At 35.1% G+C, this 144,179-nt stretch overlaps 3 protein-coding genes, 1 long non-coding RNA gene and 3 pseudogenes across 11 annotated transcripts; 3 read left to right on the forward strand and 4 right to left on the reverse strand.

Moving 5' to 3' along the window:
* Nucleotides 1–1,654: 1,654 nt before the first annotated feature.
* Nucleotides 1,655–25,666, reverse strand: LOC118601583. The gene is made up of 3 exons (XR_004950340.1): nucleotides 22,626–25,666; nucleotides 4,137–4,223; nucleotides 1,655–2,767 (listed from the first exon to the last, which is right to left on the reverse strand). It is a non-coding gene; the product is annotated as an uncharacterized LOC118601583 (long non-coding RNA).
* LOC118602377 lies at nucleotides 11,057–11,175 on the reverse strand (annotated as a pseudogene).
* Nucleotides 25,667–25,737: 71 nt separating the features above from the next.
* ZNF639 (zinc finger protein 639) lies at nucleotides 25,738–40,005 on the forward strand. Of its 4 annotated transcripts, none has more exons than XM_016159189.2 (6): nucleotides 25,738–25,875; nucleotides 29,186–29,257; nucleotides 29,924–29,992; nucleotides 31,021–31,131; nucleotides 31,794–31,928; nucleotides 32,066–40,005. In XM_016159189.2, the coding sequence occupies exons 3-6, from the start codon at nucleotides 29,935–29,937 to the stop codon at nucleotides 33,217–33,219; spliced, it is 1,458 nt and encodes a 485-aa protein (XP_016014675.1). In that variant the 5' UTR covers nucleotides 25,738–25,875; nucleotides 29,186–29,257; nucleotides 29,924–29,934; the 3' UTR covers nucleotides 33,220–40,005. The 4 variants fall into 4 exon arrangements, 3 of the variants coding, with proteins under 3 accessions (XP_016014675.1, XP_016014764.1, XP_036074688.1); XM_016159278.2 differs by lacking the exon at nucleotides 25,738–25,875 and adding an exon at nucleotides 25,941–26,109; XR_004950339.1 differs by lacking the exon at nucleotides 25,738–25,875 and having other exon boundaries at nucleotides 26,624–29,257; nucleotides 32,066–37,488; nucleotides 38,531–40,005.
* A 379-nt stretch (nucleotides 40,006–40,384) lies between these two features.
* LOC118602558 lies at nucleotides 40,385–40,503 on the reverse strand (annotated as a pseudogene).
* A 3,708-nt stretch (nucleotides 40,504–44,211) lies between these two features.
* Nucleotides 44,212–73,307, forward strand: MFN1 (mitofusin 1). 4 transcript variants are annotated; one of them, XM_016159734.2, is made up of 18 exons: nucleotides 44,212–44,337; nucleotides 45,393–45,511; nucleotides 47,557–47,692; nucleotides 49,067–49,229; nucleotides 51,404–51,528; nucleotides 52,875–52,983; nucleotides 54,345–54,452; nucleotides 56,683–56,836; nucleotides 56,953–57,020; nucleotides 62,507–62,628; nucleotides 64,273–64,399; nucleotides 64,559–64,663; nucleotides 64,956–65,058; nucleotides 65,175–65,404; nucleotides 66,323–66,475; nucleotides 67,236–67,432; nucleotides 69,222–69,356; nucleotides 71,164–73,307. In XM_016159734.2, the coding sequence occupies exons 2-18, from the start codon at nucleotides 45,400–45,402 to the stop codon at nucleotides 71,243–71,245; spliced, it is 2,229 nt and encodes a 742-aa protein (XP_016015220.1). In that variant the 5' UTR covers nucleotides 44,212–44,337; nucleotides 45,393–45,399; the 3' UTR covers nucleotides 71,246–73,307. The 4 variants fall into 4 exon arrangements, with proteins under 4 accessions (XP_016015220.1, XP_016015369.1, XP_016015286.1 ...); XM_016159883.2 differs by having other exon boundaries at nucleotides 44,227–44,337; nucleotides 45,396–45,511; XM_016159800.2 differs by lacking the exon at nucleotides 44,212–44,337 and adding an exon at nucleotides 44,522–44,642.
* A 496-nt stretch (nucleotides 73,308–73,803) lies between these two features.
* Nucleotides 73,804–118,905, reverse strand: GNB4 (G protein subunit beta 4). Of its 2 annotated transcripts, XM_036218796.1 has the most exons (11): nucleotides 118,718–118,905; nucleotides 97,062–97,153; nucleotides 94,560–94,653; nucleotides 90,491–90,529; nucleotides 89,674–89,780; nucleotides 88,532–88,595; nucleotides 86,739–86,901; nucleotides 85,657–85,723; nucleotides 85,340–85,541; nucleotides 81,045–81,261; nucleotides 73,804–77,907 (listed from the first exon to the last, which is right to left on the reverse strand). In XM_036218796.1, the coding sequence occupies exons 3-11, from the start codon at nucleotides 94,614–94,616 to the stop codon at nucleotides 77,801–77,803; spliced, it is 1,023 nt and encodes a 340-aa protein (XP_036074689.1). In that variant the 5' UTR covers nucleotides 94,617–94,653; nucleotides 97,062–97,153; nucleotides 118,718–118,905; the 3' UTR covers nucleotides 73,804–77,800. The 2 variants fall into 2 exon arrangements, with proteins under 2 accessions (XP_036074689.1, XP_016015571.1); XM_016160085.2 differs by lacking the exon at nucleotides 97,062–97,153 and having other exon boundaries at nucleotides 118,718–118,904.
* Nucleotides 113,247–113,364, forward strand: LOC118602524 (annotated as a pseudogene).
* Nucleotides 118,906–144,179: the final 25,274 nt, after the last annotated feature.

Raw genomic sequence — 144,179 nt, forward strand, 5'->3', positions numbered from 1 at the left:
AACTAATTCATTTTAACGAAGCCACATGTTTCCCACGACCACTTAAACCTCTTCTCAACCTGACTCTTCATAAGAACTGACGCTTGTGCTAAAAACTTCACATCTTCGTTTCCTCTTTTGGTCCTCGTGGCTGTTAAAAATTTCGATCAGAGTGAGGAGACCCAAGCTCCCACCACATCATGGGGAGTGACCTGATGAGCTGCTGGGGTGGATTTAACAGCATTTTTCGAGTCATTCTTCAAACTAACCACATTCTTAGCCCAGTCCTCTCTCTCTTTGGATGAGTTCACCATGGTGATTCCTGCTTCTTCACCATGATTCACTCTCTAAACCTCACAGCCACTGAGTGCCCCAAAGCCAGTTCCCACATAGCCCTGTTCATAAAAAAATGCTAGAAGTATGAATAAATTTTTTAAACATGATTTAATGACTCAAAGTTAATCATTTTCATATTATTTATTTTGGGGGACAATTTAATATTTACATGCCAAGAATTTTTAAGCATATCTCCACCCTTCGAAAGGAAGAATATTTTAAATTCCTCTTTTTAACATTATTATTTTTTAATTTTAATTTTGTTAGTTTCAGGTATACAGCACATTGGTTAGACATTTACATAGTTTATAAAGTGATCCCCCCAATTACTCTAACACCCAACTGGCTCTATACACAGCCATCACAACGTTATTGACTATAGTCCCTATGCTGTGCTCTATGTCCCGTGACTATTTTGTAACTACTAAATTGTACTTCTTCATCCCTTCACCTCTTTCACACAGGCCCCCAACCCCACTCCCCTCTGACAGTCACCAGATTGTCCTCTGTATCTCTGAGTCTGTTTTCATTTAGTTTGTTCCTTTTGCTCTTTGAATTCCGCATGTAAGTGAAATCATATAGTATCTGTATTTGTCTGACTTATTTCCCTCAGGATAATACCCTGTAGGTCCATCCATGTCATTGCAAATGGTAAGGTTTCTTTTGTTTATGGCTGAGTAATATTCCATTGTATATGTGAACCATAACTTCTTTAGCCAATCATCTATTGATGGACATTTGGATTGCTTCCATATCTTGGCTATTGTAAATAGCACTGCCATGACCATAGGGGTACATAGATCTTTACCAATCAGTGTTTCGGTTTTCTTTTGGATAAATACTCAGAAGTACAATTCCTGGGTCAAAAGGTAGTTCAATGTAAAAGTTTTTGAGGAACCTCCAAATTGTTCTCCATAGTGGCTGCACCAATTTGCAATCCCACCAACAGTATACGAGAGTTTCCTTTCTTCCATATCCTCACCAACACTTGTTTTTTGATTTACTGATGATAGTCATTCTGACAGGTATGAGGTGATATCTCCCTGCGGTTTTAACGTGCATTTCTCTCATGATTAGTAACACTGAACATCTTTTCATATGTCTATTGGCCATCTGTATGTCCTCTCTGGAGAAATGTCTATTCATGTCCTCTGCCCATTTTTCAATTGGTTGTTTGATTTTTGGTGTAGAGTTGTAAGAGTTCTTTGTAAATTTTGGATATTAACTTCTTATCAGATGTATCATAGGTGAATATCTTCTCCCATTCAATAGGTTTTCTTTTCATTTTGTTGATGGTTTCCTTTGCTGCATAAAATCCTTTTAGTTTGATGTAGTCCCATTTGTTTATTTTCTCTTTTGTTTCCCTTGCCCGAGGAAATATATCAGGAAAAAAAAATTACTAATAGTAATATCAGAGATCTTTTTAACATTATTTCATGGATAGAAAAAGTTAGATGCTAACAAATTGGGCAATTTACCCAATATTATATAAGGAATCAGAGGCAGACTTCATTTGGGATACTTTCTAATCCTGGTCTGAATCTATGTCTCTTAGTCATAGCACTTCTCTTGAATTACTTGCATTTTTCAAACAGGGGATGAGGCTTGAAACTAAAGTAGAAAAGATTAATGTGTAATAGTCTAATAATTGAGATCTTTTCATCCAAACAAAAATCAAGGTACAACTAATATTTTTAATCCAAGTTATCACACATATTAGTAACAAGATAATGCACGAGTAACACCAAGGGCAACAGACTCAGTGCTGTCTACAGAGACTAACTTTTCACACTGATTTGTGAGGAGTCCTTAGCAATATGATTCCCGTGCTTCAGGAGCAGTGCTGTGGAGGTTTAGGTAGTCCTGAAATTGATTTATGTCTTACCACATGTCTTTAGATCTCATTTGTAAAGACGAAGGTAGAACTGTATGTTAGTCTTTACTGACTGTAGCCATGGAATCTTAAGCCTTGAAATATGTAAGCACTGACCCAGAGAAAAGCGTCATTTCCCAGGAAGCAGATATGCTGATAGAGAGCTGGAATTTTACTGCTGAATCAGGGAACGCACTCAGTGAACCCTGGAGCAAACAAGGGAGTGAATAATAGAGGGAAACGAGGTGCCTCATAAAAATGCCCTGGAAAAAAATAAAACTAGAAAGGAAATAAAACTTTTTTCTCTTCTGTTTTTGGTTTTAAGATCACGTTGTTTCTCTGTTGATATACGACAAATAAACACCTGCCTATTAGAAAACGTCCACAATGTCTGCATTCAGCTCTCCTTCTGCTACAGGTTAAGCCTTTAAATAGCCAAAGATAGCAATCTTGTCTCCTCTCCAAAAACTTCTTCTTCTCCAGGTTAATCATCCTCAGTTCCTCCAACACTTTTTTATAGGACTGATTCATGCTTTCAACCAACACGACTGAGTTCTATCCTATAGCAGGTGATGTGCCCTGAGAACACAAAGATTAAGATGATTATGCCTCACCCATAGACTCCCTGCCTCAGAGGTTATTTCCAACAGGCAAAAAAATGCTGTGAAGAATGTGTTAATTTGCAATGAATTAAATTATAATTCAAGGTAAACTGTGTTGAAACAATGTTTATCTTTTGCATAATTTTTGAGACAGCCTATAATATTAGGCATTTCTTCATCAGAGATTCTTAGGAAATAGAAATGGAAAAAAGACGTTTTCACCCTCCAGAACTAAAACCTTACTTTTAAGTTTATTGCTTGTGTTTTATGATTATAAAACTATTCTCAGATTCATTAGCTACTTATATGCACTATCTTCTAAAGGGCAGAAATTTTGTATCTCTTTCCCTGGAAAGTCATAAACATGGTCAGAATAAAGTAATGAGTGTGTGTACCTGCATGTGTTCACAAAATAATAAGCATTGTCTTTGTTTCTTTCTGTTACTAGGCTATAAGCTTTCAATACCCATCAGTGTCAAAAAAAAAAAAAATCGCTCATTCATTCATTTACTCAATCACTATCTTAGTTCCTGCCAGGTACCAGTCACTGCTCTAGGCTCTGGAAAAATAATTGTGAATACAAGAGAACCAAACCCCTGCCTATGTAAAGCTTACCAAAAGCTGTAATTCCATATTTATTTCAGGAATAATGCTTTGCAAAATTCTAACCAGCTCAAGTATTATTCAGAAAAACAATACAAAACAAATAGATGAATCCTCTAGATTAAAAACAAAGTTCAAATGTAGAAATTATCAGTCATTATATTGCAGAATCAGCCCATGAGCTCTTTTAAAACAATATTTAAAGACATGCAGAAGTGCTCCAGCAGCTTATTTATTAAAAACTGCAGTTAACTTTCTCCTACTTTCCTCTCTATCCTCCATTTTATCTTTACCTTATTTAGGGGAAGGGAAGATGCATTTCCCCAGGGGACCGTTTCAGAAAATCCCCTTCTCATTTGGCTCATTTCCAAGTAAACATTAGTTTCTAGATGAACTAATGGGACTAATGGGATTTAACTATCTTCAAAGCACTGATGAAAGGGGACTCACCAATGTAGGAAATTTAACGGGCCATGTTCTGTCCTCCGCTTCTAGTAATAATTAACTGGAGGCCTTCCCAAGCAATGGACCTTTGATGTCCTCCATTAAATGATCTCCTGATAACAGGTGTGTGTGACAGGGGGTGTCCTTCTTGAGCCCTCCCTTGATGGCACTTACTCAAATCTTACTAAAAGTCACATGCCCAGGCTCAAGGGCAGCAAATTCATGAACTGCTGGAAGTAACATCTAAAAAGTAGAACTGACTAAATACACCCCCGCTCCCCATACATACACACACTAACCTGAAGTGCATTTGGCAGTTTTCAAAAAGGTTGGATATGACCACAGAACTCTACTTTCTATCAACATCTAGGGAAGACAGGCCAAATCTGTTGAGAAAAAGGCATACAATCCAATTTAAAAAATGAGCAGGACTTAAACAGTTGCTTCACAAAATAGTAAGTCTAAACTGCTAATGAAAAGGTACTAAATCCCATTAGTCATCATGGAAATGCAAATTTTGACCACAATGATATATACTATACTGGCTCACCAGAATTGCTCAAAAAAAAAAAAAAAAAAAGTACCAAATGTTGATAGAAATGTAGAGCAACTAGAACTCTCATACATTACTGGTAAGGCCATAACTCAGTACAACCACTTTGAAAAAAATTGATAATATCTAGTAAATTTGAAGATACACATATCCAGTGATCCAGCAATTATGTTCCTGGGCATACATCTTAGAGAAACATGTATACATATAAACCAAAATGCACATATAAAAATGTACATAGGAAGCAATCCATTTCTAGCAGAATAGCCAAAAAAAATACAGTATGTTTATACAGGAATATCCCTCAGTAACAAAATTAGTGAATTTCAACTACATGCAACAATTAGGTAACTTACAACATAATTTGAGCTAAAAGAAAAAAGCATGATACAAAAAAATACAGTGCACAGTATGATTTATAAAAAGTTCTAAAACAAGCACAAACAGCACAATGTTGTTTACGGATATTGCACACATTACACACATATGTGATATAACTATAAAGAAAATGAGTAACTTTAAAGAAAGATAACAGTTATCCCTAGGGAGAGGATAGGGGTTGGGATCAGAAATTGATACATGGATTGGGGTGAAGTGCTCACAATGTTTAATTTCTTAACTTGAGTACCAGTTACATGGATGTTTGTTCTATAAATATTTAAGCTGTGCAAATAAGTTGATGCATATTTCTGAACAAATGTGCAATACTTTACAATACAAATTTTTAAGGGGGGCTGTGGCAAGCTAAATAACACCATCGATCATCTGCCTCGGCCTTTCACTGGGATCGTTTATTTATTTTGATGTTTCTTATTGAGAATACAATTTCTCATGTGGGAAGTGCTTCCTTTGAGAAGACATAAGAACTTTAGAGGAGATTTTTATCTAATAGATTTTCTGTACATGAAAAAAAAAGCAGAAGAAAAGAGGACTTAGCAGAATTTTTAAAAAGGAATTAATTCTATTACTGTGAAGCCTAAACATTCTAATGCTAACTTCACTGCAAAGTCTGTGACATATAAATCCTGTATCCCCTGAGTCTCCATCACTAGGCAGGAAAAGAAAATAGTTACTGCCTTACTTCCCAATGTGGGGAGGGAACACTTGCAAAGTGAAGCATCCGGAGCATATAAAGCTTCATTTAAATCTCATATAAAACAAACGAAATGATTTCAGGAAAAAAGGAAACCACGTAGAAAAAAAAAAGATGCAAAACAAAATCTTACTGTTGAAAAATTTATTACTCATTTATATTAAGGATGCCAAAAAACCATCATTCATTCATCTATCTATTCATCCCTTATTCATTCATTCATTCATTCATTCAACAAAACATTTATTGAGCTTCTCTTATACTGTTAGCCATCGTGGGAACTGAATAAGACATGGTTATGTGGTTGCTGTTCTAAAAGGACTAATAGTTGAGTAAAGAAGAGAATATCTGCATGTACTTCTTTAGTTTGCTCTCAATCATTAAAACTTAACCAAGTGCCAAACACTGTATGCTAAATCATTAATTATTATCTCATTTAATTCTCATAAACAATTCTTTCAGGATGATTGGAGATGTAGAAACTGACTCAGAGAGATTAAGCAATTTACTCAAGGTAAAACACCCTGGCTAGAATCTGGATTTGTCTATCCAACCCCAAAGCCCACACTCTTTATACATGATATATGTACTGCTTCTCTGTTGTACAGAACATAAGAGAAGATAAGCTAAATGCCACAACATATAAACCAGATACCGAAGGACGTTTCTTTCCTTAGTGCTGGAATTTGTTACTATAGCATGTAATACTTAAGTAATTTTTAACTTTAAAAATTGTAATGCTTTGGGATGTTGGGCAAACTTCCATTTAGACTAATTTAACCTGAGACTTACATAATTTTCCAAAATCTTAATTCAGGAACATTTAGAGTAGGGAGATAAATGTAACCAAAACAATTCTGGAATTCTCAAGTTTTCGACATACGTCAAATATTCTTTCTGCTGCCTGAGTAGGGTTTTATATTCCTGCTTTCCCTCTTAGAATTCAAATTTCAAAACTAACACATGTGATTAAGGACAATTAGTTCCCCTTTGAACTTTAGTATCACCACCTAGAAATTACTCTTCAAGCTCAGTGAAGGAAAAGGAGGACACTCTATGCAAAGGAATCCGAGGGGCAGTTCTCCTGCTTGTCTTGTCTGGGAATGGCCCACAGCCTCCTCTAACCAGGCGCACAGGCCACCGTATGAGGCCAGCAACAGATGGTATGGGAGAACTCCCAGCTCAAGCATGGTCTCTGTGTGCCTGCCATCCAACTCACTTGAAAAAGGAGCTCTTACAAGCTGACATCTGGAATCCTGATTCACTCGCCCCCAGCTTTCTCTCACCCCAGGTATATTCTGGTTGGGGCAACCTGACCTTGATGGTCAGATTTTAGATGCACATTATTCAACACATGAACATTCTTAAAACAGCTTAAGCAAAATGAAAAATAAAGCTGTACCTTCAACTCTCCTCCCTCAAAAAAAAAGTCATACTGACCATATTTCTTACATATTTTACAATAATTAAGATGGGAGGGTGAAAGCAATTAATTGGAGGCAACCTGGGGAATAAGAATGTGGGAGAGAGGCAAGGTTCTCTTCACATTCTATTGTAACTGAGCATTTTAAAGACTGTGAATATTGAGATAGGCAGAGATGCTTTGGACTTTTGAAGATGAGCTGTGACAGGCAGAAGGGGTGAATGGGGCATTACAAGGAAAAAGGAAAGTACAAAGCCTGTTAAAGAAACCTTAAAAAGGAGATAAAACTGAAGTTTGAACAGAGGAGGAGCCCTAATGGTAGATAGTTATGAAAGCCAGGCTAAGGCTGTTTTTTTTTTAAGTGTATGATCCAACGGCTTTTAGTATATTCATAAAGTTGGGCATCCATCATTACAAATCAATTTTAGAACATTTTCATTAACCTAAAAAAGAATACCCACATCCCTAACCATCACTCCCTCAATAATCCTTCCCCTTCCAGACCTTGACAACCACTAATCTATTTTCTATCTCCATAGATTTGCCTATTTTCATATAAATGGAATCATACAATATGTGGTCATTTGGAACAGGCTTCTTTCACTTAGCATAATAATTTCAAAGTTCACTCATGTTGTAGCGTGTGTCAGTATATCATTTCTTTTTATTGATGAATAATATTCTATTGTGTGGCTATATCACATTCTATTCATCTATTCATCAGTTGATGGACATTTGGATTGTTTCCACATTTTGGTTATCATGAATAATGCTGCTCTGAACATTTGAGTTCAAGTTTTGTGTAAACATAGATCTTCAATTCTCCTGGGTAAGTATACCTAGGAGTGAAATTGCTGGGTCATATGGCTCCATGTTTAACGTTTGAGGAACTTCTAGACCATTTTCCAAAGGTACTGCACTATTTTGCATTTCCACCAGCAATGTATGAGGCTCTAATTTCTCCGCATCCTCACCAACATTTGTTATTATCTGTCTTTTATCTGTGAAGTGATATTTCATTGTGGTTTTGATTGGCATTTCCCTGACGACTTAGGTTCTCGAGTATCTTTTCATATGCTTATTGGCCACAGTCTATTTTCTTTGGAGAAATGACTCTTCTTTGCCTATTTTAATGAGGTTATTTCTCTTTATATGATTAAGTTGTAATAACTCTTTATATATACTAGATACAAGTCTCTTATAGGATATATTTTGCTTCTAACCTGTGGGAAAATTTTCTTCCCATCTGTGGGAAATGAGGTATCCTTTGAGGCACAAACATTTTTAATTTTAATGATGCCCAATTTATCTATTTTTTTCTTTTATTCCTTGTGCTCTTAGTGTCATATCTAAGAAATCATTGTCTAATCCAAGGTGACAAAGTTTATACCTGTTTTCTCCCAAGAATTTTATAGGTTTAGCTCTTACATTTAAATCTTTGATTCATTTTGAGTTAATTTTTGTACATGTGTGACAAGGCAAAGGTCATTTTTAATCTTTAATCTTTAAACCCATCAAGATGGATTTTAGAAAGATTAACTTGTGAGGACTATGTAGGATGGATTACTTTGATAAGAGACTAAAGGTGAGGAGGCTACTGTAGAAGTCCAAACACATGGTAATAAAAGTAGCAATTGAGGAGATTAAATTCCTGGAGGTAGGGGCATAGGCATCAACATTTTTTTTTTTTAAGCACACAGATTATTTTAATATGCAGTCAGCTCTTAGCGGAAGAGGAGGGAAAAGACATTGCAAAATAACAAATGATAGCAAATGCAAGAGGGTCTAAGTAGGGTAACGCCTGCGGTTGCTCTGGTCTGGACTGACTGCTCCCAGGATGAAGAAGAGGTACAGCGGGACCTCTTGGAGAAGGGCTGAAAATGCAAGAACAAGCTGCTAATTTTTTTTTTTTAAGTACTTCAGAATTTAATAAGTTTGAGTCTCTGCTTTCAGTTACCCATAAAACATAATTATCTCTTTTGTAATAGGTAAAAGTGCTGATGTTTCGGACACTATCCTTATTTTAGAAACTTACAGATGACCATCTCCACACATTCCCACCGGTTCCACCTCTCACTCATTATATACTCAGTGACTCTCAACTTGGGGGACTTGGTCATGGAAATTCACCTGATGAGACAACTAAGTTTAATTTGAAAGTTCAATTGCAAAGGAAAAAAAAAAAAACTGTCTTTTGGGAGATGCTTTCTCCATTCAGAAGCAGGAGACTAATTATAAGAAAACACATCAGCAGATTGAAGCGAGACATTAACATATTGAGGTAATTAGCATTTCCACCCTGAGGAAGCCAAAGAAGTTTCAGCTGACCTTTGTGAGGTTAACTAAACCATGCGTAGACTTTAAACTTAGGCAATCTAATTTAAAGGTTGCTGAGACTGAGTGATCCTCAATCCTGGCCTCTTGTCAGAACCACTTATTCAGTTGTAGTTATTTTCTTTTAATGCTCATTCCTGGGCCCTTGTCCCAGAGTTTCTTGATAACATATATTTGGGACAGGTCCTAAGTACCTATATTTTTAGAAATCTCTACATGTGATTCCTATGCCAACCAGAATTTAGAATCAGAGAATTGAGCTGGAATGAAGAAATCTGGTTCTAATCCAGTCTGCCATGACTAGCTACTTTAATCTTGTGAGATTCCCGGAAATCTATGGGAGCCTAGGTTCCTAATAAAGAAAAGAGATGTTAATGACAATAACTACCTCCCAATGTCTCATGTGAAAGACAAAACTGACATTTCAGATTTTATTAAAGTGCTCCATAATATATCTTATTAACACTTAGTTATTGTTTTCAATCAGATCCAATATTCTCAACGGTTTACCAGCATTAGACTCATGTGGCCTCTCCCTTCTTGAAATATGGTTTTCTCGTGGCTTCTATGACATGACACTCTCTTTCCTCAGGGGCCGCTTCTCTCTCATGTTCTTTTCTGGTTTCCACTGCTCTGTTGGACCATCTAAGACTTAGTCATGGTTCCCCCAATTTTCTCTCTATATACTTTCTTCCCTGGTGATCCCATCCAATTTCATGACATCTATGGTTGAAAATAAGCATCTCTTGAATCTCAAAATTTATGTCACCAAGCCCTTGTGTTTATTAGCCATCTAAGTGCCAACCTGACCTCTCCGTTTGGAGGCCTAAACCATCTCAAACTCAGCATATCCAAAGAGAATTCCTGATTCTCACTCCTAAAATTGTTCCTCCCACTAATCCTTTCCATTTTTGTGTGTATGTATGTGTGTATGTGAGCATGTGTGGGGTATATTACAAAGAATTAGCTTATTTGATTATGAGGGCTATCTAAGCAAGTCCAAACTTCATAGGACAGGCAGTCAGGAAGGAAAGATCAGGCAGGCTCAAACTTTGAAATTCCCAGGCACAGGCTGAAGCCATCATTTATGCTCTCTCTCTCTCTCTCTAGCCATCTGACAATGGACCAATAATTAAGGTATTCAATGGACGTCATGCTCCCAACCATCCCTAGCATCTGGTATTGTCAAGCACTGAAACAGCCCCTCCGAAAAACTACTCGAAGAGATTTGAGACTATCTCCCTTACTTCCTTCTGGTCTGCACACTTTACTAAGGTAGCTTGGTCAATGAATGTGGCCATCCCCACACAGAAGTCTTTTCACATATCATGTGAACTGCATGGATATAAAGGACAACACTAGACCAAAAATTTTCCTATTGCAATTAATTTGCCTCTCTGAATTATTCACACGGTAATTAAGTTCACTTGTTTCCTAATTGCATAAAATATTGTTTTAAAGACAAAAACCTTTCTTCTTTATAATCCTTGAGTCGTGGGATTTTTTTCCCCTTGTAAGATTCTTTAAAGTCTTATTATAAAATACTTTCTTGAATTAAAATAAGAAACATCTACTGAAATTTACTCTCTTGAACCACAATTAATTTAAGATATAGGATACTTAATAGGTATCTCTAAGGAAAAGATAGTTTTGGTTTTTATTGAGGTATATTTGACATATAACATTTTATATTAGTTCCAGATGTACAACATAATGATTCATATACATATATAGTGTAATGATCACCACAATAAGTCTAGTTAATATCAATCACCACATAGTTGTAAATACTCTCTTAGCAACTTTTTTTTTTTAACGCCTACAGCACCTGGAATTCCTAGGTGGGCTCCCATCCAAGTACTAACCAGGCCTGACCCTGCTCAGCTTCCAAGATCAGACGAGATTGGGCATGTTCAGGGTGGCATGGCCATAGACTAGCAACTTTGAAATATACAATACAGTATTATTAACTATGAGCACCATGCTATACACCACATCCCTAGGACTTACTTATGTTATAATAGGAAGTTCATGCCTTTCTACTACCTTCATCCATTTGCCCACCTCTCAGTCTTCTCATGTATAAAAGGAGAATAATAATATGCACACCATCGGGTTGTTAAGAGGTTTAAATAAGTACAATGACTAGCACCTAGTAGGTGCATAATAATGATAACTGTTACTAACAAATTATTTTTGTAGAATTTGCATATTTCTAAAACCTTGATGCACATGAGAATTATATGGAAAACTTTTTTAAAATATCGATGCCTGGGCTTTACTCCTGAGATCCTGATTTACTCAGTCTAAAGCCTGGGGCTTTTTAAAATACAATTTTTGTACATGATTATTCATAATAGAATTCTCTGTAATAGTCTCAAACTGGAAAAAAAGCAGAATGTCCTGCAATGCAGAAATGGTTAAACAATATGTGCTGCCTCCATATCATGGAATACCACTCAGCAATAAAAAGGAACAATCTTGATACATGAAACAACTTGGATGAATCCCAAGGGCATTATATTGCATGGTGGAAGTGTGTGTGTGTGTAGGGGGGGGCAATCTCAAAGGTTACATATGCATTATTCTATTTACATGAAATGAGAAACTTATAGAGATGGAAAAGAGATTGACGGTTGCCAGGGGTTAGAGATGGGGTAGAGATGGAAGGGGCACAGGTGTAACCATAAAGCAGTAACACAGGGATCTTTGTGGTGATGGAATAGTTCTGAATCTTGATTATGATGTTGTTCACATGAACCTATATGTGTTAAGATTGCACAGAACTACACACACACAAATACACACAGATGAGTACACATAAGACTGATTAAATCTGAATAAGGTCTGTGGATTGTATCAGCGTCAATTTCCTGGTTTCGATATTGTACTATAGTTATCTAAATGGTACCGTTGAAGAAAACTGGGTGAAAGGTACATAGGGATTCTTTGTACTGTTTTTGCAATATCCTGTTAATCTATAATTATTTTAAAATAAAGAGTAAAAAAACTTGCTGCATGCAACAACTTGGATGGATCTCAAGGTTATTATGCAGACTGAGAAAAACCAGTCTCAAAAGGTCACAGGCTATATAATTCTATTTATATAACAGTCTCAAAATGGCAAAAATACAGAGATGAAACACAGATTAGTGACTGTCAAAGGGTTAAATAGTAAGTATGGGTGAAAGAGGTACATGTGATTTTAAAGGAGTAGCATAAGGGAGTTCTTTGTAGTTATAGAATGGTTCTGTATTTTGATTGCAGTTATGGTTACAGGAACTTCACAGGTGATAAAATGGCATAGGACAAGACAAACACATTGTACCAATGTCAGTTTCCTGGTTTGATACTGTGCTGAAGTTACACAAAATGTAACCATTTGGGGAAACTAGAGGAAGGGTACACCAGACCTCTCCATATTGTCTTTGCAGCTTCCTGTATATTTAAAACTATTTCAGAGTAAAAAGTTTAAAAAAGAAGACCCAAGTGATTTACATGCACACAAATTTTTGAGAAACATTGATTCTGTTTCTTAACTCAGTCACAAATACTAAATAATGAGGAATAAAATTATAATTTACTCATTTTGATAGTTAACAACCTCGTCACCTGGTGATAAATAAATAAATAAATAAATAAATAAATAAATAAATAAATAAAGCAAGCAAGCCAGCCAGCCAGCCAGCCCAGGCTCCAGACTAAATCAGATTGTGACACAACGATTTTCAGATTCTGAGTTGAAGATTCTGCATTTCCAGAAAACCTCTAATAAATAGCAATGACCAACTTCAAAGAAAGGAACATCGTTGGCCAAAAAAATGTGGTATCACGTAAGCAAGTGTTTTTGTTAACATGTATAAAAAAACTAGTCACTAATACACTTTTCTTTCATCATCTCATCAAAATAGTAATAACTACTATCACTGGAATGTATTATACGATTCCAAGTTGTTCGGGAATACGAAATATATTTTCAAATGCCAGCTAATAAAATCTTTATTTACAGATATTCCCATAATCACTAAGTATGTATGCATTGGGAGGAAGGGTCCTAAAGACACCAAAATAGCCTGCAAGGATACAGAAGCGAGCCATGGAATGAAATGTCTAAGTTGTTCTTATACTAACTAAAGTTGGGAGGAAGCATCCTTTGCTCTTAATCAGCAAAGCTGTGAGAATAATGAGTCCAGACTGCTAGGAGCCATCCCTAGCTGAGGTGTGTCTGCTAGTAGCCATGCCCCTAGTCCCTCCATCCCCACTGAGCACCAATAAATATGAGGAAAAATGAATCAAATGCATGACGAGGGGGGTGGAGGGGGAGAGAGAGAGATTATTTCATGGTTTCGGTCATTTCCATCTACCTTCCTTTCTCAGTTATTATGATTTCAAAATAATGTTTTACTCATATCAAAGTAATATATGTACATATTTTTAAGTTAAATCATTTTATTAGGCTTATAATACACAACAGCAGTCCCTTCTCCTTGTATTTTTACATGGTGGAAGGGGCAAGGGAGCTCTCTGGGGTCTCTTTTATAAGGGCACGAATCCCAAACATGAAGGTTCCACCCTCATGAGCTAATCACCCCTAAAGGCCCCTACCTACTAAAAACATTACATAGGAGGTTAGGATTTCAACATAGGCAGTTTGCAGGGAGATAAACATTCAGTCCATAGTAAGACCTAACTTCTTTCTTCTGCAGACTTTCATTCTCCTATAGACTTTCTCAAAATTTCAGTCCCACTCATACTCATGCATGTTGTGTCTAATTTGAGCCTTTCCACAATGCTGCTGTAAAAACTGGCATGCTTTCTTAGATCTAACTACTCTCTATCAAGCAGTTAGATCTAAGAAAATGAAAATCAGCCCTGCTGGGAATCAGACTGTGATTTCCTAATAGAACATAAAACAATGTCTCCAAGGGACATGGACAAGGTCACATAAATCATATTTCTATACAAGGCCATATCACAGCTGCAAAAAATGACTAATAATCTTTTAAGTGATTGCTGCTTTGTTACAAATAACATCCCCAGCCTGGTTTGGTTCCTTAGGTCTCTGCCCAAAAATGATTTGAGATATCCAATTGCTGAAATTCTCCCATTTCTCAACCATATCTCATCTACAGATGATAGCCCACTTCCCTGATCCCTTCTTAGAATCATGCGACACAAACCCAACCCTATAAGAATTCCTTCTCAGTTCTCCTTTATTAGGATGCTTCCAAGATTCCTCGGGGATATGTGCTCCATTACTTCAGAAACTAAGTAAGTGCTCACTTCAGCAGCACATATACTAAAATCAGAAAACTAAGTAAACATAACTTTGTTTAACTCTAAGTGTGTTCCTAATGATCTCTGACTGGAGAATGTTGACAGAATTCAGCTTTCTATGGTCTGCTAAGTTAGTTAACTCTTATGTATCTACATCAGCTTCTAAAATATTGTTGACTTCCCTCCGCCACCCCCCTCGGATTGCCACAACTTGTATTTGCTCCTTCCTGGTTATTGTGAACCAATACTCTATTGCCTAAGATTGTTTAAATTGGATTTCTATCACTTGCAACAGGTTCCTGTCAGTGTTAATAGCAGAAAATACACTGGAATAGGAATTGGTGAATGATTAAATCGGACATAGTATCTCCCATGCTAGACACATAAGCCATGACATTTGAATGCTGATCATTTATGTATGTATATCCCCAGACCCAGTCCTTCTACAAAGTGTTAGACCTGCCTACCAAATCCCAATTGTATGTTAAATTCAACAAGACAAAACCTAATCATCCTCTCTTGCCACCAGACTTCCTCCCCTTGTGTATTCCCTATGCCAATTAATCTACTTCTTAATCAGTCACATAAGCCAAACACTGGGAATTCATTCTATACCATTCCCAATTCCTCACCTCCAAACATTCTATTATCACCAAGTTCTGACAATTTTACCTCCTAAATACTTCCTATTCCTCTGTCTTTAACGCTACTGCCCTGTTTCAAAATCTTTATCATCTGTCACCTAGAGAAATGCAATGCTTCTAATTCTCCTCTTTACCTTCAAAAAAACATCCATACTGTTGTTGCTAAAAGTCACCATTAAGTTGAAAATCTGATGGTTATGCCACCACTTATCAATGGCTTTCTATTCACTACAGGATAAAGTCTAAGCTCCTTAGTAAGACAAACAAAAACTTTCCGGACCTGGTCCCTGTCCATTTTCCCAGTCTAAAAACACATCCAACTTCAATTTTAACCATTTCTTCCAAGAATACAAAAATCATGTTTGTGTGTTTCTCTTTTCCTTTGTATATGCATTCCCTCTGGCCAACAATCTTCCCCTTCTTTGTCACATGGCTGATTCTTACTACTCTTCCAAGAAGCACTTCACACCCCACACTCTCAAGCCCAGGTAACATTTGTCTAACACAAAAGACAATCAGGTCTTTAGGGTATGGGCTTTCTTTTATTCCACTTTGTATTCCCCAGTGAGTGCCATAAATGACAGCACATGATATGCCATCTATAAATATCATTATTAGCTAAAAATAGGATGTGATAACTATATGATGTTTTATATGTTTTGAGCTTCAGAGTAACCTCGAAGGAAAAACCTTCATAAATACACAAAAGATTATGATAAATGAGTCAAAGCATATAACCATAAAAACTCATCACATCACAATGGAAAACAGCAAGAGAGGGAGAAAGGAACAAATGTTCTACAAAACAGTCAGAAAACAATTAACGAAATGGAAGTAGTAAGTCCTTACCTATCAATAATTACTTTAAACATAAATCAATTAAATACTCCAATCAAAAGACGCAGAATAAATGAATAGACTTTAAAAAAAACAACAATAATACGCTACCTATAAGAGATTCACTTTAGCTTTAAAAACACACACAGGTCAAGAGTAAAGAGATGGAAAAGGATATTCCATGCAAATGATAACCAAAAGAAAACAGGAATAGACTTTAGCTAAAATAGACTTTAAGCTAAAAATAATCAAAAGACACAAAGATAGTCATTACATAACTATAAAGGGGTCAATTTGTCAAGGCGATATAACAATTGTAAATATTTATGGACCTAACATTGGAGAACCTAAATATACCTATTATTGCAGTAATGGCTTTTTTTGCAAAAGCTTAAATCCTCCTTGGATTTATTTCAGTTAGTGAAAATAGGTACTAATGTAGATCTCTCGTAAAAGTGAAGTGGCAAAACACAAACTTTCAGAAAGCGGGGGATGCTCTTTGCTTTATGCTTACAAAAGGAACTCCACATTTAGATAGCAGGGGAAACATATAAAGGAAATACTAATGGAACTAAAATGAGAAATAAACAGCAAAATGGTAACACTTGGGGACTTTAATACTCCACTCTAAACAATGAATAGATCTAGATAGAGAAACTATAAGGAAATAGCGGATTTGAACACCACTATAGATTACATGAACCTAACAGACGTATACAGAATATTTCATCCAACAGCAGCAGAATATACATTCTTCCTAGGTGCACATGAAACATTTTTTAGGATGGACCATATATTAGACCACGAAACAAGTCTCAACAATTTCAAAAAGAGAAATTATATCAAGTATCTTTTCTAACTACAATGGTATGAAACTATAATTCAATAACAGTAATTCAAAGAAGAAAGTCTATCTATAAATGAAACAACGAACTACCTGAAAGACAAATAAAACAATTCCATTTACAATAGCATTAAAAATAATAAAATACCTAAGAATAAATTTAACCAAGAAGGTGAAAGATCTGTACATTGAAAACTATAAGACATTGATGAAAGGAATTGAAGAAGACACAAATAAATGGAAAAGTATCCCATGTTCATGGATCAAAAGAATTAAAATGTCCGTGCTGCTCAAAGCTACCTACATATATAATATACTTAGTGCAACCACTATCCAAATTCCAATGGCATTTTTTTAAACAGAAATAGAAAAAGTAAGCCTAAAATTTGTGTAAAACCACAAAAGACACCCAAATAGCAAAAGCAATCTTCAGAGAGAACAAACCTGAAGACATTAGACTTCCTGGTTTCACACTATATCAAAGCTATGGTAATCAAAACAGTATGATACTGGTATAACAACAAACTCATAAACAAATGGAACACAGTCAAGAGTCCAGAAATAAACAAATGCATTCAAAGTTAACTAATATTTGACAAGGTTGCTAAGAGTACTCATTAGAAAAAAGATAGTCTCTTTAATAAAAGGTGGTGGGATAACTGGGTATCTACATGTAAAAGACTGAAACTGGACCCTTAACTTACATCGCTGACAAAATTAGCTAAAAATGGACTAAAACTTAAATGTAAGACCAGAAACCATAAATTTCCTAGAAGGAAATATAAGGGGAAGTTCATCCGTGTTGTTGAAAATTTCAGGATTTCCTTCCTTTTTTATGGCTGAATAATTAATATTTCATATGTATATGCTACTTCTTTATCCATTCATCTATGGATGGACACTTAAGTTGTTTCCATGTCTTGACTATTATAAATAACACTGCAGTGAATGAATATAAGAGTGCAGATATCTCTTCAAAGTAGTGATTTCACTTTTTCTGGATATAAGCATACCTCATATATTGTGCTTCACTTTATTGTGCTTCACAAATACTGCATTTTCATAAACACCAAGACAAGATGCTCAATGAGCACAAAGATCACAACTTGCTGAAGTCAGATAATAGTTACCATTTTCTAGCAATATTTTTAAATTGAGGTATGTACATTGTTTTGTAGACATAATGCTATTGCACACTTAATAGACTACAGTATAGTGTAAACCTAACTTTGGTATGCACTGGGAAGTCAAGAAATTCATGCTACTCTACTGTGATATTTACTTTGTTGTGGTGGTCTGGAACCAAACCCACAATATATCTGAGCTTTATCAACTGAATAGTAAATTCGTCTGCAAATTCATCTGCTAGTATTGTCCAAATCTTCCCCCAACAGTTGCATCATTTGCATTCAAGAAATTACTCATTTCTCTGCAACCTCTCCAAAAGAGTTTGTTTTCAGGTTTTTGGATTTATGCCAGTCTGACAGTGAGAAATGATAGCTGAGGATAGTTTTAATTTGAATTTATGTTACTATGACTTAACCTGGGCATTTTTTATTCCATACATTAAAGAGCCATCTCTATTTCTTCTTTGGTGAACTGTTTTACCTCCACTTTTGGAAGGAGCGCCTCTACGTCTTACACAAGCAGTGCCACGTACTCAGTAGTAACCACGAGAGCTGCTTTTGATGATCCAGAGAGTTTACCTTTCCCAAACTTTGACTAGCACAACAGTAGCACTGCTTTTGTGTTGTTGGCATGGAAGTCAAAAAAAAACAGAACCCTCACAACCACCTCTCCCTACACCTCGTTGGACAGAGCTGTGTCTTAACATTACCCTTATCTTCAAGGGAGGCTTAGAAAACATAGTTTTAAAGTTAGACACATTTTATTCTCCAGTTTAATCAAGACTTAGTTCATAAGAAAGAAAGATATATGCTAGATAGGGATCTGGAAATCTCAGTTCCAACAATTTATCTTGGTTTTGTTTAACCTTTACAAAGATAAAGCTGGTTATTTTGTTTTGAGACTCCACCTGCTTTTTGTAAAGTAGCAAAGACTAAAAGATATCAGATTCTTTAAAGTGTGTATCTTTGGAGTTATGTTTGTAATAAAATTTAAAACATTTGAAAGTAAAAAATATAAACTCATCTTCCACAAATCAATGATATAAAAGAAGTTAGGAGGGGTTTTTCCACCTTAATTGAGACTATAAAGACGTGAAAAGTAGGTTTGATTATGAGCTTTGTTAGATCTTGTTTATGAACAAACCAAAAGAAAACAAAATGTGTGAGACAAAAATTTGTGTCTCTGATGGTATTAAGGAATTAATGTTCTTTTGTTAGGTGTGAATATGAAACTGTTCATGTAAAAAAAAAAGTCCATATTTTATAGAGAAGTATGTAGGAGTAAAATGACCTGGGATTTTCTAAAAATACTTGAGAAAAAAGAGGAAAAGAAAAAAGGAAGGAAGGAAGATGAGTGAGAGAGGAAAAGGAAAAAATAAAAAAGAAAACAAAGTATGGCTTGATAATTATTGGAGCGATAAGTATATGAAGGTTCACTTATATTTTCCCTATTCTCGTGTGTGTTTGAAAAAGTTTATAAAAGCCATGAAAAATACCCAAAAGGCATGCAGATTAAAATTTGAAACAATAAATTTAGTGAGATTCTTGTCCAAATAAACTACCTTGTGAATATACCAAACCTCATCATTTTTATGAGCAAATCAGAAATACATAATTCATTTTAAAATCCTTAAACGAAGAGATTTCACATCTTTGAAGAGCAGAAAAATCAAGACCTGCATTCCTTATGATGTTTCTCCTTAAATCCTTTTTTTTCTTTTCTTAGTGGTTTCAAAATACCTGAAAATGCTGTAGCTCTAAGGATAACTAAGCTAAGCTTCTTTGATGTTACCCTTCCCCTTTAGACTCCACATCAATTTTCCTATTTCAAAATAGATTTCACACTTCAAAATATATTTGGGGGATGGGGAATAAAAACGTGAAAGAATGCCTACCAAATAAATCTTCACTACTAAATATTCTTTGAACATACAAAATGAACAAAAATGGTACAAATATTTACACTGTGGTACCAATTTCACGCATCATTTCCTTTTGTCCTTCATTCACACAGTAAATATTAGGTGACTTCTCCGGGTCAGCACTGTGCTAGGCTTTGGAGATTAGCAGTCAACAAAGCAGACTCATTGCTTACCTTCACAAAGCATACAGTCTCCTGGGGAAGACGCCAAAGAGCACTCATCCACCCACTTTTATTGTATTATTAAGCATTACAAATAATTATGATATCTACATAAGAAACATCCAAACCCGAAGAGAAATTTTATAAGAGTTATTTGAGCCAAACTGACAACATATGCCGGGGACCAAGGTCTCTAATTCAAATGCTCAGGAAAATAACAGTTTTGCAGTTTCTTTTATGCATTTGAAATTGAGAGAACATAAGAAAGATTACACGGAGGTGGGGGAAGGCAAAGCAGAGACTGGAATATAGGATAGTTAAGATTATGTGCTCTCTTGAGGGTGATTCCAGTTTATTTCAAAGGTACGTTAATCTAGATGAACAATGGAGGGAGCTTGCTTAAGGCAAAGACAAGCCTTTTCTTAAAACGTTATATGCCTGGGGTGTGACTACCCACCATGACCTACCCAGTTAGGAATTTATGATCAGATCACCCTGTGACGTTACTTTCACCCACAATGACTTTCTGGTTTTTGACTCCCATTGCCAACAACAGGAAAAGCAACACTCCTCAGTTTGTACTAGTCAAAGTTTGGAAAAGGTAAACTCTCTGAAACTATGGGTGGTGAATACACAATGCGATATATATATATATATATATATATATATATATATATATATATATGCCTTACTGTTGAATTGTACACCTAAAACTTACTAGATTTCGTTAACCTATGTCACCATAATAAAAATAAACTGTAAAAGAAAAAAGTAGCTCCCATGGTTACCATTAAGTATGTGGCACCACTTGGTGTAAGATATGAGAACTGCTACATGAAAATACTCCAAGAAAACTACAGTTCTAACAAAATTCCATAGATTTTCAGTGTGGCCTGATTAGACTGCCATAAAAATAACTAAAAACATATTTTCGTATTGTCCCCTCCATAGTGGTTATCACAGTTAGCTTGCAAATAGTAGTTTTTAATAAATGCTTGTTAAATGAATAAATAACTGAATTTAAATACAATAACGGAAAATAGATTTTAAAGATTCTGTTTTTTAGCCTCAGACCTTGGATGAAGGAAGGTATAAACTTAGCCCTTATATCAGTCAATGATTATTGAAGAATTAGTAATTCTTCAATAACAAATAACTGCAAAAGCGTATCAACACAACCAAGGCGTTTTTCTTTCTGTGTCATGTCTGCTATGGGTCTTGATAGCTCTCCAGACAAAGGAAGGGAGGGCTAGAGAAGAGAGCACTGGAAATGAAACGCCTCCACCTAGAAGTAACACATGACACTTCTACTAACATTTTAATGACTGAAGCAAGTCACATGGCTCTTCCTAACTTCAAACGGGGACAGGAAGTAATGCCTACCACAGACCTAAACAATCAATGAGTTTTCTTCCTAGGGATAACAAATATACCTATTTACTGGGGATATGCTTCCTTTTTGTCATCAATTAATCTCAATCTCTCCTGACATGATTCAGCCTTCGAATCTTCACGAGTACACATGTCTGAGTTTAAATCTATCAGATGGATAAAACACTTAACCTACATTCCCAGATGTTGTAAATAAAGTCAGTAGTTTATTTACAAATACTATAGAAGGTATCATTATTAATACCTAATTAGGAAGTCTAGTCAGATTTTATTCATTCATTCATTTGTTCATTCAGTTAAAAAAAAAAAGACTAATAGCAAACAAAAATTGAGTACTGAGTGAAAAAGTTATTTAGCCTTGCAGAGAACTTGATCCAGCATAACTTCTAGGTAGGCTCTCAGAGATGAGATTCAGGGAAGGAGAAATGGATTAAGTCTTTTAAAGCTAAAAGATTATCTCTGTCTCATTTTTAAAAAGCAAAATGTCTCAGTAAGTTCACTGGCTACATCTGGACTTGATGGTTTTGAAAACACTGGGCTAGCTGCTTGGAGGACCTCTGCTTAGAATTATGGAGCCCAGGTATCTCTGTTGGGGATGTGAGGTCCCTTACTTGAGACTATGACAGGCAGCTGCTGCCTCACATCTGAGTCAGGAGTGCATCACTAGTCAGCTCTGCACCAGTGTCAGCAGGCTAGGTGATCAGTAAAGAGTTTATCAATTCATTCAACAAGTGCATACCTAGATTCTTCACCTGCCCCATCCTCCTTAGACCAAGCTAGGCTGCCTGTCATGTGCTTCCATAACATGCCTTACTGACCTTATATAAGTTTAGTTGTCATGTGTTAGTGCTGTTTAATTGCCTGTCTTGTCTAGCCTACTAAGAAGACCAGCAGAGCAAGGATCATGTCTATCTTGCTTATACCATGCTTAGCTCAGTGGACATAAGGTAGACATGCAATAAATATTTTACTTAATAAATGAATAGGGCTCTATGCAAGACACCATGCTAAGCAAGGAGATGGAGCAGATTTGAATACAATAACATCAGAATTCAGAGTCGGTAGAGAGACGATAGAACAAACGAGGGTGGAGCCAAATTTCGTGAAGACAGAAGCTTATGCAAATTGAAGGGACCATATTAAGAAAAGGAAAATAAAATTATAAATACAGAATTCAGTACCTCATCTTGGAAGAGGTTCATGCAGTCAAGGGAACTTGAAGCTTAAGCTTTAATACCTTCTCAGTAAATTCACCTCTGGTGAGAAGTGGACCTACTGTACCAAATACTGTGAAATCTCTGAAGAGTGATTAGAGATCCTGCTGAAGAAAAATCAAAGATTTCATAGGAGAAATAATTACGAGTTTTATCTTACAGATAGAAACAAAGAAAAGGGATTGCAGGTGGAAGAAACATGCTAAAATACACAGATGAGAAAAAGCGAGAGATTATCTGTGGAATAGTGAGAAGTACTTTTTGGCTAGTGTGGGTGGAGAAAGCCTCAGGATAGTGATTCTCAAAGTGTGATCCTGAGCCAGCAGCATCAGCATCATCTGTGAACTTGTTAGAAATGCAGCCCATTCAGGCTCTAGCCCAAAACCTATCTAATTATAAATTCCAGAGATAGAGCAGAGAAATCTATATTTTGACAAGACCTCCCAATGATTCTGATACAGCTAAAGTTTGAAAACCAATACTAGGAAGTTAGTTACTTAAGCATCAAGATAATTTGTTATTACAAATTTAATTTCCAGCCGTTATACAAATGAAGAGAAATAAGAAAAAAAGAATTATGACAGACAAATAGAGACTTTTCCTCACCTCATACCCCAAAATAAATTTCAGATTAAAAAGTTAAAGTAAAAAATATAACCAGATATGGGCAGAAGAAAAGATTATTTCAGCATAAGGCCAATTATATAACCTATAAAAAAAGATTCATAGACTGGCTTTCACAATTGAAAATGTTTGTGCCATTAACAAAATTAAAAAAGAAACTAGAAAGAAATATATGTAACATATATCTCAAGAAAAAAGCTAAAAAGTTTAATTTAAAAAAATATATAAACGGCCTGTAGGAAAACGGGCAAAAGACAAACTGCAAACTCACAAAAGAAATACAAATGGCCAATAACTACATCAGAAAATATTCAAATTCATAAAAAAACAAGAAATACAAATTAAGATGGGATGCTGCATTTTACTTACCGAATTAGCAGAACATTTTTTAAAGATAGAAACAACTTAATCATCCACTATTTAACTGTATGATCACAAATATTTGAATTCAAGGTGCTGATAACATTAACGGCAAAGGAACATTATGGCTATGTAAAACGGGAGCAGGGGGAGAAGCTGTTACAAAATAAGAAACAATAATATCCTAATTTCAAAAAAACAATTCTATATGGATATAGATATAAAAATAAGGGACTGGTATTGAGCAAAATGTTACCATGGTTAGCTCTGGGTTGTGGGATTATGATAAATTTTTCTTTTGTTCTACATATATTTTTATTGTCCATTATGTGATAAACATGTATCCTTTTACCAATCAGGAAGAAATTAAACTATGCTACAAAATATGGCAATAAGTTAGAAGAACGATGCTTCAACATTCCTCCAGTCAAAGTTATAACAGAATATAACAAACTCTAGAACTTCGTACACTTGAGGATTTTATCCTTGCAGCCACCACCCTCAAGTGGAAAGAGGAAAAGGGAGATATAAAAATGAAACTAGACACATACTCCAGTCAATCCAAGAACCTCACCTTGCTTTCAATTTGAGATTTATTTTAGACAACATGTAAACATTGTGAATCTTTTATTTACTTTGTTGGGTAAGTGCAAATAGTGTGGGTTTGTTTAAGTAATACACGGCGGGGGCGAGGGGCGGGGCTTTCACTACGAATGCATGTTTGGAATAAAACAAGCCTAGAACGTGAAGATTTTGTTTGGCACAAAGCAGGGTGAGCAAAACAGTAACTTAAAATGGTTCCATATCACCCCCTTGTGGCTTCCACTGTATCAGACTGGGAAACAGCCGAACCAGCCAAGAGGAGGGAGCGATACATATTGTTCTTTATAAATTCAACAAACATGCATGGATTCCCTATTCTGTGCCAGGTACTAACTATACTAAGATAAAACGCCACTAAATTTCTTTGCACTTTATTCAGGCCATTCCAGCATTCGTAAACATTCATTTATTTGAGCTGAGCAGCACACACAAAACTTAGGTCATAAAAGTTGAGCCTCGCCAACTAGTGCTTCTTTAAATATGACTTTATTTCATAAGCTATGTAAATGTCTAACCGATATGCCATACACTTGAAGCTAGTTATCAAATAAAATATATATATGGCTTTATCTCCTGGGAGACAGTTGATGGGACCGGAGTAAGGTCTGTGATCATTACCACCCAACAGTTGGTTGGTAAGCACGTGGTAATCAAAAAAAGCAAATGGATAAAAAGACTATCCAAGTGGCTTTGGGCACGTGACAATCCACACGAGAATTATTCATCCACTTAACAATCACTTGAACCCGGTGCCTTGGCTACAAAAACGAGTAAGATCTAGTCTTTTTCTAATTTGTAAATTGGGACTATCCTCAATTTGTTGTCAAAAAGATTAAACCTATGACCACTCTTGGACAGAGATCTTCATTTTTTAAACTTGTAAACCTGTGTTCACAAGTTTGTTTATGCTTATTTTATTTAATCCTCGCTACATCAGCTCACAGAAACTCAAGATTGGAAAAGGAATTAAATTATCTAATCCTAGCCCCTATAAATTCACATTAATCTCACCAAGATTTCTTGAGTCAAGGAATGCACCTGAAGCCTAAAAATAACTCACGATCTTCAAATGTCGCCCTCCTGCCCCGTGGACTGGATCCCAGCCCTGCGAAGTTCTTTGGTGAACGTCAGTAAAACCATGACGCAGTTGTTGCCCTTTTCGTTGTCCCCAGCTGGCTGCTGCCACTCGTAGAGGTTCGAAATGCCATATGCCTGGCCCATCCCGTGCAAAGCCATTCTCGCTCGTCCCCTAGAGGAGCTGAGTGGGAAGGGGGGCGGATGGCACGCTGAGCTTCTCCTACTTCTTCGCGGTCCGGAGGAAGGGCCGGGAGCGGACGGGGACAAATTCCCTCCGCCGCCCGCCTGGAGCTGTTCTAGGGGGTGGAATCACCCTCTCGGCTTGCGAGGAGCGTGACCGCGCGCGTAAGGCGCCTGCAGCGGCGCAGAGGTGCCAGCAGGGGGCGCGAGCCGCCGGGCCACCCCCGAGGCTAGAGGCTGGTGGTCTGTCCCAGGGCGGGTGTGCGGCGAGGCCGCGCTGTCCGCTCCCCTGTCTCCACTCTCACCTCGTCACCTCCCCATCCCCACCCCCTGCAGGCCCCCGAGGTGCGCGGCGCAGGCGCGGAGCGAGGTGGTGAGTGTGGTCACGGAGCCTGGGCCTGGGGCCTGGCGGGCAAGGCGTGGGGCGCGCGGGCGGGAGCAGGGCCTGCCCGCCGGCGTACCCGGGAGCGCGAGGTCCAGAGCGGCGCCGCTGGCCGCCGGGAGCCCGCGGCTGGGGCTGCGCGGCCCCTCTGCCGGCGCTCGGGCGCCTCGGCCGCTGCCGCCGCGGAGCTGCGCCTGGGCTGGCGGGGCGGGCCCCGGGGACCTGGTGAGTGTGAGTCGGGCGGGCCGGCCGGGCGCGGAGCTGCTGCACGGACCGCGGGCGTGCGGGCGCAGCTTCCAACGGGAGCGGGCAGGAAATTGAGGATGGCGTCTTTTAAACCGAAATGCTGCCTTCGTTTTATGGCAGGATGGCAGTCCCCTCCCCCATGCCGAAGGCAGTTCCATCCCCTGCGGAGGACGCCGTCGCCCGGGGTCTGCCTGGCCCCTGCTCCTTTTTTCCTTACGGCGCTTTAGTGTCAGGGCTTGGGAGTCCCCGCTACTCGCCAGGCCTCGCTGTGGTCGTGCGTGGCGCTAGGGTGAGGCAGCTGGGGTCGGGCGACTTCTGCCTGTCGCACCGACAGGCATGTCCCGCGGCGTCTGGGCTCCGGAGGCCTGACGGTGCCACGCTGGCCGTCCGACCCCGCCGGGCGGCGTGGTGACCCTGCGGCGGTGCATCCCTGTGCTAGAGCCGCAGCCGTAGCCAGCAGGCATGGGTCCGGGCACTCATGTCTCCCCCTGTAGTCTAAGCCACTCTTTAGGGTGCTTCTATACCCCTTTTGGTTTTGTTTTTGGTACAGCTTAGGCATACGAGTAATTTGAAGCGTTTATCTCTGCGAAGAGCTAAAGATTTGTACTTCAGCAAAGACTGGCAATAAGTTGTTGGACATTTAAGTGGGTTCTAGTTCAAGCTCTCCTGCAACACTTTTGTGTTTAAATTTTTTAAATCAGGGAAACATACTTATTTTAAAAAGGATGAAAAAGACTGCTTCTAAAACTCTTTAGTATAAAAATGTAGCTTTTTATCGTAAATGCTTTTATACCAATTAGAAGGAATATTTACATTGCATGAAAGGCCTTTTAAAAAGCTTATTCTATTTGATATGTGCTGCCTATTATGTGTTATCTGTTTTGTACATAATATTGTTGAAAAAGACAGGTGTAAAGATGCTGGCATGTATTTTGTAACTTGTTTTTTAAAAATAAATGCTTTGTGTAGCATCTCATTTTTGTAAATGTAGAATGTATATGCATACCTTGACATAGGAAAATATCTAGACGTCTGTACTCTCAAATGTTAACAGTGGTTTTTCTGGGTGAATGGATTCTATGTAATTTAATTAATTAAAATTTTTTTTCCTATTTTTTCTGCAGTGACATGTATTACATCTGTAGTTTGTTTTTAAGTGGCAGAGGGGGACTGAGTGATAAACTGTATGTGATTCAGAATCTTACCCAAGAGAGGACCAGTGAGCACATGTTTATGTGGCATCTCTGAGTAAAAAGCCAAACTTCTTCATCAGGGCAGTTATGCATACAAAATGCATAAAAGCATTTGCTGAAATGACAAATGGTTAGCATTTCTGGTCTCAAGTGGGCATTTTACCATCTTGCAGAAAGGAAGTCTGATAAGCATTTGGTTATTGCTTAGCACCAAGTAGGTGTCAGATCTTTTCTGACCAAGATGATCTCGTTCCTTTCACCTAACATTCTGACTCGAGGCCAGCTGGCAACATTAAGTTTAGTGCCATGCTTGGTTTCCTTTTTTTTTTTTTTTTTTACTTTCTTATCCTTTAGGTTCAAAAAAATTCAAAAAGTATTCTGAAATATCAAGAGGCTTCTTTTAACATGCTCTGCTGATAGTTTTCAGGGTTCTCTGATACTTTCTGAGCCTTTAGAACATGAAGTGTAAAGCTTTTGGCCATAAAAATCCTGGAAGTGTACAAAAGCAGTGTTAGGAATAAGCCTTGAAATTTTAGTTTATTACACAAATATGAAAACAGCTTTTTTTGACTTTTGAATGCCTTTGATAGGGATGGGCTCAAAAAATGCTATTTTGTTAGGTAAAATATTATATATATTGATATTTCTATAAATCTCATGGTTGTCAGTTTCTTTGGACGATTCTCTTCCCCTCCTACCAGTTGGTGGCTGAATAAGAACTGGAAGCAAGGTGTAACTTACTGGTTGGTAGCAATGATATAGCAGTTAGGATTTACTCACTTAGTTGTTTAAAACCTAGGAGTTAGAAGACATGCTTTTTGATCTCTGGTTCTGCCAACTTAGTTGACTTGACTGTCAGTGAGTCTGTTTCCTCATCAGTAAAATTGGGGTGGGTTTGATAGTAGCCCTTCTATGTATCTCAGAATTGTTGTGAAGATCAAATAAAATAAGGGTTAGGAAGCTGATCAAGAAACTAAAAAGCATTATCTTCTTATTGTATGGTCACATCACTTGTGCCAACACACCCACAACTTAGTGAAGCAAAGAAATAGTATGTGCACCTCAGTTCCTCACCACTAAAAATAAGAAGGTCTTGGTATTGACGTCAAATTCTACCTGCTATATAGCATCTTGTTGACAAGAAAAGCAGCATATAAAGCCAGAGAAAAGCTCTTTATCTGACATTCTTTACTTTCTCCCTGCTACGATAGAAAGAACAGTAATCTGAAATGGAAGAGGTAATTCTGATTCTGACAGTAATCTATTACTTGATTGGGGTGATCACTTTATCTCCCTGTTTCCAAAGCTTGGGTTTTAAATTAATTAGATATTTGTTCAAATCCCAACCTTACCACTTATTAAGTATCTCCTTGACTTTTCTATGCCTCAGTTTCAGTATCAATACGAAGGGGTAAATAACAATTTTGAGAGAGTTTTGAATGAGTTTTGCATATCATAGGATTAAGTAAATGCACAGCCTGATACATAATTGGTGATCAATAAGTGATCATTATTCTTCAATTGTTAAATAATCCGTAAGGAGTTAAACAGTTAAAAGTCTGTGATTTGGTGTTTGCTTTCATTATGGCTGAATAAATTAATGTAGATTTATATTCCTATTTCGGTGTCAAGATCTAGCTTTACAAGGTAAATTCATTTCAAAGAAATGATATTTATACATATTTATTTGTCACTATATATCATTTTTAGTATTTAATACAGTACGTTCAACAGAATATTATACTTGAACTAATTCTGTATAACTTTCCAGTTGATTAAAGATCTTGGTACCATTGTATTCTTGAGTCTCAGAAGTGAACTACATTTTTGCTTATATGACTTCTGTCATGTTTTTCCTACAGGCATTTTTTACCATCTGTGAAAACTTCCCTGTAATTTATTTTTCATCAGTCCCATATTAAGAATTATACCAAGTAAGTAGAATGTGGTAAAACATATGAGTCAATTTTATAACAGTCCACAAGAATTTAATTGCATAATGGTTGCCATACCTGTTTTGTTCTCAATAGAATGTTGAATGTGACCTCATAAGTAAAAGGATTTTTTTTTTGAAAATTGTATTTTGAGTTTCTATATGATGTGTATTTTTCCTGGAAGCCAGGGGATCAGTATTTGGGAATTTTTTTTTTATTAGGAAAAAATATTTAAAAAAATTTTTTTTTATTTGGGAAAATATTTTTTAAGGGAGCATATCCACCTTTTGCTTGAAAATTGTTTCAACATATTCCCAAATGTAAGAAATGTACCTTAATATGGTGTGATAGGCTCGATTTATTTTTTTATAAAAAATGAACGTGACTTACTGTAATTATTCAGTAGATATCACAACTACATCAGCATTTGAAAAAGAGTTCTCAACCTCACTACCAAAACAGATTGGTGTCCTGCCTTTAAACTTGATTAGAAAAATAAATCCAAAATATAAAGAGAGGCATTTTTGAACATTTCTCTTCTGAAGTAAATTTTCACATAGTACATGCATTTCTTACTGCCAATAAATTCTTTGGTTAGAAGGAATTTTTACAACAGTATTAATAATAGTTATGTGTAACATGTTTGTTAAATTCTTCCATTTTTAGATTGAAAAGATATGAATGAGTATCCTAAAAAAAGAAAAAGGAAGACTTTACACCCTTCTCGTTATTCAGGTCAGTGATTTATTTTCAAGTTGAGCTGTGGATTAATTTTCATGCAATTGTTTTTCCATCTTTTCTCATAAATCATTGGATAAAAGTTCAATATCTGGGTCAACTTTTAGGTAAAAGAAAACTTTAAATAAATTCTCTGAATATGTATTCTTCATTGTCTACCATGTGCTAGGCACACATCATAACTTACAGCTAGTATTTAATCCTCGCAACTTTAGGGTTTATGGATGTTTAAAATTAGATATCCGAAGCTATATACTTACCCAGCATTATTGAGATTTGCCTGTGTGCTTCCTAAGTTTGTGCTTAAGGCACTGTTAACTATGAACTTGTTGGAAGATATTTATATCATTTACATATTTTATATCATTACAGTAATGTATCCTGTACATTACTTTCAGAAATGTGACCTTTCATTTTGATCGTATAGTTTTAGGTCTTTTGATTGAGGTTGGCTCTGCTGACTTGGTAGTATTAAGAAGAGAGTTCTCGGTGGTCATCTGTAAATAATATACTTCACATACATAAACTTGGGACAGTCTCAGGCATTCCTCTTAGCCCACCCAACCTACACATTCTTCATATTTGAGAAAATTAAGCCTGGTTTACTATTTATTGTCCCCTCCCAGGCAAGACTTGAAATGACTATATTCAGAAGCCCCAACTGGTCCTTAGACCTTTTCCCCTATGCATTATGCTCTAGAGTACGTAACAGATCTTCTTGGTAGTTAATTCAGTGTTTTTTGCAGTTCACATGTTAATTGCATATTTATATTTTGTAAGATTCTTACAATAAGGCAAATATATCCTTGTGTGCTTTAAAGTATTTTATATTGTATAATTTATGGTTCTTTCAAAGTTCAGTGTAATATAAGATCTAAAATATAAAAGCTATCAGAATTTAGGGACGTAGTAGTACTTTACTGCAAATACTAAGAAAATTTATATATAATAGATAAGGAAATAGCTAATGAAATGTATATATGTTTACCATACTTGAAATTTTTAAAATATTGTTTTATGTTTAGATTCCTCTGGGATAAGCAGAATTGCAGATGGATTCAATGGAATTTTTTCTGATCACTGTTACAGTGTCTGTTCTATGAGACAACCAGACTTAAAATATTTTGAAAATAAAGGTATATCTAATATTTTCCAAAATATTTTTCTTTAAATTGCTTTTATATGTTATCATTTATGCCTTATTTTAAAATGTGGGTGAGTTATGATTTCAAAATGAACAAGTGTTTAAATTTGTTTAAATGTTAGAAAACAAAAGTTTTTATACGAAAGCAAGTAAGTGAATTTTAATTTTTAACATTATTTTAGATATATAAGTAAAAAGCACATTTTCTTAAATCCATTTTAGCTGGATAGGAATTGGTAGCAAAGCAGAAGTGACCCAGAGTTGAGAGCATTTATGTGAAAGGTTAAAAATAGTGTTACACACAGTTTTCCATTCAGCTATACCTTCAGTCTGGAGGGCTAATAGAAAGAACAGAGGGTGGGAGTCTGGGCTGAGGGAATAAAGGCTTATTCAAACAGTAATTTAAACTTAAAATTCCTAAGTAACTCTAAAAAGTGTATTCCTGTCCCAATGGGGCATGGAAGCAAAATCATTTGCTTGTTTAGACAGATTGTCTGTGTCTGATATATGTAACATCTTTTCATGGCAAAAACTATGTCCTTAGTTTCTGTTGGAATTCAAAATTATACTTAAAATATTTGGTGCTCTATGTTATAAGTAATGTTTAATGCTTCAATATAAATAATAAATGTTTTTCAAAATCCCTTCTTACAGATGATGATTCTGATACAGAGACATCAAATGACTTGCCAAAATTTACAGATGGAATCAAGGCCAGAAACAGAAATCAGAACTATCTGGTTCCCAGTCCTGTACTTAGAATTCTAGACCACACTGCCTTTTCTACAGGTTAGGAAAACTATAAGTAATAGCATTTACATATTTTGTATAGATCAATGAAGAAATAATGCATAAAATAAAGTTTTTGCTAGTTATTTATTTAATAGGTCTTATTTAGTAATAGTAATAATAGGCTTATTTTTCAGATAAATCTGCTGATGTTGAAATTTGTGATGAAGAATGTGACTCACCTGAATCAGTTAACCAACAGACTCAAGAGGAGAGTCCTATAGAAGTTCATACTGCTGAAGATGTTCCAATTGCTGCAGAAGTGCATGCAATTTCTGAAGATTATGACATAGAGACAGAAAACAATTCTTCTGAGAGTCTCCAAGACCAAACTGATGAAGAGCCACCAGCTAAACTTTGCAAGATTCTTGACAAGAGCCAAGCTTTGAATGTGACTGCCCAGCAGAAATGGCCTTTATTGAGAGCTAATAGCAGTGGCCTTTATAAATGTGAACTTTGTGAGTTCAACAGCAAATATTTTTCAGATTTAAAGCAGCATATGATCCTGAAGCATAAACGTACTGATTCAAATGTGTGTCGAGTATGCAAGGAAAGTTTCTCTACCAACATGCTTCTGATTGAACACGCCAAACTGCACGAAGAGGATCCGTACATTTGTAAATACTGTGATTATAAGACAGTAATTTTTGAGAACCTCAGCCAGCACATTGCAGACACCCATTTTAGTGATCACCTTTATTGGTGTGAGCAGTGTGATGTACAGTTCTCCTCAAGCAGTGAACTCTACCTGCATTTCCAGGAGCACAGCTGTGATGAACAGTACTTGTGTCAGTTCTGTGAACATGAAACAAATGACCCAGAAGACTTGCATAGCCATGTGGTAAATGAACATGCATGTAAATTAATAGAGTTAAGTGACAAGTATAACAATGGAGAACATGGACAGTACAGCCTTCTGAGCAAAATTACCTTTGACAAATGTAAAAACTTCTTTGTATGTCAAGTATGTGGTTTTCGGAGTAGACTTCATACAAATGTTAACAGGCACGTTGCTATTGAACATACTAAAATTTTTCCTCATGTTTGTGATGACTGTGGGAAAGGCTTTTCAAGTATGCTAGAATATTGCAAACATTTAAACTCACATTTATCTGAAGGGATTTATTTATGTCAATACTGTGAATATTCAACAGGACAAATTGAGGATCTTAAAATTCATCTAGACTTCAAGCATTCAGCTGACTTACCTCATAAATGTAGTGACTGTTTAATGAGGTTTGGAAATGAAAGGGAATTATTAAGTCACCTTCCAGTCCATGAGACAACTTGATTATTCTCTTTAACTTTCATAACGTTAATGTAAAATAATAAATATGACTTTTTTGGAGATGTTAAAATGGATTATTTTAAACACAATTTATGAGAATTGCCTTTAACAAGTAAGGTTTTTTTAATTGTCCAATTTTCTTGGCATTGCTACATTTTTTAGTATCTAATTATATCCTAAATTTGGTCTTTTCGGTGCACAGTAGTTCATGGTAGTTTTAACCACTCCTGTGACTATCATCCTGTTTCTTGCATGTGCTCTGATTTCATGAATTAATAAGAAACAGATGTACTAAAGAAACTAGACTAGTTTTCCTTTTGTAACCTTAGGTGCTATTAACATTTTTAAACTCAAGACAAGCTCAGTTTTTCATGTAGGAAGTTGTTAAACTGCTACACTACCAGCACTAAAATCCAACATAAATACAATTAAGTCTACTTATATTCCCATTAATAAGAACCCAGACCCTCCTTTTGCATTTCCCATTAGTAATCATCTCCAGCGTAATCACTGTACTCTCCATTTGTGTGATTCTTTTAATAACACTAGAAGGTCGGTGTTACAGTAGAAAGATCTGGTTTTCTTGTTGGTCTTTTTCTTTCATAACATTTCACAACTCCTGGCCTGTTCACATTTCATTTTCAGTTATGCACCTACAAAGTGATGCCCAAACTTCTGATGTCAAATCATTTATTGACTGAGGAAACCCACCAATGTTTTAGTATAGAATTAGGAAGGTCTGGGAGATAAAGGGTTGCTGGCATGAAAACGTATGCTAGTGTCTTGTAGCTACCATAACAAATTACCACAAACCGAGTGGTTTAAACAACAGAGTTTTATTGTCTCACAGTTCAAGAGGCTAAAAATTCAAAAGCAAAATGTTGGCATAGTTTGTTCCTTCTGAGGGCTGTGAACAAAGGATCTGTTCCCAGCCTTCCTCCTTGGCTAAAAGATGGCTGTCTTCATGTTCATATGGTGTTCTCCCCATATTCAAGTCTGTCTCCAAATTTCCCCATTTTACAAGGACATCAATGATATGAATTAGGGCTTTTACTAATGACCTCATTTTAACTTGGTAAATATTTTGAGTTACTGGGCCCAGGACTTCAACATGTGAATTGGGCGGTAGAGAAAGATAGAGCCACAAAAAGCAACTTCTTAACTAGCTAACAATATTGTTTTGGAATATTAAAGAAAGTAATTTATGACCTATGGTTTTCCCACTTTAAATACCATGGGAATTTAGTCTATATTGAGAATGGTGGCAGGAAAAAGTGTTTTCAAAACCAATCATTTTTATCTTTACTGTTTTTTTACATGGATAACTTATTTTCTATTTTACTTTGTACACATAAATATTACCAGTAAACATATTAGTTGAAATGGAGATGGACCGATGGCTTTAAAAATGTTTTAAGAGAATTTAGGGGGTTGTATAAGACTAGCCATTTAATGGCTCAACTAGTGACAGATACAGAAACTTTTATTTAGGAGGGGAAAATTACTCAGGAGTAAACTGAAGCCCTTGGTTCCCGACAATGGCCCCCTGGCTTTCAATGCGAAAACTATTTGTGCAAAATCCCTGTCAGGAGAAATAGCCAGGATGAAGTGATTGGCATGTGTCAGTCTGGAAGGTGGCTAGCCCGTGATAAGGGAGCAGGGACGGATGGAGACTGGACACCAGGCTGGTGGCTGCAATCATACGCAGGACCCACGTGGAACAGCAGCCTAGGGAAGTCAAATGTTTAGTGCACTCAAAAACCCATTTTTCTAAACTTTTCTTTAAAAAGTTATCTAAATTTTTCTACACTTCTCTCAGTGTATCTTTGATATTTTGTCACATATGCATACCTGTATTCCTAGAAACTACCATTCCATCTGATTGTGCCTTTCCAGGCAGGGCTGGCTGATAAAAATATTTTCTAGAAGACTTAAAAATCATAATAGTTTAAATTAGGAAAGAATCTTAGAAACCATCTGGTCTAAGCCCTCTAGTTTCTGAGTTTCTCGTAGAAAGAAACTTAGGTTGTATTAGGTCAAGGTCACAAAACAATTATAGCATACAGGAGTGAATCCAAGTTGTTTGGCTTCTAGTCCAGTGACATTTCCGATACACCATGTTACATAAAAATCTAAGCTTCGTCCTTGGCATGTTTTTCATGACTACTTAACCTAGCCATTCAGCTGCCTTCCTGGTAATTGTTTTTATACTTTTTTGATATATGTCCAAGTCTAGGGATTTGATTTTCAGGAAACACAAATAATGCTGTGGTGGTTTTTAAATTTTGTATTTTATTTGCTTTTCATTTCATCAAGTGTTAGTAATCAAAGAGATTGTACAAAACTGAAAAGATTAAGTTCAAGTTTTAGAAATATAATTTTTTGCTTTTTGATGCATCTGCAGCTTGAGGCAACATCCCACTGACAGCTTGTCCAATAAAATCTTTTGGCTTTGACTCAGCTTTCAGATAAATCTGACTGACTATAAAATTGCTGAGGTAGCCGGTCTATATCTTTAGCTTAACAAACTTCTTTGGAAAAACAAACCTACCTAAAAGGAAATTTTTCTAACTACTTATGTTTTTTTCCTCTCAAAGACAGGCTTATCCACTGTACATTGTGACTTGAACATGATTCAAGTGTGAGAAACCAACCGATAGTGATGTTTATTCGCACTACAATAGAATTCTTGGCAGCAGTAAACAGTGCTGATGAGTTTTCTTTCCTTGCTTTATCTTCACTTGCAATGAGTTACTACTTTTGAAATGCCAACGCTTTTCCCTTGTATTTGAGGAATTTAAAATTACCTAAAATTTCAAAGTGATTGTGCACTACTCTACCCTCTCTTCCTACTTGTAAATTTGCCAGTTTTACCATTTTAAATCACCTGTCTTAGATTTCTCTGAATGTATGACATAACCAGTTGCTCAGTTTCACTGGGCCTGTAGCAGGTGGTTAAGTGATTGCTGAATGGTTGGAAGATATAGTATACTTAGGCTGTTTTCTCCCAATAGATTAACACTTCCTAATTTTTAAATCTGGTTTACAGAGCATTGAATTTCTTAATTCCTAGCACTTTACCATAAACCTTATTTATCAATCTTACTACATTATGCAACTAGTTTAATGTAATACCCAAACTACTGTGATTAATTTTTAATGGAATGGTAATGCCTAAAAAAACACCAAGTTATGTAAATTTGAAAAAACTAATAAAATCAAATGGCCACAATCCTCTTGGGAAGCAGATTGGCTTACCAAAAAACTCAATACTTACTAAGAATTTAAGTGAAAATAAATAGTTAAGGCCAAATGTTAATCTCAATGAAGAGGTAAATTTGGTTAGGTTACCCAACAATTAACAGTCTCATCCCTATAAATTAAAAATAAAATTTGGGAGTGTATGTTCCTTTGCCTGTAACTTTCAGTTCTGATGAATGAAGATACAGAGTACAGGAGAATTTTTATTCACGGTTTTGAGTTTATGGACTTACATACACTTCTTGTGTTGGTTTAGCTTTACGTAAATTAATCCTGTAAAACATTAAAACCGAAGTGAAAAAATACGTACATTTGTGGTGTAAAATATAAATTCACAAAGCTAAAAGTTGCCACATGTAATTTACATGTTTATTCATATAACTTCATAGTTATATGTTCAGTTTGTAACTTTAAAACAAACTTTTAGAAGCCTAATTAGAGTTGTTTGGAGTCTGCTTCCTACTAGAGATTTAAAAATAGTTTTCTCCATAAAGACTTCCCATATTAAAGTGTGAATCACCACAACTTCTTAAGTTCATTCTCCTTAATAACCCCGGTAACTACCTGAACCCAAAATAAATCATATTTCTGAAAAGTAATTCTTCATTCTAAAAAAGCAACAATTTTCTCACATTGCTAAATAAGAATATTGTATTATCTACTAGCCTCATCCCATACCTTAAGAGAGATGGTTATTTCGACAGCTTTTAAAAGAGATTTTGTTATTAGAACCTTTAATAGTTTATTTATTTTTGGTTTTACATAAGCAAATGAATATAACCAGGATAATCTTTTTTTCTTGCTAAAAATATTGAACTGAATGAATTATATCCTGAAAAATTTAATGAAAAGTACGTTTTAAATGAAAACCCAATTTACTAGTTTTTAATATACAGATGGTGTCCACTACTGAAAAACATTACAATTGGAAATAATTGATACTTTTGCCCTTACTCTTCAGAGTCAGCTGAGATCAGGAATTGGAAACATACCTATCAAATGTGATTTCTGGTAGGTAATTATTTTTTTCTTTTTCAATCCTTGCCTAATGGCCATTCACCATGCTATTCTAAATTTTGGTTGGCAAAAACTGAGAGTATTGAATTCTGTTTTCCTGTCTACCCTGGTCATTTTATTTAGGGTTACCTCTTAATGGTATTATTCATGTTTATAAAACATTTTCTTCAAACTATATTTTGTGGCTGATTACCCTCATCTTTGCAACTCTTCCTCACTTTATGTGGGTTTTCAGAAAGTCTCAAAGATTGTCTTCCCAGTTAACAAGATGAGAATGGCTTTTTCTCTAATTCTTCCTTCTCTTAAGATGTATTAAAATAAGTTACTGTCTTCACACCACATACCATATCACTTGGTTTTATACCTTGTAAATATTTTATGTATTCTTGTCTAACAGCAGTTTGGCTGTGCTGAATTTATAAATTTCACTGTGTCTTTTAAGCAGAAAATCATGGCACAGATCTTATTAAATAATTCTTTATGGTTACAAGAGTAATCATATGGCATTAATCCAATGTTCTTTAGTGAACAACTAAAATGCTAAAGTAGAGAAACTAACCTAGAATGACAGAATGTTAGCCTGGGGGGTACCTCAGAGATCATCTAATCCAGACTCATAAAATGTACAATATGTAAAAATAATTGTATATTTTACATAGTTTTATTTTCATGGGTGTAAATTCTATGTTGTAAAATTTAACTAGCACATCAAATGTGATTCATGAATATTTTTACTTAGGACAAAACTAATTTTTTAAAAAAGCACCTTGATTTAAAGAAAATTATGAAGTAAATAATAATGATACATGGACATGGGAAAAAATGAGTAGGTGATACATGAATGACTGAAATTTGAGAATACAAAATTCTGATCTGAACTTGTTTATATAGCTTAGAAAAATGGTTCTCTAACATCATTAGTTAAACTTTTAAACTAGAATAAATAGGACTGCTAACTCCCCAACACTTTTCTAAAAATTTTCTTTAGAAAAAGTTAAAATACGCCCTATTTTTTTTTCATGTAATATCATACCAGACATCTGAAGAGAGAAAATGACATATTAGAGAGCGCTGGACCAGATCATTTAAGACTTCGATTTCTAATTCCTGTTCACTAACTATAAATTGTGTGACTGTACCCATGAACGATAGATATAATATTATTAAATTTTTCTCAAATACTCCACGGACTCTCTGCAACTTCTTAAAAATTTCTATTTTACTACTCTTCAATTTAACGGGTATGGAATATGTACTATCAAGCCGTTTACTCAGAGATACATAGATAAACTATGGTTCTTGTCCTCAAGAGAATTACCATACAGGGCAGGAAACTTTGTCACCTTTCTGAACTCCAATTCGGTTAAATATCAAACTGAGTGTCTTTTGTTTCTAAGTATTTGCTTAATGCACAATGCTACCATAAGTGTTTTGGGTTTTTGGTTGTTGAGGGGAAGGGTTTTTTGTTGTTGTTGTTGTTTTGTGTTTGGTACACTTGTGATTAAATACTTCCAAAATGTTAAAAAGAACAGCTAAAGTTTATACTTTCATCAGTAGGTCATAATTCCCTACATCCTTATCAATATTTTCATACAACTTTTTAATTTTCTGCAAATCTGAGGGATATATAATATGTTATTGTTTAAATTTTCATTATTTGATTACTAACAAAGTTGAAAATATCTTAACATGCTTATGAATCATTTTGTTTTTTCACTTTGTGAAATGCCTTTCTATATCCTTCGTTCATTTTTCTACTGGGTTTTCTGGTTAATTTTCAGAAGTTTTTAAAATAAATTTTAAGTATTGGTCCTCTGTTAACTATATACACTGCCAAAAAATTGTCATCTACCTGTTACTGATGTCTTTTGTTGAACAGAAATCTTTAATGTAGCTAGATCATATTTTCCCTTTACAGGTTGTGCTTTCTGCATCTTATTTACAGAATCTTCTCTAACCCTGAGAAAAATTATTTTTCTACGTTTTCTCCTAATAATTTTCTGTTTTTACCCTTTATGTTTAGGTCTGGGTTTCTTTGTGTGTAGGTATGATTCAAGTTTTATTTTTACTCATTCAAGTGAGCCAATTTCCCCAGTATTATTTGTTAGATAATGCATCTTCCCCCAGTAATTCATGATACCAACTTCACAATGTGTCAACAATCCATGGGCTGTATCTGTATTCATTATATTCTTTTGTTCATTTCTCCAACAGTATCACATGCTTTAACAGTAAGAACATGCTTTAAATATGATGGCTTTGTAATTTGTGCTAATATCAGGAAGTGTGAATTTATTCTCTCCGCTCTTCTTTTTGAGAACTGTTTTAGCTTTTGGTGGACTTTTCTTCCTTGTCAATTTAGAATTAGTTCTAATTCCATCTAGAGCCTTGTTGGAATTACATTAAAATTATAAGTAATTTTAGAGGGAATTGGCAGCTTTACAATGTTAAATCTTTCCTTTTGTAAACATTGTCTATTTCTCCATTTAATAAAGTTTCTTTTTAATGTTCTTTTTAATTTTTTTCATAAAGGTCATATGTAGTTTTTAAGATAATTCTTAGATTTTTTGTAGTTTTCGTTGCTTTGACATGCTTATTTTCTAATTGGTTATACAGGTATATGGGAAGGCTTCTGATTTCTTAAACATTGGTTTTGTATATGGAAACCTTGTAAGGTTTTAGTCTTAGTTCTAATAGGGTCTTTGTTCAATTTTTAATGTACAGAAGTTGTCAGTACTTATAATAACCAGAAGTAGCAATAGCAGGCATTGCTTTTTTGTTCCTAGTCTTGGGTGTAAGACTCCTAAAATTTCCCCAATAAGTACATTTAATGCAGGTTTTGGTAGGTAACCTTTATCAAATTTCTTAGTTTTCTTTTCTTTTCTTTTAACACCTACAGCACCAGGTATTCCTACGTGGTCTCCCATCCAAGTACTAACTAGGCCTGACCCTGCTTAGCTTCCAAGATCAGACGAGATCGAGCATGTTCAGGGTGGCATGGCTGTGGACCTTAGTTTTCTAAGAACTATATGTAGGTAAAAAAAAAATAGCAATGACTATTTCTGCACCTATTGAAATAAACATGTTTTCTCCTTTAGTCTACTATTATAAATTACACTGGATGATTTTCTGATGTTACTTTTCTATCCCTAAGAAAACTCAACAAAAACATTTTTTGAATATAATGTTGGATTCAGTTAGCTAATATTTCATAGATGTTTGCCTTTAGATCATAAGTGTGATTTTCTTTACTTATAGCTTCTATCCAGTGTGGTGTCAAGGTTATTCCAGTCTTATAAATTGAGGTGTTTCTTCTCCTGTTCTATACTCAGCAAAAGACCTGCATAAGACTAATCTTTTTGGTAAAAAGTTACCAAAAACGTCTGGCTTTTTTTTTAATGTGGGAAATTGCCATTTTAATTTTTGAATGCTTATTGGTTTATTCAAGTTTTCTTTTTTTCTTGGGCAAATTTTGGTATTTGATGGTTTCCCAGAAATCTTACACTTGATATATTTTCAAATATATTGGCATTTATCATATTATATATCTAGAGTTATTTCCCCTTTGGTTCATGTCTCCCCTCATTTTTGACACTCAATAACAGATATGACAGCATTATGTCAAATTTATAATTTTTTGAATAATTAAATTTGTTTTTGTTAATCTCTATTTGTTTCAGCTTTTATATTTTAATATTTTTCTTCTTTATGTTTACTCTGTAGGTTCTTGCCTATGAGTCTGTTCTACAAAAAAGAAAACCAGTGGATTAAATACTTATTACTTATTATACTAAAACATTTATTTTTATAATTTATAACATGCAATGTCACCTTTGTTTTAAAGTATACTAATTATACTAAACATGTAATTATTATTTACAGAACTAATAAAGGGATACCATCATGATTTTAAAAATTCAGACAATATAAATAAAGTAAAAGATCCCTTTGAGATCCTCTATGGTCCAAACTGATTGGAGCGGTTAAGGGTTCCAATAGCTATTAAGTGGCTATTAAGTTCTGCAGTTTTCCATTAAAATATTTCTTCAATACATATTTGTTGAACAAACATATGAATGATCTCAAGGGTGGTGAATGCTTTCACCCTCTACATGCTGGTTGATGCTTGAAATTCACCCTTAAAATTTCATTTCTTTTTGCTAAATGCCTTAACACCCTTGTAAATTATAATGCTTATCAGTTAGGATTGTTGTTATTGTTATTTGTTATATTAAGAATTAAAAACATAATATATTACATTTTTCTCATTATAGACAGGCTCAATATAGAAAATGCGAAAACAGGCAAGTGCAAAGGAAAAATCACATCACCATCCAGATGTAAAATATATGTATTACATATGATTTACAGACATTTTTATATACTGTAGTAATATGGTGAACATTTCTCTGTGTCAAGTATCTTTTTAAAACAAACTTTAATAAGTATATCATATTCCATCCTGTGCATGTACCATAATTTATTCAACCAATCTCCTATAGGGGAACACTTGGATTGTTTCCATTTTCTCATGATTTTTAAATAATATTTTGATTATTATATATTTGTATTTTTGAATATATTTATTCTATTGTATATTTATAGCTAATATCTGTCCACATGTTTCTTTTCCTAGGATTGCTGTGTGAAAAGGCCTTCACATTATAAATTTTTAATCTTTTTTCCAAATAGCTCATAACAATGTGACAGTTTTGTGTGTCAGCTTGGAGACTGTATAAGTACCCAGTTATTCAAGCAAACATTAATCTAAGTGTTGCTGGGAAATCGTCATTAAAAGCTAGTCAGTTGACTTTATGTAAAGGTAATCTAGGTGGGCTAATCCATTCAGTTAAAAGGCTTTAATAGTAGAACTTAGGTGTTCCTGAAAAGGAATGCTGTCATAAACTGCAGTCCTTGCCCAAGAATTCCCATTCTGTCCTTACTGATGGCTTGCCGTACATATTTTGGATTTTCCTAGCCAACCAGCCCTCACAATCACATAAGCCAATTCCTTGCAATAAATTTCTTACCCTATAAACCCTGACTGATACACACTGAAATCCTCCTGCCAGCAGAGTATGAGACTGCTCTTGATCATTTGCATCGTAATGTGAAGTTTGTAGATGGACAACTTTTGATAGATCACAATTCCAAAGATTCCTAGCAGAAATGATTAACATACGGTGTTTATGTATGTGTTTTTGTCTATGGTGTGGAGAAAGTGGGGAGAGAAGATATGGGATTAAAAAACATAAAATACTGTGGAGTTAAATGTTTCCAGCTTATTTCACAATTATGTCTAGGGCATTAAGTATATTGCTAGTGTTAAAAGCCATTTGTTTTTTATGGAATGCCTCTAATTCCATCAATGAACTGGATCCTTTAATTAACATTGTGTGGAATTTCTGCATAATCCAGAACACACAGGTCAAAGTAACCTTTTAAAATATAAATCAGATATTACTCCACAAGCTTAAAACAGAAAGATATTGCACTTAGAATAAAATGTAAACTTCTGATCTTGGCCCATATAATTTTACACCTTCCTTTCTAAACTTATTTCCTCCAATCTCCTTTTCCCTCACTTCATCCCAGACATACTGGCCTCCTTTCTTTTCACCAACCATACCACTCTCTTTCCTGTGGACCTGTGGACTTCCCTGTGTCCCCCTAATTTGGGCACTCTTCCTCTAGTTATTCCAAGGATTGGCTTCCTGGGAAAAGTAAGTTAATATTACTTTAGAAAGGACCACCCTGTGTGGCTCAGTCTTCCACATTTTCCTTCAGATAGTCTATCTCATTGCCATTTTTTCTTCTCCAGAGTAGTAAGCACTGTCTGAAATGATCTAATTTACTGCATTTGCTTTTGATATTCACCTATTCTAACGGAACAATATTTATCCAACTCTTATTATATGCACGGCACTGTTTTTAAGCACTTTACATGCTATTAACCTGTTTAATTTTCACAACAACCCATAAGGTAGGTATTATTAGTACTCCAATTGTATAGATGAAGTACCTGAGGCTCATGAAGATGAAGTGGCATCACTTGCAAAACTGCCATCTCACTTGCCAGCTCTAGGAAAAAAATCCCCAGGAAGTTCTGTTGAGTCATGTACAGACCAGCAGCAGCAGCACCTCAAGAATGTTAGAAAATCACACTCAAGCCTCACCTCTAACTCAATGAATCAGAATCTGCAGTTTAACAAGATCCCCAGGTGTTTCCCAAGTATAAAGTTTGAGAAGCACTAGCCAGGATACATCAATTTCCTAAGTCTCGCCTTTAATTCAACACACACACACACACACACGCACACTCACAACTGTGCTCCAAGCCCAGAAAGCCAACTGCACAGAAAAGAGAATGGTGGAGAGGTCAAAGGTTTTCCATTATGCTGTTGACCCAACAAGCAGGAATCCCTCTAGTCTGGTAGCCCCAAGCCGGCCTCCCCCCACCTCCTTTTGGCATTCCCTGACTAAACGAGACGTTGGCCGCTACCTATGACTAGGCTGGTCAGAGCTTTGGAAACACTGAAAAGAGAAGAGAGGGGGAAAAACAGAAGCTGGGCGGCTTGGGGAGTGAACAGCAAACCATTGCTCTGCAGCATTCCCTGTCTACAAACTTTGCCTTCAGCCCTTAACAAAAATGGCGCTCGACATAAGTGCACTTCCGGCCACAGAGCCAAACAAAATCGCGCAGGGCAACAGACCGGAAGTGACCGCCCTTTTGGCACTCCTGCTACTTCTTCTTCCCGCCCCATCCTCCCTTAAGAGGATGAGGCGGCCTGAGGGCTGTGGCTCAACTGCAGTTGCTGGGTGACAAGTCGGAACCAGGACCTTGTGAGTGCCCTCTGTGTTGGCCGCTGGCCGTTTTACTTCTGTCGAGGTGACCTTCATGCGGCCAGGGCCTGGACTGGGGAGTCGTGCACCGGGCGCTCTGTGACGAGGCGCCGCCGCGGTCCTGCGGGAAAGGAGCGAACGAGCTGGGCCAGCGGGCGGCTCCGGCCCGCGGATCCCGCGAGGCCGGAACCCGGGGCGTGGGAAGCCCGGTCCGGCGCGCGGGGGGCGGTGGTGGGGGCTGGCGTCCGCTCTGTCAGCAGGGCTTCCGTGCCCGGTGTGGGAGGTGTAGAAGGCCTTTCCCCAAGGTAGGTGGTTCTTAACCGGCTGAACCGGCTCGTTGCCGTCACCGTGCCTTTCCCACGTAGCTCCTTCGTTCAGTGGGTTCTTGACCCTCTGGATTGCTCAGCCTTCCATATGGCCACTTAGCTGCATTCTTCCCATACACACCAGGGTTGGACTGGTATGTAAACATTTTCGGTTGGTGTCTTTTTCATGAGAAGCTACCTGAAAAAATATTTTGTTAAACTTCCATTTCTTGTAGTTTTCGGTACTTTGGCTGAAACAACAGTGCTCAATTTAAGCCTTGACTTATTTGTTGTGGTGAGAATTTCTTCTTTTTAAATGTCAGTATTGAATTATGATCTTGGAATTTTATTTCTTCACTCTATGTATCTACCGCCACCCACAGAGCTCCAGGTAGAGAAACTTAATAACTTATGTTTGTGAACTCGCTTCGTCTCACTAATCGTGTTCCGTGATATACTTAAGGGTCACATGTCACAATTTAGCCTCAGTTAGTTTCATCTTCACCAAAAGGAAATAAAGTAGAAATTGCAACCAAGATTTTGGCCCGTGGAGTTCACTTATTTTAGTGGATTGTCACTCAAAAGAAGTCTGACTCAAACAGTTCTCCCCAAAAGCAATTATCTCAAAGAATTTTGGTAGTTTAATTTTTCATTGAGGAGTTAATCAGTATTACTGGAAAGCGTTTTTAATTTGCAGGTGTTCGTGATCCAGTTTAATTTGTGCATATCTAACTTCATTTTTCCCTCTAGTAGCATAATGGCAGAAACTACTTCTCCACTGAAGCACTTTGTGTTGGCTAAGAAGGCGATCACTGCAATCTTCGACCAGTTACTGGACTTTGTTACTGAAGGATCATATTTTGTTGAAGGTTAGTTTGTCTAAATTTTTAAAGTAATTACTATTGTGAATATACAAGAGTGCATTATTCTTTTAACCTTAGTTACTGAACACATATATAGGGCATTGTGTTATATATATATTAGAGATGACATTACGAATAAAACTCATTTCTGCCCTCCAGAGGAGGAACATTAAATGGTATTAATGACAACTAAGAAATAAGTGCTTGTATTTGAGGCACTATTCTAAGCACTTTATTAACAATTCATTTTATATTCATTATACATAATATAAATTAATTTAATTATAATTAAATTGGATAAATTTAATTTGAATTATATTATTTCTTAACTCATTTCAGTGACATTAATACCCATTGAGTCCTCATATCAGCAGTGAGGCACAATTTTAATTACACTCATTTTAAAGAGAAAAAAAAAAAACAAGCTTCAGAAAAGTCAAGCAACTTTCCCAAGATCAAACAGCTAGTAAATGCCCAGACTGAAAATCTGGCAGCCCATGTTTAACGATTATACTTATCTCCTCCCCAACTCAGCAGTTAAGCCAAGATCTCAGACCTGTCTTATCCTCTCAAATGGGGCTGGGATGCTGTGGAAAAAGGGTAAAAGTTTTTCTAAAATGACTGTAACCATTCAAACAAAGATGGTAAGGAATGTCTTACTAGGAAATACTGCTTTGGAGATAACTGTTGAAAACTTTTCTGGTTCTTAAGATTATATGACCTTCAAGGGTAGAATGAAAAGGGATTCTGTAAACTTTTCTAGTGACAGTGGGGAAACATTTGCTAGGTTGGTAGAATTAAACTCTTTCCCTTGCCCATCCTAACCCTCCCTCACCAGATTTTGACTTCCTTGCGGGTAGTAATCATGCCTTATTATGGTATGTCTATCACCAAATCAGACACAATTCAAGTTTTGCTAGACTGAGGGAAAAAAAGTACTAGTATAGATTATGTTTCCCATTTGGAAAGAACTTGAACTGGCACAGTGACTTTGAATAGTATGTTGTTATAGAAGAGTTGATAAGTGAAAATGAAGTTAAATGTAATATTTTATGTATATTGAGCCAGTTATAAATTGAGCATTATGCTAGGAACTAGTGAATAGCAGCTTTAGATTCTGAATTTGATTCTACTGGTTCTAGAACCTCAGAAAAAAATGTTGTAAAAAAGACAAAGCAGATAAATTAGGAAGATCATGGAAGAGCAAGAATAAAATGAAAAAGGTGAATGTAATGATATTTAAGCAGTCTTCACCAAATTTCACATATTTTATTAATACAATCGAAAAGTATAATGAGTTATATAAAGCATAAGTTGAATTAGATGAGCACTGGGTAAACTGTATCAGTGTTTGTCTCTCATTGGGACCATTCAGATAGCCAAATGAATTTCCATGTTTTTATGTGCAAAATGAGGTGATAAAAATGAAGTTGTTAGCATGTGTATTCCTGAAATAGAACCAAAACTAAAAGGCATTTTTACTTTTCAAACCCAGGCTTCTTTCCACTTATCTCTATACTTGGAGGAAGGGAGGTTGGAGCTGGGGGATGGGATTCAATCTGCAGTTCTTTTTTTACGTGAAATGAGCTGTTTTGCTCCATCCCTGTGGGAAGCAGACAAGAAGTGATAAGGTAGCAAAGTCTTACCTAGCTTGGAAACCTTGAACCATATTTTTATTTCTTGGGGGTGCCTATTTAGACTTGACTCTTTCTCGCCATGTGGATTCCTGTTTTCAGCTCAAGATTTGAAGATCCAGTCAGGATGGGGACAATAATAGATGAATATTAGGTTCTAATTTTTCTGTTCAGAAATACATTTTTGTCTTATTTGGGATATTTTGTATTTTTGAGGCCAAGGTGAATAATAGACGCCTTTTTTAACTGGGCTCCTATAATTCTTAATAATTTTTAATTTTTTGGGCAGTATTCTTATGACCCATTACTTTTCAAATGACGTATAGAACAAAACAAAAATATATGCATATCTTAGGTTGTATAATTAACCTAATGTTTGTTTATATCATTTTTTCTGATACCATTTCAATTTTGTAGCAACATACAGGAATCCAGAACTTGATCGAATAGCTACTGAGGATGATCTGGCAGAAATACAGGGGTATAAAAACAAGCTTTCCATCATTGGTGAGGTGCTTTCTCGGAGACACATGAAAGTGGCCTTTTTTGGCAGGTAAACCTGTATTATTTCTTCTCAAGGGTAGTTTCCAGAAATCAGCTTTTCTTGTTCATATCCTCATCTTTGTTTCTGATGTTTCAGCAAATGATATTTTCTCTACAATAGTTTCTGCCTGTGTTAATTGTTAAAGCTGTTAGCATGTAAGAGAATTTGTTCATTTTAGCTCCCAATATAAAATGAAACTTTATGAAGGTCAGTCATAAAGCTTTTATTTTTAAGGATGCTCATCCCTAAGAATTGGCTTCTTAGCCAATTATAAGAGTGGAAATACAGCTTATGATACATATAAATTGTGACTTTTTAAAGCTTCTGCTAATTATCAGATGTGTCTTGCAAAAAAATTCTCAGCCTCATGATTCCCAGGGAGAGAATAGGAAGCACCATTCGTTAAGGTAACCATCTAGAGTGATAGAGTGATCTCTGCCATAGCTTCTATATACCTTTAAGGCTCATTTGTTAACTACCTAGGTACCATGTACTCTGTTAGGCACCAGGAATGTAAAGACAATACCTAGGCACATACTTGGTTGCTTAACTATTGTGTGCTATGTACCAATGGAGGCATTTGTTTACTCACTGAGCTAACCTCATAGGCCTTCTAAGCTATTTTTCATCTTAGGACTTTAGCACTTTAGCAAGGTAAAGAATTCTCTTTACCTTGTTTTGCCTATGTCTTGCTTCTTCTTAGTCTTCAGATTTCATCCTAAATGTTACTACCTCAGAAACCTTCCCTTATCACTCTAAAGTATTCCTTCTTAGTTATTCTCTCCTGAAGCACCCTATTTATGGCTTTAAAACATTTTCACAGAGCTCCGTTTTGTTTATGTTTTTTGTTAGTTTCTCTCACTTGACCATACACTCAGGGCCTAACAGAGTCTAGGATGAGGTAGGTCTATTAAAGAGGCCCTACCTCAGATTAGTGTGGAGTAGGAGTGGGAGGGAAGAGGCCTCCTGGAGAGGTGATTACTCAGTTGTCCTACTGGAGAAAGAGAAATAGGTATTTAACTGCATGTGAAAAAGGTTCAGCCCAGATTTAAGGAGATGGAACATTAGACCACATCTTATGATGTGTTAAGTGTCATGGAATTTGGGGCTGTGATTTCAAATTGCCACAAGAAATAAAGTTAGAAAAGGCAAGGATAGCTTTATGAGAAAGGTAGAATTTGCTTTCCACTACTTTATTTTTCTGGAATGTACATTGCTAATATTTGTGTAAATCAAATTGTCAACTCTCATGAAAAATACAGTCTGATGAAATTTTAACAGAATTTGAATTCTAGAAAAGTCAGTCTTAGACCCAGTGGAAGAACAAAGTTTTTACTATTACATTTTGTTTTTCATGTTACGTTTTGTATATTCATTCTTCAGGACAAGCAGTGGAAAGAGCTCTGTTATCAATGCTATGTTGTGGGATAAAGTTCTCCCTAGTGGGATTGGCCATACAACGAATTGCTTACTAAGTGTTGAAGGAACTGATGGAGATAAAGCCTATCTTATGACAGAAGGATCAGATGAAAAAAAGAGTGTAAAGGTATTATATTTGACCTTACAATGTAATGTATCTGAAATAATGCGCGGGTTCTTAAAAAACTTTTATAAAATATCTGCATTCCTGGAGATGGAGGAACCATTAATATATCTATTCATAGCTTTTAAAACTATCACAATATTTTTAATTCTCTAAAATTCTTTTGCTTCAGAGCTAAATTACTGGGTGAAGAAACCCTGTCCTTAACTTAAAATATAAGTAAATTAGGATTGTAAGCTTATTAAATTTTAAAAATAATGTTCCCAATGAAAAGAATATTATTGAAGTGTGTCATTGTTATTTAATCTTAAATATTGTCTTTTTAAGAAAACTTGTTAAAAAAAGGATGAAGAAGTACAAATTAGTAGTTATAAAATAGTCATGGGGACATGGAATACAGCTAGGGAATATAGTCAGTAGTATTGTAATGGCTGTGTGTTTTGTAATGGGTGCTAGAATATTGAAGGGATCACTTCATAAACTGTATAACTGTCTAGCCAATGTACTGTATAACTGCAGCTAATATAAAATAAAAATTAAAAATTTGAGCCCTTAGAATTTGTTTTTGACATATCTGTGCCTTTAGAAATTATCTTCAGAATATTTAGTAAGCATATTTATGAATAAATAATAAGCTTTATCAGATAAGGGCCAATAGCAATTCTTTATCTTTCATAAATTTCTTAAAGAATTCAGTGCCACAAGATTTCAGCCAAAAAAAAAAAAAAATTGTATATAAGATGTTGACTGGAATGAAACCAGCTGGTAAAAGCACTGACTATGGTTACTTTCTCTTAAGTCTTCTTTCCCACAAATGCAAAGATTCAGTATTTGAAGTTCCATACCCTTTTAGTTTTTGGTAAAGTGTAGGTGAATTCATGGGTCTCATTTTTGTGTTGTGAGTTTACTGTTTCTATATCAGGTAATGATCTGTGTAATACCTTTCAGATTAGTAGTGGGGAATAAATAAGATGTACATGAAAATATTTTTCAGACTTTTAACCCATACAAATGAAGAAATCACGTATTATGTAATCAAGATTTTTAGCAAATCAGAATTCAACCTGTGCTTTAGATCCTCAAAGTTAAGTGTGCTATGATACTTTTGAAGAAATCATTCATTTTTCCTGATTGGTGCTCTGTACTTCCAGTCCTCTTCTTTTTTGCCCTTTTACTTTACTCCCCTACTCCAAAATTTAAATTTGTTTACTTCAGGGTGTAAATAGATTTTGTCTTGTGTTCTAATAGTTTACTTTGTAAAAGAAATGCAAAAATAATAGCTAGTACTTTATTGGATACTTGGTATGTACCAGGCACAGTTCTAAATACTTGTAATAACTGAAACCTCAGCACAGTTTGGTCAGATAGGTGCTTTAATTATCTTAATTTTATAGGTGAGGCAACAGGATTTTAGTACAGGTTCATAATTCTGTCAAAAGGTTTATGAAAGCAAGCAGAAAAGAAAAAAACTACTTAACATTGTCACTATGGAGATTTACTTGAACCCTGATCCAGGACTATCATGCCCATCTGAAAATAGATGTTTCCCTTTAAAATTTGATACAAACCACAGATGAACTATAGAGGGTATGCACGTTGATGCCTTTTCCTTGATTAATGATGATTCTTCTGTTCTCTTTTTTTACTAAGCAATGCACATTCATTTTAGAGGAGTCAGATAGTACAAATAGACAAAAAGAAAAACTCTAAAAACCACTTCCCAAAACCAATGGAATTCTTTTGGTATAAAGTTAAATTTGTGTTTCTTTGTATTTTTGAAACGAAATGGTTTTATATCGTGTGCTGTTTTCTGACTTGCTTTTTTTTCTCTTGATATAAATTTCTTTTCTTTCATAAAATATCAATTTCAAGGATTGCATAAGACTCTATTGCCACAGTTTTATTTTGAGGGGCATTTAGAATGTTTATAGCCCTGTTTTTGCAGAATTTGTATGAGTAAACTGTGTTAAGGGTACCAGTATTTTTTTCTACTTAGTAATTTTAAAACTCAGAGTTTAAATCTTTAAAGATTTCTCAGGTGGTTTTATTTCAAATTATTTAAAGTTCTGCTTTTTGTATGCTTTGAAAAAATAAATATTATACCAAATCTAGTATTTAAAATTTTTATTTAATTTTATTACAAGTAAAGTTTTGTTTTTTTCTTCCTCACACTTTAGACAGTTAATCAACTGGCCCATGCCCTACATATGGACAAAGACTTGAAAGCTGGCTCTCTTGTGCATGTGTTTTGGCCAAAGGCAAAATGTGCCCTCTTGAGAGATGACCTGGTTTTAGTGGACAGGTAAAATTACGTACGAATTGCATTTTCTCCTATGAAGGTATATTTAATAGAATGATGCTGCTTAAATTTAGTGTACACATAAAGATTTTAAATGTTCAATTGCTGCTTTGCTCTCAACAGATAAAATATTGGTTTTTGTACTTTAATGATATTATAAAAGTGCTAATTTTTTTCTATTAAAAAAATTTCGAGGATGGCCACTTTTTTGGTTTGTTTGTTTACCTAGACTAACTTTGTAGTTTGTGTAAGTGATTGGATCTTAGAGATTTGCTAATTCTAGATACCTTACATAACTAATTCTAAATAGCTAATTTTTTAAAGTAGGAATGAATTCATCCTTGAGAGCAAGTTTCCCAAAATAACTTTGCTGGCCAATTCTTATAGCTTTTCATTGTTTAAAATTAATCAAGTACTCTTGGAATTTTTTTCCCAACTCTTTTGATTAATCTGCATTTATTATATATATTTGAAATCATTCTACTACACTGGTACTTAATCAAGTGATAATGTATACTCGTTAAGCAATGTCATTAACCAAAAAAGACAGTTAAACAGAGTTTTTAAAAATTTTACTGTGTTCTGTTTTCTTGAGTTAAAATTTCAGTGTCCTATGGGAAACCATTTTGTTTTTGTTGATGGGCTCTCCATTTAATTGGAAAGTGTTTCAAGTAATCAGAAATAGCTCAGATGAGAGAAATTGCTTGTGAAATAAAGCTATTTGGTTTAAATATAGTAATAGCAAATTAATTTTGCTTTACTTCATGGCCAGATTATATCCATGACACCAACTCGTCACAGGATACATCAGGCCAACCTATAGAGATAGTTGCACTATAATTTTTATTGTAAAGATTGTATATTAAGTTTATGTCTAGCAGATGATGTTTTATTTTTTATTACTTATGCTTATAAACAGTCTTCTCTGAGCTGTACTGCTGGACATAGCTGCTTGTACCTTCATTTGATTATGTATTAGCCTAGTTTGGGTTTTTGTACTTATTTTTTAGCCTTCCAAAGCATAAAAATTTAAAAGATTAAAATATCAACCATGTTATTTGTTTTCTTAAAAACATGGGGTTATTTGTCTTTAGTAAACTTTTTTAACATTTGCTGTCAACTGGATAGGTTCTTATCAGCAGAATAAATATATAAAATTATATAAAGCACATACTCTCAACTTACACAACTGCTCATTTATAGAAAGTAAATCTCCTAGGCTTCATACTGATGATTGGTAGAAATTCTGTCCTTTAGACTTTAAACAGTTTGTAAAAGTTTAAAAAGTTGTCTTTCTGTAATCCAAATTTTCTTTTAAAAAAATATAATTTTTATTTCATTTCCATTAGTCCAGGTACAGATGTCACCACAGAGCTGGATAGCTGGATTGATACGTTTTGCTTAGATGCCGATGTCTTTGTTTTGGTTGCAAACTCCGAATCAACACTAATGAACACAGTAAGATTTAATCATGTTATGTTGTTTGAGTGGTAGGAAAAGTGAGGGACATCCAAACCTTAGATCAGGAAGAACTTCTAATGTCAAGGGTAAATGAGGGAGTTTGTGTTTCCATGGGAGTGGAAGGGCTGGTTCTGGTCTCGAGCTTCTAGTTAATTTTGGAGTTCAAAGTGTGGTACATCTGTTTTGTTAACATTTACTGTGGTTATTTGCCTGTTTCAGGAGTGGGCACCAAAATTGTTAGGATGCTGACATTTAATAAAGTTTAAACTTTGAATAAATTTTAAACACTAACCACCTCACATCCTTTCTGGCAGGCAAGGCTTTTCTATTTTGAGTTTTGTCAACCTTTTCCAGCTTTACCTGTCTAAACTCTAAACTGCTATCAAACTTAGAAGATTGTTTTTCTGGAATGTCTAGAGCCAATTAAACCCTCCAGATTTTAGATAATCTAATACCTAAAACTACTATTTTTAAAAATTGTTATTCATCCAAAGCATTCAGATGGCCAGATACCACTGTAACTTAGGAATTACCAGCAAGACTTCAATTTTGCTGGTAACACCTAGGTTACAGTAGTTTCTGGCCATTTGTGTACTGTCTGGTCGCTGTGTTATTAGTGTTTATATGGCTCAGTGGCCCATTCTATATCTAGACCAGGATGCTGCAACAACACTGACAGTTATTTTCATAACCTGATGATATAACAAATAGATAAATATTTAAAATTTGTGTTAGAATAACTCCATTATTTGGGTGTTAGATAAACTTTGATACACATTCTGACTTTGGTGCCTCTGTTTATGCTCTTCTTTGCCCACAATTCCCCCCTCCCAACTTTTTATCTTTTTAAAAAACCTTATTATCACTACTTTCAAGCCGATCTTTATCACCACTTCCTTATTTATGGAGCTTTTCATAATTTCAACTAGATATGGCATCTCCTTCCTCTGAATAGTTCCAGCATTTATTTATAGTATTTATGGCATATACCTTTCTCTGTTGTTTATTATGATGTGTGTCTTAGATTATTATTAATTTACTTAGTCTAAATCTTAAAAAAGATTTGAGGTAGCTTTTTGAGAATATGGACCGTCATATCTAGCAGTTCCTTTTATGTCTTGTATTTAGCAGAGGCAGTAAAATATTCTTTAAATTGAATTTCAAAGAAAGATTCATGGCAGGAGCAAGAAACTCTTTATTTTTCCCTTGTATTTTTATTTTCTCATCTTTGAAAAGTTCAATGTTCGGAGTGCTTCAGTTCAAATTTTTAGATTAAAATAAAGCTTCAATAATATATAGAAATATAAAATAATAGCTTTTAAATATGAACATACTGTTGGGCATTTGATGTTTTTCAGGAAAAACACTTTTTTCACAAGGTAAATGAGCGACTTTCCAAGCCTAATATTTTCATTCTGAATAATCGTTGGGATGCCTCTGCATCAGAGCCAGAATATATGGAAGATGTAAGTTATTTTTTTTTCTTAAGTTTTGAGATACAGTCATATACATTGTTATCTGAGAAAAATACCTATTGTCTAGAACATTGTAAGCAGCTATTCTCTTACTCGAGAAAAGAATATAATTATAGAATCTGAAGTCAGTATGTGATAGATAAGAATATTAAGCTACTTTGAAGGAAACTTGTATTATAAAAGTAGTATTTATTCATTTTACATCTTGACACTTAATTTTTGTTTTAATTTTTTATTGAAGTATAACAAAAAGTGTACAAATCATAAGTGTTCATTCCATGAATTTTACTAATTTAACACACCTTTGTCAGGATCCACATCAAGAAGCAGAACATTCCAGGATCCACCTGCCCTTCCCATTCTCTGTTCTCCCTCCCAAGGATAACCACTTATCATGACTTCTTACACCTTAGGTTAATTTTTTCAGTTATTCAACTTTATATAGTGGAATCATATCGTATTTTCTTTTTGTTTCGTGTTTCCTTTGTCCAATATTACATTTGTGATATGCATCCATACCGTTTTGCATAGTCGAAGCTCATTCTCACTGCTGTACAGTATTTCATCCTGTGATTAACTACAATTGATTGATTCATACTGTTAGTGATGGGCATATGGGTAAATTTCCTGTATTTAGTTATCATGAATAATGTTGCTGTGCATATTCTTACATATGTCTTTTTGGTGCACATAGTATACATTTCTGCTGGGTATGTACCAGTGGTTCTCAGTGTGAGGGGTTAGACACTTTTGACCCTAGAGAATATTTAGCCATGTCTGAAGACATTCTTGCTGTCACAATTGATGGAATGTGCTTCTGTCATCTAATGGATAGAGGCTAGGGATAATAGTAAACATCCTATATCACAGAATACCCACCCCTCCAAAGATTTATCTAACTCAAAATGTCAATACTGCAGAGATTAGTAATCCGTAGGTTTATGTTTAGGAGTAGAATTGCTGAATTCCAGATTAAGAATATGCTATTTTAGTAACCATGGCCTAAGAATTTTCTAAAGTGCTGGTACCAGTTCATACTTCTACCAGCTGAATGAGAGTTTCGAGTGATTTATATTCTCACCAACGCTTGGTATTATTGTTTTTCATTTTAGTCATGCTGATGGTTTTAGAAACTTCTTTTTAGAAAGAATAGTGTATCTGGCATTTGGTCTATAAATAATATTTTATTTGCTGGATATACTACTTTTTATGATTTTAATAGTGGTGTCTGTTTTAAAGAATTAGAAAACACATAAAAAATGAAAATTCACACTATCCTGTCACTGTTCACATGCTAGTTTATTTGCTTTCATTGTTCCCCCCACACTCAAAATTAGAATTTTGCTTAATGTGAAGCTTTATATTCTGCTATTATTGACTCTTATTTTATAATCATACTCTTTCAAATTGGTGACTCATTTAATCAGAGAATTAGGAAAGGTCACCCACAGGTAGTTCTTCCCCATTCTTATTTAGCTTAATTTTACTAAGTGTTAACATAGAGATTTCTTATCATAGCCATAATGCTTAAGGCTTGTACTAAACCCTAATTTTAACCCTTAGTCCTAATTTTAACACCCGGTGCTAACTGTAAACCTAACATTACAACTCCGACCCTAGCTAATGCATTCTCCCCCACTTTAAATTCCCAGTGTTTTTAAGAAAAGAAATATACTCTTTATGTCCTGATTTTAAAATAAATAATAGCTTCATTGTAGCAAATTTATTGTAGCACTTATTTCCTAATTTCAAAAGTATTAAAAGCCTCATTGTAGAAAATTTAGAAAATACAAAAAGCATAGGGAAGAAATTAAAATGCTACCCATTCTTGTGAGTATTGGCTTGTATGCCACCTATTAATTTACATATATATACACATTTTATTTCTTTGTTGTTATATAATCATGTACATCCTTAATACAGAATTAGCAACTTCTTCCCATGCCATTAAGATATTTGTCTATAATATGTTTTATAATGGTTGCATAGAATTTGATGGTCCATCAGAATTTTAAAGTAAATGTTCAAAAGGAGACGCATTTAAGTTAAGAGACAGGTTTCCTGTCACTAAGTATCAAACTTTATTAGAATTATAATTAGGATTTGTTAAACATATGGGAACTATTGCTATGATATCACTATAAATGGAGTTTAATATAGGCCTGTAGCTGTTATTTTTGTTTAATTATTAGAATTCTTTTGATACCCTGTTTTTCTCTAGGTACGCAGACAGCACATGGAAAGATGCCTACATTTCTTGGTGGAGGAGCTCAAAGTTGTGGATCCTTTAGAAGCACGAAATCGTATCTTCTTTGTTTCTGCAAAGGAAGTTCTTAATGCTAGAATGCACAAAGCACAGGGGATGCCAGAAGGTGGTATGTATTCATTATAGATTTCCTTTCAAAATCCAAGTGTAGGTTATAAAAACAGCATGCTAGAAATCCAACCTTATTATGTATTGGGATTTTTAATCTTCACCTGACTGTTACAGGTGGGGCACTTGCGGAAGGATTTCAGGCAAGATTACAGGAGTTTCAGAATTTTGAACAAATCTTTGAGGTAGGAATTTTGTGAATGTATTGGCTAATGTAAGACCCTAACGTTGGTTGAAGAGTGATCATAATGTTCTATTTTCACGATTTATCTTTGTCAATAACTTTACTATTATTTAGTGTAGTTACACAACAAGTGAAGCAAGGAAGGTTCGAAGAAAGGAATTCCCTGCAAAATGGATGATCCGTAAGAAATGAGAATTAAAGATTGTAATTTCTTAATCACTTTCCTTATGTATTTGTATTTCACCGAGAAACACTTTCTAATATTGCTTGTGTTTTACATTGAGGGAACTTCTCTATTGTCAGTAATTTGGGGCAAGATTAAACAAATATAATGGCTGTTGGGATGGAATAGAGAGAGCATAATGAAGATCATTTTTCTTTTGTACCATAGTATATATAAATAGATATAGAACAGAGTTAATGTCATTCGATGGAAGTTTATTACATTTCTAAACTGTTGTTGCTTGTTAATTCTCTACACTTTATGTCAGATGTTCCTAAACACATGAATGAATACAAAAATAACTAAGATACAGGTCCTATACCTTAGGAATGTGGTAGGAATTACCGAGGCACATGGAAAGCCACTGTGTGTGCAGCATTGGGGAGGGAGGATACTTCTTTATGTTTTGGTGTCGGTGTCTTATTCAGAGACATTAAAATTCATCCTGCATTTGACTGAAAAGTTCTTTAGGTGTTAAAAGATACAGATGTTAAAAGACATCTGAACTCTTATTTAGCCCTATTTATCTCTGCTTAGATTACATATCCTTCTCTTTAATTAAACATTTGTTCACTATCCCCCATCTTTAATTTGATGAGAAGCAGATTATTAGGTAGATGAAGACAAAGAATTTAAGGAAGAAAAACCCAATACCAATTATCTTGGTGAGATCTGATTATTCAGAGGCCCCTGGAATGTCAACAAATATCTTCTCAAGCTAGGCTGTAGGATACATGAAGTCCTAGTTACCTTTTTATTTTCTTTTTTTAGCTTTCACAAGCGATTTGATACTCTCCTCACTCTTATCAGTTATTTTATCCATAGGGAAAATATTGGGGAAAGGATCTCTTCTGTTTCCCTTTTCCTTTTTTACTTATTGACCTTTACTTCCTTCCTTTCCTTCTTTTCTCCCTTTCCTTAGCTTGTCTTTCCTTTCCTGTTTGTCAGATCATATACTATTCTATTATGCATTTGTATCTTTTTCATATTGGTTTCTGGTACAGTTTTTGCTTTCCCAGAATATCTCCTTAAAGAGGTGGGAATGAGAAGAATAAAAAATGTACAGTAGAGTGCTGGTTCCCAACCCTGGCTGATCTTCAGAATCACATGAGATACTTTAGAGATCTGCAGATTCCTGACCTATCCCAGATACTGATCTGGTTGCACCAGGATGCACCTAGAAATCTGTATAAATTCAAAGCTTTCCACGTGATTGTAATAATCATGCAGACTTGGGAAATTACTTTTTTTTTTAATCAGAAAGTCCGTTTGGGGATCTAAAAATTATATACAGAAAAAAACTGTTTATGAGCAATAGACTTTTAAATAAATTCATGGAAAATGTCAGGATTTAAAATTTAATATTGGAAATGTGAGGTGGTTCCGTAGAGTAGTGGTCAGCATGTCCGCTTTACATGCAGGAGGTCCTGGGTTCGAGCCCCAGCGGAGCCATGGTTCATACCCCAAGCACGCCAGGCTCTGGGCACACCAGGCCCTGGGTGTGTGTTGTGAGTGCATGGGAGGAGACGCCCCGCCTTCAGAGATTCAATTTTTAAGGGAGACGACAACATCTATAGGTCAAGGATGAAAGTGGAGGGTCAAGGGAAAAGGGGGATTAAAAATCTAAAAAAAAAATTTTTTTAATTTGAAATATTTGTTTAATAGAACTATTATAGATCTGAAATGAGAATCAGCTGGAAATTATATGAATTTACCTGAGGAAATGATCAAATAGGCCAAGAATGTTGTCTGGTTGTCCAAAGCATTTTAAATGAAATTGTGGTTTGCTTTTTGTTCTTTAAGGAAGAATTTAGGGCTATGAAATTGTCTTTGAATGTAGCTTTGGACTATATTTTGGACTATATTCCATGGGTTTCAGTATCCAGTTTAGTTTTCATTGTTTGTTTCTAATTATAGCTTTTAGAATTTCTTATTAAAATACAGAAGTTAAAATTCAGGTGTTTTGATTCTTTTCATCAACTTTTAGTTGTTTCTTGGATTCTTTTCCTTATGATCACCAGATATAGCTTTTATACACAATTTTCTCTTCATTTTTAGAACTCCCTTTTTTTATAGTCTTATATGATATTGTGAAAAGAAAAGCTGTACCAACCTTGTTTTTATCAAAACTATCTGATTTTTGCCATGAACTTTTTTGAGATTCATTTGGTTCAAAGGAGCTAAATATTAATGAACATGTAGAGTACTGAGTTAAACAAGGCTTAGAAATTAAATCAGGTAAAATCAATCAAGAAAATCATTGATTCTATTAATATGTTTTCTTATTTTCAACCTCTATTTGGACAGGTGTATATTCTAAATGCCATTTAGAAATCTAGATTTTTTGCTTTAGTATTAGGCTATTAACTATTTTTAATAGTTTTGGTTGTGTGATGGAAGAAAGAGATAATTCTTATAAAATGGCAGTGAATTTGTTGTAAAGGACATTCCTGGGACAACTGGTAAAATTTGAAAGTAGACTCAGTGTTAGGTTGATAGTATTGTCCTAGTGGTAAATATTCTGAATATAATAAATATTTCATGGTTCTGTAGGAAAATATTCCCATTCTTAGGAGACATATGTTAATATATGTAGTAATAAGGTTATGGTGATTGCAATGAACTGTCAAATTGTACAGCAGGAATATATATACATATCTGTATAAAAATATATGTATATCTTTATAGACATTTATCTGAATGGAGCATAAGAGAAGGAAAGGTAAACAAATGAGGCTGAATGTTAACATTTAGTGTAAGTTGAGAGTGGTGAATGTTATGTTATTGAATGTTTGGGATCTGTTATCAAGGGGTCTTGACAACATTTTACATTTTAATTACACATAAATATTAATATTTACATATGTGTAACTATATATGATTAATTACCAGCTGATTTCCTTAGATGTTATTATAAAGTCAGAAAACTATCTTAATTGAGATATGGTTATTATTTGGTTGTAAATCTTTAATGAGTTGTAAAACAGCCTACAACATACCTTGACAAAATGGAATTTAAATTGGTTTGGTGTAGTATTTTAAACTTTTCCTTGGAAAATTAGAGTACCTGATAAAATAAGTCTTGGAATACTATATATATTCCCCATGGAGATTTATAAGCATATTATGTCTATCAAGGACTCTGAGAAATAGTTCAAAAAAGAAGCTTTAAATTAGCATTTCCAAAACTTATTTCAGAATAAAGTATTTCTTTTGCAGGTTGACTTGATGTTTTTCTGATCAGTGAGAACATCAGTGTGGATACCTTTTAATTAGAATAAGATTGCCTATTTTTTTCTTTATACATACTCATTGTATGTTTTTGAATGAAGGAGTAATTTTTATATTGCCTAATAACTTTCGGAGATCTTTTCTTTTCTGTCTAGTCTAGCTCTAATACTGTGCTGTTATCTACAAATGTGAGGTCTTCATTGCTGAGATCTAGATCTACTTCATCGAGGAACAGAATTTCTTTTAACTTTTTTGTTTTAATATTTTTTATACTTTTTTTATAGTTGTTTATGGGGGTTAATTTAGCAGTTTATGAAACATTTAAAGTAAAAATTATGTTTTGTTTTGATTATTTAAAAAATAAGCAGTTTACACTTATTACACAATGTTTAATATTGTGTAGGTGTTAGTGGGTTTTGCTTTGGCATGTACAGAACAGGAATGCTCTAACTTCCTACCACCAATCTCCTCAGGATTAGTGATATGCAGTGATGTATAAATAAGCTTAACCACAAGCAAAAGTGAGGCTGTGCAGTGGAAAAAAGTAATGGTCTCTGAGTTAAGGCTTTATAAACTGTTAACTAAGTGGATTAACCTCATGAGCTTTATAGCTAAATAACAATTTGTTTTATGTTCTATACCTTGAACAAAATACCGAAGAGAGAAGTTAAAATGGCAAAAAAAGATTTTAAAAGTCTTTTCTATCTTAATGAAGTGAACAAATAATCATTTAAGAGACACGAAGTCTAGGCATAGGTTATAAATAGTGCATTGGATGAATGTGTAACATACTCAGTTTGAGATAACAAGTATAGGACTAGAGTATGAAGTGAATACCCTTTAAAGCCTGAAAGCTATTTATTTTAATGAAGGATAGTAATTACTAAAGGAAGTAATGACCATAATTTTGTACTAGTTGTATGTCTAAAGAGATTCAAGAAGTTGAATCCAAAGAAATATTGGAGTTGGGGTATATCCCTACATTTTAAAAGTTTGTCGTAGAAAATAAGCATGGCCCCTTACAAAACATCTATTATAGTTTTTGATGTTGTGACCCAGATCAACATTCCTTTTTTTGAATGATTGTTCAAAGACTAGATAGTATTCCTCTGTAAATACTTGTGGTTGTTTTCAATGTTATGTCAGTTTCTATGAGGTAAAAATGAAAGGCTGATTTTAATTTAATAATTTTGCAAACATTCAATGATGAATCACCATAAACATTTTAAATAAAATAATGCACATATATTGAAATTGGAGCCAAGTTTTTGCAGAATAAACATATATCATTATATGTGATGCACTCTGATATATTCTCTTCTATTTAAAAAGACTTTGGTCATGAAACAGATTGATTTGTACAGCTATTAATAGATGATGAATAGCAGTTAGCTTGAAAGTGAAACAAATGATGAGGTATCATTGGGACCTGTATACACACACTATAGACCAATAACAATAACAGGATTATTTTTTAAATAGCTGTAGGTATTTTTCCATAAACAAAAGTAGTATTTAGGTTGTTACTTGTTAAAGAGTAGTTTTCGAATTGTTCAGGTTTTAATCTGTAAAAGTCCCTTTTAATAACCTATGTGAATGATATTCATCTAATTTTAATATGGTAGAATTTAATTCATAACAATTAAAAACTAGATTATTGCAAGTATGAGAAAATCAAGATTAGAATAGATTAAAGATGATACAAATAAAGTTAATAATTCTAAAGGAAAAACTTTTTTTAACATTGAAAATAGCATCCTGTTTATTTTTTAAAATAATATAGTTAAAAACCATTGCACATTACTGTGTAAACATACACAAAGATATAAACTTGCTGTTTTAAAGGCCTTTTTACTTTTGAATCTTTGTAATTTTTTTAAGCTTTGTAATTTTAAGTTGTGTTTATCATGCATTTATTTTGTATCTTTATTTCTGTTTTGGTTAAAGTTATAAACAGCAAGTTTTTGTGTTTAAATTCCTAAAAATATTGGGATGGAATTACAGTAATGTGTTATGGCTTGGGCCCCTCGCAGGAGTGTATCTCGCAGTCAGCAGTGAAAACAAAGTTTGAACAGCACACTATCAGAGCTAAACAGATACTAGATACTGTGAAAAACATAATGGATTCAGTAAACGTGGCAGCAGCAGAGAAAAGGTATGAATTCATTTTATTGCAAAATAAAAATGTAACTGTCCATATGAATTCCTTAAACTAAGGTTTTAAGTTTTATAAATACTTTTCCTACTGAAATCAACCTTGTAGATTTAACTCGTGCCTGCTTGCATGTTTTTAAGTGAATACTTAAAACCAAATATTTATTCTACAACCTTGAACACATCATTTACATTACCTGGATCTCGGTATTTTTGTTTATGAGTTGTGGTTTTAAAATGTTGAGTGGCTTTAAAATATTTTTAAAGCAGTGGAAGAACCATTTCTTCAAGTTGAATTTCTTAAAGAAGTCCAAAACAGATGACGCTCTTTTTTACATTGAACTTAGGAGCTATCTTTTATATATTCATACCTTAAAATCATTTTTTTATGCCAGTTGTGGTTTTTATCAGCTGGTAAATAAACAAAGTGATTATATCTGCCAGCCAGAAAGTCAGTTTGGTAATTACTACCCTATATGTCATACTATACTGCGCCATTTTATTCATTTATTGCTTTATAAAGATAGAAATGAATACATGGAAATGTCAACAGTATTGAAGAAAAGGGTAATTCTTACAACCTTAGTACACTTGAAACAAAGATCAGGATGTTATTAGATATGTCAAACATAATCTTAAGACTCAGTTGAACCTTTAGTGGGCTTAAGCAAAACAAAAGATATAAAACATTAAAGATTAAGTTAAGATGACATAATTGAGGATTTTGAATGTGTATTTGATATTGCTGAGAACAAAACTTAGCTTGTATCTAAGTCTATTACCTAATTTCAGTACTTTTGCAAGAATGTATTATCTGCAAAATTAGAGAATTTCTAAACTATAAAACAAAACAGCAAGAACCCAGTCTGATCTCAGCCTCGTGCATTATTTCTATATAATGAGATCATGTTGCCATTTATGTCCCTTTTAGCTAAATTGCTTTATTACACTAGCCAAAGTAAGTATTTGGTCTGTGGATTGACATTATTGATTTTTAAAAATATAGGACATTGGACTAATCATGGTACAAAGATGTGATTTGGGGACAGTTTGTATCATCAGAATGTCTTGGGAACACTTAGAGATGATCTTAAAAGGATCTCAGGCCTTTTTTTCCCCTATATCATCCACGGGTTGACAAATTTTCTGTAATGTCCAGATAGAAAATATTGTAGGCTTTGTGGGCCATACTTTCTCTGGCAACTACTCAATTCTGCATTTTAGAGCAAAAGCAGCTATCTAGACAATAGGTACATGAATGAGCACAGCTATATTCTAATAAAACATAAAAAAAAAAAAACGCTAGCAAATGGCTGGATTCGGCTTGCAGGATACCATTTGCTGACCTCTATTTATTAAGTAGAGTTAATATTGAGTTCTGTTAATATCTATGAAGTGTTTGGAGACTTAGAATCCTTATTAATCCTTTGTAGGATTCAAGTGTCACATGGGCAGAGAAACAAAATAGTTCATATCCAGTCATCTATAAGTGAAATATTTGACTCTTTTTTTAATGTTGAAATATGAGATTGTTTTCTTGTATCATGCTAACAGATGGTTTAACACATAATTGACTGACTGCCCTGCTTAATTGTTTTGGAATGTTAAGATACCTGAATGTTAATTACTCTTCATACTATAATAGGGTTTATTCGATGGAAGAGAGGGAAGACCAAATCGATAGACTGGACTTTATCCGAAACCAAATGAACCTTTTAACACTAGATGTTAAGAAAAAAATCAGAGAGGTTACAGAGGAGGTGGCAAATAAGGTAAATAAAGTAACTTTATGATTAGAAAACAGAATGGAAATACTTTTAATAATGCCAGAAACGTTACCCTTATTGCCTTAAAGGAATATTCAATTTGATCTTTTGAGTGGTTGGTAATCTTATTTAATTTTTTTACGCTGATTATTTTTGTATTTTCAGGTTTCCTGTGCAATGACAGATGAAATTTGTCGACTTTCTGTTTTGGTTGATGAATTTTGTTCTGAGTTTCATCCTACTCCAAGTGTATTGAAAGTATATAAAAATGTAAGTTAAATTGTAGTTAGAAGTTATTCGCATAATTTCCTCACCATATTCTACACTCTTATGTAGATGTTTGTTTATTTAAGTATCTTTATTGCAATCAGTACATGATTGAATTGTTAACATCTCTTCTGTACTTTTGTAATAAATGTAAATTATCTTGTTTATAAGGTGCACAGAAAAGTTATCCTTTTAGAATAAGGTCATTTTAGCACTTAACTACATTTTTAAAGTTTTTATAAAATCTGTTTAATATTTTAGAGGAAAAAATGTGGACATTTATTGTTTTTAACAGGAGTTAAATAAGCACATAGAAGATGGTATGGGAAGGAATTTGGCAGATAGGTGCACCAATGAAGTCAACACTTCAATGCTTCAATCCCAGCAAGAAATTATTGGTAATATTTATGGCTATAAGTGCATGTGATTTATTTTCCTTTAGTTATTTTATAAAGTGTAAAACAGTACTTACTGTCATTTCTTAAAATAAACATGGTAATTTTGTTCTTTCTAGAAAATTTGAAGCCATTACTTCCAGCTGGTATACAGAATAAATTACATACACTGGTTCCTTGCAAGAAATTTGATCTCAGCTATGACCTTAATTGCCACAAGTTATGTTCAGATTTTCAAGAGGATATTGTATTTCGTTTTTCCTTGGGCTGGTCTTCCCTTGTCCATCGTTTCTTGGGCCCTACAAATGCTCAGAGGGTGCTTCTAGGCTTATCAGAGCCTATCTTTCAGGTATTGGTTTTTTTGTTTTATTTTTTTGTCTTAAGGAGGTGTTTTTATCAGATGTTTATTGCTGTACTATTCCACAGATATGTGTCTTTGATTTACCAGTTGAAATTCTTTTTTTATTTTGTTTATGTGGTTGTCTTGAGTATACACCTAAGAGAGAAATTGCTGAACCATATGGCAATTCCATGTTTAACTTTCTGAATAACTGACAAACTTTTCCAGAGAGGCTGCACTAGCAATGTGTTAAAGTTCTGTTTCTCAGCATTCTCATCCAGACTTGTTATTGTCTGTCTATTTTATTCTAGTGGATGTGAAATATTACCCCATTGTGTTTTGATTGTATTTCCCTAATGACTACTGATTCTGAACATCTTTTCATGGTTTTTAGCTGTTCTGTCTATTCAAACCATTTGTTCAATTTTTAATTGAGTTATTTGGCTTCTTATTGGCTTGTGGGAGTTTTTTATATATTCTAGATAAGAGTCCTTTATTGGATATATGGTTTTCAAATGTTTTTCTAATCTGTGGATTGTCTTTTAATTTTCTTATGGTGTATTTTTAAGTGTAAAAGTTTAAATTTGAAGTCCAATTTTTTTTTAATGGATTGTGTTTCTGGTGTGAGAAATTTTTTAAAATATAGTTTTAATTTGAGAATTGGGGGACTACTATTACTGGTAGACTCATTGTATATTATGAAAATTCATTATTCTTTATGATATCTGTCAGAAAATAGTTTCATAGAAAATGTTTAATTGTGTTTCTATTTTCTTCTTATGTTTATGGTATACTTATTAATTGGAGTCATTCTTTTCATTGATTTATTACTATAATTTTAAAAGAAATGCAGTAGAATTTTATAAACATAACTATTTCATTTGTGATTGTTTAACTATAATGATCATTTTTTCCCAACCTTATTAGCTCCCCAGATCTTTAGCTTCTACTCCCACTGCTCCTACCAATCCATCAATGCCAGATAATGCATCACAGGAAGAACTCATGGTTACCTTAATAACAGGATTAGCCTCTCTTACATCTAGAACATCTATGGGCATCATCGTTGTTGGAGGAGTGGTAAGAAGCAGTACTTTTTTTAGTATAATGAAATTTGAATTTTTTTGCAAAGCTGTCTGCTAGATCACAAAGAGAAAGGTATATTTCTATTTGCAGGATCTGCAAAATGACAAAGTTGTAGGTTAAAATTAGTGAATGAAGAAGAGTTCATAAGCCTACTCTTAAATTTTTAAGAATATTTATTTATATACTTAAAAATTTAAATATAATTTACATATATAACATTGTATTTTAGATATAATAATGATTTGATATATATATGTATATACTTGTGAAATGATTACCACAATCTAAATTTTTCAAAAATCCATCTTTAGAAAAGAAACACCACCAATTAACTAGTCCTTAAAACAATGCTTTCTGACTATTTTCCCATCATAGCACACAAAGAAATAATATTTGTACATTGGAGTAACAGGAATGATCCAAGTTCCTTATGTAGCTTTCTTTGACTACCAAAAGAATCTGCCTTAAAATATTAATGATTACTTCTAATAGTAGTTCTTATCTGTTAAATAAAATTTTCCATTGAATCAACTTACCAAATGTCTGACAGCTTATCAAAGTTCTTGTCTGATATTTATATGCCATTCATTTTCAGCTTGTTTGGTTTCTAATAACTTCAGATTTTCATAGAGAAGGAATATACGTTTTTAAAAAATGTATCTGACTCAAAGATTTGTAGGGGACTGATGCCTCTTAATAAGTCTCCTTGGTGGTGTTTTTCTTTTTCAAAGTAAGTTGCAAATTTATCTTACAGATTTGGAAAACCGTAGGCTGGAAACTCATATCTGTTTCATTAAGTATGTATGGAGCTTTGTATCTTTATGAAAGGCTGACCTGGACCACCCGTGCCAAGGAGAGAGCCTTTAAACAGCAGTTTGTGAACTATGCAACTGAAAAACTGCAGATGATTGTTAGTTTCACGAGTGCAAACTGCAGCCATCAAGTACAACAGTGAGTTGAACGCTTTATTTTTGGTTTTAAAAAAAAAGTTCATTGAAGTATTGAAAATGCACAAATAAGAGTATAGCTCAAAGCAGTATCACAATGTGAACACATTTTGTTATCATAAACACCTGGGTCTACTGAGTGCCTTATATATCTTAAGTATTTGTTTCATTGATTTAGTAAAAATATATAGAATTTCAGTAGAGTCAGTGCATAATATTCTGTATTTAGATGCTACTGAGAAGTGAGTTAAAAAGTTCACTGAGCTAAAGATGATTGCAGTTTAATTGAAGAAATAATGTACATAATTATAATAAAAGGTGAAAAGATAGGAAATATGAGAGCCTCTCACTATATGAGACTCTAGAATGTGAAATGGTAAAGGCCAGTGGATCAATAAAGGTTTTCTAGAGGAGGGGTGGAATGGGCAGAAGAAGAAGATCTAGGCAGAGAAGACAGTCCAAAGGCAGGAGGGTAGAGGAAAAGGAATGTGTTCAGAAACATGAGAGAATTTTGGTGAAAGGCGTGTATATAAGGGGGATACATTCAAGTATGAACCTAACATTAAGACGGAGTTGGATAATTAGGACTCCTGGGAGTGACAGCATTATTTTTTAGCTTTGAACAAATAATTTTGCGGTGGTATGGTGTGTATAGAATGGTTTAGATTAAGAAGACAAGAATTTGCAGGGAGATTGTACTGTTTTCAGACACAAGATGAAAGCCTGTTCTAAATGAGCTATAGAGAATAGAAACAATGAGAGCGTGTATTTGAGACCACTGAATTAGTTCATTCATTCATTCACCAAATATTTATTGAACTCCTATTTTATATAATAGTTTTAATTTTATACTAAGGAAGAGCTTTCTTCTAAGGAAGATACTGGACCTCCAACACAAATCAGCTGATGGTCTCATACATAAAAAACAAAATTAATGAAGCTTTCCATTCATCTCATCTTCAAACATTTATTAATTGCCTACCATGTAATAACTTTGCTAGAGGTTATGGTAAATAAAAAGTTAAAGATGACTTAATTCTCTTCCTTAGAGGGCTTCACACTCTAATAGAGGCAACTTTAATTACTTACTCAGGTAAAATAATATTAGCTAAATATTAAGTTAATAAAATATGATTTATTTGTCTAATGTTGGTAATTGATGGGATATGGAGAAAATGGTGAGGAAAAAGACCAGGACAAAGATGAAGATGAACAGAATAGTTGCAGAGAAAAATAAGTCAGTCAGTCATATTCCAGAGATATATACCTACTAGGCATGCTCCTCGTTGGAGAATATGAACATAATGTTTGCCAAAGCAAACCTATTAACTAGGACACAAAATAAATATAACCCTTTGGTTTAGAAACATGGTTAAATGTTTTTATGATTGAAAGTATTTTTTCCCGTCACGGGAGTTCATGAAATTTTCTTTCCCTTTCTCAGTAATTATTTTTATGGGAAGGACACGAGAGTAAAGCTCATTGTGCTTCTGAAGAAATATACCCATCTTTTGCCTTTTTATAGCTTATTTATATTTACAACCATGTAGCAGAGGTAATATAGCCTCTTAAGCATTGGTTTCGAGGACAGATGAAATTAAACCCCCAGTCATATTATGCTTACAAGTGCTATTCCAACTCCTCTTACCATTCTTAGTAGTTCTTATGCTTTGATACCTTATACTTTAAGTATTTTTTAAACTTGTGATCTCCTTTTTATATAAGCTTAAAATAAAGCCTATTCATTTTGAAAGACATTTGTGACTGTCGATAAAATTGTCTTTTATTTTAAGGGAAATGGCAACCACTTTTGCTCGCCTCTGCCAACAAGTTGATATTACACAAAGACATTTAGAAGAAGAAATTGCTAGATTTTCCAAAGAGATAGATCAATTGGAAGAAATACAGAAAAATTCAAAGCTTTTAAGGTATTCGAACCATTTTTCTCAATAATATAAACCTTTATTGCTCTTATTACCTAAATATAATTATGTAAAATCACTAATGCGTTTCTGTTAAAACTTTTAGCTTTCTGTGTTGGCTTAAATTATAATTTCCCATATTTAATTCCATAGTTTTGCTACTTCAGTGAAAGCTAATTTTAACAAGATAAATCTGAAGTAAAGAGTTTTTTTATAACTAAACTTACAAGTGTTAAGCTATATTAGTCTCTTTTGAAAGCACAAGTTCTGTAATTAAGAGTTTTTAGCCTTGTGTATATTCAAGACTCATAACTTCCATTCTCATTGAGGACTATTGGGGATGCTTAAATTTGAAACAACAAAGGTAAGCAAAATATCCTACTATAATGTGGAAATGAGGAGTTCTGATTTATCATGGATTCTTTGAGGTATAAATAAATTTAGCTTTTGGAAACCAGAAGTATCACCGTGTCTGTACTTCTTAGCAGTTCTTAACTGTCAGCTTTATTACTTATTTGCTGGTTCGTGAGTCTGAGAGAAACATTAAGTGTCATTTAATCCTTGCTGCTGCATCAAGATACATGCTACATACAATTGCCTACATAAGAGCAGTTTGCAATGTCTGCAAATTGGAGAGATTGTCCTTGTGATCTGAATTTTGTGACATGTATTTAAAACAACTGTGGTAGTATATCTTTCCATGGTGTCTAAATCTGATCAGCAGTCACATTCTCATTGTACCTTAGTTTTGAAATCTCTGAAAATGACTGCCTGTCCTTTAGACCCCAGCCTGCTTTCATGCACACAGCCAAGTGAATTCCATTGCGCCTATTTTAAGTTAGGTCATCCCAAATGCAACCTTTGAAATTTGGTGAAACTATATCCAGTAGAAGTGTTTTTTGTTTTTTTTTAACTTACGTAGGATTTTTTTTTTTTTACCTTTTTTCTTTTAATTTTTAAGATTTTATTTTTTTATTTTTCCGTCTGGTAACCACTAGTCCAATGTCCATGTCCATGAGTCTCTAAACCTATGTAGGATTTTAAATGGTTTCATCTTATTACAGTAAACATACATGATAAAACAGGTTATTTTACTTATGTAGCTTTCTGATTTTGGCTAGACTCACTTGAATAAGTGAATATTTTTGATCTGCTAATTCATCTTTTTTACCTAGTACTTCAGGAGAGTTGCCTGAAGAAATATACAGTGGAGTTCATATGTACATTTAACCTACATGATCTCAAGCATATGCACTCAATAACAGAACAAGGCCAAGAAAAAAATAAAGGGAGAAGCTCATGCAACTGTGTGTGTACCATAGTATGAAAAAGGGAAACACAAATCTGTGTTCCTCTGTCAGTTTTAGTTTGTTGTCCTCTCTTAATTATAGACAGTTGTTTGCATCAAATATGATTCAAGTATGATTTTATTGGTATGCCATGGGCCTTTGACATCTGTCAGCTACTTGTATACATATATATAAAACCTTATTATATACTTTATGCTTGACTTAAAGGAAGTTCAAGGACAGTTAGACTGTACATGACTTAGGCTATATGTTCCACATAAAGTGATAGGACTCCAGTGCCTTCTATGCTTTTCATTCTTTTACATTCCAGACATTAGAGTCTGTTTATTGTAAAGCTATAGTAGTACACATAGTAAGTACTCTAAAAAGAGTTGTTATAATCCGAATTCAGATAAATGTTGCATCAGCTGGCTGGTGGTTTTTCAAGATTGTATGAAATGTATTTTTTCCTCATTGACCTTTATGATAATTAGATTGTTTTGTTCATTTTTTTTTTAAATTAGAAATAAAGCTGTTCAACTTAAAAACGAGCTGGAGAATTTTACTAAGCAGTTTCTACATTCAAGCAATGAAGAAGAATCCTAACCATAGAGTTTTGCTTTGGTGATCATCATAGGAGAAGTGGAACTTGGATGATTTGGGACAGTTACTATTTTTATGAAATGACTTTAAATATGAATTATACTCACTGTACCTAAGTAGCAAATTCTCGTATAGATTCTGGTAATGATCTATCTCAGGGTGTTTGCATTTCTGAAGAGTGTTATGATGTCTCTTTGGTTTTAACTTTTGGTAAAGAAAAGGCTAAGTTGTTTGATGTGTTAAAATAATGAATTAGTGAAAAGCAATAGAACCAACTATGTGACCCCTGAGGGGTGGGGCCTTGCTCTTAATTAGGGCTTTCTTCGTTTTTAACTCTGAAAACTCTGCTTCCTGGTATCCAGGAGTTAGAGAATGCTCCTTTCATCTTTCTGAAAACGAATTTTTGATGCCTACTTTAATGGGAATAATCACTTCTTTGTTTTATAAATCGCGTTGCTCTAGCCACCAAGAAGGAATGTGGAATGTTCTTGAGTGTATTATTTATGCAAGTTACAGTCACTTTTGCCATTCTGGCAGGTATGTAAACCACTAATAAATACATGGTTTTTACTCCTTTTATTCCCATTAAAACCAATGTAAAGCACTATAAAGGTTTGTTATTCTAAATAGTCTTTACTGAAAGTATCTAATAGCTTCCTGATCTGCTTGTAAAGAAGCATTTTCAGCTTCAGCTATGACGACAGTAAGGAAGGTTTTCTATCTCAGTTTTAGGAGTATCATTTGAAGTGATAAAAATCGCCAGAGATATGAGTGGCCTGCATTCTGGTTGGTTATAGTCATCTACAAAGTCTGTTCTTCAGAAGGTTGGCTGAGGATATGCTGGATTGTCCTCCCGGGGTGACTTCACTTCTTTTTGTGTGAATTTGCCAGGGCATGGTTAAAAATTATCACTGTATTTTTTAGCTTAGTGAAATGTTTATGGATTCCAGTATTGTGTGTATTGGTGTTAAAAACTAATTTAAAGTTATATGGAAACATTAAAAAACGATATTCTAGGGCTTTGCTATGCAAAATGTAGTCTTGAAGACAACCAAGTCAGCATCACCTAGATGCTATTAGAAATGCACAGTCACAAAGGACGCAGTGCTCTGACCAAGTATATTCTTGCTTTTTTTCTGTGAGAGGGATAACATTTCAGGCTCTTTTCATCTTTTAATACTCAGTACTTTTCTGTGCCTTTAAGGCTCCTGGATGCTATTCTGTCTTTTCACAGCAGGTGCAACACTATTTTTTAAGATATTTTAAGTGGAATTTAACATTATTTAGGCCATAGAAGCCTCTCAAAAATGCTTTTATATCATACTAGGATGCAGTGTCAAATCCAAATAAATATTAACTTATAGTTTTTGTTATTGCTTAAAACCAAAAGATGGTACAAGCCACTAACAAGTGGGGTCAGGTAACAAACTGCAACATAAAAAACTGATGCCCAAGACTGCTTACTGCTAATTTGTTACAAGTTCAAGGCCTTACTCTTAATAGGAAGTACTGGAACTTTCGAAACAGCATAGTGGTTTGGTATCACCTCATTAGCACACTACAGTGGTTCTTAAAAGTTTGGTCCCTGAATCTACAGTATTGCTTCTAAACTTGTAAGAAATGTACATTCTTAGGTACCACCCTAGACCTACTGAATCAAACACTAGGTTTGGGGACCAGCAATCCATGTTGTAAGAAGTCCTCTGGGTCATCCCGATGCATGCCAGAGTTTGGGGACTACTGGAATCATGGTTCTGGTATAGTTTGTAGTAAATTTGCCATCACTGGTTTGAATACAGCTCTACCTGATCAAGTTTGAAAATGTATAAATACTAGAAATGGAACACTAAAATAATGAAACTCAGCCTTTATGCCTAGAGGTAAGTGTACCTATAAGCCGGTGAGTTCTACAGAAATTATGTAATTTACAGCTGATGTAGTTATTGTTCAATATGTGTTTGCAGATTTATAAACTTTGTATAACCTCAGACTTTTTACAAAACTACATTTTTATAAGTATGCAAGCTTGCAAGGTGAAAATAAAACTTGTTTGCCTGATAGTTGATAAATGCAGCATTTATATTGGCATTTAGTCAGTTTTACCTTTAATTTTTACAGGAAATGTGTAAGCTATCATGAGTAGACTGGCTTGTCTTTTGGTTGCATTTACTTCTTTAGTACACCTGGCCTAGTGTTGAAAGTTTACTCATTTATCCTCCCCCAAAGTTGTGGTGATGAGAGTAAAAGCTTGTAATCAGTACTATAAGCAGTAGAATTGTTTATTTAAAGATTACACGGAAGGAAACTAAGTGATCCTAAGTGAGCTCCAGGAAAAGAATGACTTAATTTTGATTTTTAATGAAAATCTGTGGCACTTTAAGAGTAAACTCACATTGTACTGAAAGATAGGTCAGGAGCACTCCAATCTCTTCCTTGCTCCAGCAGCTCATGGCCTATGTTTAGATAAAGGGTCTAGGGCTGAGTATGAAATATTGAGCTTGGAGTTTAGTTCGGGGACTTTAATGATACAGTCTAATTGACTTAAAACATGCTACATGGAATCTGGTTAAAGCACTTTATTGATTACAATATGAATTCACAGCAATATTTCACAGAGCTACTGTACAAGTAAAGGAATGAATCACTGCAAGAAATATCCAAGAATACTGTTAAGTCATGGTACAAATCCATCATTTGTTTGGTTGAAAGTTTTTATAAGAACTTTAATTTAGTAGGTTCACCTTTCCCATAGTCATACTACTGACACTGAGTCTATTGGCCACAAATGTGTAGAAATGTTTATCTTTCTGGTTGAAGAAAAACATTTTAGCAATTTTAAAAACCTATTTAGATGTTGGTGCCTTTGGAAATGCAAATGTTCAGCTGTTTCTTAGAATAGGATAGAGCACCATTGTTTGAAAGACAAAGGCTTGAAATATCTATCAGGTAAATCATTGAAGTTCTGTTAATTAAGAAAAATACCGTATGATGTAAGATTTTGTCGGGCACATTGAACACCTGACAAAACAACTGGTTTTTTCATAGTGCTGCACTCATCATAATTGTTACAGGATCAGTAGTTGGATTTAAGAAAAAAAGACAGCAAGTTTTATTAACATGCAAACAAATTTGCTAAATACAAAGTGTACCATCGGTGATTAATAAATCACTTTTTAAAACAGTGCTTAGACATTCAGCTGCAAACCACTTTCATGAGTACCTAAGGTAACCAATATTTTTAAATATAGCTCTGAATTTAAGGCAACTCCTCTAACAATGGAAGAAAAACTAGTAAATATGAAATGCATTTTACATTCTGCTTAATCTAAATACCAATTTTATTCATTGTGCAAACCTTTCTCAGAAGATAGTCTAGCTTGTGTGTCTTAAAAATTCTTATAGAAGATGAGAAATAGTTTAAAATTTTATTTTCCAAAAGGGAAACTAGAAGCTGAACACAGTAATTAAAAAATTTTTTTAGCCTGACTCACACCCTACAGATTCTGGAATTGTTAAAATGATGATGGGCCCATTTAGGAGACTTTTAACTAATCAGTTCCAGATAAGTCACAAGTATTCAACTGTTATAATTTTAAATGTGAGACATTCACTGGAAACCAAAGCATAAATTTCCATGAAGGTTTTCACTTTTAAAGTATGTAAAGTCTTTATTATTAAATCTAAGACCTCAAAAGGTCAGGTAACATTGGCACAGTATTTGGGGGGCGGGCACAATATTTTTTAACAATAAAAATTTCATTTTGTCACTTGAAGAAGTCAAGACGTATTTTTCTTTTAATAGGTTAATTTTAAAATTGCTTACCCCGTATTTCAGAAGCACCTACATCCATCATGTCTAGGAGTCTACCTCTATCATCATGCAGTATTAGTCAGTTCAGCTGAATCTAATTTACAAGAACTACCTGCTAGTATCTCTTGTAGTTGAAATCTTGGCCTGTATGAAGATGGAACTTAATATGGTGTGTTTAACCATGGAATCATAGCTATGAAAATATTAGCTAGGGAAGGACCTAGCTCATGGTAGCAAGTGCTTTCTTGAGCAGGTTTTTGGGATAATTTGGTGAACCACAATGGCATGTCACCATTTGTTTTAGAAAAGAATATATGCCTTTAAATTTTTCTTGCCAGCTCTCTAAAAACTAGTCTTTATGAAGTGTTCAGTCCTCAAATAAACCTGTTGAGGGACATATTTGTTTCTTTAAAGTTAAAAAAAAAAAAAACGCATCAGATAACTGCAATGTTTTTAGTGATGCAAATTCCCTAAAACTACATTTGGCCATATTTTTAAGTCTTAAAAAACTAAGATTCAAACTATACAGTATTATTCAAGTTATATGCTTATTGATTTCAGGAAGTTTAATAAACAACAGAATTAAATAGACAATTAGCTGAACCCATAGAAAGCAAAAGTTTAACTAGTAAATTAATGTGGTAATGAGGTTGCCATTTGGTCATATTTATAATTAGTCACAATCCTGGTGGTTTTCAGTTGTCAAATATTTAATTATGAGAACTGCTTTTAAATTATCTAAACTTTAGGAACAAAGTCATTTTTATCAATATGTTTAAGACCATAGGAGTCTTGTAGTATGCCTCTGACTAAAGTATCTCGTTCCTAGAATAATTTTCAGACTAGAGGAGATACTCTATATAAGGCTATTTTGCATACGGCAAAAGTACTTTCTTGAACAGGATTTTGGAATGCATTGCTAAACTACATGGCAAACCCTCATCCCTCCTTTGTTTTTTGGAAATTAATTTGTTCCTTTAAAATTTTCTTGCCTTATCTCAAGAACTGGTCTTTATGAAGTGATATAGTCCACAAACATTAACAGCAAAAAAATTCACAGAAATCTATGTGTATAATATATATATACATTCATGCCCGCCACAAGTCGTTTTTTTTTTTTTTTTTTTAGTCCTATATCTTAATCTTCCTTTATTCATTCTATTCTCTTTTTAATATCAACTGATGTTAAAACTGACACTGACTTTATTATAGTTGGTGTAATAGCACATTTACAATAGAAAAATGAAAATCGACATGTAAAATTTGGAAGTATTTAAGTTAGGGTTACAGGTAATAAAAATTTAATAGAGACCTATCTCACCAGTAACTGACAATTTACTGAGTTAACACAATGAACTTATATAGATCAGAATAACTTGTGATGTCATCATCAAGCAAGACTAACAAACTTCCACTGTCAATCATTTAGATTTATTTGTAAGAAAATCCAAAGGGAAAAGTATCTTTGTTTAAATTCAGGAGGGCCCTTTCTAGTAATAGACACATTATACCATTGACAAGCAGAGGAATGAATTGCTTTGTATTTTCCTTTGACTCCTTTAAAAAGCTCTTGGGATTTTCTTTTGGCTTTAAAATAGTCACATGCATCTAGCCAGTCTTTGAAGCAAAGCCATGCCACTTAGAAACCAATATTTTGTGCTAAGGGAAGAAATATTACAGAAGAGCAAAAAGCCTGAATGTTTCCTTTTTAAAATTTGAAGGCACAGTTTACAGTAATTCAGATTTCATATTATGTGAACATAAATTCATAATCCACCTTGTGACAACTATAATCAGGTCTTGTGACTGGTTATTTACGCTTCTTTCAAAAACGTAAAGTCATATTTCCTATCTAGTTACATAATGAAGGAGAACACTGGGGGAAAAAATCTTCAGATGTAAAGACAATTCAAATGTTCTGAGATAATGAGTATACTCTACAAACTCAGTTCTAGAATATGAAATCACTAGGAAAGTCCAACTATTTAAAGGGCTACTCGAAGTGTCATTTGATCATATGTTCTTTTAAATGCCAAGAACCATTTACATGCAATTACTGTTGTCTACTTATTGAGTTTCTTACATATGTCTCAAATTTCAGAATGAAATCTCTATCTCCTGGCCTTCCAATGATCTCCCCCTCAAAGGACTGAAATTGAGCACTTATTTAAATTGACATGATGGCAAAGGATGCACTAGACACGAATGATAATCAAAAGGACTCCCCACAGAGGTACCCAGCTGTCAGCTTTCTTAAACATCAAGCAACCAGGATCTCTTTAAGACTTTCTTCAAACATAGACACACACATTTGGTATTACTTCCATCTACTGCTGTGCCTAGTTCCTCCACTACAAAACTCAAAAATGTGACATTTCTTATGTATACAAAGTTAAAACGTAGTTCTTAAAAAAAATGCAAACAAAGTATTAGGTTGTTATGTGTACTTTTTGTTCTACACAAAGAAAATAAAGAATGAAACTTAGTAAAAGCAAAAATTCGTCAAGGTTAAATTAGTTCAACTTCTCTAATAACACTGGTCCTTTTGATCTCAGCAAGCACCTTTGCCTTGTTTTTTTTTTTTCATCTTTTTTCTATTTTGTAGTTTACTGAAAGCTTCTTTTTGTATATAATCTCAATAGAAAAATCTTCACCTGCAAATATAAGGTAGGATTTTTTTCACAGCTATAGGCTGTAGCACTGATTTCTCCAGATGTCAACAGAGGACACAAAATGTGTATGCACTGTTAATTCCAGATTCTAAGAAAACTGTCCCAAGAGCCTGTTGCCACAGCCATGCCATCATCAGTTACACCCAAACAGCTGACACGGTTATCATGACCAGCAAGAACACCTGAAAAACAAAAGTTCAATAAAAAGTTAGCAATAGGCAAGTTTTAGAATTAAACAAGTATATGTAAAAGATCTAGAAGGGTACTTAAAAGCTAAGATTCTTCCAAATGGGGAGACTGAGTAAGTGTTAGGGATAAGCTGTACATTGTTAAGTAAAACAATTCTTTGTACATGAATTTTTGACATGCATCAAATCATGTTATTCATTTTTGAAAAATTATTTCATAATTATGCTTATAATCTAGAAAAAGATAGGCTATTACTCTACATCTCTAATAAGTTCATGATATTCCAATTTTGCCACTGAGCAATGTTATTTTCAAAAAACAAAATTTTAAATGAATTTCAGTGAAGTAGTCTTTTACTTCAAAAACGAGAATGAAGCCGTATCACTTCTGAAAATACCAATATAATTTGTTTCTGTTAACCACCAAACGCTAAAATGTTTTGGTTATAACCTTCTGAAGCCACCAAACTCATCTAGTTTTAATTTCTTCTTTATATTAATCTTGATATTCTGATTAGCACACAGGATAAAAAAAATATTCCCCAAAATTTGGAAGGAAAATGAGAAATATAAAGATTTTAAAGAAAAAATAGAATATATAAAATTCTTATAGAATTTTTAATACTGTGTTCTCTCTACATAATTAAGCATATCATTTTCATTCAATCTCAGGAACAGAAGTTCTTCTTATTAGCTCTTAATATTTATAGCATATCCAGTGTGGCAACATTTGGTAATGGGCAAATTTACCATTATGGGTTGAAATGACAAAAATGAACATTATAGCTAAATACCCAAGACACACTGGAAAGGAAATTAATATAAGAATAAGCCACATTTCAATTTCAAGATGAAAGTATCCAATTAAGCCAATCTTAAAACCAGTAAGCAAAGCAAAACTAAAACTCAAGCACATATTAAAAAATAGGGAAAAACTTTTGTTGTGGATACTGATTAAATCCAGGCGAAACAGCTAATACCTTAAAAAGTACCTGGCTTGGACAATAAAATATCTCCAAAAATATACAAGTAAAATGCAAACTGAACTTTTTCCTGAGAATATCACTGCCTCTACTTCTCAGAAACCTCAACAACTGTATAGGAGTTTAAAAAGGTAAGGACAAAACCCCACAAGGACAGTGAGGATATGACAATAGGCAATGACAACAAAATTTTGTAAGTTAGATGGTGAGAACTGTTTTAGTGGACCCTAAAATGCTGAGTTCATAGCAAGTGGTCTTTTGTTCAAGAAACAAAATTATACTGCAGAACCTCCAAAAAGGTCAGATACCAGCAGAACCAGGCATCTCTGGGACCAGGTAGGGGCAAAGCTGGGGTAAACTAAGACTGTGTTAGAAAGTGTCCAAGAATCAGACTCCCTAGGCCTCCTCCTCCACTCTTCAGTCAGGTGATTGATCATCCTTCACCAGGAAATTTAAGACTAGACTGACTTACTCGAGAGAGTATAAAACGGTCTCTTAACAGAAAGAAAATAGGCACAGGTGAGATGGGCAGAACTGCAGAATATGGGGAGTAAAAAAAGTTAACTTGTTAATTGTTTTGCCCCGCAGCTTTCCTCCTGAAATCAGCTCCCAAACTGGCAGCCAGATTATACAATCCAGGTAGAAAAGTAGAAAATCCACCTCAGAGAACATAGCTAGTCCAAGGGGGAGAAGTCCACAAGATCTATCAGTGTTTCGCCAATGAAAACCTGGCCAGATTGTCCTTCAATGAGGCAGGCCTACATGCAATACAACATCCCAACCACGTGCATTGGGCTTTCAAACAGTTTTAGTGCCTCACTCTTCAGTGTGAAGAACAAGCTAGGAATCACTAGAGTTTTAAGGAAATATTCTAAAAATAAGGATGGGACCAAATAAGAAGGAAGACAGGTGGGAAAAGCAATTTGGAAAACATAAAAGATTATGCTTGAAGAGGAAAACTTCAAAAAAGGCTTTCATTGATAACCTCAGAGAAATGAATCTTTATTCATTAAAAAAAAAAAAAGATGCCTTAAAAAATATCTCAAAAAGATGGTAGCAAAAATGAAAAACCAAAACTTAACAGATCATTGAAAAATAGGACAAGGACTTCCTCCCAGAACACTGAGCAAATAAAGACAGATGGAAAATAGGACAGAATAAGAAAGTCTAAGGAAAGTCCAAGGAAGTAAAACATCAGAATAATGGGAGTTATAGAAAGATAATGACAATGGAGAAGAAATGCTAGCAATTAAATACCCACCCCCACCCCAAACTTCCTAGTTCTACAAGGTAGAAGTTTCCAGATTGAAAATGCCCACTGGATACCCGGCACACTGGATGAAACTGGATCCACTCCAAGACATATCAAAACTGGCAGAAAGGCTGTAGAATAATTAGTAAGTACATCAAAACTAAGAACATAAGCCAAATAATTAACTCGATAACACAAAAAAGGTCTGCACAGCAAAAGAAGTCATAGTATATACCTCACTGCTCAGCAGTAAGTGCTGTTTAAAAAGTCATAATTATGTAAATACTGACATGTTCGAAATGAAATTCCCCAAATGAGAAAAACTGGAAGATGGGAAGGACTGGCTGGGTGGGGTGTGGTGGGAGGAGTTAAGCCATGTAGAACTATTTGATTCCTTAAGTACAACTTTAATTCTTAAAAAAAAAAAATTAAATCACTGTGTAATTTGTTGTTAATGACATATAATGTAAATACTAATATTTTGGAAGCTGCAGGACAAAACAGAACGGGGCTATAGGAAGGCAGTGTGCATCCATGTCCTGTCCTACACAAGGTCTGTTCCAGAAGGAAGATGACCCATCGCAGTTAAAATGTCTCCTGTCAGCTTATAAAAAATTATAATTTGGCAAAGACCACAATGAATTATATTTGCTATTCATAGTTACATCAAAACTTACCAAACAAGAAAATATGACAGTACTGGATGTTAACTCTTCAGAAAAAAGAAATGTTAACTATGGTTTACGGACTATAACTGCACTCAGGGCAACAAGGATCCTGAATGAGAACCGGGTTGCCACTGCCCAGCTCCAGGGTGTCCAAGAGCCTCAACCAACTGATGGGAAGGCTTCACGTTCCCTGCAAAACCAAAACCTAGTGTGGATTTCGTCACTAACCTGCACGATCTCCTTTTAGCGTGTCCCATACGTTACAATTAAAATCATCATAACCAGCTAACAGGAGGCGCCCACTTTTTGAGAAGGCTACGGAGGTAATTCCACAGATGATATTGTCATGAGAATACAATAATAACTCTTGGTCTGCACGAAGGTCAAAGAGACGGCAAGTGGCATCATCGGAGCCAGTGGCAAAGGCATATCCACTTGGAAAAAACTAAAAAGAAAAGCAACAAACATTTATTTCATAGACATGTACAAAAATCATGTGAGGCAATGTAATAATAATAGACTCCGGGGTAAAACAAACCTAGAATCAAATTCCAACTTGGCTTCTTCCCTGGTGAGTGATATTGGATACTAAAGATTCTTAAATACTTCGGGCCTTAGTTTCAGTTTTAGAGTATTGGTTAGGAGTAAATGAAATAACATATGCCAAGTACATAACCTGTTGTTTAACACACAGTAAATGTTCAATAAATATTGGCTCTGGTCCTCTATAGATCTTATTAAAACATATAAATCAAATATGATTTTATAGAATTTACATATGTGTACTCTTAAATGTTTCAAAATCCCCTTATGAGAAATAAAAGGAAAGACTTTAGAAAAGAGAACATGACTCATTCCAGTTAGGTTAGGTTATAAAGTTAAGCTGGTACTAAAGAAAAACTATGCATTATTAGTTTGTGAATCCCTTCTTGCAGATACGAGCATCACTCAACATTGATTTTTCTGTATAAAGAGGAAATAACTTTTTTTCATATAACTAATGGCCACCTGAATTATATTTAACTGACTGCTCATAACCTTTCCTTACTTTTTATTTTGCAGTTAGCAACTTAATTTGTTGATTTGTAGCAATAAAATGAAGAATATAAATTTGTTTTATCTGTCACAAATATTTTATAGTTTGTTTGCCTTCTAAGTGTTTACTGTTTTTTTTTGCTCTAAGATAAATTTATTTATTTAAATTAGTTTTAATTATACTGTATATTGGTTAGACATATATACTGTTCATAAAGTGATTCCCCAAATTGCTCCCTTCCTTCTCTGGCCCTCCACTTAGCCAATACATTAATGCTAACTGCATTCCCTGTGCTGTGCTCCTCATCCTTGTGCTCAACTATCAACTACTAATTGTTACTTCTTTAATCCTTCACCCCGTTCTCCCATTCCCCCAACCCCTCTCCCCTGTCACCAAATTGTCCACTATATTTTTGAGTCTGTTTTTGATTAATTTGTTCTTTTTATTCCTAGATTCCACATAGAAGTGAAATCATATGGTATTCATCTTTCTCTCTGTGACTTATTTCACTCAGCATAATAACCTCTAGGTGCATCCATGTCATTGAAATAATAGGATTTCATTTTTTTTTAATGGCTGAGCAATATTCCATTGTACATATGAACCATAATTTCTTTATTCAATCATCTATTGATGAGCATTTAGGTTGTTTCTATATCTTGGCTATTATAAATTGTGCTGCCATGAATAATGGAGTGCATAGATCTTTACAAATTATTGTTTTGGTTTTCTTTGGATAGATACATCTATCTAATAAGGGGTTAATATCCAAAATTTATAAAGAACTTATACAACTCAACAGAAAAAAACAATCCAATTAAAAAATGGGCAGAAGACTTGAACAGATACTTCTCCAAAGAGGAAATACAGATGGCTAACAGACATATGAAAAGATGCTCAAGGTCGCTAATCATCAGAGAAATGCAAATTAAAACCACAGTGAGATATTACCTCACACCTGTCAGTAAGGCTATCATCAATAAATCAAAAAACAGCAAGTGTTGGTGAGGATGCAGTGAAAAGAGAACCCTCATACATTGTTGGTGGGATTGCAAATTGGTACAGCCACTATGGAAAACAGTATGGAGGTTTCTCAAAAAAATTAAAAAACGGATATACCTTTTGATCCAGCAATTGCACTTCTGGGTATTTATCCAGTGTTTACTTTTTTAAAAATATAAGCAATTTTTAATTTTCATGTAGTCAATTTTGTTTATCTTTCCCTCTGAGATGTCTTTCTTTTATTTATTTTTTTTAACGAAGTCCTTCACCAGGCTATTATCTGATGTTCAAATATATTCTAGCTTTTTTTTTAATATTATCTTCGTTTTTCACATTTTTTTATCCAACTGGTATTTATTTAATATATTGCATTCAGTGTAAGGATCTAACTTTTCTTATTGTTAATTAAACAACCAGCTGTTAATTAAATATTTCCCACTCACTTTGTTGCTACATCTATTATTCACTAAAGTTTTACATTAAAAAAAAATGTTAGTTTTAAGTTGGCTGTCTGTCCTTTCTTGTACCTGTATCACATTATTTTTTAATCATTATAACCTGATAGTAAATTTTATCATCTGGCATAGCAAAACACTCTTTCATTCTGCTTCAATCAGTCTGTCCTCCATTATTCCCCCTACTTGATTTTCACAGACATTTGATTGAGTCTCTTTTCTTCATATTCCTGACTCATCTCAAAAAGAATCCACTTGGGTTTTAATTCAAATTAGTATGAAAGGAGTAAATGGTTGGTTTATGCCATGCAGTCTTCCCATTTAGGAATGTGAAATTTTTTTTAATGTTTAAAAAAGTTTTATGACTCTCTTCATAAGGATTCTGCACATTTCTTGCTAAATTTATTCCTTGTCTATTTTATAATTTTTATTACTGTTCTCAATAGATTTTTTCATCTTTCTTATTTTCTACCTGGCTGTTATTGGTATAGCAAAATTACTGATTTTAAAAATAGTTTTTGTAATCTAGAAAATATACTGAACTCCTCCCGCCATCCAACTGCTGCCTATAAGAAAATCACATTGAATATAAGACATAAATGGGTTAAAAGTAAAAAGAAGGAAAAAGATATGCCTGTGCTAACACTAATCAAAAGGAAACTGGAGTAGTCTATTCTATTAATATTGGACAAAGATTTCAGAGCAAATAATGTTACCAGGGATAAAGAGGGATATTTCATAATGATAAAGGAATCAATTCATTAGAGGAGATAGCAATCCTAAAGTTTTATGCTTTGAAATACTTGAAGCAAAAACTAACAGATTAGAAGGAAAAATAAACAAATACTCAATGAGATTTCAACACTCCTCTTTCAATAATAGAAAGAACAGACGAAAATCATTACAGATATACAACATGTGAGTAACACTTTCAACCATCTTGACCTAATTGACATCTGTGAAACTCTCCATCCAATAACAGCAGAATACAGATTCTTTTCAAGTGCATATAAATACAACACTCAAAATTTGTGGAATGTAGCTAAAAGCAATGCTTAGAAATTTATAACTTTAACTTTCAATATTAGAAAACTTTTCAAATCAGTGGTGTCAGCTTCTACCTTAAGAAACTTGAAAAAGGAAAGCAAATGAAACCCAAGTAAGCAGCAGAAAAGAGATAAAGATCAGAGTGAAAATCAATAAAACAGAAAACGGAATAATAGAAAAATCACTGACACCAAGAGATGGCTTTTTGAGAAGATAAATATTAAAACTGATAAACTTCTAGCTAAATGTACTGGTTTGCAAGGAATGCCATAACAAAGTATGGCAGGTTGTGTGGCTTAAGCAAAAGAAATGTATTGTCTCGCAGTTCTGGAGGCTAGAAGTATGAGATCAGGGTGTCTAAGGGCTAGGAGGGAAGCATATGGTAGGCCTCTCTCCTTTGCTCCTAGATGGCTATCTTCAATCTGTATCTCTTCACACTGTTTACCTCTAATCTTGCTGTCTCTAATTTTCCCCTTTTTCTAAGGACACTGGTCAAATTCGATTAAAGGCCCCCAATCCAGTACATCTCAACTAATCACATCTGCAACAACCCTATGTTCAAGTAAGGTTACATTCTGAGGTATTGGGGGTTAGGACTTCAAAATGTAAATTCTAGATTGATCAGGAAAAATCTAAGAGACAAATAATATCGTGAATGAGATATCCTACAGATATGAAGATATCAAAAGAATAAAAAGGGAATATTGGGAACAACTGTTGTGGATTTCCAACTTGTTTGCTCAAGATGATCTATCTCTCTAAATTAGAAAGTAAAACTTATTGTTCACCTGCAAATAAAGACCTAGGCCTATGGATAAAATCTTTCTATTTTTTTTTTTTAATCAAACTATTTTGGGATTCAATGTTCTAAGAGCATATTATTTATAAGAATCCTTGAAGCCAATTTGTTGTGAAAATCATGCTACAGCAGTTCTGGGCTTTAAATGCACAATAAGTTTTCCTTAGAAATGTTATTTACTTACACTGACAGCATTAATATCTGACACATGTCCAGCAAAAGATTGTCTACACATTCCATCTCGAATATCCCATAACTTGGAAGAGGCATCACAAGCACCAGAAACAAAAGTCCTCATGTCAGGACTCAGAGAAAGACTCATCACATCTCCAGAATGCCCAGTGAATGTGGTGGTCTGCTGGGCTGTTTCAATGTCCCATAAAGCACTATAATTAAAAATAAATAAAAATAATGACTATGATCTCTTCTTACATTAGTTCCTACTACTACCCTACTACCACCCTGAACCCCAAAATCAGTGTTTTTCTGGAATAAACTTACCAATTTGTATCTCCTGAACTTGTAACAATTTGGCTGTCATCTAAAAAACGACAGCAGGACAAGTAGCCTACGACAGAGAGAGGCACACGTTTTAGGTCATCATTGACTGAATTATTCAATTAGCATGCAAAATACTGATATATATTCTTAAAAATATAATACCTGGGCAACAAGTGTTTGTTAGTATAATCTGTAGTTCTACTTTTAATTACTTCAAACTCTATGCTGTCTGCAACTAAATCTTATCAACTAACTCTCTTAGGTTTTTACTTTGTCAGTGACATCATGTTGGGCACTCTAAAAGTTACAACTTGAGTAAGACAACAGTCCCTTCCATCTAGTACAATTACCTAAGAGAGAGATACTCTTTTACACAAATATCTATAGTCTATGGCAGACGGTATCAAGTACCTTAGAGAAAGATTAAAAGTATTGTGAGAAATTAGAACCACCACCTGAGAGAAGGCTTCATGAAAAAGGTGGCATGTAAATGATAGAGTTCACCAGTGTTTCAAAATGTGGAAGTGACAGGAAAATGCCATTATAGAGATTTTGTAAAAAGCATGGTCAGATAGTACTGCCAAGAATTTGGAGAGGCAGAAATCTGATGAATGGGCAAATATTTCCTAATCAACACTGCTAACCAAACACTAGACCACTGAACTATGCTGTGCATACTGGCAAATTAAGCAATGTGCTATCATGTAGTGAAAAATACTTCAAAACCATATCTTAATATACACTTTCAATGCCATAATGAAGTATAGAAGCCAAAATCCCATAATTGTTATATGGTGGCAGAGAATACAGAAAATATTTGCTTTCTTTTTGTATTTTCATTATTGTTTGAATTATTGCAATACATTTATCATCTTTACAAAAACAATACTTTTTTAAAAAACAGAATTATGGTCATCATTTATATAATTATAAAAAGTTAGTTCATAGTAATTTCTGCTCTCACTTGATTAGTACTCATCCTTTAGCCAGTTGAACACAACTTGTCACTCATTCTCCTTGATCAGCTCATCTTCAAGAGGAGTCAAGTTTGGTAGGAAAGGACAATATTTGGTGGAGCTCACCTATGTGACCTGGTAACTCTCGGCTCACTCTCACATTCCCCTCTCTGGTTTTTAAGTTATATATAGAGCAGATGTTGTCCAGTCCTCCACAAGCAACATAATTACCAGATGGAGCATAAGCACATGTCATAACCCAGGAGGACCTCAAAGGAATAGCATGCATCTGTAGAACAAATACAATACATAAAAACTCTTACTAAGATTAGGAAAAGAGCTATTTACCTTCCTAACCTATTTACAATGAGGAAAATATTAAAAATTAAATACATCTAAAAAATTAAGGCAAAATAAGAATGTGATGGACTGAAAAAGTAAAAAAAATTACTAATGCACACTAAAATGCCTATTTTTTTTCTGTATTATCATCAAATCATTAGGATTTAAGTGCTCTTTTCAGAAATTATTCTTTTAAGAGAAGAACATAGGATGTTTCAATGCTAACACAGCAATTTGAATATTAGGTGTAAAATGTTAAAGAATTTAATACAATTCTTTGCATTTATTTATTTGTTTGTTTGTTTTTTAGGTGAGGCAACCCGTGGTTGACCTCACAGATTACAAGGACCTCGTCAGTTTACAATTCCTTATTTTTTTTATTTTTTAATAATATAGCACTTGGTCTTTCTAGGTGGTCTCCCAGCCAAGTACTAACCAGGCCCAACTCAGCTTAGCTTCCAGGATCAAACAGGATCGGGCTTGTTCAGGATAGCATGGCCATAGACTCAATTCTTTGTTTTTATAGTACTGCTCAAAAGAGGGATTCCCTCCAACATAACACTGCATAATATAATAACCAGAATAAATTAAAATGGTCCTTCCATGAGGAGAAGGCCCTTCTAATAGCAGGGCACACACTCTGGGCTTGAATTTAAACCATGGCTAATAGTTTATACTGATCTATTCAACCACTGTCTGGGCCTTGTTACCCAACACCAATCACCTGCAGGCCCTGCAGCAAAATTTAAGGTATATGGGAATAGCAAGACTAATTTAGGTCCATAAAAGAATCAACACATCATGGTGATTCCTACTGTGATGTCACTTAACCTAAAGTAATATTGTTTAAATGTAATTTTTTTTTGCTTTAGGAAAATATAACTGAGAGACAAATACTCAATGCCAATTAATATAGAAAAACTGTTACAATATAAATCTTTCTTAGCTACCTTTAAAATCTCAACCAGGCTGAAAATACTGTTTACTTTGCAAAATGGTACTTTTAAACCTTTAATAAAAATATGAATGTACACAGAAACTTGTGAAAGTTTTCTTATAACCACTCAACACCTTTACATCAGGGATTCCTTCCAGTGGACATGCTAAGAGAAACCCCTGGCTTTCACCACCAAAAGATCTAAACGAGTTCTAATTTGCCTCCAATCGATTGTTTCTTCTGAGAAGTCCAGAAACACAAATCAATGCCTAGAGTGGATCAAAGAAAAGTTTCACATTAACATTCTAGCTTATCTACAAGTAGAAATAAAATCTCAGGGTCATTGTCATATTTGGAAATGGAAATTTTTTAAAACTGTTTTATGTAAAACAGATGAACACTCTTTTCTAATATGAAAATCTGAGACTTCAGTAAAACATACTGAATAATATTCCTGCAGCTGTCCTTGGGAATAAAAATGAAAAGCAAACACAAAGCCTCAAGAGAGGATCTAGATTAAAATAAATGGAATAAATGTATCTTAGAAGGAAATTAAAGTTGGAAGTAATAGAATAAAGGAAGGAATTGGTGGATATTAAACCAAATAAAGTTATTTAAAAGAATGATTAAGAAATTCTACCTTATTTGTTGTATAGCTATCCCAAATAATTAATTTTCCATCTTGGGAAGCACTGACTAGTAGCCTAGAGGAACAAACAAAAATAATTTGTCACTTAGAGAAAAAAAAAAATTTAAATTAGTTATGCATTGCATTATATAGAATAATTCATAAAAGAAAAATACTTTTTTTCTAATTAAAAACTTGATACCAGAAAATAATCTCCCTCTCAACTTTAAAAAAATTTATTTTGCTGCCAAAATTTTCAACATAACAAACAATTTAGCAAAATTTAGACATTTTACTAAAAATACCTCTGGTTATGATTCAACTTTTTCATGGTGACATTATAGTTCTTATTCAATACTGGTAGTTTCTAGCTGACTGGTTTAGTATTTCCTGATTTAAATTTAATGACAACAGGTACATATAAGCCTAACGACCATATTTCATTCAACCTAAAAACATCAGTTGAGAGCCTGTGAATGCAAGGCAGTGTTATGGGTACGACTCAGGAAATATCACTTGTCCTTGAGGCCTCTACCATCCTGTGGAGATGAGGTATTTACAAGAAACCAAGTAGGTAAAAATTGTCAGGGGAATGGTATAAAATAATGTCATAGAAAAGTAAAAGAGAGAAAAATAACTGCTAGTTGAGTTAATCAAGTAGTCTAGCAAAAGAGAATGAGTCTTGAAAAATGGAATTTTGAGAGCTAAAGGTAGAGATAAATACTTCCGTCCTTTGTGAATTTAAGTATTAAATAGTTATAGCAATATCCAGTAACCTGAACATAGCAATATTCAATAAATACTTGATTAACTGAAAATTCAAGGTTTATATACAATAAAACTGCTTTTGCATATTAAAAAAAAAAAAGTAAAATACCTCATTGCAAAGAAAAGAAATCCTAAACAGTTCACCTGGATAATCTGATAATATATAGTTTTGTGAAGAAAATTTATTTTCCATAGTAAAGGTTTCTAAACTTTTAAAGTATCAATGAATACTTTTAGTGAAAGCAGTGTTCACATTAGATGCATTTTCTGCAAACACTTCATAGAGTTTGTTTTTAACTATAAAAATGTTTATTTTAAAAGAAATGCAAATGATGATTTCTAACGAAAATAACTCTGCTGATAGTTTGAAAATGACGGGTACGGACCTTGAATCATATCCCCAGTGCATAGCATAGATTTTAGCTAGGTGGCCCCTCAGTGTACGTCTTGTTCGCATTTGTATCCGGCCCACAGAATCCATATTTGATGTGATCTTTAGGAAGTGACAAGAATGTTACTCTTTACCTTAGACATAGTTCAGAAAATAAAGCAGAAACAATTAATAGTCAAAAAAACAGACATAAAGCAAATTTATAGCAATTGAAGGTAATTTAATATAATTCCAGAGTCATTATAGGATCAATATGCTGTTCAAGAAAAAGTATGATTAAAATTATACTATGTGCACACCTTCTAGTGAGATTATCTTCTGTAGACTATTAACTAAAAAGCATAGACATAACTCAACTTTAGTTAAAAAAAAAATCCCAAATAAAAATCTAATAGTTGATCAAAGAGTAAAACATTTATCATTTTTAACTATCTGTAAAAACGCCAGTTCTATATTTGTAAAGCACATAAAATATTTCCTAAATGAAAATTATCTGTTATACTAATGAAACCTTCGTAAGAGTTAATATAAGAAAAAAAGCTTAGAGTATATCAAAAAGAATCAGAAGCTACCTAAAAAGAAACATACGAATCTACATATTTTATAGTAACTATTTTTCCAAAATTCTACTTGAACAAGTATGCTTTAAAAAGCACTTATACAGAATCTGACAAACTACAAAGTGTTTTTAAATAGAGATCTCATGTTTTTACAATTAAATATTAATAAGAATCTGAAGGTCATTTGCATCAATGTCAAGCTGTTTCGTGTGAATTACTAAAAGGAAATGAAGGGGTAAAAAAAAACTTTACCTGAACAAGCGTTGCATCGTTACATGCTTTCCTCGCATCCTGAGGTAAAGAAAGGTGATTATAACACACTCAGACATGGAAATCACTAGATACAATCTAAAATAATATTTTCATTGAAAAACGTAGATTTGCAAATATACTTTTTATTGTACCACAGAATCTTTACTTAAAAAGCTTTTGTTGAGAGAAAAATCCACATAACATAAAATGAACTATTTAAATCATTTTCAGGTGTATAATTCAGTGGTTAGGAAATTCACAATGTTGTGTACTCATCACCACTACCTAATTCCGGAACATTTCCATCACTCCAGAAAAGAAACCCCATACCTCCATATTCCCTCTTCCTTCATCCCCTGGTAATCACTAATTTACTCTCTATTTCTATGGATTTGCCTTTTCTGGATATTTCATGTAAATAAACTCAAACAATATATGACCTTTTGTTCTGGCTTCTTTCACTTAGTACAGTGTTTTTAAGGTCAGTCCACGTTGCAGTGTATATGAGTACTTCATTTATTTTATGGCTGAGTATATTCCAGTATATGAATATATCACATTTGGTTTACCTATTAATTAACTGATGGATATTTGAGTTGTTTCCACTTTTTGGCTTTAATGAATAGATGCTTTGAACACTGATGTACAAGTTTTTGTGTGTACATATGTTTTCACTCCTCTAGGAGTAAAACTGGTGGTCGATATGGTAACTCTATGTTTAACTTAAACCGACAAATCATTCTTCACGGCAGCTGCACCATTTTACATTCCCACAAGAAATGTATGAGGGTTCCAATATCTTCACATCCAAATCACTGTTCTTCTTGTCTTCTTTTATTGCTATTATTATCATTACAGCCATCTTAGTGGATGTGAAGTGGTATCTTGTGGTTTTGATTTGCATTTCCCTAATGATTAGTGATGTTGAGCATCTTTTCATGTGGAATATCAATGAATGTGCTTACTGGCTATTTGTGCATCATCTTCAGAGAAATGTTTATTTAAATCCTATGCTCATTTTTAAATTGGGTTTTTATTGTTGAGTTGTAGGAATTCTTATATATGCTGCATATTAGACCCTTATTAGATACATAATTTTCAAATGTTTTCTCCTGTTCATTCTCTTGACGGCGTCCTCTGACATGCAGGTTTTTATTTCTGATGAAGTCCAATTTATCTATTTTTTTCTTTTGTTGTTTGTGCTTTTAGTGTCATATTAAACTGTTGCCTAACCCGAGGTCATAAAGATTAACCACTGTTTAATTCTAAGAATTTTATACTTTTAGCTGTTATATTTAGGTACCTGTTCAAATTAATTTTTATATATGATGTGAAGTAGGAGTCAAAATTCATTCATGGGAAAATCAGAAATGCAGTTAATTCTCCCTACTGGAATTCAAAGCAATTTTTTTCCCTCAAAGGTTAGGGTAGAATCCTCTTCAACCGTTTTTCTCTGTGCTTAGCATGCTCCTGTGCAAAAAGGAAGCACACAATATTTGTTGAAGTAAGTCCCAAATGAACAACTTGTTCTTGTCAGTGCAGGGAAAAACACCTACCTCCACTTCCAGCAAAGACCTTTCAACCTATTTATAAACATTTAGACTATTTCTATGTAAGTGTGTTCATAAGTAGCTATACAAACATACGATTTGAGTCTTTCATTCTTAGTCAAATTGTGGGTTGAGAAACCTCATTTGGCAAGAAATGATTTGGCCTAGTTTCTATAATGAAAAGAATTTCCAGAGATGGCAGTGATGGCCTGAGCCAGGTTCCAAAAATGAAGGAGTTGAAGACTAAATTCTAAAAAAAAGGATCTCTGATTTTAAGCTTCATGAAAATGAACTATCATTTGGGTCATCTTTCTTAATTCAGTCGTTCAATAAAAAAATCTGTTGAACACATGCAATGATAATAAAAACCCTCAACGAAGTGGGCATAGAGGGAACATACCTCAAAATAATAAAGGCCATATATGGCAAGCCCACAGCTAACATACTCAATGGTGAAACGTTAAAAGCTTTTCCTCTAAGATCAGGAAACAAGGCAAGGATGCCCACTCTCACCAATTTGATTCCTAGCAGAGCAATCGGGCAAGAAAAAAATAAAAGACACCCGAATTAAAAAGGAGGAAATAAAGCTATCGCAATTTGCGGATGAACATAAGCCAAACGGACATTTTGCAAAGAAGATATACAAAAGGTACATGAAAAGGTGTTTAACATCACTAATCATCAGGGTAATGCACACAAAACCACAATGAGACATCGCCTCAAACTTGTTAGAGTGGCTATTACCAAAAAGACAAGAAATAAATGTTAGCAAGGTTGTGCAGAAAAGGGGATCCTTGTGCACTGTTGGTGGCATTGTAAATTGGTGCAGCCACTATGGAAAACAGTATGCAGATTCCTTAAAAAAAATAAAAGTAGAACTACCCCATGATCCAGAAATTCTACCTCTGGGTATTTATCTGAAGAATACCAAAATACTAACTTGAAAAGCTATGGACACCCCATGTTTATTGCAGTATTATTTACAATAGCCAAGATATGAAGACAACCTAAGTGTCTATCAACAAAGAATGGACAAAGAAAATGTGATACATATATACAAAAGAATATCATTCAGCCATAAAAAAGAATAAAATACCATATACTCTTACTTATCTGTAGAGTCAAAAATAAATAAATAAATAAACCAAGCCCATAAATATAGAGAACAGATTTTTTAAAAAATGGGATAGGCATGTGACCACACAGTTGACCAATCAGTAGGTCCCGCTCAGAACGTGGAGCAAGTCACACAAAGTAGAGATGGCAGAGAGTCTGCTCAGGTGGTGGCAACGACATCTAATTCAGAGACTACCCCATGAAGGCTTCTCTGCTACTTACTAAATAAATTCCTCCTTTGTTTTCACAGCTTTGTTCAGACACCTAAAGTATTGACTCAGGATTCTTATTCACAAATATATCATTAACTACTTTGAATTCCCGGCAATAAAACTGGTTATAATTTCAATCTATTCAGAATCAACATATTTCTGGCAAGTGTTCTTCATCTATACCTCGTTTTTCCCGTGGTTTTCTAGTAATACCTTTGTAGAGAGCCTATGGTTATTCCCTTTTTCTTACTCTTCATTTTTAAATTAGATGAGTTCTCTCGATATATCTATTGCAAAGGTTCATATCAGGGAGGACAACAGCAGTGTTCCAAATTATTAGGGATTCTCTGCTTCATGCTGAAGTTGTTCACTTACATTTGTAAGATGTTTTAGCCCTTACTTTTCCCTGCGAAAAAAAGTAGGCATGCCAGGCTACATGCAATTCAGTTTCTTTCCTCTACGCTGTCGACAAGAAGCTTCCTAAAAGATGGCACATCTATAGTCTTTCATTTTTTCCTCTGCCTTCCTTGATATTCCTCAGTCCAGGGAAGCAACTATTCCACCACTCCAAAGAAAGTGCTCTTGGAGTTGTTCCTGAGGGGGTGCTCACTACTTTGTATGAGGCTGACAGCTGCAGAAACCGCTCTCAGGACCTGCCCACACCCCGAAGCATCACTACATCTGACGACTCCTCCCCAAGCTACTCCGAAGTTCTAAGTGTCTTAATTTTGTTAAGGATATTTGTTTCTTATGCTCTTTACTGTAAAAGATGATAGACTTGTCTTTATTACACCACTGACAATTTTCAATGTTTTTTTCCTGCAATCTAATGTTTAAGAGATTGATTTTTTTTAGTACATTACAATGTGATACTATCTACCTGGTCATAGTGCACCAAAAATCAACTACGATTCCAGGTGTGTGAACAAGAAGAGAATTACGTTTGTCTTTCAGCAGGGATTACACATATAATATTAACTTCTTAGGGATACAGGCGCCATTAGTCCACATGTGTATTTGTTAGGAATGATTTTTGGAGAATTCTTTAAAGGCATGATAAAAACAAACTGACGATTTCTAGCCTTATAAATTATTTAACATATGTACACTGATGACCTAATGAACAAATCTGTCCACTGCTGGTACCAAAAGAAAATGTTAAAATTTCACAGTGAAAAAGTTTGCTCTTACCTGGATCTGATTTCGCAGTTGTTCAGCTTCCTGCCTCAACTGTTCCAGTTCACTCATTTTTCCGGTTTGCTCCAAAATTAACACCACAAAGTAACTATAAAAAAATACAGATTGATTCAGTTCTCCACTTACATATTAATCCACTTTTAAAATATTGACATATCGCTTCTTTTCAGCTTTTCTGAAACAAATGAAATAGTCAATGAGTACTGGAACTTAAAACTGCTTAATAAATATAGATCTAGATTATTTACTGAAGAATTTTGTAGTGGAAAGTGATCAGAGGATAGAAATCTTGAGTTGTTATATTCGAGACTAAACGATAGAAAATTAGTACTAGAATGGAGTCTAGAGAGAAACACTTTACAATAATTCAGAGGGCACGAATGAGCATTCTCACTTGGATATCTAATAGGCACCTCAAACTTAATACTTCAAAACTGAACCCCTTAGGTCTTCCACATTTCAGTAAATGGTAATTCCATCCTTCTAATTGTTTAAGCCAAATACCTAGAAGTCATCTTTAACTTCGGTTTCTTTCATACCCTACATCTATATCATCAGCAAAGCATATCAGTTAGTACTTCAAAAAAATATCTAGGATTTGACTAACTCTGATTACATCCACTTTGACCTTCTTGGTCGAAGCATCTCTCACCTGGTCTTCCTTCCACTGTTTTTGTCCACTCTCCGGTGCATTCTATGTACAGCGATCAGCAATCCTTTTAAAACACAAGCTACTCTTCTGCTTTAAATCCTATAACAGCTTTCCACTCCACTCTAAGAAAAGCCTAACTCTCTCTTGACCTAGAGTCCCATCCAACCTCTTACACTCACCTCTCTGACCTCACCCATCACTCTCATTCACGCTGCTTCCGCCACTCAAAAGCTTTCTTGATGTTCCTTGAACACACTAAGTAGGCTCCAGCCTCTTCACACTTGCTCTTCCCTCTGCCTGCAACGCTCTTACCCCTGATGTTTTCATCCTTTGCTCCCATACTTCTGCTCAAATGTTACCTCTTCAGAGGGACCTTTGCTGATGGCATGTGTGCACCCACCTCGGCCCCTTATCCTGTCTCTATAAGGTCACTATAAGACCCAACATCATCTAGCGTGTATTTGCTTATTTTTCTGTTTCCTACAAGTAGAACGTTAAGCTCCTTAAGGCAGGGACTTGTTCATTTTATTCTTTGCTATCTCCCTAGCACACATGACACTTTGTTCTCCAGTAAATAAACTAACCTGAAATAGCTTAAGAAATAAAGAAAAATTTGTCCTAAGGATTTAGAATGAATTATATAACCAAAAGGCATGAATATTACTACCTCAGGAAAACACCAGAGGATGAAAACTAGTTATATTCTTTCACTAGCTGTCCTGTTTTTTCTACACATCTTCGTTTTTCCTTTCCACAGAGTAACTTTCTCTGCTTCTCTAAACACAAGACCCAGTTTATATCTCTTTAGGTCAAGACCAGAGTCCAAAATGACTATCCCAATCCCAGATTCCCATAAGAGAAAATTTTTCTGGTGTCCATCCTTCATTCACTTAAAGTGTAGTACAAATAACTGTTTATTCTTTCAAGGTTAACTTTAAATTTATTTTGTCAAATTGAAATATAAATTTATTGAGACTCACTGAAATGGCATTAAACTACCAAGTTGTTTGAGAACTGTCATCATTCTAATATTTCGTTTCTAGTTTACTATTGTGATACATTTATCTAATTTTTCAGCAAATTTTGGTAATTTTTTTTGTAAGTTTTAACCATTTCCTGATGAATCTCTACTGTTAAACAATTTAATACGTTCTTCGGAGGGTACAAGATTGGATAGATTACGGGCAACCTAGAATATCATTCTGCCTAACTGAAGATAAGCAGCATGCAGATTCTTTAAATTCACCACCATAATTGCCCTTGCTGGACCATATCTGAGATATCCCTGACCCAAACATCCTAGAAACTGGTTCTGATATCTCTTTATTATCTGGGTTTCAAACAATCCTGGACAAACAGGACGGGTGTAAGTCTCTCCTACTGTGTTGCTAATGCACTAAAAAGGAGTATCAAGGGGCCTAATAGGTCTCAGAAGTTTGGGGCATTCAAATCACATCTCATCCATCCCCACTGCTTTCCCACCCCCCCCCCAAACTACCCACATACAAGTGACCCTCTAAAGTGGAGTGTATTTACTCACAAGATAGACTATTATCTGTACCAAATGAACCAGATTTTCCAGCCTGGTGCCCCCAAAATGGGAGTACCACGAATGAAAACGGCAAACGAAGTAAAAGCAGTTCCCTTATCACCACCACTGTGTGGATGGGGAACTGCTGGGAGAGGTCCTGGGCCCACACGCACATTTTTGCTGGGTGTGCCTGGAATGCAAGGCCCTGGTCACTTTTACCTGGGCCATTTCTCAGGGTTGTATTTGGAGAGAGCAACCTTGAGGGATGAGACAATGTCTCCCCAAGACAAAGAGTAGGCTTGCTTCCACTTACCATAAAAGTGGCTAATTCCCCGGCTCAGTGTTTCTGGGCTATGATGAAAACCCGATGCATGTGTGGCATCCATCTAGTCCCACCTGTGTCACCTAAGAGCACAGGGAATCAATGCAAACCAACGTCGGGCTATGCACTTGCTTTTCTGTCAGTAACAAAGTCCCTGGACTCTGATCAGGAGTCTCGTGTCTTCTGCCAGCATCCATAAAACAGTGACGGGCTAATTTATTAGCTTCTAACTAGGTAAAATCCCAGACTCTTCGCAATCCTTGACAAGAAGAAGGTTCATAAGATGAGGAGTCCAATGTGGAATACAGTGAATTTTAAGAACTTTTATTTTTAATGAGATATAATTGACATAATATTGTATAAGTTACTGTATACAAGTTTCAGTTGTACAAGGTGTTGATTTGCCACATTTATATATTACAATTGATTACCATCAAAGAATTGGCTAACACCTCTATCACATCATACAATTACTGTTTCTTTTTTGTGGAGAGGACATTTAAGATCTGGTCTTGTAGGAACTCTCAAGTATATAACACAGTCTGGTTGACTGACTAGAAATGCTATGCTGTACATTAGATCTTCAGAAGTTTTTCATCTTCTAGCGGCAAGTTGCACTTCTCTTTTACAGGTTAGATTCCAGGTCTAGCACTGCATCAACAGTTTTGCCAGCACCCTCGTTTCCACCACCCTTCTATTCTGTCACACTCAACAGCACCAAAGCAACCAAACATCAATTGAAAAAGTCAAACAACTGAGCATATTAGTTCATCAATCTCAACCAGGCCCTCAAAACTACCTAGCAACCCTAGGCTGCTTTTTACTCACTTCTACTTTTACTATCAACTATTTCAATTCCTTTCAATTCTTTTCAAGCTTTTGACCTTTTCACGACCCCTGTTGCAACGGATGACCTTGCTTCCTATACCACAGAGAAAGTGGAAGCTATTGGACATGAATGAATGAACTTCAATTTTTCACTACTAGATATAAAAACTATACAGATATAACTGACTCATCATACTTATTCTCCTCCTTCCATTATAATAGGAGCTGAGTTTTCTGTCATGTGGGCCAATTCCTCCACCTGTGATTTAAATCCTGTCTATCTCTACCTTTTCAATAATCTTATACTTCTGATTATCTCTTTTCTTCAAGTATATCAATCTTTAATTTTTTCTCCATTGTTTGTCTTATTAAGAAAAGTTTTGGAGAGAAATTTGTATAATGAACACCCATAATACCCTCCAGGTAGGTTTACAAAATGTTAATACTGTTGTTATATTTGCTACACCTTTGTTTTTGCCAAAGTATTTTAAAAATCAATTACAGAGACTCAGGGACATGGACTATAGACTAGTGGTTACCAAAGGAGGGGAGGGAGGGAAGAAGTAGATGGGGTAAAGGGGGTCAAATATGTGGTGACAGAAAGAAAATTAACTATAGGAGGTGAACACACAGTTTAAACATATATATGCCTTACTGTTAAAGTGTACAGTTGAAACTTATTTCGTTAACCAATGTCACCATAAAAAATAAATATTTAAAAAATTTTTAAAAATCAATTACAGATGAGAGGGAAGCAGAGTTTGCCATCCCCAAATACATACCTTTTAAAAATATATATTATTTTAAGCTAGTTATCTTTAAGAAATGAAAGACAAAAATCCCTTAACCTTAACCACGTATCATCACAGATAACTATAGATTAATATAAACTAACAGTAAGGAACCTAGAAGGGGCCTTTTGATCAAAGTCTCCTTTATGTCCCAATGTTAAAGGTGGCCCAGCAAACATCTATTTACTAAACATTTGCTTTTCTATCTCAAGGTGAACTGCCTTCCTGCCCTCTGAAGTCCCAAACCACAACACCCAACTCCTGCTTCTCCTTAACTCAAAATGACATGTAAGCCTTAATGACCCAAACTGTCCCTGGAACCCATATGCTTTTGGAATCCCCATATGTATACACATAATAAATTTTGTCATTTCCTCCTGTTAATATATCCCATATTAATTCAATTATTCATCTAGCCAGAAGAACTTAGGATAGAAAGAAAATTATTTTTCCTCCCCTACACAGATAACAAGACATTTTTACTCTTAAATATTTTAGTATACATCTTAAAATATTAGGGCATTTTCTACTAAACTATATACCATTAACAACCCTACCAAAATTAACAGTAATTATTTAGTAGCTAATACCCAGTCCCTTTTCAAATTTCCCCAATTATTCCACCAATATCTTTTTACATCTGATTTGTACAAATCGGGATCCAATTAAGGACAACATAAGACATTTGGTTATGTCTCTTCTATGTCTCTCCATCTGGAAATACCTACCTACTGCTTTCTTTTTCCCAATGATAGTGACTTACTGGTGAGATTGAGCTACTTGTCCTACGGAATGTCCCAAATGATTTCTACTTCCTTACAATACTATTTAACAAATTTCTCTATCCTTTTACTGCCCATAAACTGGAAGGAAATTAGATCTACAGGCTAGATGATCTTCAAGTTCAATATGTTTGGCAAGAATACTTCTAAGCGACACTGGACTTCATATTATAACCGTGGATGAAAAAGGGGCTTATAATTAATCTGACAAGTTCAATGACTGAAAGTAACCTCATGGGGTGATCTGATCATAAATTCCTAACTGGGCAGGTCATGGTGGGTAGTCACACCCCAGGCATATAACTTCTTCAGTAAAATGTTAGCTTTGCCTTCTGCAAGCCCTGTCCATTGTTTTTGTGCATGAAGGTTAACATACCTTTGAAATGCCTTTTTCAGACCTCTTAGAAACATAACCCTCAAGAGAGCACGTAATCTTGTTAACTATCCTGTAATCCAATCCCTGCCTTGCTTTCTCCGTTGTTCATGTAATCTTCCTTACTTTCTCTCCTTAATTCCAAATGCATTAAAAAAAAAAAAAAAATCCTACAAACTGACATTCTGGGAAGCATTTCTCAAACTCTGCTGAGATCTTGCTTCCAGGTGTGTCCTCTGTTTGGCTCGAAAAAACTAATAAAAATTTTCTACAGGTTTGGATGTTCTTTAGTCAAGTACATCAGAATGAACTTACGACGCAATTAGTAAAGCTAAGGTTGGTCAGTGTATTCAGGTGTTAAACAGCTTAATCTGTCTATTGTAAAGTTATAATTCCTCACTTTCATCCATGAAACAACAATGGGGTGGGAGGTGGGGTCTTTTCACTTTCAATTAGATTTTTCCATCAGGAAGTTATCACGCCTAACTCCCTTTAAATAAAAAAAAAGCGTGTGGGGGGGGAAGATGACATAATTCCTTATTCCACATTTTACCATCACTTACAGTCCTTTCCTACCTTTCATTAATGGCTTTCAAAAAGATCTGCCTATACATCAGTGGTCCCCAACTTTTTTGGCACCTATTAGAATCTAATGCCTAAGGTAGAGCTGAGGCAGTGATGCTAGTGCTGGGGAGTGACTGCAAATACAGATGGAGCTTCGCTCACTCGTCAGTCGCTCACCTCCCCAGCTGTGTGGCCCAGTTCCTAACAGGCCAAGGATCAGTACCAGTCCTCAGCCCGGGGGTTGGGGTCTCCTGCTATACGTACATGACCCTATTTCCTCACACGGAATTCTAAATTCTCAAGCCTTATTCGTGTCCAGCAGACTTCTGCTAAGTTTAAGCAGGCATGATGGAAAAGGACGGGACAGTAACAAGGCAAGGGGCTGTCTGAGATGTTTATAAGCTGCAAAATCAGAACCCTTCTCTGCCAAATGAAAGGTGGCATAATATGGCAGCCCAAAGTACGTGTCCTTGGCATAAGGATTATTTCGAAAAACAGCATACACAGTAGAAACTCTTGAAAACAAGAGAATTTACCCCTTTGAAATGGAAATTTATATTTACAAAGGAAATCTCCATTTGTAAGGCTGTCTCCCTCCCAGTACCAGGAGGAGATGATGACTCTACATCACAAGAGAATCTTATCAAAGGAAAAGGCACAGGACCTTCGGTCTGCATAACAAGCCTTATCCTTATTTACCCTTGCTTTTCCTGGTAACCTCCAGTGCTAGTCGCCCTCCACTCCGCACCTTTCTGTTGTTTTTAACTGAAGATGGTTTTGAAGTTTATGGCTTGGGCTGCACTGTTTTCCCTGGGTAGCTCCAGGTATACCTCAGGTATACATGTTAAGCAGCCTCTGTTTATTTTCCTCTTATTAATCTTTTATTACAGGGGTCTCAGCCAAGAACTCAGAAGTGTAGACGGAAAATTATTCTTCTCCTACACAGACGACTGCAAACTTTCTTTGGGTGTCTGAAGAGAAATGTCAAAGCTGCCTTAACCCCCTTTCACATCTGCCGGTAAAAAGAGGAACTTTACACTCTTTAAAAAAAACTTCCTAGTTCTGTCACTAAGAACCAATATTTTCATTACACAGACTTTCTGTTGCTCTTTTCTTCTCTCTGGCAATTGTTGAACTCCTGAGAATCCCAATAAAGGATCCATCTAGATAGAACAGACCAGCAGATTATAAACTACTTTCAGACAAATTTAGACAGTGATGTGGTAAAATGAGACAACAGGATACCCCTCAGGTAAAGCCTAAGGTGATAAATACTAGTAAATTATGTTTTGAAGGTGATGATCCAAAGAAGTGGCCAATCTGTGTATTGATGAGGTCTTGTTAAGGGAGGAAAATTTTCAAATGGCCAACTTGTGCTTGCTTGTTTAATGTTTAACCAGGGTATAGTTCTAGGAGATATTCTGTGCAAAGATATGCTAATGTTAAGGGTGTAGTTATCCTGTGCAAAGATATGCTAATGGATAACTTCTGCTACTGTAAACCTGTTTGCTTGTTTAATGTAATTATAGGCTCTATAAGCTACCTCCTCTGAAAGCTCGGGGCTGTTTCTCTAGTGGGGAGAGTCAGTCATCAGCCGGCTAATAAAGGCTCAATTAATCTCAATTGGCTCCGTGGGTCTCAGATTTGAACACACAACAGTCTGTGTGTATATAATTTGGTTATAAAAGTTTTGAATTCTTGAGAACGATATTGTTGCATGAGGTACAGTTAAGTAAGTAGCTCCCTCAAACTATAAACCTAAAAGCACGCTCGAATTCAGAGAAGTCCTCTAGGGGCCCGTATTTTGACTGGCAGAAAAAGTCATCTAGCCACTTTCCCTCCTGCAATTCCTTTACATCGCAGCTAAAAAAAGGACAGAAATGAGGGGGGAAGTAGCAAAAACATTTTATAAAGCTTTGTGAATTCAATGTGGAGGAAAAAACAATGAGAGTAATGGCAGGAGAAAGAAAATCAGTAAAACAATCACCTACTATTTAAGAAATCCTCCACTGGATGCACCCAGGGAGACTAACTGCAGCATAAACAAATTCAGCGTCCTCCTTATTTACAGTTTAAAATAATCAAGAGCCCAACCTGAGCAGGAAGTAACCAAAATATATTCTCTCACTGATTACTTTCCTGGAATTAATAACCAAAAAAGAAAATGGTTATAGACAGCAATCCATTTTCTATGTGTACAGGTTATATGCATAACAGAAAATTGAGTGGGCTTTCTCCTAAGGATTCAGACCCAGGGAACGGCCCCGAAGCTGAAGACAGAGAGACATCAGGCATACTACTTTTTCTTTTTTAAAAAATGCTTCCAACATATGGGAGCGGAATCACCCTCAGGGCTTACTAAACAGCCCAATGGTCTGCTGCACACGTACACTCACACAACTGTTGACAATGATATTTACAATTATCCCTACATACAAGAAGACTAAGAGAAGAGAAAAGGTTGGCTACAAGGAGAGCAACTTCAGGGCATTCATGATGAGGGGGGTTCTCCCTACCCCCAAAGAGAGAGGAAGTAAAAAATATAAAGCCAAGCCACGGATTATGAAAAGACAGTCACAAGCTAAAATGCAAATAAAGAATAAGAATCTAGAATTTAAAAGCAATTCCTCCAAACAAATAATAAAGAAGACTGATGATCCAATAGAGAAATGTGCACAGATATGAGTCAGCAAATCACAGCAAAAACTATGGAGGCCAATGAAAGACACTCGACTAAAGTAATCGGGGAAATGCAAATAAAAAATGATTTCATACCTATCAGATTGACAAAATTTTTTATCTCAACCGGAGTTGGCACAGTTGTGGGAAAATGGTAACTCATATTCTGGTGGGGCAACTCTGGGAAGCAATTTGGCAATACCTAACAACGGCGATAATACCTTTCAATCTGACAATTTTTAATTCCCGTTCTGGGTATATAAGCCCTGAAAGAAACTCAAGTACACGTGCTCATGTGCTCAAGAGCACACACAGAATAACTTGTAATAGCAATAAACTAGAACACTAATGTCCACCACCAGAAGAATGGATAACTGTAGTGTTTTCACAAAGAATTATTATATAGCAGTGAAAACAAATGAACTACGGATATATACAATGCAGAAGCTGAAAAATAATGTTGAAAAGAGAAAAAAAAGTAAACTGAGAAGACTCATACCAGCATAATATACTCTTTTTAAAACTCAAAAACAACTAAAACTAAATAATATATTGTTTAGGAATGCATACATATGTAATAAAACTTTTTCTTAAAGCAAAGAAATGAGAAAGCAGAATAAGGGAGTAGCACACAAGTAGTTGCAGATAATTGTTAATTTTCAGAATCCTGAGTGTATATTTTATTTGCAGGTGTTTATTTATATATTATCGATAAGCAGATAAATATATAAAAGTGAGTCATACATGAAGCCAAGATGAATATATTCGTAATGAATCCAACTATTGTACCCATTAATTTAAAAAGGAGGCCATTAGACCGAAGTGGTTCTAAACACCTAAGCAAACTAAAACCTAGCCCTGTAAATGCCTCAAGATTAAGAAATCATAACCTAAGGACAGCCAATCACAGCGAAGTAGGCTTTCCAAACAAGGCAACCACGGAAGCTATGGCCAATCAATTTCCTTGCTTTGCTTCCTCCTCCTCTCTGTAAAAGTCTTGCCCCTACCTCTAGTGGTGGAGCATTCCTAACCATCTCCAAGTAGGTGCTGCCCAATCCAAATAGATTTTTGCTCAAAAACCCAAAAAGTTTAATATGCCTCAATTTAGCTCTTAACACAGCTGAAGTCTACTGGGAACCATAAAATAAATAAAATAAAGACAAAAAGAAACTGAAGCTTAGAAAGGTTAAATAACTTGCTAAGACTAGAGGCAGAATTGGGGACTGTACCTAAGCATGGATGACTCTGGAACCCAGGCTCTCAAGTACTTCGCTACACCGCCTCCTTTTCAAAGGGTGTCTCGTTAGACCTCTCTGCTGCGTCTGACTAATACCCTTCTTACTCAAACTTTACTCCCGCAGCTTTCACAACCCCACATTGCCTAGATCCTACATATACTTCACTGTATTTCTGCTCTATATCTTTCTAGGATCTTCCCCTCAATCCCCATTCATTTCTTCAATATTTGTTTTGTAAAGGGTGGAAAATTTTCAAATGGCCAACTTCCGCTTCTGTAATCTGCTTGTTTAATGTTAACCAGGGTGTGGTTCTAGGAGACGTCTTGTGCAAAAATATACTAATGGCCAACTTCTGCTTCTGTAAATCTGCTTGCTTGTTTGATGTGGTTTCAGGCTTTATAAACTGCCTCCTCTGGAAGCTCGGGGCTGATTCTCTGACCATGCATGGTGGAGAGTCAGTCCCGGCTGGCTAATAAAGGCTCATAATTCATCTCAATTGGCTCCATGGGTCTTAGATTTGATCACACCACAACAGTTTCCCAAGGTCTATCTTCAGACAGTTAAGAAATTCCCCTCCTAGAATGAAGGAAAGCTATAGAGGAATATGAGATATATATTAGCCATCTCTACCTTCCTTTCAGAAAAAATAAAAATCAGAAGAGTATGGTATAATAATAGTTAAGGAATTTTAGCACTGGTGATTTTTACTCAAGATAAAATTGGAGCTGCTTATCCTGAGCTCTGAAGTGGTAATGAAATTGCCGACTAAAGCAATTTTAAACTAATAATTCAACAGAAATTAGTTTAATATAAGCACAATGCTCTTTCAATTACTGTAACTTACTATTTTTCAACATGAACATTTGATTCATTTAATATATTTTAAATAACTATCATATAGTGAAAGCACTGTAAGTTGAGCAGAAAGCAACATATCAGTTATCTTTTAAAAGTTCAGCTGTACCGGTTACATATATCAAAAAATACCAATCATCCATTGTATCCAAACCAATCTGTTAAATGAAAAAAAAAAAAAAAACAAGCCACCTTCTCCCTCCACTTCTTAAAATGTCCACAGAATTTTTTTTACTAAAGTAAGACATTATATTACTGTTAGTGAATAGCTATTTTAATCCATGAGACAAGGAAATATAAGTATCTTAGCTATTAATAATTTTCAGACTGATCATGAAAGCATATAAGACAGGAAAGAATATTTTAAAATTTAAGCAAAAACTACTTTTGCTTACTAAGTGTATTGATCAGAAAAGTTAATTTCAAGTTTGTTATTAGAATTAAATTATATAATGTTTTACTTTTCTCATTGCAATCTTGACTTATAATTCCTATACTCTGTAAAAAAACTCATAATTATGTAAGGTAAAACTTTTATGATCATTCTTACCAAAGAATTTAAATACACACTAGCTACTCATCCCAAGTATTCCATCTACAGATATTCCCATATGGCTTTCTTTCTCAAGAAGTTAGCCCAAAACCTACATCTGCATGGGTGAATGGATGAGAGAGGAAAATAGAGATACTGAAACTGTAGCATAGGTATTTTTTTGGTTGCTTTTTTTTGTTTTTGTTTTTGTTTTGCTACCAAATTTCTCATTATAGTGGACATTTTTAGGTGTTCCAAAAGTAAAACAATTCAGCCTCTTGTAAACTGAAGGCAGTCTGTTTTGTCTATAATCCAGAAAATAAATAAGATGCTGCTCTTAGGTTCCTTCTCCTAAACTCGTATGTTCTGGTATAGCTCAATCTTTCAAACATTTATTGAATGCTTATTATGTGCCAACTAGGGCTACACATGAAGAAGACATAGGCCCAGCTCTCCAGGAGTTTACAGTCTAAGAAAAACATTTAAGTGCATATTCACACAGGTCTGTAATCCATTACCCTAAGCCCTAGGGCCAGATGCATTTCAGAATTTGGAAGTCTTTAGAGTTTAAAAAAGTATGTTAATAATATATAATGTAATGCCCCAACCAGACCCTGGGGAAGCACCTCATAATCAAGGAGTACTCTCCTGCAGCAAATGTAAGTAAATTCACAACTAGGAGGGAAAAAATAGATTAGCAAGTTTCAGGATAAATTCAAATCACATACAGTTTTGCCATTAAATGATTTATGAACAAAACTGTAGTTTTCAAAGCATTTTGGATCTCTCAACTGTGGATAAGAGGTTATTGATCTGTAACATATAAAAAGAGGACTACTTGCTAAAAAGGACGATGACCCCTGAACTTAAAAGATAACAAGTAGAAGTTGGCCAACCAAGACATGACATTTACTGAGCACTTATCATATGCCATGCGCTGTTCCAAACTCTTCATAGTATCGCATTTAACAATCTCAATTCAACCTCAGAAGGCAAGTGCTAACATCTTCCTCATTCTACAGATGAGGAAACTATATTTTACAGGGGTTACGGACCTTACCCAAGTTCACACAGGCTAACAGAGTTGGAATATGACTATACTTACTGTGTGATCCCAGAAATTGTTTCACTTGAGTCTAAATTCTCTCACCTGTACAATGGGGACATTAATACCTACTCATAGGATTGTTCTGGGGATTAAATAATACACATTTACAAAATGTCCTTGGAACTTTACATCAGAGCTAATTTGGCCCAACAAGCACAAGATATGAAGAAGCTATAACCATAAACGCTACTCAGGCCAATATTTGTAGCTACTGGTGGGCTAAAAGATATAATACAATTGCGATTTAAACAAAAAAGAAAAATAAAATTATTATTACCAAAAGCAATTCTCTTCATGGTCTCAGCATCCCTGTTACGTTGCAACGTAACCACTTCTTCCTCTCCTTAACTCCCTGAGAAGCACTGAGGCTTCCTCCCTCACTCTAGAGGCTGTGTTCTTCTTTTTGCTGGGAGAGGACATAAACCACTCCTATCCCACACGAACTCCTCCATGTAGACCAAGATGTCTAATGAAGGAGTAGAAAGAGAAAGATTCCAAAGGGTAGAGAGGATGGGAGAAAAAAATTCCAATCACGTGAAGGGCTTTCTCAAACTACATTCAGCTTCTGAAGATTTCAAAGCCTGATGGCACCTTGCCCATCTCCACTCCAATGTCTACATTGAGGCACTATTATTAATGCTATGTCTTTCAGGTGTGTAAGGGAAGAAACAGTGATAACCACTAATTTAACCAAACAGCTAACCAGTGGTTCTCACTTAGGAACTTGTTAGAAATTCAAATTTTTAGGCCCTTTCCCAGGACTAAAATATAAGAAACTTTGAGGGTAGAAACCAGTAAACTGCTTAACAAACAGTCCAGGTGATTCTGCTGATGCTTCCTAGAGTTTGAGAACTGCAAGTCCAAATCCCTGTTTACACAAGGAAACAAATCTAACGCCATTCGATTGGAGGAAAGTTCAAGAATGTATGCTCTTACATTAAGAAGTTCCCCAAAAAGCTAAATGGCATTTATATTACCTTCCTGGTCAAACATCTAAATACTCCTAAAAAATAAATATATTAGATGGAATACATATTTCATTCCCATTCTTATTGGTTTTAAAATGAGAATTATTCCCCATTTCTGAATTGTAAATTTTTTCCTGAAGGATGACTTTGGCATGGGAAAGAGGCAATAGAGAAAAAAGAGAAGTTCTCATAAAAATTTCCTATTTCTCAACACTCACAAAATGTTTTTACAAAGAAATCACTGACAATTCCTTTGCATATTTCAGGCATTATTATCCCTTCCCTCAAGGGAAACAAAGAATCTAGCAAAATCCTGATGGCAGGGGGAGGGGATGGATGGGAGGCAGCCATTACTTCCTTTAAAATAATCTATTTGTATTTGGTTCTGATTTTACTCGTTAAGAAAAAGGATGAAATAAACACCAAGTTTGGAAAGGATGGCTTAGGAATCAAGCTATCTTCTACCCTGAAATACCCATGCCACCTAGAAAAGAGAGATACTTGACAAAAATTTTTGTTTTAAGACTTAAATGCATTAATCTTTGTTACCGTAGCAAAGTATATGAGAAAATACCTACTTAAAAAAATGTTTCATGTAGTTATGGCATTAACTAAAAGAGGAACTTGGATTCTGAAATTCCAAAAGGGTTTTTTATGTATTTTTCTTTTTTTAAAAAAAGGACTTGTGATTGAGTTTTCTTAACAAGACACATGATCAGTCCAATATAGTAGTAAATCAATCAACAAGAAAAAAAGTTTTTTATCCAGTTATCATAAACGAATCTACCTGGGGTATACACTTTAGATAACAATTGGGGTTTTGTCATTGATCAAGATATGTCACTGTTGAAGAAATCTAAAACTGAGAGGGTAAATTCCTTGACCTGAAAAAAGTCATGCATTAAAAATAAACAATAGGAATTTGTTGAATTAAAAGCAAATGGATTTTGCTGTTTCATTTCTACGCATTTTTATATTTGTTTTATAAATGAAATGTGAGTGACATTTCCAATGTTTTAGACTATCTGCCATTTATAAAAGATCAGTGTTTAATCGTAAGATGCTTACGTAAGTTTATAACCCTATAAAGTACACAGAAATGACACTACTGTTAATCTAAATCATCCTGTGACCCATGCTTCCACTCAATAAACATGTATTTAACATCTACCCTACACTAGGCACAGGAACAGACCCACTTCAATCAGAAAAGAAGTTAGAATAATTAAATTAGGATGTTTAAGTGCTATAATAGAGCACATATTTAAAGTGTATGTCACCAAAACCAAATGTTTCACGAGAATGTGGCTGCACTCAACATACTAAGGACTTTCCTTAAACTTCATGCAGTACATCTGAAGCCACTATCTGTGAACCCACTGAAACCATTTTCAGTATGCTTATATTTTTAGCTGTACTACTCTTCAAGCAACAAGTTCTATAAATTTACTGTCTGTCAGCTATGTAAAACAGCAGGGTATTCCCTTTTAGTTAGTCCTAAAACTACCTTCTCTAAGTTGAGATGCCTCTAGTTTTAGGATTTCTAAGATTCTGTGAACCAAACATTAGGAAAATAAATTATGACTATGTAAATTACAAATCATAACATTGTCAGGCCCCCTTTTCTCATGACTCTACTCAAGCATTCTTACCTCTTTGACGTTTTGATAGGACCGTGTGAGGTTCGATCTGTATACCTAAGTCAGTCTCATATCACCTTTAAGTCACATAATTTGCTTTGGTTTTACCAGAAACCACCCCTGAAATTGATCGGATTTGGTTACATATTACTCTCAGTTACAGTTTTTTTTTTTTTTCAATGAATCTCACCCGCTAAAGGATGAAAATATGACAACTGGGGATATCAGAATTTCATCTAATCTAACAAATGTTTATGTGTGCTTAACAGGCATCACAATATAACTTATTTGCTAACTTGGCTTCAAGAAACAAAATGTGATCTGTGCCATCAATATATTCATGGCAAAGTCGCTACAATTCCATGCGCTCGTAACTTTAATAGAAGAAAATATCTTAAACTTACAATAACAAGTAGAAGTTACCAATTATAATTAGCATTCATTGTCTTTCTTCAAGTGCAGATTTCATTCTAACATAAAGCCATAATGCGTAGGCACAAGATAAAATTTTGGACGTTTCATTCATTAAAAAGCAAGTGTACCTATGTGATATTGGTCTGAGATCTACCAATGCTACTTCAGGATCACAATTCATTTACAAAAATACCATACACTTGCTGTCTTGGGTTTAGACCAACGGCTAACTAATAATCCAGACTAGCTATCTGAGATTCCACTCCACTGACCACTCCCTAGCCCCACCACACATGTTCTCAAAACCCATCAATCAAAGGAGGCTTATCTCCATCTGGTGGCTTAAACAAATACATTCATTTCGAGTTACATTTAGTCACATTTAGTTTTATTCTACTGTTCTGATTTTTCTTATTGATGTTTTTATCCTGCAACACTCAGCATACATCCAACAATATCACTCACTCTTCAGCATCCTAAGGGAAATCACATCCCTTCACACTCTGTCTCATTATCACTTCTAACAACCTCTAACAACTTCACAAAGATGTTCCCTCACTAGAAAATTAGTTAGCACACAACAATGGGTGAAATTTACATGCCAACACGGCTCCCCTTCTTTATATATTAGGGCATGGAAGAGTCCGTGTGTTTTTTTAAATTTGTTCTCTCCCTCCCCAGTGGCACATTAGTAATTAATAACATAATGAAATCCCTTGTTGATAAATTTTAATTCCCATATAACCATGAAAACTATTATCTAAGTTTAAAACTCTTTAAATATCAACTGCTTTTGCTTTTTTACTCCATATGACAACATTTTTCAAAAATATTATCCCCCTAACAGCTCCCCTAGAGGCCCATTTAATAAGTAATGCACATAATGAAGATGGCTTGTTGACAAATTTCAACTTCCTTAAGTATATTAGCTGTCTACAATTTTCCATTTAAATTTATAATTTAATTTACATAAGTCTGGAGAGTAAAAAATGTTTTAAGTTATTCCCTTATAAAAACTGGCCACTATAAGCCTTGTTAACTCTAACTACGCTGTATGACCTATGTCACATGCCAGTTAGACAACGAAGCCTCATTCAGCTTAAACCGAATGACTGAGTTTTAATTCGCATTTCCAAATAGTTAAAGCCCAATTTTTGTATTTGAAACAATTCTTGGGTGAAAGTGTTTAGGTGGGGAACTCATAACAACTGAAGGGGGAGGGGATGAGTCAAGCCAGTGCTATTATTATAACAAAAATATCAGAAATTCCTATGTAAGAGCCCAGAGATTATTAGCCCTTGAGCACAGGGACCACTGCCCTCACCCTCGTCCCTCCCAGGCTAGTGTTCTCACTTTACAGTGCAGAGCCTATCCATCTCTCTATAACTAAAATTTATTACACGTTAGGTAATAAAGAAGAAACAGCATGGCTTGTTCAAAAAAATGATATTTTTGAATAGGTGAGAATGAATATTTAAGGATAGTCACTACTCGACTGTTTATATAACAAAAAGCTACAAATATAAATCAATAGGAGAGCTCATATGGTACATCCATACAATGATATACTATGTAGCTATCAAGAAGAGAACAGCAGAGTTCTAAATACTTGCAAAGATGCTGACACTAATGATAATCCCTGAACAAATGCTCCCTTTTGGGGTTTCAACTATAAGATAAGCATACCCATGGGAGTTTGCTCTCACTCAGTAAGGTACATACTAAGTTTTCTTGGTAATAACTACAGGGCACAGGAACCAACCTTGCTAAAACCAAAATTAGAGGAAAAAATTTAAGCTGCATACTGATTTAAATATTAAATGTGGACATTAAAAGAAACTTTAAATTAACATTATTTTAGCAAGTCGGTAGTACGCAAACATTTAAATCATTTACTGTGATTTCTACTTCAAAACAGATTAAATAAGATACAGTTCTCAGCGATTTGGGAAGAAAAGGATCTCCATAATGCAAACTGGAAAAATGGTATTGAGGACCAGAAGGTATTGAGGAACTTCTCAAGCATTTTTTGTCCACAGCATGAAAGGAAATTCTTTGGTACCTGGACCATCCACAAGACATTAGGAGGGTAGTGAAGCATAACTAAGAGTGCCATCTCTGGTCCCCAAATGCTGGAGTTTGAATACTGGCCTCTGCACTGGCATACGTTAACTAACATGTGGAAAAGGGAACAAAGGTTAACTGAAATTACTGGAAGGTTGATAAAAAATACACCTTTGAACTAAAGATGGAAAATATTTAAAATATTTTAATAGAAAGAAGTACATTTCACAGCCGGAATTATTTTAAGGAATCAAAACATTTTGAGGCTAAATAGTTTTATATTTTCAGCGTAAGCCAGATGTCTCTTTGAATCCAACTATTGCCCTTTTGCTTTGCATTCTTTTCAATCTTAGAAGATTACCTAAAATTAAAATTTTCAAATCTTTGTAATTTAAAAGTTTGTGATCAAGGTTCTTCCATTTTTGTTTCTTCCTATTGACCTACTCTATTCGTCTGCTGCTTATTAATATTACCTCCACCAGAGGGCACACAAAAGAAAGATGCAGTGGTGGAAAGCGAAATTGGTAACTTGTTAGCTTCCAGAGAAGCTTTAGCAGTCACCAAAAAACTTTAAACAGCACTGGCGCTATACGATTCTCTGAGACAGACTTTCCCATTTGAAACAGGATTAGATAAAACATAGCCAAAAAAAGTTGGCAAATATTAATTTATGTTATCTATTAATTCATTCAACAAATATCTGAGTTCCAAACACATGCCAGGCACATTCCAGGCTCTAGGGATTCAGCAGTAAACAAAACAAACAAAAGTTCCCGTTGTCATGGAGCTTCATTCTGTATCTGTCTAGGAGAAAGATAATATAGCACATAAATAATTTCAAGTACGGATAAATACTACACAGGAAAAAAATGCTGCAAGATATTAGAGGGTGACAGGGAAGGCAATTTTTAAGTAAATTAATCTAAGTAACGACCTGAATGAAATGAATGAATGAGTCAAGCCTTAAATGGGGAAGGGTAGGCCAAGCAGAACAAACGGTAAATACAAAGTCCAGGAGGCAGAAACTAACCTGGCATGCTCAATCTATAGCAGAGAGGATAGTGAGTCTGGAAGGAAGTGGGCAAAACAGAAGAGATTAGGGAGGTGGGCTGGAGCCCAACCATGTGATCACGTAGGCCTCACCACTATAGTGAAAATTTCAGATTTTATCTAACAGTAATGGGTTTGAACAAATGAGTGATATAATCTCATTTTATTTACATCTTTTAAAGTTCATGAGGGCTGCTGTAGGAGAGAGACTGGAAGTTGAAAGACCAGTTAGCTACCACAGTATTTCAGGCCAGAAAAGATGGTAGTTTGACACAAGAATAGTGGCAGCGGTCTACGGCCATGCTACCCTGAACACGCCTGATTCTATCTGACTCGGAAGCTAAGCAGGGGCGGGCCTGGTTAGTACTTCTATGGGAGACCACCTAGGAAGACCAGGTGCTGTAGGCGTAAAAATAATAATAATAATAATAATAATGACAGTGGAGGCAATAAGAAATGGCCAAATTTGGATTAATTTATAAGTTAGAGCCCATAATAATTGCCAATAGAAAAACAGATATAGGATGAGTGAAATGGGAATTAAGGATAACTCTCAGAATTTTTAGCATGAGCAACTGGGTAGATGGTGGTACTATTTGTGAGACAGAGAAGAAGAGTAAGAAATTATAGCCAGTGAAGCAGGATGAAAATAAGAGTCCATGTCTCAGAAGCCAAGGAAGAAAAAAAAATGCTTCAGTAAGGAAGAAATTACCTACCACCTGTGTCGAATGTGATCTTGGGAAGGATGGTTTCATGGCATAAAAAGGATCAAGTCTCCCTGGTGGGGGTTTAGAAGAAGACTGGAGATGAAGAGTTGAGCAGAAACAGTCTCCGTGAAATCTTCCAAAGATTTTTCGTTTTGTTTTGGACACGTTTAAAGTTTTATTTGTAACTTTTCACTTTTTAAAATTTCAAACAAAGTTGGAAAAGAAGTATAATGAACACTCTTACATCCTCCTTCTAAAATCACCAATTAACATTTGTCACATTTGCGCTCTGTGTGTGTATATGTAGTAATTATCATTGCTTATCCATTTGAGAGTAAATTAAAGATATTGACTTTACTCCTAAATAATTTACCATGTATCTTCTAAGAACATGGGCATTCTCTTACATAACCACAGTACAATGATCAAATTCAGGAAACTTAACACTGATTCGACACATTCACTTAATATTCAGTACGTATTTAAATTTTACCAATCTTCCAATAATGTTCTTGAGCAATTGGATTTTCCAATTCAAGATCCGATCAGAATTATACATTTCCTGGTCAGGTCTCTTGAACTTCCGTTCATTTGAAACAGTTACTTTGTTTTTCTTTGTTTTTCAGGACATTAACATATTGGAAGAGAACAAACCAGTTAACTTTGTAGAACAATCCTCAATTAAGGTATCTCGATTGGTTCCGCCAGGGAAAAGAAATGATGTTCCTAGTTCAATGAAGCACACACATCAAGAGGAACATGTTTATTCCATAGTGTTGCTGACTTTGATCACTTGGTTGAGGTGATGTCTACCAGATTGCTCTACTGTAAAGTTATTGTTTTCTTCTTAGTCATTAATCTCTAGAGAGATTTATTAATATCGTTTTCCCCATTGAACTTTCGCTAGTAGTAACTTGCATGAGTTAACATTACCATGATAGTTGCAAACTAGTGTCTCCTCTATTGTTTCTTCTACATTCTTTACTGGCAGTCGATTGACAGAGATTGTCCTTTTCGTACTTATTACGGCCTTGTGGATTCTTATTTAATTCAATGGGTTATAATCCATCATTATCATAACTCATATTGATGCTCAAGTTTTCCCGGATTTGACCATTCAAGCTAGTGGCTATGTCCATTTCACATGTCCCCAATAGTTTTTTGAACAGTTCCTGACTTCGGTTTCTAGGCTCATACTTGCCCTGCCCCAGCTCTAGAACCGGCCATTTAGGTCTGGGCACTAGTTTTGTTCCCTGCTACAAGGGTGTCATTGCTGCTAAGATGTCATTCTTTCATTAGACAAGAGCTAGGAGATATGTGTATGTATGTATGAATGTATGTATATTTTAACCACAAGTTTATATTGATAACTAATTTCAATCCAACACCAGTTCTTCATTGCCTTCTTCTATTTCATATTTTTTCCCCTTCTCCCACAGTGAAAACCCCAGCTCCAAAAATAACAATAAATTTACTCATTTGCCCAATCCTACCATACAAAATAGTTTCAGAACTGCTATGTCTCCACCACTGTAAAGAATAGCCTACTACAGAGTTCAAGACTTTTTTTTGGCAGTCCTTTTTATCTTTAAAGTAAAGGTATATAGTCAAAGTCGTATTAAAAATATATTTGGATTTATTTTTTTTCTTCTGAGAGTTGATGTTATTCACTAAAATACAGCTGGTTCATTTGTTGCTGATCGTATACAACTTTGGAGTTTTTTCCTCCAAAACTTGTTAATTTTATTTTTGAACATATAAAACATTAACAAGTTTCCAAAACTCAAAACTATACCAAATGGTATAATCAGAGCAGTGCCAGTCCCTCCATCATCCCTTTTACTGTTACTACCCACCCCTTGAGGTAACTAGATTCTGGTTATCTCCCCTGTATTTATTTTTGTTCTGTCAAAAAATTATGCTTTCTACATGTAGAGCAGAGAAATGGGACAGGATACTGGATCAAGGGGGAACTTTATTTAAGATAGGAGACATAACAGAATGTTTGGATAATGATATAAATGATTCCATAGAAACTGAAATTGAAGCTATAGGATGGACAGGACAATCACAGGGGATATATCTGTCAAAATATCTTCTAGTTTAATTTGAGGAGTATCAAAGGGTTCCCCATATTCCATAGATTGCCATCCTGGTTGTAACCTTCCAAATTAATTATATGTACAGCTCTGTAGTACCCACATTAAAATGGGGTTATTATTTTGGAAGGGTAATTAAGCTATCACTACCTATTAATGTCAATAGAAGAAATTCTGCCCTAGCAAGAGGAAGGTTTTGAACTCTGAGCTAGACATTTAACCAGCAACAGAGAGGCAAGAGAAGAATGACTGATGTGAGGGTCTATATAAGACGGACAAATAGTAACGCGATCATGCTGGAAAAACAAACCCACATCTCTAGCATGTCTTGGAAAATTTACAAAAATGCTAATAATTTATGCTAGTAATTGAGGATCATTCCTCATGCCCTGGCTCTAAGTCAATGTGGCACAGAGGAAATAGACATACAGAGGTCTGGCCTTGAATCCCAATTGTTACTTAACAGTTACATGACCACTAGCGAATTTCAGAGGCAGTTTCCTTTACCTGTGGAACTAGATAATGCCTCTTTTGCCAAGTTAATGTGCAATATGAATAGAATACTATATAGCACCACCCCTAACCCTGAACAGATGTTTAGTAAACAGATGTTCCAATAATACATGCAGGTTAAATTACTCAGCAAGGTAAAGAAACTATTCACACAGTGTACTTCAACGACATGCCTGAAGAAATCAGAGAAATCACACCATCTCAGGCAGTATTTGGGTAAGAGCAGAAAAATGTCCAACACTTACTTCCAATTCTCAATTTCCAAAATGTCTCAGAATCTATTTATAAGGTGTACAAATCTATGTGACACACTAAAGCACCAAGGACTTAAAAGAAATAATTCAGGGGAGATGCTGATCAAATGGTACAAAAACTTCCAGTTATAAGATCTTCTTCTGATCTCGTGTACAGCAATGGTGACTATAGATAACAACGCTGTATCGCAAACTTGAAAGTTGCTGAGAGATCTTAAATGCTCTCATCTTCCCCATCCACACAAAACTAAGTGAGATGATGGTTGTGTTAACTAACATCAATGTGGTAATCATTCTGCCATATTAACGTGTATCGAATCATCCTGTTGTACACCTTAAACTTACACAATGTTATATGTCAATTATATTTCAATAAAACTGCAAAAAATACTAAAAGCAGCAATCCTACAGGTTAACAAAAAGAAATGACTCAGAAGAACCTCCTAAATAATGTCTGTGACTCACGAAGAGACTAACCTAAATATATCACAAGCCATGTTAACCAATTTTATAATTTTATAAACATGTACACATGAGTTAAACCATGTTCAATAAAATATTTTAAAAGTTTCTATTTGAAACTCAAATTCATCTACAAACCAAAATGAAACAAGGAAAATCTTAAAATTGTAATCAAATACTGAAACATACAATAAACTTTCAGAGATGTGGACAAAAAAGAGGCTAAGTCTAACTTAAAGTAACCTCACAGAGTGATCTGATCAGAAATTCCTAACGGAGCAGGCCAGGTCACAGAGGGTAGTTACACTTTGGGCCTTTAACTTTCCTAATAAAATGTTATCTTTGCCTTAAGCAAGCCCTGTCCATTGTTTTCATGAATCAAGGTTAAACATTTTTGAAATGCCTCTTTTTCAGACCTCCTCAAGAGAGCACATAATTTTAACTATCCTTAATCCTTGCTTTCTCCCACAGGTTCATGTAATCTTGCTTACTTTCCCTCCTTAATTCCAAATGTATAAAAGAAAATGCAAAACTGTCATTCTCCCGTACGTTTGAGATCTTGCTTTCCCACATGTCCTCAGTTTGGCTCAAATAAGCTCTTAAAAGAATTCTCCACAACTTTGGATGTTCTTCCATAGAGAGAGCCTAGGATCAGTAATAACTCAAAAGCCCCACACTGAAAAGTCTTCAATGTGCCATGTCAAAGAGACTCAAAGTATGCAATCTTGTATATAAAGACGGTCCTTGACTTCCCTTTCATCTAAGTAAGCAGGGTGTGTGCTCTATCTATAGATGATGTACTTAAAGGTCACAATCTCAGATTGCAACACTAAGAGGGTCTAGTAATAAAGCTATTTAATCAACAATTAAATTCGAATTTCTTAAGAAAACTTCCCAGGAGGGTGCTATTTTGCCAGTGGGGAGAGGCAGAGAGATGCATCCATATCCTTTACTGAAAAAGGAAGGAGTGGGAGAAAGGGGAAGAGAGAGATGCAAATAACAAAACAATACTCCTATAAACACATGAAAGTCTGTTTTTAAACTTTTAGAAGTTCAATCTTCCCTTACCGAATAACAATAAATATCAAAGTACAAAGCAATCATTTGTGTTTTGAAGAGGAAAAAGAATGTGGAGAAGGAAAACCTTTTATCATGTACTGAATTTATGAGCATTCAAAATCCATTAATTCGCCCGTCCCATCCCCAAAATGCTGGGCATTATGTCATTTCCAAAATAAATTTAACACAGAACCACTGGACTCATTTTTAGCACTCAGTGGAGAACTTTTATGAACCTTTCCAGAGCTCTTCACCCAGTAACCCTTCTGGGCAGTCTCGAATAACAGCCACTTTCGGGGCAAATACGAGCTCGCGCTGTGTCCATCAGAGGGGCTTAGGGGCGTGAAGAGGAACCCGGGAGTCTGGAGGCCAGGAATACGGACCGCCCCTCGCTTCCCAAAGCAAGCGGTCCAAGCGGCCCAGGAAGTGGAGACTGCAGCCCAGCGGCCGATCCGCGCCCGGGAGCAGAGCGCGACCAGGGCGCGCCCGTCCTGTCCCCCCCGAAGCCCTTGGTCTCGGAATCAGGCGGGACCCGGCCAACACTGCGCCGCCACCCGAGCGGGGTTCCGCCCGGGCGGCCCCGCGGTGCCTCACGCCCCCTGCGGAAAGCCCGGAATCCCCCTGCGGGGCGCACCGACGAGCCGCAGCTCGCGCGATCGCCGCCTACCTGGAGGGAGTTCGGACCCGCGTCCACCCGGCGCTGCCTGGGTCCGCTGGACGCTCAGCAGCCCCTCGCTCGTGGAGCCGGCGTGCAGAGCGCAGCGCAGCGCAGCGCACCGCCGAGACCAGCGCCGCCGAGGTCCGCCGGCCACACCCAGGCCCGCGCCGCCCAGCCGCCAACTCTGCGGCGCGTGGGGGCCGGGGCGGGGACGTGGCTCGAGGCGCGAGGCACGAGGCACGAGGCGCGCGGGCCCGCCGAGGACGCGCTGCGGGCGCGCGCAGGGCCTGGAGCGCGCGCAGCCTGGGCGGGGGGCGAAAGGAGCGGGCGCCGAGCGCGGCTTCTGCTTCCTATTTTCTCTCTGGTTTCCTGCTAGAAGAAAAACATTTATTCCCGGCCAGTTTCGTTTTCTTGTCGGCGTGGCGCCTGGACGCCGGCGCATACTTCTGAGTAGCGCCCCAATTGTGTGTCCAGTTTCCTTCCTGGTACCACATAAACCTCAGTTTGCTCGTGGGCAGGATAGGAGGACTGACTTAGAAGACCCCAAGGTCCCGCTTAGATTTAACGTTCTGGAATTCTAAATGTAAGAAAGTCATCTGAAGCCCAGTCATACAAAATTGCACTGCAGTCCCAGTTCTACCATCGCTAGTTGTGAGACTGTGTACCGTCTCAGGGCCTCAGTTTTGTAGTTGGAAAATAGGGATAATGATACGTGCCTCATAAAGGTCATAAAATATTAAATGAGATAACGTTTGAACAGAGCCTGCCTCTAAATAAATGATCAATACTTGGAAGTTATCGTTACTATCGTCAATGATGAAACCAGGCCGTCCAGATAACTGTCATGTTGCTCTTCTCTGTGTGAGTTAAACATCTATGCATCTCAACCGACTTTTTTTTTTTTCACATTTCTCTGGTGTTTTATGTTTAAAATGTCATAAAGTGAATGCATCTACCCAATTTGCTTTCTCTGAAGTCAGTACCCGCCCGGGAGCAGTTTTCCTTTCTCCACCCCCATCTTTCTTCTGAGTTAATTCCAGTTTGACAGACTGTTGCTATAGCATTCCTTCTCTGACGTCAAACAATTTAAAGAAATAGCCCTGTGTAATGAAAACTGCAGAGGAGTTCTTTGTGGAGTTTCTGTGCTGGAGATTTGAACAATATCGTAAGAGAACTTGAACACCTCCGCAGCTTTCCATTCCTTCTCTTCAACAGCTTCCCATTATCGCCTGGAATAAATCTCTTAGTACCTTAAAAGAGATGATGCCATAAGCACACCCTGAAAAAAAAAAAATGTGACTGTTTTGTCTAAAATCCAGACCACGACAAAAAATGGAAACAGCCATGGGGCTAGGATGATGAAATAAAAGGCGGCTTTCCCCCAAATTTTCATTTTCCCTAATGTGGGGTGCTTTTTTCCATTAAGAAGAAAGGGGAGGAATGCCAAATCTACATATCGAAGTGTCAGAAAAGTTGATTTGGACCTGAGTGGTTTGCATCTGTAACTGTTTATATGTTTTAATGGTTAAATTCTGAATTTTATTATTGCCCTTTGTTATTTAATTAATTTGTTATTAAATTGTTGTTTATGGAGTGCCTATTAAGTACCAGGCTCTCTGCTTTCTTATGCCATACTCAGTTCTCACAATGACCTTACAATCTGTGTCGTATCTGCATTTTACAGATAAGGACACTGAAGCTCAGTAAGTAATTTATCTACAGTCACAGAGGGAGTGGCAGGGACTTAACTGGAACCCAGATCGGATTGACTCCAAAGCCCACTTTAGATTCTTTTCTGTCTTGTTCTTGGGCACTAACATATTATAGGGCTTTGAGAGGTAGTTGGGTTAAGAGTTAGTCAAAGAACAAGTTGCTGATGATATTTAGGAAAACGCAGTAGAAAGTACTGAGATATTCTATTCCAGAAAAGATAAGAGGGAATATAAATCAACAGCTTCTAAGCACAAAAACCTAAAAAGATGCAACAAGAATTTTACTGACCTTTGTTTGAAGACTGGCAGTTACACAAAATCATGACTTTAACCTTCTTGAAAATTTGATGTGGACAGAATTATTAGAAAAATAAAGTCCAAGTACAAAAAAAGAAAGTTCAATTATTATCCAAATTAGTCCACTTCCAAGAATATTTCTTTGCCACATCTGCTGCATATTTTTCTGAAAAGAACACTTACTTGTTAAAGAACAAGCCTGTATTGCAAATCTGAAAGTAGAGCTGTTGGAAAGAATTTCATTACCAAGAATAATTCCCTAAGAGCATAGTAATGCATCTAAGTGATCCAGCAATTAGTAATTTTTCAAATGATAATATAATCCAAGTAGAAAGAAAGGAAGGGGAAGAGAGAAAGAATGAGAGAGGTGGAGAGGGAGGGAGAGAATGGCATGCTATTAATATTTTCAAAGACTGCTGATTTGTGTAGACAATTGCAGTGATGTATTCTGCTTTTAATTATGAAACTTAATGTTCTTGTGTTTAGGTGCCACTGGACGATATTTAGACTTCTAAGTTGATAGGCCCATGCTCTCAGATCCTACTATTAAGAGAAGTTGGTGGCATTTGTGCTAGAAAACCTTTGAAGACAGAATCCCTGCCTGTTTCATCCTTGTATTGATGGTGTTTAACAGAATACCTTGTACATACTAAGGACTCAGTGAATGAATGAACAAGTGGATGAATGAATGAATGAATGGATGTATGCATGTACTTGGCTACTTATTTTACTCAAATAAACTTCACACTTAAATGCACTCCCATGCTCTACTCAGAATCAGATAGAAAGAGGAGAATGATCATTATTTTTCTCAAAGTTTTGCTGCAGTTGCTTCTGCAGGGTGTTTTGCTTTCCTGTGATCAAGTTCAGAGAAGCTCTACTCTCAGCTTTGTATTAGATGAATCTGAGCCTGTTCTCGGTGAGTTACCCTAACATCCACAATGCCATAGGTTTATAACCTCTGCTTTTAATATACTTTGCTCTCAGACAATGCCAAGTATTATGAAGAACAGAACCATCAAAGTGTACAGTTTTCCAGTACTGCCCTGTTGTATATGTTGTATGCATTTCAATTCTGTTCTATTCAGGATGAGGCCAAACTGTATGTGCAACATTAGAACTAAAGTAATAGGTTTTCTTCCAACTACAGCCAAATAAGTTTAAAAATATTAAGCAGAAATTGTCTAATAGGAACTATAGCAAGAGTTCCCCAAGAATGTGGGAAGCAATTCCTAAGTAGATTCTGTAAGTGGTAAATTTATGAGTCTTTTCAGACATCCTTGATCCTGAGCAGTCATGTCTAAAGACTTCCCTCTTGCTCATGCACAGTGCATTTTGATAATTAACCTTTTTACAACTTATATTTTGAACCAACCTTTGCTATATTCTTCTGACACTCCTGGTAACCAATCGATGATAACATCTTTCTTGCATCTTTTTACTCAGGGTCTGTTGTCTACATGTGCACCAGTGACCTTAGGAGAGAGCTGGATTTAACTAATGATTTCTGTCACAGGCATGGAGGGCAAAGGGGCAGTAGAAGCACCCAGACATATATTTGCTGCTCTAGGTCCTGTGATTTGGGTCTCTGGCATCTGTTGTTGGGAAGGGACAGGCGACGTGAAAAGAATACTAAACAGTACGTCAGTGGATCTGATGTAGAGTTTTCAATCTGGTGCTAAATATCTGTTGTGATCTTGAGTAGATCACAACCCACCTGTATTCTGACTTATTCAATAAATAAAATGAGAGTTCTGGATTCTAACAGAATTGGGAAATATCACTGATGACATCATTCAGTGCTATGCCCCATGTATAACTTTACTAATCAATCATGTACTCTTTTCCTTCTAAGTTTAATCTCATCCCAGGAATACTTTTGAGTACCATACACTAGGTAAGCCCTCATGTTGGTGTTGATAACTGAATAAAAACATTATGTTAATTATCTATCGCTGTGTGACATACTGCCCCAAAACATAGTAAATTAGAACAACAGCAGTCATTTCCTTTACTCATTAATAGTCAAGTTAGGCAGGGCGGGCAAACACACTCTTTTCTGCTCTAGGCAGTGTAACCTAATTTGATTCTAATTCCAAGATGGCTGGTTTATATGGCTGGCAAGTTGGTGCTGGCTATCGGTTGGAAGATCAGCCAGGGCTATAGACAGAGACCTCCATTCCTCTTCACAAAAGCTTTCCCATGGTTTACTTGGAATTCCTCATACTACATACAGTGACTGGGTTTCAAGAGCAAGTGTTCTAAGGAGCAAGGAGGAAGACTCAGGAAGCACGTATTATAGTTTCCACCACAATCTCTTGGTCTAGGCAGCCACAGATTCAAATGATAGGGACATAGACCTCATGATGTAGGGGTAACAAGGTTCTAGAAGAGCATGTAGGCTGACATATTACTGCAGTAATTTTGGAAATACAGTTTGCCACAAGTATATTCACTAACTCTGAATTAATTGATAAATATAACAATCTAAGATTCTGTTTTTCCATTCCTTCCTCTCATTTAGCATTGCCTTTGTTTATGAAAATATGGTCTGTCTGATAGATATTTTAAACAATGGAAAATCTTGCTTTCCTTCCTAATTTGTTTTTTTGTTGCCTTCTTTTTTAATTTTAATGTTTTTAATCATCGTACTATAAAATTGACCTTTCCTTTTGGTATACGGTTCTATGATTTTAAACATATATACAGATTTATGTAACCACCAGTAAAATCAGTGTATAGAACAGTTTTATCATCCCCCAAAAACTTTCTCATGCTATCCCTTTATTATTATTATTGTTGTTGTTGTTGTTGTTGTTGTTGTTGTTGTTATATTAACCTCTAACAATCATTGATCTGTCCTCCATCCCTATAGTTTTGTCATTTTGAGACTGTTATATAGATGGAGTCATACCATATGAAACCTTTTAGGACTGTCTTCTTTCATTTAGCATAATGCCTTTCTCCTTATTGCTGAGTAGTGTTCCACAGTATACAGAGGTACAGTTTGTTTATTCATTCACCCACTCAAGGACTTTCAGGGTGTTTTTCATTTGGAGGCAATTATAGAGTTTCTATAAGCACTCATGTACAGGTTTTTTATGTTAATAGATGTTTTATTATCTCTAGGGTAGATAATCATGAGTAGGTTTACTGAGTTGTATGGTTCATGTATGTTTAACCTTATGAGAAACTGCCAAATCATTTTCCAGAGTGGTTGGTCCATTTTTCATTCTCACCAGTAATGTATGGGAGTTTCAGTTGCTCTGAGTCCTTTCCAGCACTTGATATTGTCAGTATGTATTTTTTAATTTTAGCCATTTAAGTAGATGTGTAGTAGTATCTCATAATGGTGCTTAATTTTTTAATCTTCAGCATTACATATGCATGTTACCTCTTGCCTTACCCTGCCCTGATCTAGTCCAGGCATTTCTGTTAAACTGATTTTCCTAAAACATAGCTCTAATTAAATCCTTCTTTGGCTCAAAAAAAAAAAAAAAAAAAAAACAACAACAACAACAACAACAAAAAAAAAACACCTACAATGGTTTCCAATTATTTACTGAATTGAATGTACATGCCTTGTCCTGACATGTGAGGCCTTACATAATCTGGCTCCAACCTAGTTTTCCAGGTTCACTTTTAGTATTTTTTCACTCCACTTAGTTTTTTTTTTGTTCTTCTGAGAGTATATTCTGTGCCTTCTTATCTTGGTCAGTGATGCTCCTCAAACTGGAAACTGTCCTTCCTTATGAATCTCTTAAAAACCTTGAACTTGTGGGGACTGTCTTTGCCCCTCTGGGCCTGACATACCACCACATACCAGGCAGTGTGTCCTGGACACTCTTCCCAGACTCTTATAGCAGGTCAGCGAATCCAGACGGGCTGGTGTCCAGCTGGGGAACGAGTCTCCTTTGCTTCTAGAGATCAAGAACTTTCCAAGCAATTCTATTGGGTGACCCTACCTTGGAAAAGGCCGGGGAGCTGAGGTAGGGGGCTAGTCTCTCTTTATAAATAATGCATTCCCTTCAGAGGATATTTCCTTCCTCCCACCCATTTCCCTTTCAACCAGTGTCTGAATACTAAAAAGCAAAGAGTGAATATATAATAATGATATTATCTTAGTCTTAGCACTTCTCAGAGAGACTTTTGAAACATTTTTGAGATTTGAGTATAATGCTATGGTAATTTTTCAAATGACTTTCCAATAAAGCATGAAGAGCTCTGATAGCTGTCAACAATATGTCATTTCCCTTCAGCAATGAAGGCTGAGAGAGAATAATTTAATAACATTAATACTTTCCTGATGGAAACAATTGCTTTGGTCTGATACCAACCCACTTAGCCTGGTCTTCAGACTACTTAAAGGTAAGAAAAGATGAAAAGGAGATATGTAAATCAACTATTACTCTAAACACTTTTCTTTGATGGTAGAAACACCATTCTCAGTATCAGTAACAACAAACATCTGTGAACCTGTTCTTTAGTACAAACCTCTAAGATTAAGGGAATGATTTTAAACACTTTTGTTTACTCCAAGAAAAAAAAGGAATTATGAGTTCAGACTTCCTTAGCTATCCTCTCTAAGTGGACCAGGATATTCAAATCATGTTTCCAAAAGCCCATATAAATTCTAAGAAAGTCAAGTGAAATGTTTAATGATAACAAATTCAGTTCAGGTCAAGTATATATATTCAAGTTACATTCTACATAAGTTCCCTCATATAATTATGCCCATAATTACAGTGTCTAGAGCATAATATATTATTTTGTATGATCTAGACTCTACGGGCTTACAATTACATGACTATTTTATGACAAAATTTTGCTTCTTGGGGCTCATGTCTAATCATTATATTCATAGTCTTAACACCACACCTGCACGTAGTAGGGACCCAGCAGTATTTGTTTAATGAATGATGAATGAATGAATGAATGAATGAATGAATAGCTCTAAATAAAAGTCACCGGGAACTCTATTTATTCATTCATTCATCAGTAAGTATTTAACGAGTTCTTAGACAAAAAGATATCTTCATAGCTATATAGGAATGAATGAAATCAGGCTAACAAAATGCTTGATTCAACATTAATGTTTCTAGGAATGGAGTGGTCAAGCTAGGGTGGAAGAAGGGCACAAGTTCTAAGGCTTGGAACATTATTTACACCTTTTCTTCACTGCAAGGTAACACATGAGCATTGAAATACCTTAACAGTTTACATTTCTTTTCATAGTCATTTTTGTTCTTAATGTGATGTGGAGAGGGGCAGGGGGCTGCTCTAACATTTTGCCATCCATAGGACAGCAGTGAATAAGGGCTTCTAGAGCAATTCACTCTCCTCAGGGACCAAGCATGGAAGAAAACTACCAGTCAGAAGAACCCAGCCTCTGTTCTCACGGCGTATGCTGTGTGCACTAACAGGTGTGATATCATTTAAAGTGCTCCGTGGGAAAGCCCAGCCCTTTGCATTTGAAACAATATAAACAGAGTAATGATGGTTTAAACAAGAACTGCTTCACTTTTCTTTAAAGTACCTGGCGGGGTCGGGCGTGGGGGGAAACTTAGGACTAAATATCTGAAAATATATATCTAAAATGCCCAAGAACAAGGCAGAGTTAAGACTTTCCCTAATAGGAACAATCTTCCTTGCAAGGGATATCCTAATTTAGTAGTTCCCCTTCAATCTCTTGCAAGTTTTTATATGTTTTTTTGAGTATTTAGGAGCCAGCGCTTCATGTTATTTACTTACTTCACTTACTATCTACAGCAGACCCATAAGATGATCTTGTTATTCCCATTGTACAAAGGAGATCTAGGCTCAAAGAGTAAAATCTTGCTCAAGGTCCCAAGGCAGAGCCATGGGGTGGGCATGGGGGGTTCAGGCCCCTATCCTTCTTACCCACCAGCTCCTATTTCCAACAGCTTTTAAGAAAAAGGTTATGCAAATGTTATACAAATACAGCTTAACACCTGCTTCTCCTTGAGCAGTACCCTAGCCCCTAAAACTCTCCAATATCAAATCAAAAGTCTAATAAATGGTGGAGCTGACATATGGGGCCAGAACTTTCTGACCAGATGCGTTTCTGTCCCTGATCTTAGGAGCCTACCCTCCAGCAGTAACACAACTGCTTTCACTTAGGGTTCATTTTGAATATTGTATTTATTTCCTACTAAATATATCAGGGCAAAACCTCCACTTAACAAAAGCCTCAAAAGTTTTTCTAACTCTTCTAGTATATCACATGAATAAAAGTCAGGCAGGTGGAGAATTTAACCATTTCACCTTCACCCAACTTGCCCCAACACTTACCAAATTCCAGAGACTTCACAAATTCTTTCAATTTGGGGATGTGAACTCCTTTGCTTCTTTCTTTTTTCTTTCTTTCTTTCTTTCTTTTTTTCTTTTTTCTTTTCTTTTTTTTTCTGTTTTTGGTCCTCTCTTATCAGGATTTGCTACTTACTGCTCTTCCTGTTTTGATTTGACAGAAATGAACTTGAGCTCCTATTCCTTCTGTCAGATAGATTTCCTAGCTTAAATTCATCCTACTTTTTCTACAATGTGGCATTATTGCTCATGTCAGATGTTTATATTCTGCTCTATCTTACTTTCTGAGAATTTTGTGGACTTTCTCATTGCGAATGAGTCAGTGTTTTGGGATTTGCATCTTCTCAAGTAACAAGTAGGTTGCCACATTTTAAAAATTCTTTTATCTTCAAGGAAAATTCTAGTCCAATTTAGCAATTCAAAAAAATTCAAGTTAGTTATAGTCAAACCCAGAATTCAGCTAACTAGCTTTTATTTACATTATTAACATTGCTCAAAGAAGTATCTTTATCATAGAGATTGACCCAGGGGCAACTGCACAAGTCTCTGCAAAAAGGTTCCTCTTCTTTGGTGACAATGAGTCAGATTTGTATTAACTCAGAAATGAATTTAAGGAGGGAAAAAAAAAAACAACTTTGTCATCTAATGAGTAACTGTTCCATCTTGGTTTAGTTGATAAAGCAACTCTAAAAATAAAAGTTACTGTAGATTTGTTCTTTTTCTTTTATTTTAAAAACCAAACTCTAATTTTGCCTTTTTGCAAACCTAAATAATATATAATTTAAAAAATGACTTCAAGTATTAGTGTTTGAAGAAATTGCTTGGTTTGGGGATGGTGTGCTAGTTGTTTGGGTCCTCATATTAGCTGAAATAGAAATTTCAAGGGAGTTTAAATGTTCCCAATTTAATTCTTTTCCATGAAATCAAACCTAATTTTTTTCTGCATTAATAATTATTGCCTAATAAATTTATCATAGACCAACTAAAAACATAACAACTTTCCAGATCTTTTTCTTCTTCATCTTAAAACTACCATGACATTTTATATATTTCGAATGCCGTTTATTAAATATTGTCCTTTATTGAAGTTATTTTTCCGAAGTTCAGTTATGCTTAAGTAACTTTTTCGATAAAAATCTACAACAGTTTCTAGTTGTTTACTGAATTATAGGCTCCTGCCTGCCTCATCTGGCATGCACAGCCATCCATGATCTGGTCCTAACCTGTTCTTTTCAGCTTTATCTGTATGGGTTTTTTTTTTTTTTTTCCACTAAAACTTGGCTCTTCCTATTTCTGAGAAGAAGTCCTGGGATTTCCCATTTTTCTTGGGTTATTCTCACGCACTAACTGCATCATAGAAAGACTCATCCACAAAGTCATGTCTGATCCTCCCAACTGAACACATCTCTTCTTGTTTCTGATCTTTGCAGCATTTGGCTTACTATTCTTGTGTGCTTATGTCACTACTATCCACTTTGGCTTAAATTACAATAATCTGTGCTTGTTTGAAAGTAAGAGGGCACGCTTGAAAGAACATGAGGTTGGAAAAATCTAAGTTCATATAGCGCCTCTGTCACTTACGAGTTGTGTGACTTTGGATAAGTAACCTACTCACCTTTCTGAGCTCTTTTTTTTTTTATCTATAAAACAGTCTCTGATTCACTTCCCTTCTCTTGCATGTTCTGAGTTATCAAAAAATTGTTGTGAGTAGAAATAAGATTCTTTCCACCTAACGCAGCCCAACCATATTTGTAAACACACACACACACACACACACATACACACACAAAAATAAAGATGAAAGGGAGTAAACAGAGGCCAATGAAGGAAAATGAGACAAAAAATTTATACTAAAAATCTAAAGAGTTTGAAGAAAAATAATAAAGGTGTTTAGCTAAGGCAAAAAAAGTGGAAAAATAGATTTTTTCCCCCAACTTCTGGAAAGAGTTTTATCACTGATCTGTATATTCACTGAGTCAGGAAGTAACATCTCAAGTCACTCAAAGCAATGGAGTCTCTGGAAAGCAAAAAGAAGGCAAACTCCCTTCTCTCTGAATTCATCCCTCCTCTACTATATCTTTCAGAAATAAAATGTGGAAAAGAAATAGTGCCATCCAGCATATATTGGGAGAATAACTATTTTGCCTCCCAGAAGAGAAGAAAGTTTTCATATTTTTAAGGACAATATCCTGAAATAAATTATTATGGTTTCTGCAGAAGAAAAAAATGTGCTCATTAATACTGATGTTTAAAATAATGACCTTAGACATTTGTCAGGTGTTAATGATAAGATTGTTAAGTAATTGGTACTCAAAACTATTATTTTCCTTAATAGTCAAATAACTTTGCTACTCAAAGACTGGTCCATGGAGCTTGTTACAATGGCAGAATTATAATTATTCTGTTGGTGCCCTTCACCTACCAAATAGAATCTACATTTTAAAAAGACCTCCAGAAAACTATAAACAAAATAAAAGAGCAACTTACTGAATGGGAGAAAATATTTGTAAATCATATTTCTAATAAGGAGTTAATATCTAAAACATACAAAGAACTCGTACAACTCAATAGCAACCCCTCCCCCAAACAATTCAATTAAAAAATGGGCAAGAGATCTGAATAGATATTTTTGCAAAGATATACAGAATGACCAATAGGTACATGACTACAAAACTACAATGAGATATCAACTCACAAGTGTTAGAATAGCTATCATCAAAAAGACAGTAAATAAGTTTTGACGAGGATGTGAAGGAAATACTTGTGAACTGTTAGAAGGAATGTGAATTGGTGCAGCCACTATGGAAAACAATAAGCAGGTCTTCAAAAAAATTAAAAATAAAACTACCATATGACCCAGCATTTCCACTTCTGGGTATTTATAGAAAAAGGAAGGAAGGAAGGAAGGAAGGAAGGAAGGAAGGAAGGAAGGAAGGAAGGAAGGAAGGAAGGAAGGAAGGAAGGAAGGAAGAAGAAAGAAAGAAAGAGAAGCCAGAATAACGTAAAAGCACAAAGACAAGAAAAAGAAAAGAAAGAACGAAGAAGAAAGAAAAAGCCCTACCTCACTACCCGCACTCCCAACTCCGACTCCCTCCATCCTCTCCTCTTTCTTTTCTTTTTCTTTCTTTCTTTCTGTTCTTCTTTGCTTTCTCTCTCTCTCTCTCTCTCTCCTTACTTCCTTCACTCCCCCTCCCTTCTTACTCTACCCCCCATTTTCATTGCAGCATTATTTACAATAGCAACCTAAGCAACCTAAGTGTCCACTGATGGATGAATGGCTAAAAAAAATGTGGTATAAACAGACAATGCAATATTATTCAGCCTAAAAATTAATGAAATCTTGCCATTTCCAACAAATGGATGGACCTTAAGGGTATTATGCCAAGTGAAATAAGCCAGATAGAGAAAGACAAATACTATATGACCTCACTTATATGTGGAATCTTAAAAACAAAAAACCAAACTCATAAATAAAGAGAACAGATTGGTGATTCTAGAGGTAGGGGTTAGGGAGTGAGCAAAAAGGGTGAAGAGAGTCATAGGGATGTAATGTACAGCATAGCGACTATAGTTAATAACATTGGATTACATATTTGAAAGTTGCTAAGAGAGTACATCTTAAAAGATTTCATCATAAGAAAAAAGTTCTGAAACTATGTATAGTGATGGATATTAACTAGACTTATTGTAGTGATCATTTCAAAATATATACAAATATCGAATTGTTATGTTGTACACCTGAAACTAATGTAATTTTGTATGTCAATTGTACTTCAACTAAAAAAAGAAAGATCACCAGGTGATTCATAAGTACATTAAAGTTTGAGAAACACTGATTAGTAAAGTCCTCTCCATGATCCTTAACATTAGGAAATCATTTTTTTCCTCTTTCTATCTCAGTCTTAGTCATTTGAGGTTCTTTAGTGTCCAGTAACTATTTGGACTAATATAGGTTTGAAAAATGCAAAAACATACTAGTGTCAACATGGTTGCAAGAATGTTCCAAAAGCGATGACATCTTTTCCACCCTTACTATGCTGAGGCCAAGAAATGGCAGCCTGCAATTTTTTCTAGTCACCTACAGATGACCATTTGGGGTGAGTTAGTATTAGTCTCATAAAACAGTTGTGGGTCAGACAAGTGAAAATAGACTTTAAGGAAGTCAAATGGAGACACCATTGCTTGCAGAATTTCAAATTCAGATGGATATTTGTTAGTAAACCCTTTCTATAAGACAATTTGGCAATACGTATTACAAATACTAAAACTCTTTGGCCAAATTATACCATTTGTAAGAATTTATCTAAAACACATAATCAAAGATACACACAAAGATTAATAAATGAAAAATTTGTATGTGCCATGATTTTGTTAGTGAAAAATTATATAAAACTAAGATATTCAACACAATAACTAGATTATGATGTAGCCACATAAGAATAATACACAGCCAATAAAATCTTATTTTTGATTTGAGATATACTAAATGTAGAGGTAAAGGTAAGCTCACCCAAAGAAAAATAATATATGATCTAAATTTTATACAAAAATATTTACACATAGAAAATAAATATATTAAAACTGCAATAATTTTGCCCAATTTTAAATTTTAATTCATTTATTTATGATTTTAATATTTACCAAATTTTCAATAACAAATACGTATTATTTCTATAAGAAATTTTTTAAAGTTTTGACAAAAATAAACATGTATTAATAAATCATATAGTTGATATTCCTTGATTACAGTTTTTGAGTTCGAGTCTTGAGTTGGAAAAGAGAGAGTGTTTTTGATGGAACACTCTATCACTTTTTTCTTCTTACTGCCACTGCTTTAGAAGGGACCCTTTATGAATACCGAATACTCTTTGAAAATAACAAAGGCCTGACTACAAACATCCCTTTTCTTACTCTTCCGATAAATTCAAAAGCATAACAGTAATTATTCCAAGGTTAAAAATCAGTTTCTCATAAAGAAGCAACTTAAAAATTTTTTTTTATTTCGAAATAATTATGATTCACGGGAACGAACAAAGATATTATGAAGAGGTCTATTGTGCCCTTCACACAATTTCCTCTTGAAGCAACTTTACACATGAACTTTTTGACAGATTTACTTTCTTTATTCTTATAGTGTGAGGTTAGTACTGAGCAGCTGTGTCATCTGTTCTAAAGGCAAGTCCGGTCTCTTCGTTTTCTCCATTTTGAAAATGAGGAAATAACTTTTTTCTTAATTTCCCATGGTCAACCTGTAGTCATAGATGTATGAAAAGAAGTCTCAGCCTGTTATATTTTCTTCTGTCTTATAGATGTCTAAATGTGACCACTTAGTTGCAGTTTCAGTTCAGAAGTGCTTCTTCTTTTATATGGAATTGCAATACCAGGTACCGGCAATTACTTTGCTCTGCTTAACATAAGGGGTAAGGAAAAAATGGGCAGAAGAGACAGTCTTGATTGATATAAACTCCTCTGTCATTTTTAATGTGTTGAGGCTTCAACATAACTTACACATAAAACATTGAGAACTGAAAAAGATAATACTCTATTACATGACATCTGCTTGATACTGAGATTATGACAAAACAAAAAGACAAAATCTGACTACTTCTCTTGCCAAATGCTAATAATAGTAAAAGCATCACAACACAGAGGCGGCAGGAGCCAATGGGTAAATGTGACACTCTGGAGTCACATTGCCCAGATTTAAATCATGGTTCTGCCATTTATGAGTTGTGTGACCTTAGGCAACTTCCTGTTCTTCAATTTCTTTACCTGTCTGGCCCATAGTAGGTACTCAAGAAATATTAGCAATTGATCCTGTTGTAGAAATTATAGTTAATTCACATCCTTTGAAATTCCCAACCACCTTACTTATATTATTCAAGAAATTCTTTTTTAATTTTTTGAAGAATTAGAAAAGGAATGGTATTAATCCTTCTTTAAATCTTTAATAAAATTTATGAGTGAAACCATCTGGTCCAGGATTTTTGTTTGTTGGGAGGTTTTTCATACCGATTTAGTCTCCTTATTAGTAATCAGTTTGTTCAGATTTTCTGTTTCTTCATAATTCAGTCTTTGTAGATTATATCTTTCTAGGAATAAAATATTCTTTAGTATAAAGTTGCATATGTACTACGATAATGTTGATTTATAAAACACCATGGTGCACTTCAATTTTAGCCTCTTAACAAGTAATTCTATACAATCTCTGGTGTCCATTCATTTTCAAATGGTTGGAATTCTCTCAACACACATCTCCAGGTGCATGACTGACCAAATTTTCTGCCTATACTTGTGTTTGCTCCCATAACCATTCATATATCTTAACAATTTTATGTTCACTTCATGTAGAAGTTAAAAAATTTGGGGAAGAAAATCAAATGAGATTATTGGCCATAAGGCCATTGCTTTTCAGGTCAAGTGCCCAGATATCTATACAATGCCTACACTGAAAAAAAAAAAATCTCTGTTTTGCCAAGCTAATGGAGGAACATCTTCCTAATCCAAATATTGGCATCTTGTGAACTAATTAATTAATTTGATTAAAACTGGAAGAAACATTTAAAAGCAAAATGTTATGAGAGCACGTATTAGAAAAAATATCCTCAGCTACGAACTCTTCTTAAACAGCAAATATCAGAATTATTACAGTTTTCAAATGTGATTAAGTGCTCAAGCATCCCTTAGAATATTGCATATTCTCAGGTCATAGAATTACAGAATTTTAAAAACAAGAAATCCTAAGGATCACGAAGCCCATTTTAGAAAGGAATGATAAGTGCCCCAAATGGAAGTGACTTGCTTGAACGCATTGGACACATTTGGTAGCTGAACCCAGATATTCTGGCCCCCCTGTACTAATAGCAATGACAGGTGAACACCTTTCAGATGCTGTCTCTCTTTAATTCTCACTGTCTTTGTTTTTTTCTTTTCTCCATCAAAAACCAGCTTCTGTCATTCCCAAGGTCCCAGCTTCCTCTAGGAGGAGCCTGGGAAACAATTTATCTTTGCACAGCTCCTATTTCATAGTGTGTGCATCCCCACCCACACTACTCGACACTGTCATCAAGGACAGAGGGGTTTGTGTTTATTGTCCAAGTCCACAAAGATAAGATATTGTGTAAAGAATCAAAATTTATTATTACGTGTGTGGACGAAAATGGGGTTTTACAGATGGAACCTCACAGGGTGATCTGATCATAAATTCCTAACTGGGTAGGTCATGGTGAGTAGTCATGCCCAGGCCTGTGACTTCCCTACTATACAGATTTGCTTTGCTGTAAGCAAGCCCTGTCTATTGTTCTTGTGTATCTAGGTTAACATATCTTTGAAACACCAGAGTAATCCTCATTTTCAGACCTCTGGGAAGTAACTATCTTCGAGGCAGCACGTAATTTTGTTAACAGTCCTGTAAGCCTGCTTTGCTCTCTCCCACTTTCATGTAATCTTCCTTACATTCCCTCCTTAATTCAAAATGTATGAAAACAACTGCGAAACTCATTCTCCAGAGCATTTGAGATCTTGCTTCCTGGCCATTGTCATCAGTTTGACTCAGATAAATTCTTATGAAAATTCTCTACGAGTTTGGATGTTTCAATGTTGACAAAGGACATAGAGTAAAATGTTAGTATAGGTTATCTCTTGAGTGGTAGTGTGCCAAGTGATTATTATTTTCCTCTGTAAACTTTAATAAATTTTTCAAAATGTTCTAAAAATGAGTACATCCTGCTTTTGAAATATAAAAATATTTACCTTAAAAAAGACAGATTCTCAATGTGCTCACTTCAGCAGCACATATACTAAAAGAAAAAACAGACAGATTTCTCCTCCCACTCGATCTCCTCATAATCCCTCACTCCCACCAAGGACATGAGCCACTGAGGCTGCAATCCCTCTCTATCTAGACACTAATTATTCTTCTCTTGTTTTCAAGGGTAGAACCACTTCCACTGCTTATCATCACAACGCAGTTAATCTTTCATTTTGCAATTCAAAATGAAAATAATTTATATTTCTGAATAATTTTGGCATTGTACTAAGGCTTTTCATGACCCTTCTTTTTGAAGCAAGGGAGATGGTGTGAGTAATGTGAGGGGGAACATACTCCTCTACCCTCAAGGTTCGTTTGGCTGTTCTAGTCAAATAGACATGAGACAGATTAAAAAGAGAAAATTACCTAATTTAATACATTTGTACACATGGGCACTCCACACACATGAGAGGTTCAAAGACATAAAGGGAAAATAAGGTATATATAACATTCTGAGCTAAGGATGAGGTAAGGTGCCTTGGGAACTTCAAAGGATCATTGCAGGATGATGGGAAGAGTAGATGTTTAGGAACTAGAAGTTTACCCTGCCCTATAGATAGGTTAAAAAAGAAGGTTATCTCCAATATTCTCCTATTATGCATATGGCTGGCCCCTAATTCAAACTCTTGGAGGTAGTTAGGTGGTAGAAGAAGTTTCTCTTGAGCCCACAGGGTCTTGGTTGACTCTAGCTCAAAACAATCCACATACCACAGAGGTACATCTGGGGATGATTCTTTCTGAACTCCCGTAGTAACATCTGGTAGTTGAAAAACTCTTAGTTCTTTTTGCATGATGTTTCTATCCTCAGGGTGTGAAATTATTCCTGAGAAATGAAGTATCTTGCCTTCTGCCCCCTAAAAGATGCTGAGCCCCATTATGATTTCTATTCTTTGTTATGTCAAGTATAAGAAGACTTTGGCCTGCAGCAGTGGGTCAGTTGTTTTTTTGTTTTTGTTTTTGTTTATGGTGACATTGGTTAACGAAATCCAGTACCATTTTTCTTTTAAGGCCACCCCTGGTTCTTGATAATAATAATGTTGCCCACATATATAAGAAGCCATAGATACAGTTCTGCCTGCAGAAAAGCAAAGGCTCATTCTCTTTTTATCCAAAAGACAACTCAATGTTTCCCTTTATTTATTTGTCTATTTTCCTGTGTATAAAGGCACAGAGCTTGAAAAACTATATAGCTGTAATTGAGCATCAAATTTCACTTTAAGTTGCCTGGCAATTAAAGCTAAAATAAAGAAATAATCATAATTTTGTTTTCTTTCATTAATTCACTGGGAAACTATATGGTAGATTTATATGATGAAGTAATTATTAATATCACAAATGGCAGAAAACCTGTAACAATTGTTTCTCATGATACTGAATATAACCTCTATTATTATTAAGACTGAAAAAAATTGTTACCTTTTACCGAATAATAGTTTAAGTAATCCTTTGCTGCTTTCTGTATATTTAGATAGCTTATTTCCAACTTGACTTTAAGAGAATTTTTTCTTTTCTGATAGTATCCTAGTAAAGATTAGGGTTGGAAAATGATAACTAATTAAAGTAAAAAATATTTAACAAATTTTATTACAAGTAAAATACTTCAAATAATTTTGAATTATCTTTCATTCATCCTTTCTCAAAGCTGTTTAGTCACAGAATTTAGCCCTGAAAGAAAGGGCCTTAGAATTTTTCTAGGTCAATCTTTTCATTAATTATTATGGGTATATTTTCTCAGTACCTTAGGCTCTAAAATTTATAAAGTACAATTTTGAAATTACAAAAAAAAATGACTCAGATAAAAAACAAATGTGTTGAAGATTTTATTTGACTCATTAATTAATGAGGGAACTGGGAGCATATTACAAACAATTCAAAGAACAATTGAAAAATCTGATTTATATAGGAAATCTAATAGATTTCTGTCATAGGTATAAAATTGATTAACCCACTTGCAGGGTCACACACCATAATCTATGGGGTTCTGTTCCAATGGATAGAAATTATTTGAATCACTACAGAATGAATAAAAGCAATTTTCATTATTTATGAATTTCATATCATTAAAATTTATTTGTACCCCAAAATCAATACTTACCATGCTTTCACAGTCGTTTGAGGACCTGAAAATAGCAGCAGAAAATTTGAGTTGCCCGACATGCACGTTGCCCGTTAAGGTCAAACAAAGTGACACTCTTCCTTCTTGTTTCAGCTCTCACATTGTAAACAAGTGCCCTTTTTGCAATCTATCTAGTGCTGTGGTTTTTGCATTTTTGTGCTTTTTTCTGTTGGTAATTTCACTGTTTAAAATAGCCCTGAATCACAGTGCTGAAGTTCTGTCTAGTGTTTCTAATGCAAGAGAGCAGTGAAGTGCCTTAGGTGTGTGTCAAATAAGTTTTGTTCAGGCGTGAGTTATAGTGCTGTTGGCCACAAGTTCAATGTTAATGAATTAACTATCTATGTGTATGTATGTGTATATGTATGTTTGTATGTACGTGTGTTTGTATGTATGTATGTATAAAATAAGGTGTTTTAAATAGAAACACGGGTAAAACAAGGTCACGTATTGATCAGTTAATGAAATTGGACCAGGGGAATCTCAGGAACCTCACCCATGGAAGCGATGGTCAGTATTTGCTAATTCAGTGTTCATGACAACTATACAGAACATCACTATATTTCCCATAGAAGCGATGGTCAGTATTTGCTAATTCAGTGTTCATGACAACTATACAGAACATCGCTAATGGGAATAATGAGACTTGGCTGTATCTACAAGTTAATCTTTGCCTCCGCAGTTTTATAGAATAGGCCTGTAATTAGAAAGTCAAGCATAGCACTGCACTGCAAGATCATCTGATACCTCTTTTGTCTATTTCCATATTTTAGGTAATATTTCTAGTAATATTTAATTAGCTTTGCAAAATGCTTTGGTTCTGCTAAAGTTCTCTGCCCTTTCCTTAATTTGTAAAACATAAAGCAGGATATCCTTTTCTTTGACCAGTGCTAACCGAAGGGTACTTTTCTCCCTTTTAAATTTAGAATTGCATTGTCTTCCAGTATATAAAATTCAATTATCTGTGCTTTAAACATCATCACTTTAAATACATATTTAAACTATTATTCATTGACTCTTAACTCTCTTTGTGCTATTCCTACTCTGGAAAACTTATATTTCAGTTATACAGTTATGATTTCATATTTTGCTCTTAATTTAAATATAAAATAGTGATTCAAACTATTACAATCCTCTTAGGTTTGTTTGTTTGGGGATGTTTAGAGGACTTTATTTAGGAAGTATTGTTAAGGATAAGAGCCATTTGGTTAATTTCAAAGACTTGCTATAGTAGCATCAGAAGATATTTCATCAAGTTTCGTCGCTCCTTAGTTGTGTGATCTCAGGTAAACCATCTAACCACTCCATGCCTCAGTTTCCTTATCTCTAGTTCTCGTCTCTAAAATGAAGTTGATAAACACCTATCTTACTTACCTCCCACTATTATGGGGAGCCACCAGAAGTATATAACACGAACAAGTTCCAACCTATTCCCAGAGATCAGGAAGTAACATCGAAGCTGACATTTGAAGAAAATAAAGGAAAAGAAGAAATAGCTTGTGAGAAAACCCATCTAAAAGACAGTGTGTCAGGCTCAAGAAAATGCAAACCCCATGTGACTAGAGATGCCAGGGTGGTCAACGGTGAGGCTGGATTGGGTGTGGGTTTTGAAACGGCCTTCTTTCCACTAATTGCGAACATTCTTCAAGCCATTTCATTCTCCTGTTAAACAATTTAACATAATCATGTGTTTATTTACTTAATAAGTCCCCTATCATGTGAACATTTTCCTGAATTTCTTTTGTAGTGTTCTCCACCTTAAAATTGTGATATTAATTTGAGGAACTCTTAATCAAGCTTTTCTAATTCCCAGCTATAGTCATTGATGTTTTTCTAAAGTCGAAGAGTATTTGTATATCTTTCAGCAAAACAAGAGTAAGAAAATATAAAGAGAAAAGACAAGAATATCCCTCACATCTCCTGCAGTAAGTCAATGAGCCATCATAAGATTCCAAATGAATTTTGAGAGGAATTCCTGGTGATATAGGACAAGTTTTGATCCTATTTCACTTGATGTGGCAAATTATAAGCACATTTAAATCCAAGGCAGATCTGAGCAGGCTGAAACTGGCCCATCCATTTTAAAAAGCAAAACTTTACCTCAAATTCAGTAAGCTGCATACATAAGCCTACTGTTGCACTGTCATAAACTGACTTACTAGGGAAAATCTAAGGCTTCAGAAACAGCTCTCGATCAATAGCTAGGAAGTTGTGTTGCCCTGTGAAAAGTGAGCTTGTGCCTGCAAATTAAAAAAAAAAAAAAAACCTGTTTATATGTCTGGCCTCACAACATAATCATACAACTCTTTTAAAAACATGTTGGCATACATCAAGCTGGAGAAATTGGGCCGGTAGTTAGAAAACACTTCTATTTTAAAAAGGCTCCTTCTGAGGAAAATCTGAAAGAAAAAAAGAACGCTTTCATCAAAAGCATGAAACACTTCATTATTTCAAAATCTAACCAAACCTATTTTAAATAAGAGTCATTTAATGTGACATGTGCTTACTATGAATGAATGTCTGTAGACTATAAACTAATTCCTACAGTGTTTAACAAAGAAAGGCATACTGTTAGCCATGATGAATATGCTAATAACATTTGAAGAAGGAAAATTATGCAACCACATCTTATCCCATCATTTTATTTTGTTAGAAAAATTTTCTTAACGTATCATCAGCACCTTGTATAAAATGTTTTAAAAATGGGTCATATATAGGAGCAATTACCGTTTTGAATCTAGCATGCTAGTTCTAATTGTAAAATATAAACTTCAGTTATAAGATGTAACTATTCTATGACCAAGTTTTCATGACCCTGAAATAACTATCTCCATTTTAATTTGAAGTGATTTATTTTATAAAGAAATAACCATAAACTTTCAATTAAGGAACATAAAACATTTAGTAATACCATATAAATTAAAAGGCAGTATATATACTAGCTTTTTTTATGGCTATGCTCTATCTACATCCAAAAAGCTTAGAATATCTTACCAAAAAAGTCACACTATACAATTTGGCTATTGCAATAAAAAATGGAAAGTAAAATATCATGTTATTCTACAGTGACAAATATACCAATCTCACAAATGAACATACTGATTCACATTACACTTAGCTCTGAGCCTCCTGTCAGCCAAAACATAAAGAAAAATACAAGTTACATAATTCTTACCTTATGACAAAAACAAGTATACTATTTCTTCAGGCTATTTTTCTGTGAAACTATATTCTAAAAGGAAGTGGAATTAACATTTAGTTTCTATTTTATGTATGCTTGAAAATTTACATAAATCCTCTCAGGGAGCTTAATATTAATCCACTTACCATTCTATGAAAAGCAGATTCAAGTCTAGGACTGCTTAACTCCTAGGTTTATGCTTTTCCCATGTTCCCAACAGCTATGCACAGAGAACTTTAAACCCTATAATGGATCATCTGTTAAAGAACAAAATTCAATCAAGTACATTTGAAGACCTAATTGGCTTTATTAACGCAATTGATGAATTGGGCAGCATCCCATCTAACAATTACAAAGGTGTTCTGATGAGTTGTACAAACTGGAGGGTTTCTATAGGCAGAAAGAAGATGGTACCAAGAAGTTAAGGAGTGAATTCTTCTAGGCAAGGATACCTTCCCTTAAGGGAAGGCAGAGAGTCTTATCTGGCTGATAACCTCACTATCAATGATCAGGAAATTCCAGAGTGGGTAGTTTAAAATTCCACTCCTGGGAGAGACTGAAGCTGCAATTTACTTATTAAATTTTGGTTTGGTGACCACAGCTTAGCAAAAGTGATTCCAGTGTTGATGCAAGAACAACCAAATCTGTAGAAAGTTTGTATAAGAGTTTATTGGAGTTTGAGCTAAACAGAAGATAAGCCTGGAAGCAAGATCTCAATAACTGAGAAAAGTGCTTCCCAGAATGACAGTTTGTAGTTTCTTTTACACATTTGGAATTAAGGAAGGGTAACAGGATAGTATGTGCTCTCTTGAGGGTAGTTATGCTTCAAAAAGTTCCTTAAAAAGAGGCATTTTCAATGCACAAAAACAACCGATGGGGCTTGATTAAGGCAAAGATAACCTTTTACTAGGGAAGTCCTAGGCCTGAGGTATAACTACCCACCACGTCCTGTCCAGTTAGGAATTTCTGTGAAATTACTTTTGGTCATTGATTTATTATAGAGACCTTTTGTTTGTTTACATCATTTTGGCCTGTTGTTTCTTTTCCTTTTTTTTTTTTTTGACACATCATAAGAACTTTACTAGAAACTTATAACCATTCTCTGTATAGTCATTTCTTCTATTGAACTTCTGTAGAAATTGAAGACATACATTTAAAAAATGACTTAGTTAAGTTCTGTTCTGAGTAAGATTGAGTAAGCAAGATTCATTTTTTTTTTCACCAACTAAATACAACTTTAAAATCTAGATAGAATGCATGAAACAGGGATTTTAGGACTCTGAAAAGTAAATAGTAGCAGATGGATTGAAGAAGATCAGAATTTGAAGTATCACTGAGCTGGTGGTGACTTTCCAATTTTTAATCCCTCCAACATCCTCTAGCCTGAACTGATGGCAGCACCAAATACAGAAGTGTAGTCAAAATTTGTAGCCTGAACCCAACCAGTTCAATTATCTGATAATACAAAAAATGTCAATGTTCTCCATAAGATTTCAATAAGACCCAGAGCCCTATAATATTTAAAATGTCCAGGACACAATCCAAAATTACTCAGCATTGAAAGAACCAGTAAAATCTCAACTCATGGAAAAAGACAATAGATGCTAACACCATACGAAACATACATTAGAATTATATGACAAAGTATTTGAAGAGGCTACTATAAAAATGCTCTAAGAAAGGCTAAACACTCTTGAAACAAATAGATGAAAATTCCTAGCAAAGAAATAGAAAATGTAAAGAATAAATGTTAATTTTACAAAGATGAATTTAAAAAAGGTTGTGTGCTCAAAGTGTTTGCAATCTGATCGGAAGGATAAGGAATTTTTTAAATTGCAGTAATACATAAAAGTTTAAAGATCCAAATTAATAGATTGAAATCCATTCACAGATTTCAACAAATTGAGAGCACCTACGAAGACACCTAAATCACGACAATACATTATGGAAAGTGTTGTGACAGAGGCAGGAACAAAGAGCAGCAGGACTCGAATGAGGAAGTGGTCAATCTCGAGGGGATGAAGAGGTAGAAAGGAGAGGAGGGGATCAGGGTGGATCTATTATTTAGTATTTGGTTGGCCCAAGAGTGATAGAGACTCAAAAATGTGTGTGTGTGTGTGTGTGTGTGTGTGTGTGTGTGTATGTGTGTGTGCGCACGCGCGCGCGTGTTTTGTTCCTATAAAAGTCTTAACGGAAGCATGCCACAGCTGGTATAGGAACAGCTGGTATAGAGGTTCTGCCATTGTCTGGATCTCAGACTGACAGCCTAGCTTCCTGCTCCGGCATCCCCAAGGGATAGATAGTCTGTGTCATTCCTGTTCAGGATGGAGTTTTAGCCATCCAGACACGTCCCAAGCAGTAGGAGGAAAGGGATGGGAAAGAGCAAAGTTTTAGTCCAGCCTGTGTGTTTTTCGTTTTTGTTTTTTTAAAGGAAAGTCCCCTGAAGCAGCCACTGACATATCATTGGCCTAAACTTAGTCACATTGCCACACCTAGCTTTAGGAGAAATTGTGAACTTCTGTCTTGATTTTGGACAGCAAGGTGTCCATTGAAATCTGGGAGTTCTGAAACTGAGGGAGAAGATGAGAACTGATATTGAGAGGCACTTAGAGATCTCTGATACAGTAAGCTTCATGAAGTAAGCCTTCGAACTTCTTTTGGCTAAGTTACTCCTTTTTCTTGGTTATTCTTCTGCTTCAAAGGCCTCTCTTTGTCTCCTTGCTAGTTTCTCCTTATCTTTCAGCTATAGGTTTACTTCTGTGGAAGCAGATGCTGAGACAGAATTCGGTGTTTAAGATGTATCTTAAAAATCAATACTTATGAAAAAAAAAAAAAAGAGAAGAAAGCAGGACTGTACAGAGAGAGAAGTTAGACTGCAGTGTAGGTCTAACAAAGTTGTGATCTGCCCAGTGAGGTGTCTGAAACAAATATCACTGGTCAGAGCTGTCCTGTGATTGGACAAAAATAGTCAATTATTTATACCCCAGACTTGCTTAGTCACTGGATTTGGCCTGCCTGGGAAAGGTGGGACCTTGGATGAAGTGACTCTCTCAGCTGAAGAAGCTTCTGAAAGAGCTGATGACTGGAGGCCACCTGCTGACTGGGTGTCCTTCAGCTAGGTCCCAAGTTTTTCTTTCAAGGGGGGTCTGGGCAACATCTCTTTTTGTCTATCGAGTTCTCAGCCCTCAGACCTCTTTTCTTTTACTCCCCTCTATTCCCTAGGTGATCTTATCTCGTATTTATAACTCCAGCCTGGACGTGAACTCCTTCACTCCTCTGAACTCTAGACCCAAATATTCAATTACCTACTTCACATTTCCTCCTAAAAGTTGACATTGAAAACTTAAAATCCTTTAACCTCCTAATATTTTATTCTCGTCTTCCACATCTCAGTAAATAACTCAGGTATTACTTAGCATTACCCTTGAAACTTTTCTTTTTTTCATGTTACATATCCAATTCATCAGCAAACTGTTTTTTCTGCCTTTAAAATATCCAGAATCTGATCACTTCTCACGATTTCCATCATGTCGTCTTTATTTCAAGTACCATCATCTTATGCTGTGATTATTGCACATGTATTTATTTCATAGGGTTAGATCACCTCTTATTCTTCTATTTTAGACCTTTCTGTCATAAGTGTTATAATTATTTTGTTATATTATAGAGATAAAATCCCACTGGTAATTCAATTTCAATGTTCTTAAGCCTATAAATGAAGCTAAGGAGAACTGACAGTGTTACAATATTTTCTCCACTCAGAAATATGGTATTTTTTTCCATATTGTTAAAATCTTCTTTTATCTTTCAGTAGATTTAAAGTTTCCTTTATTTACATTACACATTTCTCTTGTACACTTATTCTGAGGTATTTTATATTTTGGATGCCAATGTGAAGAGCATCATTCTTATCATCTTATCAGCTATTTCTGGCATATTTGTTAAATGAGTAGAGGAAATAATTGAGTAGGTATTGATAGGTGTAATTTATCCTACTGGTGGTCTTTGAAATTCAAACTTATGAAAAAAAC

Source organism: Rousettus aegyptiacus, unplaced genomic scaffold, assembly GCF_014176215.1.
Source record: "Rousettus aegyptiacus isolate mRouAeg1 unplaced genomic scaffold, mRouAeg1.p scaffold_m13_p_4, whole genome shotgun sequence".
Taxonomy (NCBI): domain Eukaryota; kingdom Metazoa; phylum Chordata; class Mammalia; order Chiroptera; family Pteropodidae; genus Rousettus; species Rousettus aegyptiacus.

Bases quoted from the DNA above. Each gene is read 5' to 3' on its own strand.
- ZNF639 (XM_016159189.2), top strand. From the start codon at position 29,935: ATGAATGAGTATCCTAAAAAAAGAAAAAGGAAGACTTTACACCCTTCT. The intron at 29,993-31,020 runs GTCAGTGATTTA...TTTTATGTTTAG, and splicing joins ACACCCTTCTCGTTATTCAG to ATTCCTCTGGGATAAGCAGA. The intron at 31,132-31,793 runs GTATATCTAATA...CCCTTCTTACAG, and splicing joins AAAATATTTTGAAAATAAAG to ATGATGATTCTGATACAGAG.
- GNB4 (XM_036218796.1), bottom strand. From the start codon at position 94,616: ATGAGTGAACTGGAACAGTTGAGGCAGGAAGCTGAACAACTGCGAAAT. The intron at 88,596-89,673 runs GTCCGTACCCGT...TTGTTCCTCTAG, and splicing joins CACTGGGGATATGATTCAAG to GCTACTAGTCAGTGCTTCCC. The intron at 86,902-88,531 runs GTAGAATTTCTT...TTTGTTCTACAG, and splicing joins ATAGCTATACAACAAATAAG to ATGCATGCTATTCCTTTGAG.
- MFN1 (XM_016159734.2), top strand. From the start codon at position 45,400: ATGGCAGAAACTACTTCTCCACTGAAGCACTTTGTGTTGGCTAAGAAG. The intron at 62,629-64,272 runs GTATGAATTCAT...ATACTATAATAG, and splicing joins GTGGCAGCAGCAGAGAAAAG to GGTTTATTCGATGGAAGAGA. The intron at 64,664-64,955 runs GTAAGTTAAATT...TGTTTTTAACAG, and splicing joins TATTGAAAGTATATAAAAAT to GAGTTAAATAAGCACATAGA.